Here is a 144,179-nt window from a genome sequence, read left to right as displayed (position 1 = left end):
GAGACCTGTTTTGTGACCCAGTATATGGTCTATTCTGGAGAAAGTTGCATGTGCATTTGAAAAGAATGAGTATTTTGTTGTTCTGGTGTGTAGTGTTCTGTATGTATCTATGAGGTCCATCTGGTCCAGTATGTCATTCAAAGCTCTTGTTTCTTTGTTGATTTTCTGCTTAGGTGATCTGTCTATTGCTGATAGTGGAGTGTAGAGGTCCCCTACTATTAACGTATTGTTATCTATATGTCTCTTTATTCTGGTTAAGAGTTGGCTTGTGTATCTAGCTGCTCCCCCTTTGGAGCAGTCCACTCTCCACTGAGCTCTCTTGGCCTCTTTAACTCTGTTTCTGTCAGTGCTGCCAAAAACCCAGCAGTGTCCCAGGTTGTGCGTCCCACAGCCGGTGTCCCAGCCCTCACTTCCAGGGCTGGCACATCTCTGTCCTTTGTGCTTCTAACACCGCCAGCCACCCCTGGTTCCTGCACGTGCTCCCGAGCTCCCTGGGTCAGTGTGGTTCCGTGCGCTACAGAGCGCCTGTTTTCAGTCTGGTCATGCACGCTCCCAAGCTCCCGGTATCAGTCCGGTTCCAGTGAGCGCTCCGGAGCTCCAGTTTTCAGTCAGGTCACATGTGCTACCGAGCTCTCAGTTTCAGTCTAGTTCGACTGTGCGCTCTGGAGCTCTGGTTGTCAGTCTGGACACACATGTTTCCAGGCTCACAGTCTCAGTCTGCTTTCTCACGGGTGCCGGTCCGCGAGTCCGGCTACTCTCCAGTGCAGGTGGCTACTGCTTCCCGGCACCTGAGTGAGGCAGCTCCCTCCCCCTTCCATTTATCTTCCGATATCTATGCACAGATTCAGGCTTTCTGCTTCTTACCTCAATACTCAGCGCTGGAGATGTTCGTTTGTAGAGATCCTGATGTATCTTCCTGAGTCTCAGGCTGATTCCATGGGTTTTCAGGATGGTCTGGTACATATTCAGCGTGACTCAGGAGACCAGCTGTAAAAGGGTCCCCTACTCCTCCGCCATCTTTTTTCCCTCTGAAATAGATTCTAATAGGTTAAGATGTATATGGTAAGTCCTAGAGCAACCACTGAGAAAAATAAATATAAAAAGGTAATATAAATATAATATAAAGTAAATGTATATATAAATATCATATAAACATAAAAAAGAATATAAAAAATCATTAAAATAATTAAAATCTTACATTAAAAGTATTCATATAATGCAAAAGAAAGCAGTAAAAGAGAAAAGTAACAAAAAACACATGAGACTTGGAGAAGACAAATTTCAAATGGCAGTACAAATCCAACTATATCAATAATAACATTAGATGTGAATGAATTAAACAATCTAATTAAAAGGCAGATATTGTCAGACTGGATTAAAAAATAGGTCCAACTACATGCTGTGCACTGGAAGCATACTTTAAAGTCAAAGATATAAATAGCCTGAAAGTGAAAGGAAGGAAAAAGCTATATCATGCAAACAGCAACCACAAGGAAGCTGGAGTGGCAATACTAATGTGGAAAATATGAGTTTAAAACAAAAAAGTTCCTAGAGGTAAAAATTTTATAATGACAAAATGATTAATCTATCAAAAGATATAACAATTATAAACTTATAGGCCTAATAAAAGAGGTCCCAAAATAAACAAAGCAAAAACTGACAGAAATGAAGGGAGAGATACACAATTCAACAACAGAATTGCAGACTTCAATACCCCCCCACAAACAACAGACTTCAGAATTTCTAAACATAGACAGTGTATAATAGTTGGAGACTACAATACCCCACTTTCAGCAATGGCTAGAACAACTAGCCAGAAGATCATCAAAGAAACATAAGACTTGAGCAACACTATAAATCAAATAGACCTACCAGACACCTATATAACACTCTACCCAACTACAGTAGAATACATATTATTCTCATGTGCACACAGGACATTTAGTAGGACAGACCATATACTAGGCCATGAAACAAGCCTCAATACATTTAAAAGAATTTTAAATCACACAAAGTATGTTCTCCTATAAAAATGAAGAAATAAGGAATCAATAAAAAAACAAATGTGGGAAATCCACAAATCTATGGAAATTAAACAACAGATCCCTAAATAAATGATGGATGAAAGAAGAAATTAAAAGAGAAATTGGAAAATACTTTGAGTTGAACGAAATGAAGACACAGCATACCAAAACTTATGGGATACAGCTAGAACAGGGCTTAGAGAGAAATTTGTATTATAAATGTCTACCCTAAAAAAAAGAAAATCTCAAATCAGTAATGTAACTATCCACCTTAAGACACTGGAAAAACAGGGAGGAGAGTTAAGTTGGTGGAGGAGTAGGGGTCCCCTTTTTCAGCTGGTCCCCTGAGTCGAGCTGGATAGGTACCAGACCATGCTGAACACTCACAGAATCATCCTGAGATGCAGGAAGATACATCTGGATCTCTGCAAACGAACATCTCCAGCACTAAGTATTGAGGTACGAAGTGGGGAGCCATGAATCGCACACAGATATCGGAAGATAAATGGAAGGGGGAGGGAGCCTCTGCACTAGGGCACCAGGAAGCGGTAGCCACCGGCACTGGGGAGCGCTTTGGACTCACGCGACAGCACCCGCGGGAGAGCAGACTGAGACCATGAGCCTGGGAATGAGCGCAACCAGACTGAATACCAGAGCTCCAGAGTGAGAGTGAACCACACTGAAACGGAGCTCCAGAGCGTGCAGGGGCAGCTGGCAGCTGGCGGTGTTAGAAACACAAAGGACAGAGATGTGCCAGCCCTGGAAGTGAGGGCTGGGACGCCGGGTCTGGGGTGCACATCCCGGGATGCTGTAGGGTTTAGCAGCACCAACAGAAACAGAGTAAAAGTGGCCAGAAGAGCCCAGTGGAGAGCGGACTGTGATCCCTCTGTTCTGACAGAGGCTGGGATTCGGCCACTGCTGCTCTGACTCTCAGAAGAGGCACAGCAAAACTCCAGGGAAAGCCACCAGAGAACAAAAGCCTGGAAGTACCGGCTCACAGTGTGCCCATCCCTATCCCTCCCCGCAGGGGACAGGGAGACTCTACCCAAACAGGGTTGCCTGAGTATCGGTGCGGCAGGCCCCTCCCCCAGAAGGCAGGCTGAAAAATCAAGAAGCCCATATCCCTACGGTCCCTATAAAACAAGCGCACACTGCATGGGTCCTGGTCAATAATTTGGGTTCTGGACAACCCCGCAACCCCTCCTCATCAGAATGATGAGAAGGAGAAATCCCCCCCCAGCAAAGAAAACACAATGAGTCTGTGGCCTCTGCCACAGAACTAATGGATATGGATATAACCAAATTATCAGAAATGGAGTTCAGAGTAACAATAGTCAAGATGATGTGTAGACTTGAAAAAAATATTACCGAAAATATTAATAAGAATATAGAATCTTTAAGAGTGGAAATGAGAGCATATCTGGCAGAAATTAAAAATGCCAAGAATCAAATGCAGTCAAAACTAAATGCTCTGATGGCCAGGGTAAATGAGGCAGAAGAGTGAATCAGCGAATTGGAGGATGGGTTGGTAGAAGAGAAAGATAAAACAGAAACGTGACTCAAAAAAAATCCAATCTCAAGAATGTAGGTTATGGGAGATCACTGACTCATTGAAACCTTCCAATGTCAGAATCATTGGCATCCCTGAGGGGGTGGAGAAAAACAGAGGTCTAGAAGAGATATTTGAACAAATTGTAGCTGAAAACTTCCCTAATCTAGCAAAGGAAACAAGCATTCATGTCCAAGAGGCAGAGAGAACCCCTCCCAAGCTCAACCACGACAAATATTAGATCCAAGGATACAGTATTGAAAGCAGCCAGGGCAAAGAAATTTCTCATGCACCAAGGCAAAGGTACCAGGATTACATCAGACCTGTCTACACAGACATGGAATGAGAGAAAGTGTTAGGGGGGGGGCATTTTTAAAACTCTTTCAGAGAAAAACATGCAGCCAAGGATCCTTTATCCAGCAAGGCTGTCATTCAGAATTGATGGAGAGATAAAGACCTTCCAGAATCGCCAGTCAATGACCAATTTCATAACCACGAAACCAGCCCTACAGGAGATATTAATGGGGGTTCTATTAAAGTAAAAAGGCCCCAAGAGTGATACAGAACAGAAAGTCACAATCTATAGAAACAAAGACTTTACTGGCAACATGGCATCATTAAAATCATATCTCTCAATATTCAGTCTCAATGTAAATGGCCTAAATACTCCCATAAAATGTCACAGGGTTGCAGATTGGATAAAAAGACATGACCCATCCATTTGCTGTCTACAAGATACTCATTTTGAACCTAAAGATACATCCAGACTGACAGTAAAGGGATGGAATACCATCTTTCATGCAATGTACCTCAAAAGAAAGCTGGGGTAGCAATTCTCATATCAGACAGATTGGATTTTAAACTACAGACTATAGTTAGAGACGCAGAAGGGCACTATATTATTCTTAAAGGATGTATCCAACAAGTGGATATGACAATTATAATTATATATGCCCCCAGCAGGGAAGCAGCAAGATACACAATCCAACTCTTAACCAGAATAAAGAGACATATAGATAAAAATATGTTAATAGTAGGGGACCTCAACACTCCACTATCAGCAATAGATAGATCAACTAAGCAGAAAATCAACAAAGAAACAAGAGCTTTGAATGCCATACTAGACAAGTTGGACCTCATAGATATATATAGAACACTACACCCCAGAACGAAAGAATACTCATTCTATCCTAATGCACGTGTAACATTCTCCAGAATAGGTCATGTTCTGGGTCACAAAACAGGTCTCAACTGATACCAAAAGACTGAAATTATTCCCTGCATATTCTCAGAGCACAATGCTTTGAAATTGGAACTCAATCACAAGGAAAAATTTGGAAGAAACTCAAACACTTGGAGACTAAGACCCATCCTGCTCAAGAATGTATCGATGAACCAGGAAATCAAAAATCAATTTAAACAATTTATGGAGACCAACGAGAATGAAAGCACAATGGTCCAAAACCTATGGGACACTGCAAAGGCGGTCCTAAGGGGGAAATACATAGCCATCCAAGCGTCACTCAAAAGAATAGAAAAATCTAAAATGCAGTTTTTCTATTCTCACCTCAAGAAGCTGGAACAGCAACAGAGGGACAGGTCTAATCCATGCACAAGGAAGCAGTTGACCAAGATTAGAGCAGAAATCAATGAATTAGAAACCAGGAGTACAACAGAGCAGATCAACAAGACTAGAAGCTTGTTCTTTGAGAGAATTAATAAGATTGACAGACCACTGGCAAGACTTATCCAAAAGAATAGAGAAAGGACCCAAATTAATAAAATTATGAATGAAAAGGGAGAGGTCACAACCAAGACCAATGAAATTGGAAGGATCATTAGAAACTTTTATCAACAGTTATATGCCAATAAATTAAGCAACCTGGAAGAGATGGAGGCCTTCCTGGAAACCTATAAACTACCAAGACTGAAACAGGAAGAATTTGATTTTTTAAACAGGCCAATTAATTAAAAAGAGATTGAAACAGTGATAAACAACCTTCCAAAAAACAAAACTCAAGGCCCGGATGGTTTTCCTGGGGAATTCTACCAAACATTCAAAGAAGAAATAATACCTATTCTCCTAAAGCTATTTCAAAAAATAGAAACAGAAGGAAAGCTACCAAACTCATTCTATGAGGCCAATATTACCTTGATCCCCAAACTAGGCAAAGACCCCATCAAAAAGGAGAATTACAGACCGATTTCCCTAATGAATATGGATGCCAAAATTCTCAACAAGATCCTAGCTAATAGGATCCAACAGTATATTAAGAGGATTATCCATCAAGACCAAGTGGGATTCATCCCTGGGATGCAAGGGTGGTTCAACATTCACAAATCAATCAATGTCATAGATTTTATCCAGAAAGAAAAATTCAAAAATCATATGATTCTCTCAATAGATGCAAAAAAAGCATATGACAAAATACAGCATCCTTTCCTGATTAAAACCCTTCAGAGTGTAGGGATAGAGGGTACATTCCTCAATCTCATAAAAACCATCTATGAAAAGCCTACAGCAAATGTCATTCTCAATGCGGAAAAGCTGGAAGCCTTTCCCTTAAGATCAGGAACACGACAAGGATGCCCACTCTCACCCGCCACTATTATTCAACATAGCACTAGAAGTCCTTGCAACAGCAATTAGACAACAAAAAGGGATAAAATGTATCCAAATCAGCAAAGAAGTCAAACTGTCTCTCTTCACAGATGACATGATACTCTATATGGAAAACCCAAAAGAATCCACTCCCAAATTATTAGAAGTTATAGAGCAATTCAGTAATGTGGCAGGATACAAAATCAATGCTCAGAAATCAGTTGCATTTCTATACACGAATAATGAGACTGAAGAAAGAGAAATTAGGGAATCCATCCCATTTACAATAGCTCCAAAAACCATACGTTACCTTGGAATTAACTTAACCAGAGACATAAAGGATCTATATTCTAGAAACTATAAATCACTATTGAAGGACATTGAAGAAGACACAAAAAGATGGAAAAATATTCCATGCTTATGGATCAGAAGAATTAACATAGTTAAAATGTTCATTCTACCCAGAGCAATCTACACTTTCAGTGCTATCCCGATCAAAATACCAATGGCATTTTTCAAAGAACTGGAACAAACAGCCATTAAATTTGTGTGGAACCAGAAAAGGCCACCAATCGCCAAGGAATTGTTGAATAGGAAAAACAAAGCTGGGGGCATCACAATGCCAGATTTCAAGCTATACTACAAAGCTGTGATCACAAAGACAGCATGGTACTGGCAGAAAAACGGACACATAGACCAATGGAACAGAATAGAGAACCCAGAAATGGACCCTCGGCTCTTTGGGCAACTAATATTTGATAAAGCAGGAAAAAACATCCAGTGGAAAAAAGACAGTCTCTTCAGTAAATGGTGCTGGGAAAATTGGACAGCTACATGCAAAAGAATGAAACTTGACCACTCTCTCACACCATACACAAAAATAAACTCCAAATGGATGAAAGACCTCAATGTGAGATGGGAATCCATCAAAATCCTGGAGGAGAACATAGGCAGCAACCTCTTTGACATCAGCCACAGCAATCTTTTTCATGACACATCTCCAAAGGCAAGAGAAACAAAAGAAAAAATGAACTTGTGGGACTTCATCAAGATCAAAAGCTTCTGCACAGCCAAGGAAACAGTCAAAAAAAACGAAGAGGCACCCCACAGAATGGGAGAAGATATTTGCAACTGACACGATAGATAAAAGTTTAGTATCCAAGATCTATAATGAACTTCTCAAACTCAATACACATGAAACAAATAATCAAATCAAAAAATGGGCAGAAGATATGAACAGACACTTTTCCAATGAAGACATACAAATGGCTAACAGACACATGAAAAAATGTTCAAAATCGTTATCCATCAGGGAAATTCAAATCAAAACCACACTGAGATACCACCTTACGCCAGTTAGAATGGCAAAAAATGACAAGGCAAGAAGCAGCAATTGCTGGAGAGGATGTGGAGAAAGGGGATCCCACCTATATTGTTGGTGGGAATGCAAGTTGGTACAGCCACTCTGGAAAACAGTGTGGAGGTCCCTTAAAAAGTTAAAAATTGAGCTACCCTATGATTCAGCAACTATACTACTGGGTATTTACCCCAAAGATACAGACGTAATGAAGAGAAGGGCCATATGCACCCCAGTGTTCATAGCAGCATTGTCCACAATAGCTAAATCGTGGAAGGAGCCGAGATGCCCTTCAACAGATGACTGGATTAAGAAGATGTGGTCCATATATACAATGGTATATTACTCAGCTATCAGAAAGAACGATTTCTCAACATTTGCTGCCACATGGATGGCACTGGAGGAGATAATGCTGAGTGAAATAAGTCAAGCAGAGGAAGACAATTATCATATGATTTCTCTCATCTATGGAACATAAGAACTAGGACAATCAGTAGGGGAAGAAAGGGATAACGAAAGGGGGGTAAGAGAAGGGAGAATGAAGCATGAGAGACTATGGACTCTGAGAAACAAACTGAGGGCTTCAGAGGGGAGGGGGATGGGGGAATGGGATAGGCTGGTGATGGGTAGTAAGGAGGCACGTACTGCATGGTGCACTGGGTGTTATACGCAACTAATGAATCATGGAACTTTATTTCAAAAACCAGGGATGTACTGTATGGTGACTAACATAATATAATAACAACATATTATTATTAAAAAAAGACAATGGAAAAAGAAAACCCTAAACCAAAAACAAATAGAAGGAAAAATAATGAAGATTAGAGTGGGGAGAAAATGGAATAGAAAATAGAAAACAATATAGAAAATCAATGAAACCAATTTCAGTTTTTGAAAAGATCAACAAATGACACACATTGAACTAGAGTACCAAGGCAAAAATGAAAAGATTCAGATTACTAAAATCAGGAATTATGGATATGAAATCAATGCTAATCTTACAGAAGTAAGAAGAATCGTAAGAGAATATTATGAACAACTGTATGTCAAAAAAGATATATAACCTAGACGAAATGAATAAATTTCTAGGAAAACACAAACTACCAAAACTGACTCAAGAAGATCTAGAAAATCTGAATAGACCTATAACACGGAAATACATTGAATCAGTAATCAAAAAACTACCCTCCACACACACACAAAAGCCCAAGTCTAGATAGCTTTCCTGGTGAATCACCAAATACTTAAAGAAGAATTGGTATGACTTATTCACAAACTGTTACAAAAAATGAAAGAGAGAACACTTTCCAACTCACATTAATACCAGTATTACTCTGATACCAAGGCCAGGCAACCACATCACATAAAAAAAATTATATTCCTAATGAATATACATGCAAAACTCCTCAACGAAATACTAGCAAACTGAATCCTGCTAAATATAAAAAGGACTATACACTATGACCAAGTGGAATTTTATCCCAGGAATGCAATTATTTTCACATAAATCAACATAACACAAAATATCAATAGAATTAAGGACAAAGAGTACATGATCAACACAACTGATGCAGAAAAAGCATGTGACAAAATTTATCAGCATTTCATGATAAAAATGCTCAACAAACTAAGAGTAGAAGGTAATTTCCAGCCTGATAAGGAGCATCTATGAACCCCACAGCTAACATCACACTTAATGGTGAAAGACTGCGTGCTTTCACCTAAAATAAGGAACAAAACAAAAATGTTGCTCTTGCCACTTCTACTCACCACTGTACTGGAGGTTCTAGCCAGGGCTATTAAGCTAGACAAAGAAACAAAAGTCATACAATTTGAAATGAAGAAACAAACACTCTATTTGTAAATGGCTTAATCTTGTATACAAAAACTCTAAATAATACACACACACACACACACACACACATCTATTAGAGTTAATAAATGAGTTCAACAAGGTTTAAGGATACAAGAATAATACATAAAAATCCAGTTTTATTTATGTAAACACAATAGGATTTTTGTAAATCCCAAAATCAATTGTGTTTCTACAATGAACAATATGAAAATAAAAATAAGAAAACAATTCTGTTTATAAAAACAACCAAAAGAATAAAATATGGAGGGATAAATTTAACAAAACAAGTGTAAAACCACCTCTCTGAAAACTATAAAACATTATTAAAGGAAATTAAAGAAGATCTAACTAAATGAAAAGATATCTGTAGTAGGTTGAATAATGGCCCTCAAGGATGTCCGCATCTTAATCTCCAGAGCCTGTGCATATATTACCTTACATAGAAAAAGGGACTTTGCAGATGTGATTAAGGATCTTGAAATGAGAAGATTATCTTGGATATCTGGGTGGTCCTAATGTAACAGAGGTTTCTTTATAAGAGGGAGGCAAAAGTATGAGTTAGAGAGAAGGATTAAAATATGATACACACCTGGTTTTCAAGACTAAGGGCTATGAGCCATGAGAAATGGAGGTGGCTTCTAGAAGCTGGAAAAGGCAAGGAAATATATTTCCCCCAGCTGACATTTTGATTTTCACCCAGTAAAACGAACCCATTTCAAACTTATGAACCACAGAACTGTAAGATAATAAATTTGTATTGTTTTATGCCACAAATTTGTGGAAATTTGTTACACCAATAATAGGAAACCAATGCAAGAACCCATGTTCATGGGATCAGAAAACTTAATATTGTTAGTATGGCAACACATCCCAAATTGATTCCCAAAGTCAATACAATTTCTATCAAAATCCTAGCTGCTTTCTTTGGAGAAATTAACAAGGTGATTTTAAATTCATATAAAAATTCAAAGGGACTCAGAATAGCCAAAGTAATTTTGTAAAAGAAGAACAAAATCAAAGGACTCATATTTTCTAATTTTAAAAACTCATTACAAACCTATAGAATCAAAACACTTATTGTACTGGCACAAAGATAGACACAGAGACCAGTGAATGTCATGGAAATGTAATGGAAAAAGAATAGACATTTTAACCAATAATACTGGTACAAATGAATATCCACATGCTGTTCTGTAGAGATAAATGTTTTTTGTGATTTGTCCCACATAACTGACCATCTGGACCTGCATATACACAGACAGGATAAGGAATGTTGTTTGTGAGACTCATGCTGTTTGAATAACTTGGGAGCCTAATTGTTTAAAATACATTATCTGGTCTCCAGGTCAGAACTGCCCCTTCTGTTCAGGATGCAAGGGCTACAAATCTTGTCTCACATCCCCTCCTGCTCCAGGCTGAGCTGGCCCCCCAGAATGGAATCTAGGAGGGGAGGCAGACACACATAACCCAGGCTCCTTGAAAATATAGAAACATGATAACATGGAAATGCAGCTCACTCCAAACTGCATATAGGCAAACAAATGTTTAATTTCAAACCCTGTTATTTGCCCTATAAATATGGGCCTCATGGGGATGATCAGTTGGAAGTGTCACCTGAGGGGAGGATTCTCCTCCCAGGCCTCTCAATAGGGACTGCGGCCTGGCTGTTTTCCACGGGGCTTCCCCAGCTGATGAAGTTGGATGTTGTAAGTACCCAATTTGATGTAACTTTGCCTTATTCTCATTTATTGCCTACTATTACCTTCATCTATGTGTAGATTCTTTTCCTCTTCTGTTTCTATTAGGTTTCTGTAATAATAATAAAGTTTTCTTTCCTTTTGTAACCAAAACACAGCTGTTGTGAATCCTTTGTGCAGAACACGTGCAAAACATTGAAGGCAGACTCCTTACCTCACACCATTTATAAAAATTAACTCAAAAAATGAGGGAGAAGGAAGATGGTGGCAGAGTAGGAGGACCTTAGGCTCATCTTGCCCCATGAACACAACTAAATAACTATCAAATCATCCTAAATACCCCCAGAAATTGACCTAAAGACTGACAAAACAAACTCCACAATTAAAGGGAGAGAAGAAGCCAAACTGAACAAGGTAGGAAGTGTAGGGACATGATTTAGGGGAGAAACCACTTGCAGGTGCTATGGAGAGGAGGGAGTCCTAATTGCAAAGAAGGGCAAGAGAGAGGAACACACAAGGGAATGCACAAGAAGAACATCTCCCCAAAGCAACATTGGCTCAGAAAATAAGAGAATCTGAATTTTGTGAGTTCTTACAACCAGTGGGACTTAAAGCCTGGAGTTTTAAAAGTCAGTGGGTTTGGCTGGGTTACAGCCTGGAGAGCACTGCACTGCTTCTAGAGACAAGGAAGGCAAACAATAGGGGGCAGACAGCATGGGAACAGTGATCTGAAGACCACTTAGGGCACACCACGAGGAGACTATTCCTTCTTCTTGGAGTGCATCACTGAGAGGCAGTATTCATGGAGACACCTCTGCAGGAACAAAAGAGCTGGCTGGCAACATTTCCCTCCCCAACCCCTCAGCATAAACACAGAGTCACCTGCAGGATGCAGCACAGCACCAACACTGATAAACTAATTTGCATACAATGAACCCAAACTCCTAGCACTCTGGCCGGACTGCCCTTCTCAGTCAAGCTTACCTCAGCCCCAGCCCCAGCACGACAGACCCCTACCCCAGAAGACCAGCACAAACTCCTGTCCACACCACATCACCCAACCAGAGAGCTCTGCAGGGCCTCAGTTCTGGTAGAAGCGGTGTCAGGTCTCATTTCACAAGCAGACCAGAAAAAACCTGGTTAAAACTTGCCACTTTCAGCCCAGGGACCAAACTGCCCACAGGCAAGGAGAGCCCCTGCAGACGACTGGCTTGAAGGATAGAGCAGCCAAAACACAATGCACAGTACATGCATCACACACCAGAGACACTTCCTGAAGCATCAGGGCCTGGACACTACATGACTGCTTCTTCATAGGGCCATTACTTTTAGGAGCAGGAGACATAACTGGCGTTACTAACACAAAGAAGCATAGACTTAGACAAAATGCCAAGATGGAGGAATCTATCCCAAATGAAAGAACAAGATAAGGCACAGCCAGAGATCTAAGTGAAACAGATATAAGTAACAGGCTTGATGGAGAATTTAAAACAGCAGTCATAAGGATACTCACTGTACTTCAGAAAAGAATAGAAGACATCAGTGAGATCCTTACCACAGAGATAAAAGAGTTAAAAAAGAATCAATGAGAGATGAAGAATGCAATAAACAAAATTGGAAACAGGATTGATGCAATGGACGGCAGGCTAGAATAAGCAGCAGGACAAATTAGTGACCTAAAGGACAAAGTAATGGAAATTAATAAAGCTGAATAAAAGAGAGAAAGAAGTATTAATTATAAGTATTATGCAACATGAGAGTAGACTTAGGAACTCAGGGACTCCATCAAATGTAATAACTTTCATATTATAGGAGTTCCAGATGAAGAAGAGCGAGAAAAAGGGGAAGAATATTTACTTGAAGAAATAATAGCTGATAACTTCTACTCTGGGGAATGAAACAGGCATCCAGATCCAGGAGGAAAAGAGAACGGCCATCAAAATCAACAAAAGCAGGGGCACATGCATGGCTCGGTCAGTTAAGTGTCTGCCTTCAGCTCAGGTCATATTCTCAGGGTCCTGGGATCAAGCCCCACATCAGTTCCCTGCTCAGCAGGGAGGCTGCTTCTCCCCCTCCCCTCCCCACCCCTACCTTCAGTCACGTGCTCTCTCTTACATTCTTTCTCTCAAATAGATAAAATCTTTTTTTTAAATCAACAAAAGCAGGCCAACACCAAGACATATTGCAATTAAATTTGCAAAATATAGTGATATAGACAAAATCTTATTAGCACCAAAAGAAGTCCTTAATTACAAGGGAAGACCCATAAGGCTAGCTGCAGATTACCCAACAGACCAGGTAAGCAAGAAGAGAGTGGCATGATATATTCAATGTGCTGAATGGGGAAAATCTGAAGCCAAGAATACTCTACCCAGCAAGGCTATCATTCACAACAGAAGGAGAGATAAAGAGTTTCCCAGACAAACAAAAACTAAAGGAGTTTTTGATCACTAAATCAGCTCTGAAAGAAATAGTAAAGGGGACTCTTTGAGTGAAAAGGAGAGACCCAAAAAAAAGTAACAAAGATAAAAAAGGATCAGAGAAAATCTCCAGAAACAATGACAAAACAAGTAATAAAATGGCACTAAATTCATATCTATCAATAATCACTTGGAATGTAAATGGACTAAATTCTCCAGTCAAAAGACATAGAGTGTCAGAATGAATAAAAAAACAAGACCCACCTATATGCTGTCTACAATAGACTCATTGTAGACCTAAAGAAACCTACAGATTGAAAGTGAAGGGATGGAGAAATATTTATCACATAAATGAATGTCAAAAGAAAACCAGAGTAGCAATACTTATATTGGACAAACTAGACTTTAAAACAAAGACTGTAACAAGAAACAAGGAATGGCACTATATAATCATTAAGGGGACAATCAAACAAGAAGATATAACTGTGAATATTTATGCACCCAACATGGGAGTACCCAATATATAAAACAATTAGTAACAAACACAAAGGAACTCATTGATAATAATATAATAATAGGAACAGACTTTAACGCCCTACTTACATTAATGACAAATCAAACAGAAAATCAACAAAGAAACAGTGGTTTTGAATGACACACTGGACCAGATGGATTTAACAGATATATTCAGAACATTCCATCCTAGAAGAGCAGAACACACATTCCTTCCCAGTGCACATGGAACATTCTCCAAAAGAGATCACATATTAACCCACAAAAAAGGACTCAACAAATTCAAAAAGACTGAAGTCATACCATGAATGTTTTCTGACCACAACACTATGAAACCAGAAGTCAATCACAAGAAAAAATCTGGGAAGACCACAAATATATGCAGGTTAATCAACATGCTACTAAACAATGAATGGGTCAACCAAGAAATAAAAGAAGAAATAAAAAATACATGGAAACAAATGAAAATGACAACACACCACAGTCCAAAACTTCTGGGATGCAACAAAAGTGATCCTACGAGGAAAGTTTATAGCAATACAGGCCTACCTCAAGAAACAAGAAAAATCTCAAATTAACAACCTAACCTTTCACCTAAAGAAACTTGAAAAAGAACAACAAACAAAGCCTAAAGCCAGCAGAAGGAAGGAAATAATAAAGATTAGAGCAGAAACAAATGATACAGAAACAAAGAAAACAATAGAACAGATAGATGAAACCAGAAGTTGGTTCCATGAAAAAATTAATAAAATTGATAAACCTCTAGCCAGACTATCAAAAAGAAATTAAAGGGGACCCAAATAAATAAAATCACAGACAAGAGAGGAGAAATAACAACCAACACCAGAGAAACACAAACAATTATAAGAGAATATTATGAAAAACTAGATACCAACAAATTGAACAACCTAGAAGAAATGGACAAATTCCTAGAAACAAATAAACTACCAAAACTGAATCAGGAAGAAAGACAACTTGAACAGACTAATAACCTACAAAGAAATTGAACCAGTAATAAAAAAACTCCCAACAAACAGAAGTTCAGGACCAGATGGCTTCACAGGCAAATTCTACGAAACATTTAAGAAAGAGTTGATACCTATTCCTTTCAAACTATTCCAAAAAATAGAAAAGAAAGGAAAACTTCCAAATTCACTCTATGCTGCTAGCATCATCCTGATATAAAAAGAGATAAAGACTCTACTAAAGAAGAGAACTACAGGCCAATATCCCTGAGGAACACAAATGCAAAAATCCTCAATAAAATACTAGCAAACTGATTCTAAAAATACATTTAAAAAATCATTCATCACAATCAAGTGGGATTTATTCCTAGGTTGCAATGGTGGTTTCCTATTTGCAAATCAATTAGCATCATACACCACATTAATAAAAGAAAGGTAAGAACCATATGATTGATTCAATGGATGCAGAAAAAGCATTTGACAAAGTAGAACATCCATTCGTGATAAAAATAAAAAAACACCTACTCTAAACAAATAGGTTTAGAGGGAACATACCTCAACATAATAAAGGGCATTTATGAAAAACCTACAGCTGCTATCATCCTCCATGGGGAAAAACTGAAAGCTTTTCCTTTACAGTTAGGAACAAGACAGGGATGTCCACTCTCACTAGTGTTATTTAACATAGTGCTAGAAGTCCTAGCCACAGCAATCTGACAACACAAAGAAATAAAAGGCATCCAAATCAGCAAAGAAGTCAAACTTTTTGCAAACTATTACAGATGACTGATACTCTATATAAAAAACCCAAAGTCTCCACCAAAAAACTGCTAGAACTGATGCACAAATTCAGTTAAGTTGCAGAATACAGAATTAATGTACAGAAATCTGTTGCACTTCTATACACCAATAATGAAGCAGCAGAAAGAGAAATTAAGGAATCAATCCCATTTACAACTGCACCAGAAAAAATAAGATACCCAGGAATAAACTTAACCAAAGAGATAAAAGGCCTGTATTCTGAAAACTATTTTTAAAATGTTGAGAGGAATTGGGAATGACACAAAGAAATGGAAAAACATTCCATGCTCATGGATTAGAAGAAAAAATATTGTTTAAGTGTCTATACTATCCCAAGAAATCTACACATCAAATTTAATCCCTATCAAATTACCAACAGCACTTTTCACAGAACTGGAACAAACAATGCTAAAATTTGTATGGAACCACAAAAGAATTCAAATAGCCAAAGCAACCTTGAAAAAGAAAAGCAGAGCTTAGAGGCATCACAATTCTGGACTTCAAGTTATATTACCAAGCTGTAGTAATCAAAACAGTATGGTACTGGCACAGAAATAGACACATAGATCTATACAACAGAAGAGAAAACCTAGAAATGAACCCACAACTATGTGGTCGATTAATCTTTGACAAAGCAGGAAAGAATATCCAGTGGGAAAAAGAGAGTCTCTTCAACAAATGGTATTGGAAAAACTGGACAGCAACATGCAAAAGAATGAAACTGGACCACTTTCTTACACCATATACAGAAATAAATTCAAAATGGATTAAAGACCTAAATGTGAAACCTGAAACCATAAAAATCCTAGAAGAGAACATAGGCAATAATTTCTCTGACATCTGCAATAGCAAGTTTTTTCCAGATAGGTCTCCCAAGGCAAAGGAAACAGAAGCAACAATAAATTGTTGGAACTATATCAAAATAAAAATTTCTGCACAGCAAAGGAAACAATCAACAAAACTAAAAGACAACCTACAGAATAGAAGATATTTGCAAATGACATATCTGCTAAAGGGTTAGTGTATCCAAAATCTATAAAGAACTTCTAAAACTCAACACCCCAGAAACAAATAATCCAGTTTAAAAAATGGGCAGAAGACATGAATTGACATTTCTCTGAAGATATACAGATGCCAAGAAACACGTGAAAGGATGATCATCGTCACTCGTCATCAGGGAAATGAAAATCAAAACCACAATGAGATATCACATTATACCTGTCAGGATGGCTAAAAGCAACAACACAAGAAACAACAGATACTGGCAAGGATGTGTAGAAAAAGGAACCATCATGCACTGTTTGGTGGGAATGCAAACTGGTATGGCCACTGTGGAAAACAATATGGAGGTTCCTCATAAAGTTAAAAATAGAACCGCCCTTCCATTCATCAATCACACTACTGGGTATTTACCCAAAGAATACAAAAACATTAACCTAAAGCAATAAATGCACCCTGATGTTTATAGCAGCATTATTTACAGTAACCAAATGATGGAAGCATCTTAAGCGTCCATTAATTGATGAAAGGATAAAGAAGATGTGGTGTATATATACAATGGAATATTATTCAGCCATAAAAACTGAAGAAATCTTGCCATTTGCAATGACATGGATGGAGCTAGAGAGTATTATGCTAAGCAAAATAGGTCAAAGAAAGACAAATACCATATGATTTCACTGCTATGTGGAATTTAAGAGAGAAAACAAGTGGGTGAAGGGGAAAACAGAGAGAGAGAGAGACAAACCAAGAAATGGACTCTTAATTAGAGAGAATAAAGTGACTGCTACCAGAGGGGAGTTGGGGGCCAGAATGGGTTAAATAGGTGATGGCAATTAAGGAGTGCACTTGTTGTGATGAGTAGTGGGTGGTGTACGGAATTGTTGAATCACTATATCATACACCTGAAACTAACACTTAATGTTAACTAACTGGAATTAAAATAAAAACTTTAAAAAATCGAATATAATTGGGGAAGACACAAATAAATGTAAAGCTAATCTGTGTTCATGGATTGGAAGAACTAATATTATTTAAATATGCATAACTATCCAAAGTGATCTTCAGTTTCAATTCAGTCACTATCAAAATCTCAATGGCATTTTTTTGCAGAAATAGTAAAAATAACCATAAAATTTGTTTAGAAGCACAAAAGATCCTAAACAGCCAAAGAAGAAAACAGGTGGAAGCATTGTACTTCCTGACTTCAAATTATATTACAAAGTCATAGTAATCAAAACAGTATAGTACTTGCATAAAAATAGATACATAGACCAATAGAATAGAAGAGAGATTCCAGTATAAACCCATGTATATATGGTCAATTAATCTTTGATAAGGACTACAAGACACACAGTGGGAAAAGGATAGTCTCCTCAATAAATTTCGCTGGGCAAACTGGATATCCACATGCAAAAGAATGAAACTGTACCCCTACCTTACACCACTTACTTAATTATATTGAAATGGCTTAAAGATTTACATGTAAGACCTGAAATTATTAAACTCCTAGACAAAACATAGATAAACTGTTCCTTGATATCAGCCTTGGTAATGAATTTTTGTATATCACACCAAAAGCACAGGCAACAAAAGCAAAAATTAATAAGTGGGGCTACATCAATCTAAAAAGCTTACATTGTAGAGCAAAGGAAATAACAAAACAAAAAGACATATATGACTTAGAGAAAATACTTATAAACCATATATCTGATAAGATGTTAATATCCAAAATATATAAGGATCTTATACAACTCCATAGCAAAATAACAAATACTCTGATTTTAAAAGGGCAACAGAGGGGCACCTGGATGGCTCAGTTAGTTAAGCATCTGACTCTTGATTTCGGCTCAGGTCATGATCTCAGGGTCATGAGTTCAAGCCCCGTGTGGGGCTCCCTGCTCAGTGGCGAGTCTGCTTGAGATTCTCTCTCTCTCTCTCTCTCTCTCTCTCTCCCTCTGCTCCTCCCCCGGCTGTCTCTCACTCATGCTCTCTCTCTCTCATTCTCAAATTAATAAATAAAATCTTTTTTTTAAAAGGGCAATGGACTGGAACAGGCATTTTTCTATAGAAGACATACAAATGGTGAACAAGAACATGAAAAGGTGCTCAATATCACTAATCATCAGAGAAATTCAAATCGAAACCACCTCATGCCTGTTAGGATGGCTTTTATCAAAGAGACAACAGATAATTTGTTGATGGGAATGTGGAGAAATCAGATCCCTTGTACACTGTTGGTGGAAACGTAAATTGGTACAGCCATTATGGAAAACAGTATGGAGATTCCTCAGAAAAGTAAAAATAGAACTACCATATGGTCTAACAATCCCACTTCTGGGTATATATCCAAAGGAAATTAAATTAGTATCTTGAAGAGATATTTGCTCTTCCTTGTTCACTGTAGCATATTCTTAATAGTTAAGACGTGGAAACAACTTAAGTGTCCATGAATGAATGAATGGATAAAGATGTAGTGTGTGTGCGTGCACACACACACATAATATGGAATATTATTTAGCCCTAAAAAGGAAAGAAATACTGCCATTTGCTACAACATTGATGAACCTAGAGGACACTATGCTAAGTGGAATTAGTGTAAAAAAAAGTGCTGTTTGGTCTCACTTACATATGAAATCTAATGGGAAAAAAACTCATAGAAACAGACAGCAGAAATGTGGTTACTGGGGTCTTAGGGGTGGGGTAGATGGAGTCATGCTTATCAAGGGGTACAAGACTTCAGTTTTAATAAAATGCCCTGGGAATCTAATGTACATGTTATAATGTACATGATGACTACAGCTTATAAAACTGTATTGTGTACTTGAAATTTGCTAAGAGAGTAGACCTTAAGTGATATTACCATACTTAAAAAAGGTAACTATGTGAGGTGATAGATATGTTATTTAACCTGTTTTTGAGAATAATTTCACAAATTATATGTATGTCAAATCACCTCATTATAAGTTTTAAATATATACAGTTTTGTCAATTATGCTTCAAAAAAGCTGCTCCAAAACTTATGGGATTCTGAAAAAGCCATACTGAGAGAAGTTTATAGTGTTAAATGCTTACATTAAAAAAGTGGAAAGATCTCACATCAGCAACTGAACTTTACATGTCAAGGAACTAGAAAAAGAACAAACTAAGCCCCATGTTAGCAGAAGGAGGGAAATAAAGATCAGAGCAGAGATAAGTGAAATTGAGAATAGAAAAGCCATAGAAAAACATCACTGAAATGAAGAGTTGGTTATTGAAAACATTAACAAAATTGACAAACCATTAACTAGACCAAGAAAAAAAGAGAAGATTCAAATAGCTAAAATCAGAAATTTAAGAGGGAACATTACAACTGATGTCACAGCAATAAAAAGGATTATAAGAAACTGAATAATCACACACTAACAAATTAGATAACCTAGAGTAAATGGATATATCCCCAGAAACATATACTTACCAAAACTGAATCATGTAGAAATTTTAAAAAATATGAACAAACATAGCTAGTAAGTGGATTAGAGCAGTAATAAAAAGCCTTCCAACAAAGAAAAGCTAAGGACCAGATGGCTTCACTGGGAATTCTACCAAACTTTTAAAGAAGAGTTAATATCAATCTTCCTCAAATTCTTTCAAAGAATTGAAGAGGAGGGAACACTTCGAAACTCATTTCATGAGGCAAGCATTATTCTGATACCAAAACCAAACATAAGAAAACTACAGAACAATATCTCTGATAAGTATTAATGTGAAAATGCTCAACAAAATTCTAGTGAACCAAATTCAACAGCACATTAAAAGGATTATACACTATGACCAAATGAGATTTATACCTGGAAATCAATAGTGGTTCAACATATAAAAATCAGTGTAATATATGCTATTAATAGAATAAAGGACAAAACCACATAATCATCTCAACTGATGCAGAAAAGGCATTTGAAAAAAATTCAACACCCTTTCATGATGAAAACACTCAACAGACTAGGAATAGGAGAAAACTACCTCAATATAATAAAAGCCATGAATGAAAAGCCTACAACTAACACTATACTCAGTGATGAAACACTGAAAACTTTTCCTCTAAGATCAAAGTAATGATGTCTCTTCTTACCACTGTTACTAAAAATGGTACTGAGGGGCACCTGGGTGGCTCAGTCAGTTAAATGACCGACTCTTGATTTCAGCTCAGGTCATGATTTCAGGGTCGTAAGGTAGATCCCTGCATCAGGCTCCATGCTGGGCATGGATTCTGTTTCTGCCCCTCCCCTGCTCCCTCTCCCCCCCCTCAAAAAAAAATAGTACTGAAAGGTCTAGACAGAACAATTGGACAAGAAAAGAAATAAAAGCCATCTAAATTGGAAAGAAAGAAGTAAAATGATCTCTGTTCACAGCTGACATGATCTTACATGTCAAAACCTTAACGATCCCACACACAAAAATAACCCTGTTAAAACCAGTATATGATTTTAGACAAGTTGCAGGACACAAACTCAACAAACAAAAATGAGTTGTATTTCTATATCCTAATGATGACCAATTCAAAAAGGAAATTAAGCAATCTTACTTCTGGGTATATATCCAAAAGAATTAAAATCAGAATCTCAAAGAGATACTGCTCTTCCATGTTCATTGCCTCATTATTCACAATAGCCAAGATATGGAAACAACATAAGTATCTATCAGTGGATGAATAAAGAATACACGGCATATATATATACAATAAATAGTATTCAGTCTTTAAAAGAAGGATATCTTGTCATATGTGACAACATGGATGAACCTGGAGGACATTACACTAGGTGAAGTAAGCGAGACAAAGACAAATATTGCATGATCTCACTTACATGTCAAATCTAAAAAGGTCAAACTCATAAAAACAGAGAGTAGAATGAATGGCGGTTGCTAAGGACTAGGGTGTTGAGGAGGAATGGGGAGAAATCAGTCAAAGAGTACAAACTTTCAGCTAAGCAGGATGCATAAATTCTGGAGATCAAATGTACAGCTTATAATACTATATTGTTTACTTGAAATTTGCTGAGAGAGTAGATCTTGAGTGTTCTCACAATAAAAAAAAGAAAAATGGTAACTATGTGAGGTAATGTATATGTTAATTAGCTTGATTATATCTCTTTCTATAGATATGATCACAGACATCCAGTTATCTAGGAGGCAGAAAATATCCTATTTCTAATTGTTCATTAAAGAAAACATTGACTTTTCAAATTCTAAATTGTTTCTAGGATTGTGAAAATTGTTTATTAATGTGTTAATTAATTTTCAATATCCCAGAATATAGTTCTATTTTATGTAAATATAAAAGTAACCAGAAAGGCAGGTAGTATTAATAAGCAGTCTATGTCATCTTCTATAAAAGGGATGAAAGGTTTCTAACTAATATTTACAATATGTTGAAACTGATAAGGAAACTAAATTATTGACACTCATTGAAAGAGTGAACACATTTTTAAATAAATATCTAATATAGTCCTCTATGAAAATATGAATAATTTTATTGAGTCTGTTTGCAAGTGCTTCAGTATTTAAAGATAAATGTTCAGGAAACAAAAAAAAAACAAATTGATTGTTACTACAATGTATCAAATTAAAACAAAAAGACAAGATGTTGTATTAAGATATTTCAAGTCAATAAAAACAGGCATACAGATTAGAAAGGAAATAATACTAACTCTATTCACTGACATGGTTGTCTATATAGTTAGTCCTAAAGAATCTACAAAAAAAAAACCCACCAGGAAATAATAATTTCATTTAGCGAGGTCACAAGATACAAATTCAACACATAAAAATCATATTTTCATATATTACTAATGAACAATGTGGAAACTGAAATTAAAAGCAATACCACTTATAATAGCTTCAAATACACATAAAGTATGTAGATGTAATTTGTTTTTGTAGGTGTAATTCTAACAAACTATTTGCAGTATCTGTATGGCAGAAAGCACAAAATACTGATAAAAGAAAAAGAAAAGCTAAATATATGGAGAGATATGTCATGTTCATGAATTTGAAGGTCCAACATTATAGCTATGTCAATCTTCCAAAATTGGTCTGTAAGTTTTAATGCAGTTACAATAAAGAGAGCACTTGTTATGATGAGCACTGGGTGTTGTATGTAAGTGATGAATCACTGAATTTTACTCCAGAAACCAAGATTGCACTGCATGTTAACTAACAAAATTTAAATTAAAAAAATACTCCAGCAGGGCTTTTTGTAGCTATAGATAAGCTGATTCTAAAATTTATACAGAAATGCAAGGGAACTAACCTAGCCAAGACAATTTTTAAAAAGAAAAATGAAGCTGAAGGAATTATGTGATTTATTTTATTTGTTATAAAAACAATAACATAATAGTTACCATCTTAACCACTCTTAAGTGTACACTTCAGTGTGTAAATTTGTAATGTTAGTGCCTGACATTAAGCTTTTGATCGCCAAGGCATCCATTCTAAAGACATCTGTCTGGAGGAAACATATTGCCAGCTATACAACTAGGTAAAGAGCTGGGCTGCTCCACCCATAAAGCTCCCCTTTCGGAAAGCGCTGATTGACTTAGGTAACTGACCACTTGAGTGACCCTACATTTCCCTTCCCATGCTTTAATTCCCAATCTCATGTTTTAAATTCACCAACACAGAGTGAACCCATGAAACTCTAGGCACCGCATCCTCAACCTCAGTAACTGGAGAACCCCAGGTCCATGTTCTCTCTTTCTCACCTACAACCTTGCTGTGTGGCCTCTGGTGTGCCATGTAATCTCAAGGACTTAATGAGTAATGAAGGTTTTTTCAAAGTTCCCTGATGGTTGTTCTGAGGTGCATCTTGCAATCATAATAACCACAAGGGCTGGTCCAGCCACAACACTGACTCTGGTTGGGGGAAATGCCTGTGGAGCTCACCACAAGTAGTATGGGCCCAGGTGAGTGCCCCCAGGTATTCCTAACTGACCGCATCACTACTGATAGGCTGAGACTGACACAAAACATTCAGCCTTGCCGAAGGATTTCATGATTGAGCTTGTAATTAACTGAAGGGAATGCCCTTTAGCTGCGATCGACTTAAGAACTGGTTAACCCAGGTAAGTAACACCACCCGGCAAGGTAGAACTGCTTAGTGGTGGTCTGTCACACTGCTGTGTGGTTTTGCACACTGCCTAGGCTGTGTGTTGCCTGCAGTGTCCATCCTAAAGTGTCACTGCTGCCAAAATAACTCAAGAATCTCCCCAGAGCAGCATGATCAGGGCCATATGGCCCAAGGAGACAATTAGACCACTTAATTGATGATTAATACATGTGAGGGTTCTCCATGCCTCAAGGCCAAGGAGAGTTAAGGGGCAGGAGAGTGGATCACAAAGCTATTGTCACTGCACAAGGAGAGTCTCCAGGCTGAAGGCATGAGGAAAGGATATTACCCTAGGTAAAGGGGAGGGAGATCTCTGCCTGTGACTGCTGAGTTGATGGTTTCAGCAAGAACTCTGTGTCAACCCAGATGAGTAAAATAGCCTTGCAACAGGAGACCAGTGGCACCATGAAAAGGGAAATGCAACAGAGACCTATCATCTCCGCATCGGTGCTGCAAATTCATGCTGTTGCTCTTCATCCTCTGACCTGATGTGATATTGTGGGTCCAATCCCTGGTGTGATGTTGCTAAAAAATTAATGGACAAATATAAAAGTCCTGAACATCTGGTGCCTAAGAACCCCCAAGGAGGTATACTTGCTCCTTGATAAATGCAATCCCCCCGTGAAGATTCCTGGGCATCGCCTAGTGCCTTCGCATTACCAACATGCCAGGGCTCTAGTATTATGCTCCAGAGGTGTAGGGACTTTTGCAAAGACTCTGCATATTGTGGTAGTGGAGGTTGATTCCAGTCCTGAGGAGGTGGATTGGGACACCCTGGAAAGGGAAGTAGCTGCCTATGAAGAAGGCTTACAGGGGCATCATCACAGATTTTTCTGGTAACACGTACGTTTAAGGTAACAGGAGAGAATCAGAAAGTAGAAACTGAGATCAGAAATTATACCTTAAATGAAATTAAAACCTTTTTAAAAAGATTTCATGCAGCAGGAAGGAAAGAAGAGAACTGATTAACTATTACAGGTTTTTGGAACAGCCTCAGAATTGTTACTCACAGCTGCCAAAATGCTTGAACTGACTGGTATCTCTGAAGACCCTAAAATCCATAACCTTCTCAAAGATACATCTAGGCTCTATGTCCACTTCCTCTGGGACCACAGATCCTGAATCCCCTTGCCTTTCCTCTGAATGGAGCAGAACCAAGAAACATGCCTCATGAGGCTTCCCTGCCACCAAGGGAAAAACTGACAGGGTTATCAAGGCCTCTATTGAGGATGAAGAGGGAGAAGGGAAAGCAAAGGCACCTAAAGCCATGGATATTCATACCATGGCCCTTCCTCTCCTCACATGGATAATTATTGCCTCGCACCATGCCCATTTTTCCATCACAGTAATCACTGCTAAACTTCACAATGAATGGAACACATTAGATGAGGTCAGTCTCTTGCTGCACAAAATTGGCATGGTCCAATGGATTATCATTTCCATGACCAAAGTGACCCAAATTACCTTCTCTTTATTTCTAACTCTGAAGAGGTCCCATTTGACTCTGAGTCCAGAGAATTCTTTTTACAAGGTACTCCCTCTAATTACAGGGTGGCACCATTACATTTTATTGGGCCATCCAAAACCATCTAAAACGCACTGGAGAATCAAACTATTGAAATTTCTCAAGATAAAAAGCTTCTGCACAGCAAAGGAAACAATCAACAAAACTAAAAGGCAACCTTTAGAATGGGAGAAGATATTTGCAAATGACATATCTGATGAAGGGTTGGTATCCAAAATCTATAAAGAACTTATGAAGCTCAACATCCAAAAAACAAATAATCCAGTTAAAAAATGGGCAGAAGACATGAATAGACATTTTTCCAAAGAAGACAAGCAGATGGCTAACAGACATGAAAAGATGCTCAACATCACTCAGCATCAAGAAAATACAAATTAAAACCATGATGGGATACCACCTCACACCTGTCAGAATGGCTAAAATTAACAACACAAGAAACAATAGATGTTGTCAAGGTCGTGGGGAAAGGGGAACCCTCTTACACCATTGGTGAGAATGCAAACTGGTGCAGCCACTCTGGAAAACAGTATGGAGGGTTCCTCAAAAAGTTAAAAATAGAAATGCCCCCTGATTCAGCAATTGCACTAGTACATATTTACCCAAAGGATGCAAAAATACTGATTCAAAGGGAAAATGTACCCCAATGTTTATAGCACCAATATCAACGATAACCAAATTATGGGAAGAGCCCAAATGTGCACTGACTGATGAATGGATAAAGAAGAGGTGGTATATATATAGACACAATGGAATATTACTCAGTCAAAAAAAGGATGAAATCTTGCCACTTGCAACAACATGGATGGAGACACAGTGTATGCTAAGCGAAATAAGTCAGAGAAAGACATACCATATGATTTCACTCATATGTGCATTTTTTTAAGATTTATTTAATTATTTGGGAGAGAGAGAGGGAGAGGGAGAGAGCATGGGGGGAGTGGTAGAGAGAGATGGAGAAAGAGAATCTTAAGCAGACTCCCCACTGAGCATGGAGTCCAAGGTGGGGCTCAATCCCACAACCCTGAGATCATGACCTGAGCTGAAATCAAGAGTCAAATGCTTAACTGACTGAGCTACAAAGGTGCCCTTTATACATGGAATTTAAGAAACAAAACCAATGAACATAGGAGAGAAAAAAGAGAGAGGCAAACCATAAAACAGACCCTTAACTATAGAGAACAAACTGGGGGTTGCTGGAGGGGAGTTTGGTGGGGGGATGGGTTAAATGGGGGATGGGTATTAAGGAGTACACTTAGTGTGCTGAGCACTGGGTTTTGTATATAAGTGACGAATCACTAAATTCTACTCTTGAAACTAATATTACACTGTATGTTAACTAACTGGAATTTAAATAAAAACTTGAAACTAAAAAATATAAAAATAAAATTAAAATGAAAGGAGGGCTTTGATATTGTTGCTAAACATGGGGGGAAATCCCACCCAGATACCCAGATACTCCAGACACTTGCCCCTCCACACATGCTGCCCCATAAATTTCCCTTGAACAAATTTCCCTCAAAAGACCTCCCCACTCCTCCCCAATAAACCCTCACCTAAATTTGCCCATTATGGGAATACACAGGCAAACCTCTACCGGGAGTTACAAAAACTTGAGGTTCCTGGCCACTTAATTTCTGGACAGCCAGTCTCTAAACCCCGGGCCCTAAAACTAGTGTTCTCCCAGCTTTAGCCCTGTTCTGCCATCCATCCTCTTGCCACACAGCCACCCTCTAACCCCTGTGGCCTCAACCTAGTGCCACTACTCCCACTTCCCTGACCTCCAAGACTGGCAGACATCTAACCCCCTACCCCAGGAAATTAATGGCTCCCTGGGGCTTTCCCACCTTTTGGGGACAATAGCCTCTATACCACTTTAGTAATCCATCGAGACAATAAAAATGCACAGTCCTGAGGCACCTAGGTGGCTCAGTCGGTTGAGTGTCCGACTCTTGATTTTAGTTCAAGTCATGATCTCATGATTTTAGTTCAAGTCATGATCTCATGATTTTAGTTCAAGTCATGATCTCAGGTTTATGAGATCGACCCCCGAGTCAGGCTCTGCGCTGGGCATGGAGCCTGCTTGGGATTCTCTCTCCCTCTCCCTCTGACCCTCCCCACCTCTCTAAAAAATGCGCAGTCCTTTTGGCCCAAGTCACTGTCATTCCAGGCAATCCCACCAAATACCCCAAATTCCCCAAATGTATCTACAGAGCATTGCTAGTGTACAAAACCATTCAGGTGTAACTATTAGGACCATTCACCTTAACCGGCTTCCTCTGGTGGTGGTTCCCCTGGTTCTTTTTTCCCTATTATAGGCATGGAGGCATTTAACATAATCTCATGCTACGGAACAAGCCCAAGTTCTTGGCCTTCCTGGTAGGACTTGCCAAATGGATGCTAGTGACACTCTCTCCTCAGGTCAAGATGGCAAACACTTCCCAATAACTGACTTATACATGACATTGAATGCCTACACCCTGTCATTAAAAATTTGGTTGAGACAGGAGTCATTAAGCTCACAATCTCCCCTTTTGACAGCCGCATTTGGATGGTACTTAAGCCAGCCACTAATGAATGGCATCTCCTAATTGGCTATCGAAGCCTCCCCCAATTAAGGCTCCAATTCCTATTATCATAGAATTGATTGGGGACATACAATGGCCCAAGGAGCATCCATGGGTCATTGACCTTGCTAATATGTTATTTTCTGCTCCCATTGCACAGGAACTCCAAAACCAATTTCCTTTCACTTTTGAAGGGCTCAGTATATATTTATGTGGCTCCCAATAGGAAATGTAAATAGCCCTGCAATTACACACAACCTCTGATGCCAGGATTTAAATCCCTCACGATTGGAAAGGTACTGTTTTTTGGCATTATATTATGCTGAGGAGTCCTTCCAAGAAAGGACAGGCAAACTTACACACCCTCACAGACTACCTACACCAACAATTGACCTTCACAAGGTCCAAGGCCCAGTCTCATCTGTCAAGTTTCTGGGAATCATCTAGTCCTCAGAGGGCTGAGAAATTTCTCCAACAGTCCAACATCAATTATTCACCATTAAGCTACCCACTACACTCAAAAGAGGCACAACACATACTAGGACTTTTCATGTTCTGGAAACAACACATCCCTCATATCTCACTAATTCTTTGCCCTGTATATGCAATCACATGAAATTCTGCCACCTTCCATTGGGATGAAGCCCAACAGTGTGCTTTGGAAGCTGCCCAGCAGACAGTTCAGGAAGCCTTACTTTTGATCCCACCTGGCTCCACATTCCAAATCAGACCACACCTGACTATGCCTCCTGGAGTTTCTGGGCCAAACAGGAATCTACCTGGTTTCCTGTGGGGTTTTGAACTAACTGCCTACCTTCAGTGGCAGCCTGAATACTCCCCTTGAGTGCCAGCCTTTGTCATCCTGTTGGGCTCTTTTAGAAAGTGAGGCCCTAACTGGCCCCCACTGGGTAATACCTCAGACCCGAGTTCCTATATTGTCCTGAGAAATGCCTCCCAGTCGAAGTTCAGCAGGACTGCTGAGGCAGTACCTTTAGGAGAGGGCTAAACTTGATGTCAAAGGCCTTGCCAAATTACAAGGGGATGTGGTTTCCCCCATGGTCAGCCCCTTGCCTGAAAGCCTCGAGGAAGTGATAGTGGTGCCCTGCTTCCTCTTCTGGCTGCTTGGGGAACCCCTTGGGACCAACTCTCAGAGACAGACAGGGAGTCCGTATTGTTTACTAATGGTAGAACATACAATTTTGTTCAACACTGGACACAATGCAACTTGCTGGAGGGCCACAGCATTCTACCTAGCCTTAGGCACCTCACTAGTTGAGGAGGCCACTCTAGGTTCAGCCCAGTTGGTGCAACTTGTAGTAGTTCACAACTCCACGTACTCCTGGGTTGTTGCTAGAGACCTTGTGGTTTGGTCTGGCCAATGGCTAAGGGCCAATTTTCTTATAAAAGGCAAGCCTTTCTGTCTGTTCCAGGCAGTTTGTGGAGGTCTTAGTGAGGGACTCCAAAATACTGCCAATCTCAGATTGTTTTTGCTCCAGCGATATGCTAAAACATCTCCACTGGACTCCTGGGCTTCCATGAAGGCACTCTCATCTCTAGAGGATTGCTGATGTCACTCTGAATCCAGTAGGTTTTGTTATTTCGTGCTTTTGTTTTCCTTTGTCTCAGATAACTTTCTAAATTCTCTTGTAATTTCTTCTGTAATTATTTGATTAAGAGTGAATAGTTTAACTTCCACACATTTGTAGATTTTCCTATTTCTTGCTATTAATTTCTGATTTCATTCCATTGTGGTCAAAAATTCTTTGTATGAATCGAATCTTCTTAAATTTGTTAAGAACTGTTTTGTGATGTAATGTGAATGTTTATGTGTGCTTGAGAAGAATGTCTATTCTGCTGCCGTTAAATGAATTGTTCTATATACATCTGCCAGGTCTATTCAGTCTACAGTGTTGGTCCAGTCTTCTGTTTCCTTATTGATCTCCTGTCTGGTTGTTCTGTCAATAACTGAAATTGAAGTATGTAAGTCTCCTATTATTATTGTACTTCTATTTATTTCTCCTTTTGGTTTTGCCAATGTTTCCTTCATATATTTGGGAGCTCTAATATTAGATGCACATATTCATATTATTTTATATGTCATTATATCCTCCAGGAGAATTGACCCTTTTATCTTTAATATAATAACCTTTTTGTCTCTTAACAATTATTGTCTTGAAGTTTATTTTGTTTAATGTAAGTATGGCCACCCCTGTTCTCTTTATGTTCCTGTTTTCATGGAATGTTTTTGCCATCCTTTCATTTTTAGTCTAATATCAATGTCTTGTAGACAGCATCTGGTTGGACCTTGTTTGTCATCCATTCAGCCAATCCATGTCCTTTAATTGAGATGCTTAATCAATTTACATTTAAAGTAATTACTGATAGTGAAAAATTATTGCCATTTTGTTCATTTTCTGTATGTCGTATTTTGTCCCTCCTTTCATCTCTTGCTGTCTTCTTTTGCATTTGTTTAATTTTTGTCATAAGTTTTGATTCCCTTCTCATTTACCTTGTGTATATTCTATAGATGTTTTGTTTGTTATTACTATTACAATTATATAAAACATTTTAAAGTAATAACAATCTATTTTAAACCAAAAACAACTTAAATCCAATCACATAAAGGAACACGATTTTTTAAAATCTCTGTCCCCCCAAATTCATGTTATTGATTACACAAATTACTCTTTTATACTGTGTATCCATTAACATAGATTTATGACTACTTTTAATGCTTTTGTTTTTTAAATTGCATACTAGTTTTTAAAGTGATGTGTGTACTTAGAAAATTACAAGACTCTTTATGTATATATTAACCTTTACCAGGGAGTTTTATATTTTCATATGGTTTTGTGTTGTTGTTTATCATTCTTTAACCTCAACGTGAAGGAATCTCTTCAGTATTTCTTATAGGACAGATATAGTGGTAACAAATTCACTCAGCTTTTATCTAATAAAATCTTAATTTCTTCTTTATTTCTGAAGGACAGTTTTGCTAGAAATAGTGTTCTAGGATAACAAGGTTTTTTTTCTTTCAGTACATTGACTATGCCATCCCACTTCCTTCTAGCCTGCAAGCTTTTTGCTGAGAAATCCACTAATAATTTTATAAGAGTTCACTTGTATATAATAAGTTGCTCTTGCTGCTTTTAAGATTTTTTTGTCTGTGACTTTTGACAGTTTTCTTAAATGTGTCTGGTCTACATCTCCTTATTCTTATCCTAGTTGGAGTTTTATGAAGTTCTTGAATTTATATGTTCATTTCCCCTTAGATTTGGAGATTTTTCAGCCATTAGTTCTTCAAATAGATTCTCTGTCCTTTTTTTTTACATAATGCATGTATTTTTCTTCTTGATGGTGTCTCTTAGACTCCGTTCAGTTTTTTCGTTCTTTTTTTTCTACTCTGTCTCAGTAATTTTGAAGTCTTTCTTTGAATTCACTGATTCTTCTGACTGGTCAAGTCTGTTGAACCTCTTTAGTGACTTTTTCAGTTCAGTAATTGTATTCTCCAGTTCCTGAAATTTATGTTTCTTCTTCATAATTTCTAACTTTTTCTTGATATTCTAATTTACTTGTGAATTTTTCTCCTTGATTTTGTCTGCACTCTTCTTTTAATTCATTGAGAATCCATATTATGGCAGTTATTTTTAATTTGTTGCCTGGTAATTCATAAATCTCTATTATTCTAAGGATGGCTTCAGGATATTTAATTTGTTCCTTTGATCGAGCTGTGTTTCCCTGTTTCTTTGTATACCTTGTTATGTTCTATTGGGTCTTTGGTATTTGAAAAACCAGCCCCTCTCCCAGTCTTTGTGGTCTGGTTTTGTATAGGGAAGACTTACTCCAATAACTCAGCTAGAGAATCCGGAAACCTGTAAAGCTTTTTCTGGGAATACATTCTCTCTGAGCTTGTGTGTAAATTCCTAGTTTAAGAGATTTGACAATTTCTATTCGCGAGCTCCCTCTGGTGTCTGTTTGCGATACTGCAGGCTCTGTAATATTATACTCAGCCACAGTACTGGAGCACCATCTAGTGGCAATTTTTGGTACTGCAGACTCGTGCACGTTGATTTCCCTTCTCAAATGCTTCCAAACTGACACCATTTTAGAGTCAAGGCAAGGCAAAAACCAGTCTCTCAGGGAACTCCCCAGTCAGAACACTGCATGTGTTTTCTACATGCAGGGGTACAGTAGAGGTTTGGGAGTTTTCTCTCAATCATGCCTACTGTGCTGGGAAGAGGGGCTCCAGTGAGTGAGTACCACGAATTTTTCTACCAGGCTTTGATGCAGTTGGCTTCATGCTCACCTGGAGCGCTGGAACCTCTTAACTGGTGTCTTGATTTCTTACAAAGGCAATTGGTCCGTGTAAATTGCTGTTTGTGTGCGGGAAGGAGGTTCTGGGGCTTCCTATTCTGCTATCTTGCTGATGACACTACCCAGGAGTCCATTCTTTTTTAAAACAGATTTATTGAGTTCTAATTCACACACCACACAATTTTCCCATTTAAAGTGTACAACTCAGTGGTTTTTACTATATTTACAGATATGGGCAACTACCACCACAGTCAATTTTAGAACATTTTCATCACCTCAAAAAGGAACCCTGTACAATTTAGCTTCCCTAAGCAACCACTAACATTCTGTGTCTATAGATTTCCCTATTCTGGATATTTTATATGAAATGAACCATATGAAATCATGATCTTTTAAGACTGGCTTGTTTTGTTTAACATAATGATTTTAAGCTTCAACCATGTAGCATATATCAGTACAGCATTACTTTTTATGGCTGAACAATATTCCATTGTGCAGTTATACTACATACACACAAAAAATTTACAAATATCTCTCATTTAGTTTAAAAATATTCAACAAAATAACAAATTGAACCCAAAAATGTATGAAAATAATTATATACCAGGACTAGTTTCTTCCAACTCTGCCAGGTTTGTTCAATATTTAAATACCAATGTAATCCATTATATTAACAGGCTAAAGAAAGAAACAGTATCAATTCTTGAGAAAACTTAACACCTATATGTGAATTCCAATAAAGCTATTTTTTAAAGTCATAGTAAACTAGGAATAGAAGGGAACTGTTATTTTGATGTGTATTTTTATATCTATATTCATAAGGAATATTGTTCAGTAGTTTTATATTTTTTCTGAAGTGTTTGGCAACTTTCGCCATCAAGGTAATACTGGTCTCACAGAATAAAGCTGAAGCTGTTCCTTTAGTTTTTGAAGAGTTTATGTAAAATTGATATTAATTCTTCTTTAAATGATTAGAATTCACCAATGAAGTGATATGGTCCTGGGGTTCCTGTTACAGGAACATTTTATTGATATAATTTAGATACCATAAAATTCAAACTCATAAATTGTACATTTGTGAATTAGTATGTTTACAGAGTTGTGCAACTATTACCACAATTAATTTTAAAACATGTTCATCTCCTTTAAAAGAAAGTCTATACCAACTGGTATTCTCCCGCCCACCATGCTCCCCACTATATTACTATGCAACCAACAATCTACTTTCTATCTATGTTTTTGCCTTGTTATGGGCATTTCATAGAAATGAATTTATAAAATATATGGTCCTTTGTGACTCGCTTCTTTCATGTAGCATAATGTTGTTAATGTTCATTCACGTTATATCATATTTTAGTACTTCACTGCTTTGAATGTGTGAATAATATTCCATTGTATGGAAATGTCACATTTGTTTATCCATTAATTGACATTTTTGGCTATTATCAGGAACGCTGCTATGAACACTTGTGTATAATTTTTTGTATGAACATGTTTTCAATTCTCTTGGGTATGTACCTAGGAGTGGAATTCCTCTATGTTAACTCAATGCTTAACCTTTTGATGTTTTGTTTCACATAGCAGCTGCACCATTTTCCATTCTTACTAGCAATATATGAGGATTCCAATTTATCCATGTCTTCATCATTTGTTACTCTTTTTTTTTTTAAGTAGGCTCCACACCCCCATGGAGCCCAACACAGGGCTTGAACTCACAACCCTGAGATCAAGACCTGAGCTGAGATCAAGAGTCAGACGTTTAACCGACTGAGTCACCCAGGAGCCCCTATCTTTTTTATTATAGACATACTGCTGTGTGTGAAGTGGAATCTCGTTTTGACTTGTATTTCTCTAACAACTGATGATGGTGAGCATCTTTTCAATGCTTATTGGTCATTTATGTATTTTCTTTGGAGAAATGTCTACTCAAATCCTTTGTCCATTGTTAAGTTGAATTGTAGCCCCCCCCCCCTTTTTTTAATGTAGGCTCCACACTCAGCATGTAGCCCAATGCAGGGCTTGAACTCACGAGCCTGAGATCAAGACCTGAGCCAAAATCGAGTGTTGGACACTTAACTAAGCCACCCAGGTGCCCTGGGTTGTATGTCATTTGAGTTGAAAGAACTCTTAAATGAATGTTAAGAGCTCACACATTCTAGATACTAGACCTTAATCAGATATATGATGCAAATATCTTCTCCTTTTTGTGGATTTGCTTTTCATTTTATTGAAAACAAATTTTTAATGAATAAAATTTTATTTTATTAATAGTGTCATTTCCAGCAAAGAAATTCTTTTAATTTTGATAAAGCATAATTTATATTTTCTTTTGTTGTTTTTCCTTTAGGTATCATATCTAAAAAGCCATGACCTAATCTAAGTACAAGATGTACACTTATAACTTTGTTTTTATTTTAATTCCAGTATAATTAACAGTGTTATATTCATTTCAGGTGTACAATATAGTGATTCAACAATTCCATACATCATCCAGTGCTCATCATAAGTGCACTCCTTAATCCCCATCACCTATTTCACCATCAGAGAAATCTAAATCAAAACTACAATGAAATATCACTTCACACCTGTCAGAATGGCTAAAATCAACAACACAAGAAACAGTGAGGATGTGGAGAAAAAGGAAACCTCTTACACTGTTGGTGGAAATGCAAACTGGTGCAGCCACTGTGAAAAAAAGTATAGAGGTTCCTCAAAAAGTTAAAAATAAAACTACCCTACAATCCAGTAATTGCACTACTGGGTATTTACCCAAAAAATACAAAAACACCTATGCCTTCTTGTAATTTTGCAGTTCCAGTTCTTACATACAGGTCTTTGATACACTGAGTCAATTTGCATATATAGTGCAAGACAGGGGTATAATTTTCCCAGCAAGATTTGTTGACAAGAGTGTTCTTTTTCCATTGAATTATCTCGGCATCTTTGTTGAAAATCAAAAAACGTACTGGTTTACATCTCTGGACTCTCAGTTCTCTTCCACTGATCTATATAACCATCTTCATGACAGTATCACACTGCTCTGATTACTGTAGCTTTGTAGTAAATTATGAAACAGGGAAATGAGTCCTCCAACTTTGTTGCTCTTTTTCAAGATTCTTTTAGCTCTTATGGGTTCCTTGAATTTCCATATGAATTTTAAGATCAGATTGCCAATGCTAGGGAAAAACAGGCATCTGAAATTTCGATAAGATTACATTGAATCTGTAGATCATTTTGGGTAGTATTACCATCTTAACAATATTAAGCCCTCTAATCTATAAACATAGAATATCTTTCCATTTATTTAATTTCATCCAATAATGTTTTGCAATTTTCAGTGTACACGTCATGCATTTCCTTGGCTATTCCTAATATTTCTTTCTGATGCTATTATAAATAAAAATTTAATTCATTTTTGAATTGCTAGTATATAGAAATACCACTGATTTTTATATTGATCTTGTATCCTGCAATGTTTCTGAACTCAGTTATTAGTTCTAATAGTTTTGTGTGTGTAAATGCCTTAGGATTTCTCATATAGAAAATTATGTCTTCTGGGGCGCCTGGGTGGCTCAGTCGTTAAGCTTCTGCCTTTGGCTCAGGGCTGGTCCCGGAGTTCTGGGATCGAGCCCCACGTCAGGCTCTTCCGCTGGGAGCCTGCTTCTACCTCTCCCACTCCCCCTGCTTGTGTTCCCTCTCTCGCTGGCTGTCTCTCTCTCTCTCTCAAATAAATAAAATCTTTAAAAAAAAAAAAAAAGAAAATTATGTCTTCTGAAAGTAAATATAGTTTTACTTCTTTCCTTCTGACCTGGATGTTTTCATCCTTGTTTCAGGTTTAATAAGGTATAACTGACAAATAAAAACTGTATACACTTAAGGTATAGAATTTGATGTTTTGATAAATCTATACATTGTGAAACGATCACTACAATCAAGTTAATTACCATATTCATCATCTAATATAATTACCTTTTTGTGTGAATGGTGAGAACACCTCTTAGCAAATCTCAAGTTTATAATACAGTATTTCTAACTAGTCATTATGCTATACATTAGATCTCTAGGACTTATCATACATAACTGAAACTTTGTACCCTCGTCCCATCTTCCCATTCCCCCTCACCCCAGCGCCTGGCAACAACCATTCTATTGTATGCTATGAATTTGACTGTTTTAGAGTCCACATTGTATTAGGGTTCTCCAGAGAAACAGAACCAATAGGATGGATGGACTGATATAGAGCTACAGATATAAATACAGCTATATAGATGAGGGGACTTACTATACAAATTAGCTCATGTGATTATAGAGGCCAAGAAATCCCAAGATCTGCCATTTGCAAGCTGGTGGTGTAATTCAGTCTGAACCCAAGGGCCTGAGAAATGAGGGGCCAGTGGTGTAAGTTCTGGTCTGAGTCTAAAGGCCCAACAGCCAGGAGTGTCAATCTACAAGGGTAGAAGAAGGATGTTGCAACTCAAGCAAGGAGTAAATTTGCCCTTCCTCTGACTGTTCTACTTAGGCCCTCAATGGATTGGATGATGCCCACACACATTAGTGAGGCTGCTCTTTACTCAGTCTACCAATTCAAATGTTAATTACTCTGGAAACATCCTCATAGACACACCCAGAAATAATGTTTTACCAACTGAGTATCCTGTAGCTCAGTCATGATGATACATAAAACTAACATAAGTCCACCACCTGTCAACTTGACACCAATACATATCTCCTTAAACTATATTTAATCTCCAAATAAAGACAATAACAAGGTCATAATTCTACCTAACATGATACAGCTCTCCTACATATAACTGAAAATGTATTAATCCCTTCTCCAGAAGATGAGGTAGAGTCCTTGAGTGTTTACCCTTCTGATGTCCTGTAACTTAAATACTTCGATGTAAAATTAGCAATACTTAAAAACTGATATAAGGTCAATTCATAAGGGAATAAGAAACAAAGATATTTGCTTAATTTATGTGTATATATGCACGCAAACATATTTATGACAAAATGAGGAAATATTCATCACAATTACAGTCTTCATTTCTGTAACTGGTCATGTGGTTGTAGGTGGTATTTATAACTACCTTCTTCTAATACCCATTCTGTATTCCCTTTGCCTTCAATGAACACCTGCCTCAGCTGGTCATTGTTCTTCAGCTGGCAGGGTAACCCTTCCATTCCTGAAGGGTGTGGGCCATTAGTAGTCCTGCTTGGATTGGTGTGTTGTAGTTTTCCATTGACTTTATTTTTTATGAAATACTTATTACTAATGTTTACAACAATATGCATACAGAATATAACACAATCAGAAAATTCAGCATAATACAATGCAAAAAATCCCACACATCCACCAACTAGCCTTATTAAATTTTAACTTTTCCTTGTTTGCCTCAAATCCATTCTTTAACCAAAAAAAAAAAATTGCATATAAAAACAAAGCCCTGTGTGTTCTGATATCATTCCCTCCCTCCCTCCTTCCTCCCCAGAAGTAAACACTATCCTATCCGGAATTTTTTTTTTATCAGCTTCATGCATATTTTAATACTTGTACTGTAGAATGACTATATCTACAAACAATACATTAAAATTCACCAGACTTACTATTGTTTCCCACATGATTTTAAACTTTATCTAAATATTGGGCTTTAGGTAACCTTTAACTTGTGGGTTTTTTAAATTAACATATAATGTATTATTTGTTTCAGGGGTATAGGCCTGTGATTCATCAGTCTTACACAATACACAGTGCTCACCAGAACACATACCCTCCCCGATGTCCATCACCCAGCTACCCCATCCCTCCCACCCCCCTCCACTCCAGCAACCCTCAGTTCATTTCCTGAGATTAGGCTCCCTGCTTATCAGGGAGTCTGTTTCTCCCTCCCCCTCTGCCCCTCCCCCTGTCCATGCTCTCTTTCTCTCCCTCTCTCAAATAAATACAATGTTTTTTTAAAAAAGATCTTATAAAAAGATGATAGGGAATATAATAAGACCAGTGAATTCCACAAGCATGAGCCCATTGTCATACTTCTTTTGCTGTGAAGTGAGTTCCTTGATCTGCAGGCAACGCTCTGTGAAATACCACAATGGTGGATAAGGCATTCCTTAAGCCTACAGATGGTAGTTTTGGAGGAAGCACTGCATGCAGGGTAGGCAAATCTGTATCTAGTATGTCTATCCCAGTAAGGACAAACGCTGCCCCCTCCATGATGGGAGCCATCTAATCAACCTGCCACCAGGTAGCTGGCTGATTATACCAGGGAATGATACCGTATCAGGGGCTGTTTTGGTTTCTACCGTTGGCAGACTGCACACTCAATGTTGGCCATAGCCATGTTGGGCTTGGTAAGTGGAAGTCCATGTTGCTGAGCCTACGTATAACTACCATCCTGCCACATGGCCACTTTGTTCATAAGTCCATGGGCAATGACAGAAGTGGCTGGAAAAAGAGGTGAATGGTACCCACAGAATGGGTCATCCTACCCACTTGATCATTAAAATATTCCTCTGGTGAGGTAACCAAACCATTGGCGAGCATTCAAACAAGATATAGATATCTTCACACCTTTTTCCACTCAGAGAGGTCTATCCACATACCTCTTCCCTAAATTTGTCACCTATTTTTTAATCATGTTCTTTCCAAGTCCCTGACCATTGGCCACAGTTCATGAACTGGTATATAATCACACATCTGGTCATTTGTCTTTCCAACATAAGTGAACAATCAGGGGTACTAACTGAAGTTCTGCCCACTAGAAGGATTTCCCTTCACCAATGTCCTTCAGGGATGTCCCAGAGAGGGGCCACAGTGCTGCAGCTGTCCACTTTTGAGTGGTACCTGCATACCATGTAGAACCATCTGTAAACCAGGCCCAAGTCTTTTCTTCCTGCCAATTAACTGTAGGGAACTCCCGCGTGAAGCAACAGATGCAGGCTGGGAGGGAGAAGGCAGTAGAGCAAGAGCGGGGACCATGGACATTTGGGCCACTTCTTCATGTAACTTGTGTCTTCAGGATCCATTTGGGCCTGATCACATATATACCACTTCCATTTGGTGATGAGGTGTTGTTTTGCATGCCCAACTTTAAGGCTTGCTGGGTCAGACAACACTCAGTTCATGAAAGGCAGCTCAGGTCACATGGTAACTTGGTGGCCCATGGTCAAGCGTTGTCTCAGGCCCAGTAGCAGGCCAGGAGCAATTTCTCAAAAGGACAGTTATTTCCAGATGATGGCAGACTCTTGCTCCAAAATCCTAAAGGACTACACTGTGATTCACCTATGGAAGTCTACCAAAGTCTTCAGACACCATCTCTGTCACTAACACTTCAAGCACCATTGGATCTTCTGGAACATGTGGCCCAAGCGCATGCAGTACACCTTGCTCAGCAGCCTGGACTGCTGCATTGCCTTCTCTTCTTCTGGATTTTAGTCAAAACTAGCAACTGTCCCTGTCAATCAGCAAATGGACTGGAGTAACACACCCAAATGAAGAATATGCTCACTCCAAAATTCAAAGAGGCCTGCTACGCACTGTGCCTCTTTCTTGGTTGTAAAGGGGACCAAATACAATTTATCCTTCACATTAGATGTCTCAACATTGGTGCCCCACACCACTGGATCCATAGAAATTTCAGATAGAAGACCCCTGAATTTTAGTTCATTTCCCACCCTCTGACATACAACTGTATCACCAGTAAGTCTAGTTTACCTGCTAATTCTCATTCACTAGGTCCAATTAGCATAATGTCATCCATACAATAAAACAGTGTGACATCTTGTGGAAGGGAAAGGCAATCATGTTCCCTGTAAACTAAATCACGACATTGAGCTCAACAGTTGATATACCCCTAAAGTAGGCCACTGAAGGTATACTGCTGGTCTTGCCAGCTGAAAGCAGACTGCTTCTGGTGGGCCCTACGGACAGGTATGGAGAAAAAAACTGCATCTGCCAAATCAATAGCTGCATACCACGTACCACATAATCTGTTAATTTGCTCAAGCAATGAAACCACATCTAGTACAGCACCTGCAACTGCAGTCACTGCCTAGTTAGGCTTAAAATAATCCATTGTCGGGGCGCCTGGGTAGTGCAGTCATTAAGCGTCTGCCTTCGGCTCAGGGCGTGATCCCGGCGTTCTGGGATCGAGTCCCACATCGGGATCCTCCGCTGGGAGCCTGCTTCTTCCTCTCCCACTCCCCCTGCTTGTGTTCCCTCTTGCTGGCTGTCTCTCTATCACATAAATAAATAAATAAATAAATAAATAAATAAATAAATAAATAAATAAATAATCTTTAAAATAACCTATTGTCATTCTCCACCTGTCTTCTGCATAGATCAAATAGAAGAGTTGAAGAGGGATGTGGTAGAAATCATCACTCCTGCATCTTTCAAATCCTCCATGGTGGCACTAATCTCTGCCATCCCTCCAGAAATTTGGTTTTTTAAATTTATTAATAAAGTATTTTTGATTTATTATTTTCCTAGGTAGAGGCAGTTCTAATGGCTTCTACTTGGCCCTTCCCACCATAATAGCCCTCACTCCACAGATCAGGAAACCAATATGGGGATTCTGCCAGCTGTTATGTGTGTCTATTCCCATCATGCATTCTGGAACTGAGGAAATAATCACAGAATGGGTTTGAGGACCCACTGGACTCCCTGTGAGATAGACATCAGCTAAAACTTCATTGATCATGGACATCCATAAACCCATACTCTGACTGCAGGGCCACAGAGATGTTTCAGGTCTCCTTGAAGAATCAGTGTCAGTTCAAATCCAACGTCCAGTAGTCCCTGAAAGGTCTGATTATTGCCTTTTCTTCAATGTACAGTTACCTCGGTAAAAGGCTGTAGGTCCTTTTGTACAACAGAGTAACAGTATAAATTCTCAGTAGTGTACTGGGGTCCTTCCACAAGGGAACTGGCCTCCCCTTCATTCAAAGGGCTCTGGGCCTGCAAACTGTCTCAAGTGTGGGAATTTATTGAGAAGCTGTAACTCTTTATTTTTAGGATTTGAGTTAGACTTTTGTTCATGTGACCTAAAACTTCTCTGTTTATACAGACCAAGTAAGAATCTAGTACGTTTCCTATTTATTTCACTTTTTAGAACACAATAACTAGCCAGTGCCATAAGTCTGCATGAATCAGAGAAATCTGCTGCCTTGACTCTATTGCCCATTACAATAACCACACCCACCTTCCCTTTGGTGTTTGAGTGGCACCACTTGGTCCCTGCCATCCCAAGATCCAATTGCTCCCATTGCATTTAGCTTTCCCAACTGAGCAGCTGTGGTTCCCACTGCAAGGTCTGGCCTACAAAGAGCAATCACAGAGCTCTTTTTTTTTTTAATGTTTTTTTATTATATTATGTTAGTCACCGTACAGTACATCCCCGGTTTCCGATGTAAGGCTCGATGATTCATTAGTTGTGTATAACACCCAGTGCACCATGCAATACGTGCCCTCCTTACTACCCATCACCAGCCTATCCCATTCCCCCACCCCCCTCCCCTCTGAAGCCCTCTGAGAATCACAGAGCTCTTTAACGATCTTTAAGGATGCTAGGGCTCCACTCACAAAGATTTCCAATTCACATAAGATGGGCCATCCTTTGTTCCCTATTTCAGCCAACCATCCAACCGTTTAAAGCCCTAACTCCCCAAGCTACATTACATGCAGAATCCCTGCTTAGTGAGTTGTTGGAGGTCATTGAGAGGATGTGACCACTGGTTGACCCATGAGCTGGACCCAAGAAATTGGACGCATAAAAAGCTTTTAACTAATATTTGTGGAGAAGACTTTTAAGATTTGTTATTTGCCCTTGATGAATAATCTTACGGAAACTGTACACTAAATTTTGGGTAAGGAAGCTTCAATAGCAGTTGGTATTTTAAAATTTCATCTGTTTCACTGTCAATCATAACATTCTCCACTCTGTTCTCCTCAATTTCCCAGTAATTCCACCTCTTAGTGTCTCAATCAGACTTAGTCACAAGCATTCGAACTTTAAGCCATGGCAGTTTGTGTCCTCCTAGCTGTGCAAAGGTCTCCAACTTCTTATCCTGCTCTCCCACCTTGTCTGCTAGCCCCAAAGTTAGCTGAGTAGTGGATAACTCTGGATAACATCCTTCTCTAACTCGGCTATTCTGCCAACTTTCTAACTGGAGCTTCAGCCTCTAATTGGGCTGAACTGCCTACAGTAGAGACCAGCTCAACATAGAAGTCATCTGTTTCCTTTCTTTGCTGCAATGCACTATGCAGTTTCTCAAACAAGCACATCAAAACAATCACAGCATTTCCGGAGGTCTCTGTACTTAAGCAGTGATCAAGCATCTAACATACAAACTACCCCTCCCCACACAGAGATTGATGGCCAACTCAGAATTTCCCCCCACAGACCCATTTCTCCAGTCTCCTAGGTGGCTGACCAACTGTTTATTCATAAACGGGCCCCATACACAGAGGGCTAGGAGAGTACAAAGAAAGAGACCTCTCCAGATTAGTATGTTACAGTTTTAATAAGCAAGGGAACTTACATGTAAGACTTGTTCTGGGAGGCCACAAAATGAGTAAATCTCTGCCTCCAACCACCAGAGCCTTACAAATTTATATAGTTAACTAGATTCAGTCACATATTCCTTCCAGATGGTCTCAGCAACACATTGCTCTCTCAAGGCTGCACCCTTGAAAATAGCTCCCACTGTGAGAATGGTGGACAAGATGTACATTCCAATAGGGGAGGAATTCAGGAGCCTCTGATTGCCCAGGTCCAGCTTGTGGGTCAACTGGCAGTCACGTCCTCTCAATGACCTCCTCCTACATAATTCCAGTTATTTTAGAAATGAAGTTACAGTGGGGTGCCTGGCTGGCTCAGCCAGAAGAGCATGCAACTCTTGATCTCAGGGTCATGAGTTCAAGCCCCATGATGGGTATAGAGATTACTTAAAGAAATAAAATTTTTAAAAAATGATGTCACAGAAATAATCAAATTCCCTTGTCAAATGCATTATAATGAACGCTCATCAGATCTGTATGCATGACCATTTTCAAGTCTTTTGTCATTTACAGACAGCTATTGTTTTACTCTGATGTTTTATAGAAGTGTTCCTGCAAAACTACTTCATCTTTAAAGAGATTCATGGGAAAGGCTCTGACAAGTAAAGGTTTCTGATAACTAAGATCATACCACTGAACTAAGAATTTACACAACTCTAATGAAAAAAACTGATGTAACTCACTAAACTGCTAACAAAAGATCAAGATCAAGAGTTATATGGCACTAGAGAATGATTGTAATTTTTATGTCTTTTTGTTTAAAACAGTTCTTTGTGTGTGTTTTACATATTTAAGATAAACTTTATCTCTTTTCTCTTAGGCTATTAGCAATTTGCTAACATATACCTTTGTCAATAATGATAAAACATTTCTCTTTTTCTCCCTACCTGATCTCTTCAGAATTCAGAAACTCTTAGTGATTATTCTTCTATCCATGATGATATAGTTATTTGCATAAGTTCAATGAGAACCTGTTCTCCTTATAACAGGACACAATTGGAAACACCAGTTACATTACCAGTGCTTTGACTAGAATGCCATATTAAAAAATGTGCATAGAATCAGATATGACTAGACAGCATTAAGGGACACATTACCATGGTTAAGAACTTCCCTTCCTACCAAGGGATGGATTGAGAATATATCCCATCAACCCACCTCTGAGATACCCAACACCATGAAAGTGTATAAAGGTATGGAATCACAGGAGACATCCAGATTCTCACCATGGATCAATGTGCTATGCTGCTGAGAATATCATACCCCACCACGCCTGGAAAAGGTGTTAACTACTAGAGTTTGCAATGGGACATCCCACCAGGATGGGTAAATTACTTTGCACCCCTGGTTCACGGAGAATTATTCAATCTCCACTGGAATTCCATTGCCCTGCTGCAAGCCGGATCGACTGAAACACAATATACCTGTAATAGAACATGCACCATTAAAAAAGGGGTAAAGGTGGGAATTCTGCTCTGGCAGATCCCACCCCCAGTCTATCTCCTCACACCTGCCGGTCCTGCCTCCCCCAGCCAACATGTACGGTATGCACAACCAGGTCAAATTCCTAAAGCTGCACCCACATTAACATCTGAGGTTCTGGGCACAAGTGTAATTCTTATAGAAGGGGAACAGCATCCCATACAAGTTCCTACTAAATATCTCTTTTCAACCTTAGATTTCTGCTGCTTCTATAGGATCCAGTCAGTGGATGAGCACATTCTGTTTTCTACCAATACATTCTGTTTTCTACCAATACAATCATTTGGCCTCTGTCTGTATACCCTCCATTGGCCTGGAGGACATTATAAGCACACACAGAAGCCCTCGCTAAATTCACCCAATACGACTTAAATGATAGACAGCAAACCTATTTTTATTGAACACTGAAATATCTGTAATAAGAAAAACAGTCCTCCAAAATAGGATGGTCTTCGGACATTACTACTGCCTCACAAAGAGGCATCTATGCCATTATCCAAACAGAATGTTGTTATGTTCGTATCTGATGACTCTGCTAATTTATAATCTTTATTATATCACATGAGGACACAATCAATGTCGGAGTGATGCAACCCCTAGCCTAGGGGACTTAAGAAATCAATGGTTTGGATCATGTTTCTCTTGGTAGGAAAAAAAAAAAAAAGATGTTACCACGATCTGTACCTGGACAATCAGAGGCTCCTTACCCTGTCCTTTGGATATATGTTCTGCCCACCATTCCCACATGAGATGCCACTTCAGTGATGCAGCCTTGCAATGAGACCATCGGGACTGTGTACGTGACTGAATCCCATTAAGAACTCCATATAAACTTTTAAGATTCTAGTGGATGGGTACAGAGATCTACTCCTCTTGCAGCCATCCAAGACAAGCCTCATATGTAAGTTCCCTTGCTTATTAAAACTGACTCCTGCCAAACTAGAGGAGTCTGCTGCTTCAGTCTCTCCATGCCCCCTGTATATGGGAGCCAGTTCCAAATTTCACCCACGGAACTCCCAAGGTTCAAACCAACATGAGCCCACATCAATAAATTTAGCCTGATCTAACTTTATGTTCTTTCCACCATTATTCCATACTCTAAGTACACATTCCCACAATTTCCCTGGATTTAGGCATGTATAAATTACTTGAGAGAACTCAAGTAATTCATTTGGAGTATAGTGCACCACCCCATGGATCTCATTTTATACCACATCTTCAGAGGTCTGCTGGGACTTGAGTCTAGTTATAGAAGCAGTGAGGGATGATGAGAGTGGATCCTGAGAAGTCTCAGTACCATCTTGCATGGTAACTGCCTATTACCATTTCCTCAAGCAATGCGGTGTTAATCTCCATAGACAGGTGGAGAGACCCATGCTGCTGTGAGTAGGGAGGTGGCTGCTACTGAGGGTAGGGAGGCCACTCCTGCTATAGTTGAGGGAAATACTTTCCGTGGGGCTGGGCAGGTCAATTCTGCTGGGGGTGGGGAGGCTTTCCACTGGGAGTGGGAAGACCTCTTCTACTGGCAAAGAAGATTCTTCAGTATTTAGAAGCTCAACGGTCCCTAGACTCATCAAGATCTTCCTATACATTCTCATCCCAATTTATAGGATCCCATTCTTTTCCAATCAATGCCCTCACTTTAACAGAAGATATCCTGCAAGGGTGAGAGTTAAACTTATGTTGTAACTCAGCCAATTACAAGGTAAGATTCTGTATTTGATTTTCAGCAATTTCAACCCTGCAGCTATGAGATAAGACTCTCCTTCAAGGCATACATAATGCTCTTAGGTCATTTATGTGGCACTTGAGCTGGAAATTCAAATCGCTGTGCTCACTCTTTTCTTTCACCACTCTGTCCGGCAACATTAGAAACAACCAACCAATGTTATTATATTCCTTAGTTTTCAAAAAAAATGTTGAAAAGTATTACATTCTGTGTCACTTAGCTCCTTGCTTCTTATGAGTGGTTGATTAGGAGTATCTGATGTAGAGTTTCTGCATATCTCTATGAACAGTTTCCACCCTGGACTATCAGTGTTCTCTTTCCTAATGGAAATAGAGTCATTAGTCTCTTTAAATCTAATCAGATTAGAGAGCCAATTCCAGAAACAACAGAACCAAATCAGAAAACAACCTTAAATTTCTATTCCTCTAGAACCATTCTTGGTACCAAAATCTGTATTGGTCAAGGTTCTCCCAGAAACAGAATAAAATGGATACAGATAATAACACAGACAGAGAGAGAGGGAGGGAGAAAGGAAGAGAGAGAAGAGAAGAGATATTATAGGAATTGGATCACATAGTTATAGAGGCTGAAAAAACCTACTTTTGGATACATGCACCCCCATCTTCATTGCAGCATTACTTAAAATAGCCAAGACACGGAAGCCACCTAAGTGTCCACCAATGCGTAAATAAAGAAAATGTGGTAAACACAGAGCAATTCCTCCTGAAGAACTGAGGGCTGACTGAACAGCAAAACAAAGGATAAAGGGACCACACAGAGAATGGCAGGAGAGATGGAGGCACAGACACGTTAACAGTGAAAATCCCACCCCCGATGCTGCAAACTGCTGTGGAGAGGGTCGGTACTGCGGAAACAGGAACACATTCAGTTGCCCTGGAACAGAGAAAAAGGATGCATTTTAAAATGACAACAGCAATGAAAAGGAACTAACCTTCCTCCAAATGGTCGGAGTCTGTTGGAACTCCCTTAGGTGTGGGCCAGCCAGCACCACCTAGTACATTCCCCCTCCACCTTTTAAGTGCAGACGGCAGCAGGGTCCAAGTGCCCTAGTGGGCCCACTGCCACAACAATCCCCAAGCCCCTAATATACACCAGCCCCAGACACCTTGGAGTACAGAAAAAAAAAAAAGCTATGGTTTAAAAGAGCAACTGAGGGGCACCTGGGTGGCTCGGTCAGTTAAGTGTCTGCCTTTGGTTGGTCAAGCTCCAGATCGGGCTCCTGCTCAGAGGGAAGTCTGTTTCTCCCTCTCCCTCTGCCCCTCTGCCATTCTCCCCTACTCATGCTCTCTCCCTCACTCTCTCTCAAATAAGTAAATAAAAATCTTTTAAAAAAATAATAAAAGAGCAACTGAAATATCCAGGAACAAGTCCTAAAACTCAAACAGCAGGGGAGCTGCAGGAACTCTGAAATCAAAGGGACTGGTGGCAATACTATTTACATTCCCCCTCCACCTTAACAGTGAAGATGGGAACAAGGTCCAGGCACCTGAGCCACCTGCTGCCTCAACAAGTAGTGGCCCCCTAGCCCACACCACACCCAGCTTACCCCCAAGGTGGCCCCACTACCTCACACCACCCTGACCTTCAGCCATCGCACCAAGACAACCCCAGTGGAACACACACTGGGACACTCCTAGACAGTGACCACTAATAGCTCCAACCAACTGTCCAAGGCGACACAAGTACTAAGAATCCTAGGACATTCCGGGCCCACACCTAATTCAGCTCCAGACAACCTGCCAGGTCAATCACTACACGAAGCACCATGAAACCTCCCAGCTCACACCCACCTCAGCTCCAGTTACCCACCAGGGCCCCCATTCATGCAAGATCACAAAGCTTCCCAGCCTACAGCCACTTCAGCCCAGCCATCCTGCCTGTGTGTCCCAGGTACAGAGTACCCTGAAACCACTCAGCCTGCACCCACTTTGGGATCTTGCGATCTTGCCAGTGTCCACTGTGTGGAGCATCCCAGGACCCCATGGCCCATGCCTGCTTCAGCTCCAGATGCCCTGTTAGGGCACCCACTGAGTGGAATGCCCCAGGATCTCCAGGGTGCACCCACTACAGCTCCAGCCACCCAGCCAAAGCAACCAGGTACACACAGTCTATACAGGGGATGTCCCTACACAAGAACATTCCTTCAACTCTAGAAGTACCTAGTCTGCATAATTCACAGAAAGAAACACAAAAAGTCAAACAAAATGAGGAGAAAGAGGAATATGCTCTGACAGAACAAAATAAAACCTCAGAAAAAGAACTAAACGAAATGCAGATAAGCAATCAACCTCATAAGAAGTTCACAGTAATGGCCATAAAGAAATTCACTGGATGTGAAAGAAGAGTAGATGAACCCAGTGAGAATTTCAACAGAGAGAGAAAATATAAAAAGAACCAATCACACCTGAAGAATATAACAAATGAAAAATACATCAGAGGAAATCAACAGCAGATTAAAAGATAAAGAGGAACAGGGGGCGCCTGGGTGGCTCAGTCAGTTAAGTGTCTGCCTTCAGCTCAGGTCTTGATCTCAGGGTCCTGGGATTGAGTCCTGCATCAGGCTCCCTGCTCAGTGGGGAGCCTGCTTCTCCCTCTCCTTCTGTGATCTCTCTTATTTTCATTCTCTCTCAAATAAATAAATAAAATCTTTAAAAAAAATGAAAGATAAAGAAGAACAGATTAGTGATCTGGAGGCAGTGGAAACTACCCAAGCAACACTACAAAAAAAAAAAAGAATTTTAAAAACAAGGATAGATTAAGGGACTTCTAGGAAACATCAAGCATATTTACATTTGCATCATAGGGGTCCCAGAAGGAGAAGATACAAAGGGGCAAAAAACTTACTTGAAGAAATAATACCTAAAATTTCCCTAACTGGGGGAAGAAAACAGACATCCATATCCCAGAGGCAGAGATGCTCAAATAAGATGAACCCAAGGAGATCCACACTAAGACATGTAATTATGAAAAATACCAAAACTAAAACATAAAGAGAAAATCTTGAAAAACTCAAGAGAAAAGAATACTTACATATAAGGGAAATCCCACAAGGTTATCAACTGATTTTTCAGCAGAAAGTTTGCCGGTCAGAAGAGAGTAACCAGATATATTCAAAGTGCTGAAAAGAAAGAGTCTACAGCCAAGAATACTCTACCCAGCAAGGTTATCCTTAAGAATTTAAAAAGAGAGGGCGCCTAGGTCACGCGTCAGTCAGTTATGCATCTGCCTCTGGCTCAGGTCATGATCCCAGTGTTCTGGGATCAAGTCCCACATCGGGCTCCCTGCTCAGCAGGGGGTCTGCTTCTCCCTCTCCTCCTCCTCCCTGCTCATGCTCTCTCTCTCAAATAAATAAATAAAATCTTAAAAAAAAAGAATTGGAAGAGAGATAAAGAGTTACCCAGGAAAATAAGAGTTAAAGGAGTTCATCACCACTCAACTTTCATTATAAAAACTGTTAAAGGGACTTCTTTAAGCAGAAAACAAAAGACAATAATTAGAAGTAAAATTATGGAAGAAAAAAAATTCACAAATAAAAGCATACATACAGGAAGGATGGTAGATCAATTATAAAACTAGTATGAAGGGTAAAAGACAAAAGTAATGAAATTAATTATACCTAAAAAATCAGTTAAGGGACTCACAAAATAAAAAGATGTAAAATATAACATCGTATACATAAAACATGGAGGGGGAGTAAAAAATGTAACAGACTCTTAACTATAGGAAACAAAGGTACAGTTACCAGAGGAGGGTGGGGGATGGATGAAATAGGTCAAGGGGGTTAAGGAGTGCACTTGTCGTGATGAGCACCAGGTACAGAAGGAATTTATAAAACATTATATTATAACCTGACACTAATATAATATGTATGTTAACTATCCTGGAAATAAAATTTTTAAAAATGAAGGGCTTTTAAAATGTGTTCAAATTTAAAGAACCATCAACTCAATACAGAATACTATATACTTAGGATATCATATATAAATTTCATTATAACCACAAACCAAAACCTGTAATAGACACACAAAAGATAAAAAGGAATACAAGTATACCACTAAAGAAACTGACCAATCACAAGGGAAAAGACTAAGAGAAGAGAGGAACAGAGAAGAACAACAAAACATCCAGGAAAGAGTGAATAAAATGGCATAACTACATACCTAACAATAATTATTTTAAATGTAAATGATCTAAATACTCCACTAAAAAAAAATATAGGGTGACTTAATGAAAAAAAGCAAGATCTATCTATAAGATGCCTAGAAAAGACTTTAAACTGAACACATATAGACTGAAAGTGAAAGGATGGAAAAACACAATTCCATGCAAATGGTAGTGGGGAAAAAAATGTACAGGTAGCAATACTTAGATCAGACAAAACAGACTTTTAAACAAAGATTAAGAGGCTGGGAAGATGGTGGAGTAGGAGGACCCTAAGCTTGCTTCCTCCCACAGATACAACTAGATAACACTCGTATCAATGTAAATAGCCCAGAAAATGACACAAAGGCTACCAGAACAGACTACACAATTAAAGACAGAGAAGCAGCCAAACAGAAAAAGGGAGGAAGGGAGGAGACGTGGTCTGGGAGTGAAATGGACAGTGGAAGTCCACAGTCAGAAGGGAGCTGGGGGCATAGAGAAGGTCAAGAAACAGAATATAACACTGTGGAGTACACACGGGGAAGAAGAATCCCCATAATACATGGTTTTGAAAGGAAGAGAAGCCAAATTTCGTAAGTTGTTATAATGAGGGAGACTTAAGACCTGGATTTTTAAAAATCAGTAAGCTCTGCTCTAAGAGCATACAGAAGACCTTAAGAAGCTGAGCCCCACCCTTAAAGAGACAGCGCAACAAAACAACCTGCAGAGATACAGCCTATGCGGCACATGGAAGGGAGAGTGATTTACTCATCTCAGAGCTTGTGCTGGAGAAGCAGGGATCACAAGGAGAATCCTCGAGGAATAAAGGAGCCAGAAGGTGCCATGTCCATTCCCCACCCCTCAGCATAAACACAGCCACCTACAGGAACCAGTGTAGTGCCAACACTCCTCCCTAATTTGCTTACATAAACCCTGCCCCCTCAATTGACAGATCCACCCTTTTGAGTCATGCTGGCCTCAATCTGTTGCTAAAGGGCCCCTCCCCCATAAGACATGGACAAACACTGTCTCCCATCCTACATATTTTGTGGGGCCTCAATTCTGGTGACGGCTATAACAGCAACCACAACTGCAGTAGTGGGCCCTACCGAAGCCTGAGGCATGCCTTGTTAAGGTTGCACACATGACCCACATGTACTTTGCAGGTCCCCTTAGCCAGCCCAGTCCCAGCAGCAGGTCTCATTTCAAAAGCAGAACAGCGTGTAACTTGTTAAAATTAACCCAACACAACACAAGCCAGGGACAAAACAGAGCTCACAACAAAGAGAGCCACTGCACACAACTGGACTGAATGAAAACGTGTCCAGGACAAAACAGGGAACTCACAACACACGTAGGAGACACCCCTGAAGCCAGGTCCTGGGGAAGAGGGACATTGCATTGTGGGGCACTATAGGACCTCTACTTCATAAGGCCATCACCTTCAAGAGCAGGAGACACAGGTGACTTGCCTAACACAAAGAAACAGACACAGACAGTTACGCAAAATGAAGAGACACAGGAATATGTCCCAAATGAAAGAACAGGAGGGAAAAAAACACAGCAAGGAACCTAAGCAAAACAGAGAGAAGTAATACGCCTGATACAGAGTTTAAAGTAATGATCATACACTCACTGGACTTTAGAAAAGAGTGGAGGACATCAGCGAGACCCTTAACAGACAAAAAAGAGCCAATCCGAGATGAAGAACATAATAAATGAAATCAAAAATAAACTTGATGAGGGGCGCCTGGGTGGCTCAGTCAGTTAAGTATCTACCTTCAGCTCAGGTCATCATTCCAAGGTTCTGGGATCGAGCCCCACGTCAGGCTCCCTGTTAAGTGGGGAGCCTGCTTCTCCCTCTCCCCCGCTCATGCTCTCTTTCTCTCTCTCAAATAAAATAATAAAATCCTTTAAAAAGTAAAATCAGAAATAAGACAATAATGTCCACTCTCACCAGTTTTATTTAACATAATAGTGGAAATCCTAGCAGTAGCCATCAGGAAAAAAAAATAAAAAGCATCCAAATTGGTAAGGAAGAAGTTAAACAGTCACTATTTGCAGATGACATGATACTATATAGAGAAAACCCTGAGGACTCCACCAAAAAACTATTGAATAAATGAATTCAGTAAAGTTGATGGACACAAAATTAATATACAAAAATCTGTTCCATTTCTACACACTAATAATGAAGCAGCAGAAAGAGAATTATGAAACAACCCCATTTACAATTGCACCAAAAAAAAAAAACCCTAGGAATAAATTTAACGAAGGAGGCGAAAGACCAGTACTCTGAGGACTATAAAACACTGATGTAAGAAACTTTTCAGAACACAAACAAATGGAAAGATATACATGCTCATGGATCAGAAGAATTAATATTGTTAAAATGTCCATACAACCCAAGGTAATTCTTAGATTCAATACAATCCCTATCAAAACATCAATAGTACTTTTAACAGAACGAGAAAAAAATAATGGTGACATTTGTATGGAACCACAAAAGATGCCAAATAGCCAAAGCAATCTTAAGTACAAGGAAGTTGGAGGTATATAATGCCAGATTTTAAGATATACTACAAAGCTAAAATGATCAAAACAGTATGGCACTGATACAAAATAGACAGACATATAGATCAATAGAACAGGACAGAGAGCCCAGAAATAAACCCACACTTATATGGTCAATTAATCTATGACAAATGAGGCAAGAATATATAATGGCAGAAAAGACAGTCTATCCAATAAATGGTGCTGGGAAAACTGGACAGCTACATGTTAAAGAATAAAACTAGACCACTTTCTTACACCACACAAAAAAATAAAGCCAAAATGGATTAAAGACCTAAATGTGAGACCGGACAACATAAAACTCCAAAAAGAAAACACAGGCAGTAATCTTCTGGACATCTGCTGTAGCAACATTTCTCTAGACAGTTCTCCTCAGGCAAGAGAAACAAAAGGAAAAATAAACTATTAGGACTACGCCAAAAAGAAAGCTTTTGCACAACAAAAAAACCATCAACAAACAAAAAGGATACCTACTGAAGATATTTATAAACACAGATCTGATAAGGGATTAATATCCAAACAAATAGAGAATTTTATTCAAGTCATCACCAAAAAACCCCAAACAATCCAATTTAAAAATGGGCAGAGTACCTTAATGGACATTTTCCCAAAAAAGACATACAGATGGCCGATGGACACAAAAAAGATACTCCGTATCACTAATCATCAGGGAAATGCAATCAAAACCACAATGAGACCTCACTTACACCTGTTAGAATGGCCAGTATGAAAACAAGAAATAACAAATGTTTGCAAAGATGTGAAGAAAAGAACACTTGCACTATTGGTGGGAAGTAAATTGATGCAACTACTGTGGAAAACAGTATGGAGGTTCCTCAAAATATTAAAAATAGAAATATCATATGATGCAATAATTCCACTACTGGGTATTTACCCAAAGAAAATGAGAACACTAATTCCAAAAGACATATATGCCCCTATGCTTATTGCAGCATTATTCACAATATTCAAGGTATGGAAGCAACCTGTGTCCGTCAATAGATAAATGGATACAGGATATATAATACACACACGCACGCACGCACACACCAGAATATTACTCAGCCATAAGAATGAGATCTTGCCATCTGCAACAACATGGATGGACCAGAGGGCATTATGCTAAGTGAGAGACATCACAGAGAACAAAAACCATATAATTTCACTTATATGTGGAATGTAAAAAACAAATGAACAAAGAAAGCAGAGACAGAATTGTAAGTACAAAGAACAAACTCATGTTTGCCAAAGGGGAGGGGTTTGGGGAGATGTGTGAAATAGGTGAAGAGGATTAAGAGTTACAAACTTCCAGTCATAAAACTGATAAGTCACAGGAATGAAAAGTATAGCACAGGGAACATAGTCAATAATATGTAATAGCATCATATGGTGACAGATGGAGATGATGACTACACTTTATCATGTACAGAATTGTTGAACCACCGTTGTACACCTGAAACTAATACAACATTGTACATCAAATACAGTTCAACAAAAGGAAAAGAAAATATGGTGTATATGTGCAATGGAATGTAATTCAGTCATAAAAAAGAGGATATCTTGTCATTTGGGACACCATGCATGGACCTTAAGGGCATTATACTAAGTGAAGTAAGTCAGACAGAAGAAAACAAATACCACATGATCTCACTTACTTACATGTGGAATCTGGGGGTCTGGAAATAAACTCATAGAGAACAGACTGGTACTTGTCAGAGGTGGAGGTGGGCAGCGGACAAAATGGGTGAATGGGGTCAAAAGATACAAACTTTCAGTTTTAAAATAAATAAGTCATTGGATATAATGTATAGCATGGTGACTACAGTTAATAATACTGTATTGTATATTTGAGAGTTGCTAAGAGAGATCTTAAAAATTCTCACAAGAAAAAAATATATAACTGTGTGGTGAGAGATGTTAACTAGACTTATTGTGGTGATCATTCTGCAATTTATACAATTCAAGTGATTATGTTGTACACTTGAAACTAATAATATTATATGTCAATTGTAGCTCAATAAAGAAAAAAGAAATGGGTAGAAATAGCCAGAGACCACCAAAAATATTTGCAAAAGGCACACCGGATAAGGAATTTAATCCTGATTAAACAATAGGTCAAAGACCTAACAGCCACCTCACCAAAGACACACAGCACATGAGCATAAGAAGGAAGCTTCACATCACATGTCACCAGGGAATTGCAAATTAAAACAACAAAGATATACCACTACATAACTATTACAATGGCCAAACTCTAGAAGAGTGAGTAACACCACCAAATGCTGATGAGAATGTAGAGCAGCAAGAACTCTCTCATTCACTGCTAATGAGAATGCAAAATGGTATACAGCCTCTTTGAAAGACAGTTTAATGGTTTCTTACAAAACCAGGTATGTTTTTACCATGCAATCTAGCAATCACATTCCTTGGTATTGACCTAAAGATGAAAACTTATGTTCATGCAAAAACCTGCACACAGATATTCATAGGAGCTTTACTCATAATTACCGAAACTTTGGAAGCAACCAAAGATGCCCTTCGGTAAGTGAATGGATAAAGAAACTGTGGTACATCTAGATAAGATAGTATTATTCATTGCTAAAAAGAAATGGGCTATCAAGCCATGAAAAGACATGGAGGAACCTTAAATACTTATTACTAAGCAAAAGAAGCCAATCTGAAAAGGCTACATGCTGTGTGACTCCAACTATATGACATTCTGGAAAAGGCAAAACTATGGAAACAATAAAAAAGATCAGTTAGGGGTTGCAGGCAGGAGTACTGAGCAGAAAGGATTTTTAGGGCAGCAGAAATACTCTGTATGATACTATAATGATGGGCATGTATAATTATACATTTTTCCAAACCCATAGAATTTATATCAAGAATGAACTCTAAGGTAAACTATGAGGTTTGGGTGACTATGGTGTGTCAATATAGATTCATCAATTGCAACCAAAGTACCACTGTGGTGGGGGATGCTGAAAATGTGGGAGGCTATTTAAGTGTGGAGGCAGGGGGTATATAAGAAATCTCTGCACCTTTCTCTCAAATTTGCTGTGAACCTACAACTGCTCTAAAAAAATTAAGTCTTTAAAAAAAACCCCACAGGACAGAAGAAAATATTAGCAAATAAGGGTCTAATACTAGAATATGTAAAGAGCTCTTACACTTCAACAACAAAACGACAACCGAGGGGCGCCTGGGTGGCTCAATCACTTAAGCATCCAATTCTTGATTTTGGCTCAGCTCATGACCTCAGGGTTGTGAGATCGAGCCCCACATCAGGCTCCATGCCTAGTGTGGAGCCTGCTTAACATTCCCTCTCTCCCTCTCCCTCTGCCCCTCCCACCCTGCTCACACACTCTCTCTCTCAAAAAAAAATGACAACCCAATTAACAAATGGACAAAGGACTTAAATACTTTCCAACAAAGATTTACATATCTTCAATAAGCACATGAAAAGGTGTTCAACGGCATCATTAGAGAAATGCAAAATAAAACCACAAGGAGATACCACTTTACACCTAGTAGACTGGCCACAATTAAAAAAAGAAAAACAGAAACGAGTATTGGCGAAGATGTAGAGAAAATGGAACCTCTGTATACTGTTTGCGGGACTGTAAAATGGTGCAGCCACTTTGGAAACTCTGAGACTTTGTTAAAAAGTTAAACACAGAATTACCATATCACCCAGCAATTCCATTCCTAGGTATATGCCTAAAAGAATTGAAAACAAGAGTTCTAAAATGACTAATAATTGCATCTGCCTGTGATCACAATAAATACTACTGAGTTGCTTATTATTTCTTTTTAAAGATTTTATTTATTTGAGAGAGAGTGAGCACAAGCAAGGGGAGGGGCAGGCAGAGGGAGAAGCAGGCTTCCCCCGCTGAGCAAGAAGCCCCATGCTGGACACAATCCCAGGACCCTGGGATCATGACCTGAGCTGAAGGCAGATGCTTAACTGACTGAGCCACCCAGGTGTTCCTGTTTATTATTATTTTTTTAAGATCTACTTATTTATTTTAGAGACAGCCACCCAGGCACCCCTGAATTGTTTATTTTGTGTGAATTATATAGGAATAATATCCAAAAATAGCTGTTATATACACACACACACATTCACACATAAATATGGAATGAAGTACTGATATATGCTACAACATGAATGAACCTTGAAATCATTATGTTCATTCAGTTAAAGAAGCCAGTCACAAAAGACCACGTTACATGATTCAATTTACATAAAATGTCCTTAACAGTCAAATATATGGAGAGAGAATATACATTATTGGTTACCCAGGGCATGATGGAATGGGGAATTGGGGTGGTTAGCGCTAAAAACTGCAGGGTTTCCTTGTGATTTGATAAAAATATTTTAAAATTGATGGTGGTGATAGTTCCACAATTCTATGAATATATTAAATACAACTGAATTATATACTTTAAATGTGAATTATATCATAATAAACTGTTTCTGTAAAAGTAAAAAAAAACTGAAGCAGATTGCTAGGAGACATGGGGATTAGAACTTGGGTTGAGATAACAAGTTAAAGACATCAACTCTGGAAGCTCATTCACACATGGAACCCTTGTGGCACAGCATTTACCTCCTCTAGTCAACTAAAGGACAGAGGTAGACACCCTGCTCATACAGTTTGGATCCACGACTACGTGATCTACATGCACAGCACAGGATTTTACCAGCTGAATATGCGGGATCTGTGCGTCTTCCATAGTTTAGTGTGCACTTGGGTGAAGAATGGCAAAGTGAGTTTGTTTTTTTTTTTAAGATTTTATTTATTTGTCAGAGAGAGAGAGAGAGCACACGCAGGCGGAGCAGCAAGCAAAGGGAGAAGCAGGCTCCCCGCTGAACAAGGAGCCTGATGTGGGACTCGATTCCAGGGCCCCGGGATCATGACCTGAGCCAAAGGCTGACACTTAACCAACTGAGCCACCCAGGCGCCCCACAGTGCGTTTCTCCAGATCAAAGCCACGTTTGCCACTGTAGCTTGGCTACTGCCAGATTTCCTCACAGAAACCCTGATAGCCTTATATTTCCAGTGGTCATTGATAATCTGCTAAGGATAATGACAGTGCTTCTTCACCTCTATTTCCCCACTTCCACGAGGATGGAGATTCTTCCCCAGGAAAGACCCCACATTTTGGTGGACATGCAAAATGCCCCCAATCCTGACATAACATTTAACAGGCAATGAAACAGCCTTCTTCAGAGCTAAGGACCAGCCCCAGAATTACCCTACCAATGACATGTAACAGTTTCAGCTATAAGAGGCATAAAGAAATGAAATGAGGAACAACAGCAGTACTATCAAATGGGACACAGCCACAGCAAAGCAAAAGAAAAAATGACTACCTACATTTTCCCAATTCTCTTTTCCAGTTGTGTATTCTGAAAAGAAGAAAAATAAATTCTTCCGCACTTTATTCTGTAGGAAATGAGGATGACTCATCTTTCACGAGTTTTCACTTCAACTTACCATTTCTCACATCATTTTCCTCTCTAATTTACTTTAAGGCAGGCAATACTCATCTTTAAACAGTTTTAAATTCCCAAAGTCCCATACTTTTATTTCTACCACTTTATTATCTTTCTGCATTGGTTCCAGACCTTGGCTTCCTACCTCATCCACTCCCCCACCCAATTACATGTAAATAACTTCCTACACTGTTATCACTCAAACTCTGAGTAAAATCATTCAATATAAGAGCAGTACTTTGTATAGTGAGATGATGAAGGCAAGCAATAGAGTTGGTCTTGTTTTGTTTTTGGAGAGAAGGATACTTTTTGACTTTACTGTAGAAAGTCACTCCAAGTTGTCAAAAGATCTATTTCCCCAGCACTCACCTGTTATTCTCAAAGTATATCTGGCACCAACCTGCTACGCCATCTATCTCTAGATTTTTTTTCTCAGAGCAGCCATAAGGATTCCAATCACAGCCTTGAAAGGTAGCACAGCATGAACTGGGAATGGCAATGTACAACAGTCAATCTCTGCAGAAAGATTAGACACTGCTTGATATTATGGACCCCAAGTAGTCAATCATAAAAAAAGGTTCCAAGTTCTAAGACTCAGAAATAGCAATCTCGTTGAGGGAACACCCAGCTTTGGACTGAGCTGGGGGTTAATTTCCTATAATCATAGCCAAGGGACTAAAAAAGGCAGAGTGAAACCGACTACCTCAGATTTAAGAAGTCCCCTTACTCAAATTTGTAGATGACTATACTCTAGAGCTATTAGAGAGTGTTTATCTTCCTCCTAATTATCAACAAGCAGATACTTAGTACTATCTTGACTGGAGTATTTACATACATGTTCTTTAGGAAGATGACAGCATTAACACAAATATTTAGAAGATACATAGGAACATAACCAGTGTATTTATAACATACACATATCAAGGGCCAGTACATTCTAGGGCATAAACAGCAGTGTTCAAAAGGCAGTAGACAGGGAGGTATTAGCATTCCTTGTATTACTCCAGGTGGAGTTTGAAGTTATTTGAATCATGGTCTAGTGAAGAAAATTATGAGAAAAGAACATGTAATGCATGAAAATCATGGGAGAAAGTTCACAGGTATAAAAAATATGGCAATCATATAGGGGGCGCTGACACTCAGGAGGAAGATTTTAGACATCGCCCATAGTGAAACAGGAAGACTTTAGAAGAAGAATCACATAATCAAAAGGAAGATAACTTCTTCTTAAAAGGAATCACTTTCAAGAGCTCCCCTAACAAGGGGACACTAAATTTGCTAGGAAGATAATAAAAAATTTTAATTCTATTAACAAAAAGAGATTTGGAGGGGGAGGCGCCTGGGTGGCTCAGTCAGTTAAGCGTCTGCCTTCAGCTCAGGTCACAATCCTGGGGTCCTGGGATCAAGCTATACGTCAGGCTCCCTGCTCAGAGTCTGCTTCTCCCTCTCCCTCTGCCTCCTGCTCTCCCTATTCATGTGCATTCTCTCTCTCTCAAATGAATAAATAAAATCTTTTTAAAAAAGAGAATGGTGTTCAGTTCACGTTAATATGAATATTTCATATTTGAACAACACGATTTTTTTATGATCTTGAAGAAAGACTGATAAAGACCCAAGAGTGGACTGAACCTGAATTTGGGTCTGGGGAAGAGACAGCTACTTAAAGCCAAAGGTCCCTAGAACTGTCATCTGCCTACACACTCCCACATGCTTCTCCAGTATGAGGCAGTGATGCCACTTGCAGCTTCTCAGTGATGATCTCAAAGGAAGACACATACTGGGTCACATCAAAAGTATTCCTAGGGAAAGAAATTCAACAAGGGGAAGCTGAGTAACCAAGGAATCAAACAAAAATGGTGAGGGTTCACAGGTGCTCATGACATTATAGCAGCTAGTTCAGATGAGTAAAGAAATGAGACTAGTAACAATAGCTAACATATGAAGGCTTACTGTGTGCCAGGCACAGCAAAGCATGTGCTCTGTATTATTTAATCATCATCCCAACAACCTCATGAGGTAATCATACCCATATTACAGATGAGGAAATTGAGGTTCGCAGACACACAACTAAAAAGTGTCAGAGTTGGCATTTAAATCTAAGGTTTCTGACTCTTAGTTTATGCTGTTAATTACCTCCAAACGTAAACTATCATTCAAGAGAAAATTGGATTATGACCCTTCCAGCTTTCTCTTCTTTGGTCTTGTTAACCACCTCCTACACATACATACCCTTCCAAATGAGTTTCTATTGGCTACTAGAATCTATTAGACCATTCATATTCTGTAAGACATCTTGATTTACTAAAAGGAACCACATCTCTTTGGAGAAATGACTGATTCTCCAATGGCTGAGGCAGGGACTATATTAAATAGGTATCCTGTAGTGTAAGAAAGTAAGGAAAGCACACAAAAAACACAACAGTGGGGGCATGCCAGAGGGACATGGGGACCAACGTTAAGGAGCTTCCGATGGATAAAGCTGAAACATTTTTTATTTCTCAATTGTCAGTCTTTTTTTTTTAAGATTTTATTTACTTTATTTGAGAGAGAGACGGAGTGACAGAGATAGTGAGAGAGAACACAAGCAGGGAGGAGAGGGAGAAGCAGGCTCCCCGCTGAGCAGGGAGTCTGATGTGGGATTCGATCTCAAGACCCTGGGATCATGACCTGAGCCGAAGGCAGATGCTTAACTGACTGAGCCACCCAGGTGCCCCAAAGCTGAAACAATCTGAGAAACAAAATAAATAATTCTTCCTACAGAAGAATGCTGAATAATTTAAGTAGTTTCTCACCCTCCAGGAAGTAGAGCTGAATTTTCCCCATCGCTTCTTAACTGTGGTATATAAAGTGGAAAAAGTAGGTTTACAGAGCAGAAACCCGGCAAACACTACCTTGGCCAGCTGATCAAGGCCTTGACATGACATGATAAAAATGGTCTTCCTCTCAAACAGCCATAACCCAATCTAATCATGAGAAAAGCCATCAGACAAATTCCAAAAGAGGCACAGTCTACAAAATACCTGAGTGGTACTCCTCAATACTGTCAAGGTCATCAAAACAAAGAAATTCTGTGAAACTGCCACAGTCAACAGGAGCCAAATGAGACATGACAACAATGTAATGTGGTATCCTAGACTGGGTCCTAGAATACAAAAAAAAATAGGTTAAAAGTAAGAAAATATGAATAAAGTATGGACTTTAGTTAACAATAAAATATCAGTATTGGTTCACTAATTGTAACAAATATAGCATACTGATCTAACATGTTGATAAAAGGGACAACTGTGTAGGGTGGAGGGTGGGTGGATATGGGAACTCTCCGTACTATCTTTGCACCTTTCTGGTAAACCTAAAATTATTCTAAAATTACAAAGTTTATTTTTAAAAAATCACAAAACCTGGAGAAATACAGTCAAATCCCAGCCTTTATCCTTATTAACTGTGTAACCTTGTACAAGTCTCTATCTGAGCTTTGGTATCCCTGTTTATAAAATAGATACTCTTTTTTAGGGACATCTGCAAGTTAGCAGACTAGGAAGCTCTGTCCAGGGCTTCCAACCCCTACCCACACTGACATTAAAAAAAAACACCACAACTAGAGGAGACAGGAAGATGACAGAGCAGGAAGCTCCTGGGCTCACCTCCTCCCACAGACACACTGAGGCAATGACTTCATGTAGTGCAACGCACACTGAAAACTACCTGAACACTGGCAGAATGGATCCTCCCAAAGGCAATGACATTTAAAAAAAAAAAAAGGCCATATTGAAAAGAGTAGAAGGGCAGAGACAGCCAGGAACCAAATGCCCGGCATGGTGACTCACAAGAAGAAGGTATATCACAGGCATGGAGGTCCTCTCCTTTGAGGAGTGAGGGGATCAAGACCCACATGGGCTCCCCCAGCCCTGGGGAACTACACCAAAAGGAAGAGCCTCCATTATATCTGTCTTTGAAAACAGCAGAACTCAAAACTGAAGATTTGATAATCAGCAGGGCTTGACTCCAAGAGAGCCACCGGATTATAGGAAACTGAGACTTCGCTCTGAAAGGGCCAGCACACTCTATCACTTGGTCTGAGACTCAGCACAGAAGCAGCAGTTTGGAAAACACCTGTGTTATACCTGAAGGAGATTTACAAATTTTAGTTATGTGCTAGAGACACAGGGGATCTACTGGAACTTTCTCCAGGAACAGGAGTGCTGGTAGGCAGCACCATTTTTCTTGCCCTCCTTCAGTCTAGCTGGACCAGCACTGGTAGACACCAGTTCTGATACTCTCCATCTACCTTGCTAGCACTACTTGCCCTGCCTCAGTGTTCCCCTGTCAACCCACCCCGCAGGAGCCGCTTCAAAGCAACTACCGCCTCACCACGCCTGGCAGGCAGCCCAGCCTGGGACAGGCACCCCTACCAAGTAACTCCTGCCCTGGGGAGGGGCGTAGGATTCCTGCCCCATCCACCAGCATACCCACAGCCACTGTGGCCAGCCCACTCAGCCAGCTGTACCAAGAGATGGGTGCACCCAGTAGCAAGCCACCAGCATCTATAGCCCAGCCTCTCGGCCAGCTACAACGGGAACTAATCCCACCTACCAGCATACCAGCAGCAGCTACAGATGGGACTCTCAACGAGCTGTGTTAGGAGCTACCCCACCCACCAGAAAGCTGGCAGCAGCTATATTTGGACCACTCAGCAAGCTGCACCAGGGTCCAGCCCTGCCCACCAGTATGCTCGCAGCAGTGACACGGGTCACTGCTGACAACAGAGCTGATGGCCAGCCACGCCCACAAGTGTACCAGCAGCAGTCGTGGCCAAGTCACAACAGGAGGACCTATGAACCACAGAGTGGACACTCCCACAGTGGCTGGTTCTGCTGACCAGGGAGACAGCACCACTGGGCACCACAAGATACCTTCTTCATAAGGCCACTACGTTCAAGAGCAGAACACATAACATAGCTGCCTTACATAATTCAAAGAAACAAACACAGAGACTCGGACAAAATGAGGACACAGGAATATGTTCTAAACAAAAGAATAACACAAAACTTCAGAAAAAGAACTAAATGAAATGGAGATCAGAAATCTATTTGATAAGGAGGAGGAGTTAAGATGGCGGAGGAGTAGGAGACACCGTTTTCAGCCAGTCCCCCGAGTCGAGCTGGATAGGTACCAGACCAGCCTAAACAACCACGGAACCAGCCTGAGACGCAGGAAGATGCATCTGGATCTCTACAAATGAACATCTCCAGTGCTGAGTATTGAGGTACGAAGCGGGGAGCCATGAAACCGTGCACAGATATCGGAAGATAAACGGAAGGGGGTGGGAGCCGCCGCGTTCGGACGCCGGGAAGCGGTAGCCACTTGCACGGGGGAGCGGGTGGACTCGTGGTTGGCACCCGCAAAACAGCAGACTGAGACCGTGAGCCGGGTGCGCGTGCCACCAGGCATCTCGCGGAACACCGGAATCCCGGTGCGCTCACTGGATCCAGACTGAGACCGGGAGCTTCCGGAGCGCGCGGGGCGGCTGGCGGCGTTAGAAACACAAAGGACAGAGACGCGCCGGCCCTGGAAGTGAGGGCTGGGACGCCGGGTGTGGGGCGCACATCCCGGGACGCTGCAGCATTGAGCAGCACCAACAATAACAGAGTTAAAGTGGCCAGAACATTAGTAGAGAACGGGCCGCAATCCCTCTGTTCTGTGACAGAGGCTGAAATTCAGCCGCTGCTGCTCTGACTCTCAGAAGAGGCACAGCAAACCGCCAGGGAAAGCCGCCAGAGAACAAAAGCCTGGAAATACCGGCTCAGAGAGTGCCCATTACCATCCCCCCTCGCAGGGGACACGGAGACTCTACCCAAATAGGGTTGCCTGAGTATCGGCGCGGCAGGCCCCTCCCCCAGAAGGCAGGCTGAAAAATCAAGAAGCCCACAACCCGGGCGCCTGGGTGGCGCAGTCATTGAGCGCCTGTCTTCGGCTTAGGGCGTGATCCCGGCTTTCTGGAAAGGAGTTCCTCATCGGGCTCCTCAGCTGGGGGCCTGCTTCTTCCTCTCCCACTCCCCTGCTTCTGTTCCCTCTCTCCCTGGTTGGCTGCCACATAAATAAATAAATAAAATCTTTAAAGAAGAAGCTCACATCCCTAAGATCCCTATAAAACAAGGGGCACGGCCTGGGACCCAGTCAATAATTTGGGCTCTGGACAACCCCGCAACCTCTCCTCATCAGAATGACAAGAAGGAGAAGCCCCCCCCCCAGCAAAGAAAAGACAGTGAGTCTGTGGCCTCTGCCACAGAAATAATGGATATGGATGTAACCAAAGTATCAGAAATGGAATTCAGAGTAATGATGGTCAAAATGATGAGTAGAATTGAAAAAAGTATTAACGAAAAGGATACTGAGAATATAGAATCCCTAAGGACAGAAATGAGAGCGAATCTGACAGAAATTAAAAATTCTATGAGCCAAATGCAGGCAAAACTAGAGGCTCTGACGGCCAGGGTCACAGAAGCAGAGGAATAGGTTAGTGAATTGGAGGATGGGTTAATAGAGGAAAAAATGAAAATAGAAGATGGTCTTAAAAAAATCCACGCCCACGAAAGTAGGATACGGGAGATTACTGACTCAATGAAACAATCCAATGTTAGAATCATCGGCATCCCCAAGGGGGTGGAGAAAAACAGAGGTCTAGAAGAGATATTTGAACAAATTGTAGCTGAAAACTTCCCTAATCTAGCGAGGGAAACAAACATTCGTGTCCAAGAGGCAGAGAGGACCCCTCCCAAGCTCAACCATGACAAACCTACACCACGTCACGTCATAGTGCATTTTGCAAATATTAGATCCAAGGATAGAGTATTGAAAGCGGCCAGGGCAAAGAAATTTCTCACGTACCAAGGCAGAGGCATCAGAATTACGTCAGACCTGTCTACACAGACCTGGAATGAGAGAAAGGGTTGGGGGAGCATATTTAAAGCTCTTTCAGAGAAAAACATGCAGCCAAGGATCCTTTATCCAGCAAGGCTGTCATTCAGAATTGATGGAGAAATAAAGACATTTCAGAATCGCCAGTCACTAACCAATTTCGTAACCACGAAACCAGCCCTACAGGAGATATTACGGGGGGTTCTATAAAAGTAAAAAGGCCCCAAGAGTGATACAGAACAGAAAGTCACAGCCAATACAAACAAAGACTTTACTGGCAACATGGCATCATTAAAATCATATCTCTCAGTAATCAGTCTTAATGTAAATGGTTTGAACCATCCCATAACGCCACAGGGTTGCAGATTGGATAAAAAGAAATGACCCATCCATTTGCTGTCTACAAGAGACTCATTTCGAACCCAAAGATGCATTCAGACTGAGAGTAGGGGATGGAGTACCATCTTTCACGCAAATGGACCTCAAAAGAAAGCTGGGGTAGCAATTCTCATATCAAATAAATTGGATTTTAAACTACAAACTATAGTTAGAGACGCAGAAGGGCACTATATTATTCTTAAGAGAAGTATTCAACAAGTGGATATGACAATTATAAATATATATGCCCCCAACAGGGGAGCAGCAAGATACACAAGCCAACTCTTAACCAGAATAAAGAGACATATAAATAAAAATACATTAATAGTAGGGGACCTCAACACTCCACTATCAGAAATAGAACACCCTGGCAAAAACTAAGCAAAGAATCAAAGGCTTTGAATGCCATACTCGACGAGTTGGACCTCATAGATATATATATAGAACACTACACCCCAGAGCCAAAGAATACTCATTCTATTCTAATGCCCATGGAACATTCTCAAGAATAGACCATGTTCTGGGACACAAAACAGGTCTCAATCAATACCAAAAGATTGAAATTATCCCCTGCATATTCTCAGACCACAACGCTCTGAAATTGGAACTCAACCACAAGGAAAAATTTGGAAGAAACTCAAACACTTGGAGACTAAGAACCATCCTGCTCAGGAATGACTCGATAAACCAGGAAATCAAAAATCAAATTAAACAATTTATGGAGACCAATGAGAATGAAAATACAACAGTCCAAAACCTATGGGATACTGCAAAGGCAGTCCTAAGGGGGAAATACATAGCCATCCAAGCGTCACTCAAAAGAATAGAACAATCTAAAATGCAGTTTTTATATTCTCACCTCAAGAAGCTGGAACAGCAACAGAGGGACAGGCCTAATCCATGCACGAGGAAGCAAAATTAGAGCTGAAATCAATCAAGCAGAAACCAGAAGTACAGTAGAGCAAGTCAACAGGACTAGAAGCTGGTTCTTTGAGAGAATCAATAAAATTGACAGACCACTGGCAACACTTATCCAAAAGAAAAGAGAAAGGACCCAGATTATTAAAATTATGAATGAAAAAGGAGAGGTCACGACAAACACCATTGAAATTGGAAGGATTATTAGAAATTTTTATCAACAGCTATATGCCAATAAACTAAGCAATCTGGAAGAGATGGAATCCTTCCTGGAAACCTATAAACTACCAAGATTGAAACCAGAAGAAATTGATTCCTTAAACAGGCCAATTAATTATGAAGAGATTGAATCAGTGATAAACAACCTTCCAAATAACAAAACTCCAGGCCCGGACGGTTTTCCTGGGGAATTCTACCAAACATTCAAAGAAGAAATAATACCTATTCTCCTAAAGCTATTTCAAAAAATAGAAACAGAAGGAAAGCTACCAAACTCATTCTATGAGGCCAATATTACCTTGATCCCCAAACCAGGCAAAGACCCCCTCAAAAAGGAGAATTACAGACCGATTTCCCTAATGAATATGGATGCCAAAATCCTCAACAAGATACTTGCTAATAGAATCCAACAGTACATTAAAAGGATTATCCATCACGATCAAGTGGGATTCATACCTGGGATGCAAGCGTGGTTCAATATTCACAAATCAATCAGCGTGATACATCATATCAACAAGAAAAGACTCAGGAACCATATGATCCTCTCAATTGATGCCGAAAAAGCATTTGACAAAATACAGCATCCTTTCCTGATTAAAACCCTTCAGAGTGTAGGAATAGAAGGTACATTTCTCAATCTCATAAAAGCCATCTATGAAAAGCCTACTGCAAATATTATTCTCAATGGGGAAAAGCTGGAAGCCTTTCCCTTAAGATCAGGAACTCGACAAGGATGCCCACTCTCGCCACTATTATTCAACATAGTACTAGAAGTCCTTGCAACAGCAATCAGACGACAAAAAGGGATCAAAGGTATTCAAATCGGCAAAGAAGTCAAAATGTCTCTCTTTGCAGATGACATGATACTCCATATGGAAAACCCAAAAGAAGCCACTCCCAAACTATTAGAAGTTATAGAGCAATTCAGTAATGCGGCGGGATACAAAATTAATGCTCAGAAATCAGTTGCATTTCTATACACGAATAACGAGACCGAAAAAAGAGAAATTAGGGAATCCATCCCATTTACAATAGCACCAAAAACCATATGTTACCTTGGAATTAACTTAACCAGAGACGTAAAGGACCTATATTCTAGAAACTATAAATCACTCTTGAAAGACACTGAGGAAGACATAAAAAGATGCAAAGATATTCCATGCTCATGGATCGGAAGAATTAACATAGTGAAAATGTCCATGCTACCCAGAGCAACCTACACTTTCAATGCTATCCCGATCAAAATATCGATGACATTTTTCAAAGAACTGGAACTAACAGGCCTTAAATTTGTATGGAACCAGAAAAGGCCCCAAATCTCCAAGGAACTGTTGAAAAGGAAAAACAAAGCTGGGGGCATCACAATGCCGGATTTCGAGCTGTACTACAAAGCTGTGATCACAAAGACAGCATGGTACTGGCACAAAAACAGACACATAGACCAATGGAACAGAACAGAGAGCCCAGAAATGGACCCTCGGCTCTTTGGGCAACTAATATTTGATAAAGCAGGAAAAAACATCCGGTGGGAAAAAGACAGTCTCTTCAATAAATGGTGCTGGGAAAATTGGACAGCTACATGCAAAAGAATGAAACTTGACCACTATCTCACACCATACACAAAAATAAACTCCAAATGGATGAAAGACCTCGATGTGAAACAGGAATCCATCAAAATTCTAGAGGAGAACATAGGCAACAACCTCTACGACATCGGCCAAAGCAATCTTTTTCATGACACATCCCCAAAGGCAAGAGAAACAAAAGATAAAATGAATTTATGGGACTTCATCAAGATTAAAAGTTTCTGCACAGCCAAGGAAACAGTCAGAAAAACTAAGAGGCAGCCCACGGAATGGGAGAATATATTTGCAAATGACACTACAGATAAAGGACTGGTATCCAACACCTACAAAGGACTTCTCAAACTCAATACACGAGAAACAAATAAACAAATCAAAAAATGGGCAGAAGATAAGAACAGACACTTTTCCAATGAAGACATACAAATGGCTAACAAACACGTGAAAAAATGTTCAAAATCATTAGCCATCAAGGAAATTCAAATCAAAACCACACTGAGATACCACCTTACGCCAGTTAGAATGGCAAAAATAGACAAGGCAAGAAACAACAATTGTTGGAGAGGATGTGGAGAAAGGGGATCCCTCCTACATTGTTGGTGGGAATGCAAGTTGGTACAGCCACTCTGGAAAACAGTGTGGAGGTCCCTTAAAAAGTTAAAAATTGAGCTACCCTATGATCCAGCCATTGCACTACTGGGTATTTACCCCAAAGATACAGATGTAGTGAAGAGAAGGGCCATATGCACCCCAATGTTCATAGCAGCAATGTCCACAATTGCTAAATCGTGGAAGGAGCCGAGATGCCCTTCAACAGATGACTGGATTAAGAAGTTGTGGTCCATATATACAATGGAATATTACTCAGCTATCAGAAAGAACGAGTTCTCAACATTTGCTACAACATGGACGGCACTGGAGGAGATAATGCTAAGTGAAATAAGTCAAGCAGAGAAAGACAACTATCATATGATTTCTCTCATCTATGGAACATAAGAACTAGGATGATCGGTAGGGGAACAAAGGGATAAAGAAAGGGGGGTGATCAGAAGGGGGAATGAAACATGAGAGACTATGGACTATGAGAAACAAACTGAGGACTTCAGAGGGGAGGAGGATGGGGGAATGGGATAGACCGGTGATGGGTAGTAAGGAGGGCACGTATTGCATGGTGCACTGGGTGTTATACACAACTAATGAATCATCGAGCCTTACATCGGAAACCGGGGATGTACTGAATGGTGACTAACATAATATAATAAAAAATCATTAAAAAAAAAAAGAAATAAAGATATATTTGAAATAAAAAAAAACGAAATCTATTTGATAAGGACTTCAAAGTAATGGTTATAAAGATACTCACCAGACTTGAGAGAAGAGTGGATAAACTAAGTGAAAACAGCAACAAAAAGATAGAAAATATGAAAAAGAACCAATTAGAGCTGAAGGATAAAATAACTGAAGTGAAAAATACACTAGAGAGGATCAAGAACAGATTTAAAAATGCAGAAAAACAATCAAGCAATCTGGAAAACAGGGTAGCCGAAAGCACCCAAACTGAAGAGCCAAAAGGAAAAAGATTTTTTAAAAATGAGGATAGGTTAAGGGACCTCTGAGACAATATCAAGCATACTAACATTCACATTAGAGAGGTCCCAGAAGGAGAAGACAGACAGAAGGGGGCAGAAAACTTATTTGAAAAAAATAATAGCTAAAATTTCCCTAACCTGGGGATGGAAAAAGACATCCAGGTCCAGCAAGCTCAGAGAGCCCCAAACAAGATGAACCCAAGGAGGTCCACACCAAGACACATAATAATTAAAATGTCAAAAAATTAAAAATAAAAGGAGAATCCTTAGGGGCACCTGGATGGCTCAGTCAGTTGGGTATCCACCTCTTGATCTCAGCTCAGGTCATGATCTCAGGGTTGTGACATCAAGCCCTATGTCAGGCTCTGTGCTCAGCATAGGGTCTGCTTGGGATTCTTCCTCTCCCCTTCCCTCTCCCTCTCCTGTTTCTCTCTCTCTAAATAAATAAATAAATAAATAAACAAATAAATAAATAAAGAGAATCTTTTAAAAACAAGAGAAAAGCAAATAGTTATGTAAAAAGGAAATACCATAACACCATAAGCTGATTTATTAGTAGAAAATCTGTAGGCCATGAAGGAGTGGCATGTTATATTCAAAGCGTTGAAAGGAAAATACCTGCCACCAAGAATACTCAACCCACAAGGTTACCATTCAGAACTGAAGGATAGTTTCCCAGAAACAAAAGATACAGGTACATCACCACTAAAACTGGCTTATAAGAAGTGTCAAAGGAAATTCTGAAGTGGAAGAGAGAAAGCCATAACTAGAAGAAAATTATGAAAGGAAAAATATTTTACTGGTAAAAGCGAACCAAGTAAAGGTAGTAAATCAACCCCTTATAAAGCTAATATGAAGGTTAAAAGACAAAAGCAGTAAAATTAATTGTATCTACAAAAGGTAGCTAAGGGATACACAAAATAAAAAGATGTAAAATATGACATCAAATACAATGTGGAGTGGGGGAAGTAAAAATGTAGTGTCTTCAGAATGTGTTTGAACTTAAGTGACCATCAACTTAAGACAGATTGCTGTATACATAAGATGTTACATATGAACCCCATGATAACTACAAACAAAAAACCTATAATAGATACACAAAAAGTAAAGAGAAAGGAATCCAGCATAACACTAAAGAAAGTCATCAAATCACAAGTGAACAGAACAAGATGAAAGGAAAACAGAAGAACTAGAAACACAGCCAGAGAACAATTAACAAAAATGGCAGTTAAGTACACACCTGTCAATAATTACTTTGAATGTTAATGGTCTAAATGCTCCAATCAAAAGACACAGGGTGAATGAATGGATTAAAAAAAACAAAACCCATCTATATGCTGCCTACAAGAGACTCCCTTCAAACCTAAAGATACATACAGACTGAAAGTGAAGGAATGGAGAAAGATATTCCACGTAAATGGGGGGGGAAAAAGCTAGGTTAGCAATACTGATATCAGACAAAACAGGCTTCAAAGACCATAACAAGAGACCAAAAAGAGCATTACATGATAAAGGGTTCGATTCAACAACAGGATATAACAATTATAAATATATATGTACCCAACAGAGGGGCACCTAAAGATATAAAGCAAGTATTAACAGACCTAAAGGGAAGCATTAACAGTAATTCAATAAGATCAGGGGACAGCTCACACACATCAATGGATCACCCAGAGAGAAAATCAGTAAGGAAACCATGGCTTTGAACAACACGCTGGACCAGCTGGACTTAACAGATATATACATAACACTCCATCCAAAAGTAGCAAAGTACACATTCAAATGTACATGGAGCATTCCCCAGCATAAATCACATGTTAGGCAACAAAACAAGTCTCAATAAATTTATGAAGACTGAAATCATACCAAGTATCTTTTCAGACCACAGTGGTATGAAACTAGAAAACTACCACCAAAAAAAAAAATGGGAAACACACAAACACATGGAGGCTAAACATGCTACTATACAACCAATGGGTCAACTACAAAATCAAAGAGGAAATCAAACACACATGGAGACAAATGAAAATGGAAACATAACTGTTCAAAATTTTTGGTACGCAGCCCAAGCAGTTTCAAGAGGGAAGTTTACAGCAATACAGGACTACCTCAATATGAAAAAATCTCCAAAAATAGAGTTGATCCTTCAACAACATGGGTTTGAACTGTGCAGGGCCACCTACACACAGATTGTGTTTTATTTTCTTAATTTTATTTATTTAACAGCGAGAGAGAGAGAGAGAGAAAGCATGAGTGGGGACAGGGGGGAAAGGGAGAGGGAGAGAGGCAGAAGCAGACTTCCCGCCGAGCAGGGAGCCTGATGTGGGGCTCGATCCCAGGAACCCAGGATCATGACCTGAGCTGAAGGCAGACGCTTAACTGACTGAGCCAACCAGGCACTCCCAGATTTCATTTTATAAAGTACAGTACCTTAAATGCATTTTCTCTTCCTTATAATTTTTTTACTAATATTTTCTCTTCTTTAGCTTACCTAATTGTAAGAATAGAATACATACATACAAAATATGTGTCAATCAATTGTTGTATTATCAGTAAGGCTTCTAGTGAACACTAGGCTCTTAGTAGTTAAGTTATGCAGGAGTCAAAAGTTGTACGCAGATTTTCAACTCTGCGGGGGTTGGGGCCCCTAGCCCCCACACTGTTCAAGGATCAACTGTAAATGAAATAGAGCCCAAAAAACAATAAAAAATACAATGAAACTAAGTGCTGGTTTTTTTAAAAGATAAACAAAATTGATAAACCTTTAGCCAGACTCATCAAGAAAAAGACAAAGAACACTCAAATAAAATCAGAAATGAAAAAGTTACAACCAACACCAGAGAAATACAAATGATTATAAGAGACTACTACAAAAAATTATATGCCAAGAACTGGACAACCCACAAGAAATAGGTAAGTTCCTAGAAACATACACTCTTCCAAAACTGAATAAGGAAGAAATAGAAAATGTGAACAAACCAAATACTAATAACAACATTGAATCAGTAATCAAAAAAATCCCAGCAAACAAAAGTCCAGGACCAGAGGCTTCACAGGTGAATTCTACCAAACATTTACAGAAGAGTTAATAACTATCCTTTTCAGGGGCACCTGGATGCCTCAGTCAGTTAAGCATCTGCCTTTGGCTTAGGTCATGATCCTGGGGTCCTGGGATCAAGCCCCTCACTGGGCTCCCTGCTCAGCAAGGAGCCTGCTTATCCCTCTCCCGCTTCCCCTCCTCCTGATTGTGCTCTCTTCCTCTCTCTCTCTCTCTCTCTCAGATAAATAAAAATCTTTAAAAAAAAATAACTTTCCTTTTCAAACTACTCCAAAAAAAAAATAGAAGAGGAAGGAATATTTTCAAATTCATTCTACAAGGCCAGCACTGCCCTAATACCAAAATCAGACAAAGACACTAAAAAAAAATTTACAGATCAGTATCTCTGATGCACAAAGATGCAAAAATCCTTAACAAATTATTAGCAAACCAAATTCAACAATACATGAATGGGTTCATTCACCATGATTAAATGGGATTTATTCTAGGGATGTAAGCATGGTTCATTACCTTCACCAATCAACGTGATACTCCATATTAACAAAATAATGGTCATCTGAATAGATGCAAAAAAAGCATTTGACAAAATTCAATATCCACTCAGAATAAAAACTCTTATAAAAGAGGGTTCGGAGGGAACACACCTCAACACGATAAAGACATTATGTGACAATCCCACAGACAGCATCATAATCAATCATAAAAAGCTAAAAGCTTTTCCACTAAGATCAGGAACAGGAAAAGGATGCCCACTCTCATCATTTTTACTCAATATAGTACTGAAGTCTTAGACACAGCAATCAGACAAAAGAAAAGGATAAAAGGCATCCATATTGGTAAGGAAGAAGTAAAACTGTCACTATCTGCAGATTGCATGATACTATACATAGAAAACCCTAAAGAGTCCACCAAAAAACTATTAGATGTAATAAATGAATTCGATAAAGCATGATACAAAAATTTACAGAAATCTGTTGTTTCTATACACTACTAATAAAGTAGCAAGAAGAAAAATTAAGAAAACAATCCAATTTACAATTGTACCAATAAGAACAAAATACCTATGAATAAACTTAATCAAGAAAGTAAAAGACCTGTACTCTGAAAACTGTAAAACACCAATGAAAGAAACTGAAGAACAAAGAAACAGAAAGACATTCCATGCTCATGGATTGGGAGAAACAATATTGTTAAAATGTCCAAACTACCCAAAGCAATCTACAGATTTAATGCAATCCTTATCAAAATATCAACATTTTTCACATAACTAGAACAAATGATACTAAAATTTGCATGGGAACATAAAAGACCCCAAATAGCCAAAAAGATCTTCAAAAAGAAGAACAAAGCTGGAGGTATAAAAATCTCACATTTTAAGATATACTACAAAGCTGTAACAATCAAAAACAGTATGATACTGGCACAAAAACAAACACATAGATCAATGGAGCAGGACAGAAAACCCAGAAATAAAACCTAGGACAAAGGAGGCAAGAATATACCATGGGAAAAAGACAATCTCTTCAACAAATGGTGCTGGGAAAACTAGACAGCTACAGGCAAAGTAATGAAACTGGACTACTTTCTAATGCCATTCACATACACAAAAAAAAACCCTTCCAAATGGATTAAAGACCTAAATGAGACCTGAACCCATATAACTCCTAGAGGAAAATACAGGCAGTAATTTCTTTGACATCAGTTGTAGCAACATTTTTCTAGATACACCTCCTCCAGCAAGGGAGCCAAAAGCAAAATTAAACTATTGGGACTACACCAAAATAACAACAAAAAAAAACTTTTGTACAGTGAAGGAAACCATCAACAAAACAAAAAGGCAACCTACTGAATGAGAGGAGATATCTGCAAATGACTTATCTAATAAGCAGTTAATATCCAAAATATATAAAGAACTTACACAATTCAACACCACAAAAACAAAGAATCCAATTAAAAATGGGCAGAAGACATGAACAGACATTATTCCAAAGAAGACATACAGATGACCAACAGACACAGGAAAAGATGCTCAACATCCCTTATCATCAGAGAAATGCATATCAAAATCACAATGAGATGTCACCTCATACCTGTCTGAATGGCTAAAATCAAAAACAAAAAATAACAAGTTTTAGCAAGAATGTGGGGGAAAAAAGGAAACCTCATGCGTTATTGGTGGTAACGGAAACTGGTGAAACCACTCTGGAAAACAGTATGAAGCTTCCTCAAAAAATTAAAAATAGAATTATCATATGATCCAGTAATTCCACTACTGGGTATTTCCCCGAAGAAAAGAAAAACACTAAATTGAAAAGATATATGCACCCCTATGTTTACTGCAGCATTATTTACAATAGCCAAGATATGGATGAAACCCAAGTGTCCACCCATAGTTGAATGAAGAAGATGTGGTATGTGTATGTATGCACACACACACACACACCACACCCTGGAATATTACTCAGTCATAAAAAAGAATGAGATTTTGCCATTTGCAACAACATGCATGGACCTAGAGAGTATAAACTAACTGAAAAAAGTCTGTCAGAGAAAGACAAATACCATATGATTCCACTCATATGTGAAATTTAAGACACAAAACAAAGGAACAAAAAAAAAATCAAAAAACCAGATTAATAAATACAGAAAAACTGGTGGTTACCAATGGGAGACTGGTGAGGAGAGGAGTGAAATAAAGGAGATCAAGAGTACACTTATGTTGAAGACCAGAGTAATGTATAGAATTGTTGAATTCTTATACTGTATTCCTGAAACTCATATATAACACTGTATGTGAATTTTACTTAAACACGGACATTTTTAAAGAAGAGTAAACTTAACAAAGGAGGTGCCTTTAATGCTAAAAACTACAAAAGCTTGCTGAAAAGAATTAAGGAATACACAAATAGAAAGGTGGCATCCCATGTTCATGAGTTGGAAGATTCAATACTGTTATGATGTTAATACCACTGAAAGCAATCTACAAATTCAAAGCAATCCCTATTAAAATCCCAATGACATTTTTGCAGAAATAGAAAAATCCATCCTAAAATTCATATAGAACCTCAAGGGATTTTGAATAGTCACAATAATCTTGAAAAATAACAAAGTTGGAGGTCTCACACTTCCTTATTTCAAAACTTACTAAAGCTACAATAATCAAAGCAGTATGGTACTGGCATGAAGACAGACATGCAGATCGATGAAACAGCCCAGAAATAAATCCTCACATTTATGTTCAAAATGATTTTCAACAAGGGTGCCAAGACCATTCACTGGGGGGAAAAAGCAGTCTTTCCAACATATGGTGCTGGGACAACTGGATATCCACATGTAAAAGGATGAAGCTGGACCCTTACCTAAACCATATACAAAAATTATCTCGGGGCACCTGGGTGGCTCAGTTAAATGGCTGCCTTTGGCTGGGGTCATGATCCCGGGTCCTGGGATCGAGCCCCATGCCAGGCTCCCTGCTCAGTGGGGAATCTGCTTCTCCCTCTCCTTTACCCTTTCCCCTGCTGTTGTGTTTGTGCGCGCACGCATGCACACACACACACGCTCTCTCAAATAGATAAAGTCTTTTAAAAAATTATCTCAAATTATCAAAGACCTAAATTTAAGAGCTAAACCTATGAAACTCTTAGAAAAAAAACATAGGAGAAAAGTTTCATGACACTGGATTTAACAAAGATTTCTTGGATATAATACCAAATGTACATGCAACAAATAAAAAATAAGTAAGCTGGAATCCATCAAAACTAAAACCTTTTGTGCATCAAAGGACACTGTTAATAGAGAAAAGGCTACCCATGGGAAAAAGTATTTGCAAATTATATATCTGACGAGGGATCAGTATCCAGGATATTAAAAAAAAAAGACTCCTACAATGAAAGACAATCCCATTAAAAAATTGAAAAGGACTTAAATACATTTCTCCAGAAAATATATACAAGTGGCCAACAGCACATGAAAACATGTTCAACTTCACTCATTTCTAGGAATGAGATAATAGAAAATACATATATGGGTCTCTGCACCTGGTTCCCTATTTAGAACTCCTAAAAACCTTATAATTTCTAAGTGATAAGAGCATAAAGAGTGTCTCTTATTCTAATATTTGGTCTTTGATCCTGTACCTGATACAGGGCTCCTAAATCCGTTGTTATTTCCTAAGTGGTAACAGCATTAGGAGTATCTTTTGCCCTAATGAGGCAACTCTGGGTGGGCTCCCAGATGGGGGCTGGTCACTGAATAACTAAGCCATAATTAGATGTTGGATTTTTCAGCCCTACCCTTCATCCTCCAGAGGGAAGTGTGGCTGGCAATGGAGTTAATGACTGATCTTGCCTAAGTGATGAAGCCTCCATAAAAATGCCAAAATTAGGTAGGGGATTCAGAGCTTCCGGTAGGTGAACACACCCAGGTACCAGTAGGATGACACATCCCAACTCCACAAGGACAGAAGCTCTGGCACTCAGGACCTTCCCAGAGCTCACCTTACATCTCTCTTCATTTGGCTCTTCACCTGTATCCTTCATATCCTTTAATAAACTGGTAAATGTCAGTAACTGTTTTCCTGAGGTCTGTGAGCTGCTGTAGCATGTTAACTGAACCCAATGTTATAGCCAATCAGTGAGAAGCACAGATGACAACCTAAACTTACAACTAGCATCTGAAGTGGGGCGGAGGCAGTCTTGTAGGATTGAACCCTTAACCTGTGGGAATCTGACACTATGCCCAGGTGTCAGAATTGAGTTAAATTATAGGACACCCAGCTGGTGTTGCAGAGAATCGTGGGAGAAAAAAACCCCACATACTCGGTGACCAGAAATCTCAAAAGTAAAGTGTTCTCTGTGAAAGCAAAGGAGACACACAGGAGAACAGTAAGTTTCCCAATATAGTAGTGAAATGCAAATCAAAACCACAACGGAGGGATGCCTGGGTGGCTCGGTCAGCTGGGCATCTGCCTTCGGCTCAGGTCATGATCCCAGGGTCCTGGGATCAAGCCCAGTGTCGGGCTTCCTGCTCAGTGGGGAAGCTGCTTCTCCCTCTCCTTCTGCCCCTCCCTCCCCTGCTCGTGCTCTCTCACTCTCTCAAATAGATAAAATCTTAAAAAAAAAAAAAACACAACGCAATACCACTTCACAACCATAGGGCTATTATTCCAAAAATAAAAAAGTAAATAACAAATGTTGGTAAGGATGAAATGGGAACCCCTACACACTGCTGATGGGAATGTAAAATGATGCAGTCACTGTGGAAAATGGTATGGCAATTCCTTCAACAATTAGACATTGAATTACATGATCTAGCAATTACACTTTTGGATATATACACAAAAGAATTCAAAGCAGGAACTCAAAGAGGTATTTGTACTCCCATGCTCATAGCAACATTATTCACAACAGCCAAAAGGTGGAAGCAACACAAGTGTCCATTAACGGGTGACTGGCTAAACATATTTTTGTGTGTACATACAATGGAATATTATTCAGCCTTAGAAAGGAAGAAAATTCTAACACATGCTATGACATAGACGAACCTTGAAGGCACTATGCTAAGTGAAATAAACCAGTCACAAAAGTAAAAATAGAGTGTTAAGATTCCACTTATATGAGGTACCTAAAGTAGTCAAATTCATAGACACAGAGGATAACATGGTGGTTGCCAGGAGCTGGTGGGGGGGATAATGGGGGATTAATGTTTAATGGATATGGAGTTTCCATCTTGGAAAATAAAGAAGTTCTGGAGATGGACAGTGATGATAGTTGCACAATGTGAATATACTTAATGCCACTGAAGTGTACACTTAAAAATGGTTAAAATGATAAATTTTGTTATGTATACTTTGCTACAATAAAAAAATATATATATTACACTAAAACAATCTCCCAGGTTTTGTGAGACTGAAGATCTATGTAGAAAAGCTTTGTAATCGATACAGCCCTTCACAAATACTAGCTATTTTTAATCATTATCACCCTGTTTACCCCAACCTGATACCATTACCCACATGTTCTGTCCAGCCATGTTCACCCAGCAGCACACTGTTGGAGTTTAAGTGTGGCACAGTGATATCCACCTTGGTTTTGCTAAACGCTGGATTCCACTTGTCACTGCAACAATCTCCCAGAGTTCTGGTTCTGAAACAGAACAAGCCCCCCAAAAGATGCGTTTTAGGCAAGGCTGACTGGATTCTACAGAAAAAACTCAGAGACTTCCTCCTCTTACCTAGTCTTCCCCAATGCTTGGTTTGGAAGCAGTCCCCATTCAGCAGCAAGAAGTCAGCATGCCATTGCCGAGAATAAGGAAAATCTTCCTCCAATTCAGCTGACCAACTAACTCCCTGGCCAGCAACCAAGCAATTTATCTCATAAGGCAGCCCTTGAGCAGGGGAACAATCAGGAACCTTCTGGATTCTAGGAAACAAATATAGGAAATGTATTCATTGAGAATGAATTGAGAAAAAATAATTAGAAAAGAAATAAAAAATGAGGAGTGCCTGGGTGGCTCAGTCAGTTAAGCATCTGCCTTCGGCTCAGGTCATGATCCCAGGGTCCTGGGATTGAGCCCCACATCAGGCTCCCTGCTTAGCAGGGAGCCTGCTTCTCTCTCTCCCTCTGCCCACGCTCTTTCACTCACTCTCTCTCAAATAAATAAGATCTTTTAAAAAACGAAAATGCTAAAATCAAAAGACCAGAATGACCAGCTTTGATGGACTGCACAATTCTCTATGCTGTAGCCTCAGAGCTGAACCCTCAAATACAGAAAGTATAAATATTACTGCAGAACAGGTGTGATAATGCAGTAGTGCAAAACTTAGGAATGATGTTTCCTTTCTGGAAAGCAAGCCAATTGGAACCTACATCCAGATACTGACCAGGATCTGTGTTGGCACTCAGGTGCTCTCTGAGAGCCCCAAGTTTCCTTAGCTATTACAGGAGCTGCTCATTGAGAATTTCTCCTAACATGGGTAATGATACATTGCCATCTGGAATCTTTTTCATGCAGTGATGTATGTCCAGGAGTTGCTGCCTTTGCAGATATTCCCTGGAGACCAATGAGGGATTTTATTCCATGGCTCTGAAGAACTTTAAATGTAGATCAAACATGAAGTAGTACTTACCCCAGCCTTGGAAGTTTGACCTTCTATGGCCAAGTCTCTGTGCCTTCACAATCTTGAGTGTCTTTGCTTGCTTCACTTATACCTTATCCAAGAGTCTTAGTATCATCAACAAGACTAAATGAGAATTCGGGACTTTTCCACAAAACTTACTGCCAATGCCCCACAAATCTTGACTGTGGTTTCCCAAATTCTTTGATTCTCCACCATGCACCCTTTCTCTTCTGAGCAAATCCCCCAAATAACACTTATTCTAAATATAGTCCCATTTGTGTAGAAATGCATCTTTCCTAGTTTTCCCCCACCTCTTCATACTGCACCTATATTGTTGTGTTAACTGAGGTTCAGTCATAACACCTACCACAGCATCAGACGCCCTACCTTCTGTCTTCATTTTGTTATAACCTATAGGCTAAAGATATGTATCACCCCAAGAGTGTTGCAGTGAAGGAAAAGACTCAGGGACAACAGGCACTGAGGCAGGAGTCACCAGCACAGGGCCTATAAATGAAACTCAAATATACAAAAGCAAAAGCTTAGGAAACATCCTCTGCACACACCTCCTCTTTTATAACCAGTAGAGCAGGGTTGGTTGATGAAGTGAGAGACCAACAATCCATTCTCTATACATGATTGATGACAGCGCAACAAGCCCCTGGTTATAGGTGCCTCAACCTATTCTTGGGTGGTTCGTTGTTATGAGCCACCGACCCAGGATCACCAAGTCATAGATACTCTAAGTTCTTTTCCAAAAATGGTAATAAAATGTTGAGTCATTCCTATTCCCTCAGTTATACTGGGAGGCAATAACTACAGCAGTTAAACATTCAGTCTCCGAGCCAAGGCAATCTGAGTTCAAATCATGCGTTAGCCGCTTATTGAGCACCGGCAGTCAAGGATCTTTTCCGATACCCTGCTAGCCTACGCCCTCCGCCACCTCGCTCCCTCACCACCACCAAACACATGGAGCCCAGGTGCTACGCAAAAGCAGACAGGGGTCTGTTCTCCCTTTACCTCCCCATCTCCTCAGCTATGGCGACGCCTTGAATTTGAGCGCTCCTCATTCTCTCATATCCTAGACTGCCGCGACTCTCCTCATATTGCTCGGTACACTCTAGCTTTTATAAAGTAACAGGCACGCAGCTGAGGCGGGACCAAGCACCTCCCTTGGGCGGAACTAAAGTAAGGGCCAAGTTTGTTAGCAAATGACTTCCCTGTTACCATGGTAAAGCGGCTGCCGCCATCTTTATTGTGGCCGATGATTCCTCGTGTTGGTCTAAGAAAAAATGAATAATAAGGAATTCTACAGACTAAAATCCTGCAAGTTAGTCTGGGACCGCACAAGCCTACGTCGGAACGGAGTTCTCTTCCCACCGCAGCCCAGCCCGGAGTGGTTAGCTCTCGGGAACCGAGCACGCGCCGGCTGCTAACGGAATGACGCGAGGAGACGGGCCAAGTGTACGCCCCGCCCAGGTGCTTCCGGCTTACGCGCCGTACGGAAGCGTGTTTGGCGCAGAGCTCACGCGCCGTACGGAAGTGTGCTCTGGCGCACCGGAAGCTGCCGGAAGAGAGCGATGGCGGGTTTGACGGTGAGAGACCCTGCGGTGGATCGTTCTCTGCGTTCGGTGTTCGGTGAGAGCAATTCGTGGAGCCAAGCATCGGGGAGGGACAGAAAGAGACAGGGAGCTGCAGGGAATGCCCCCTGCACCTCATGAATTGCTGCAGGAGCTGGTGGGTCGGGCTTGCGGCTCTACCTGCCTATCCTGTGGGGCGGCCAGTCCAGTGGACTCGCGGGCAAAGTGATGCTCCCTTCCCTTGAGGTCTCACAGCCTTTCCATGATGTGGCTGAGGAAGTTAAACTAGCGTTCAGCTTCTGTGCCTTTCTCCTTTCATGAGCTTCAATTATCGTCTGCAATCGAGGGCGCATGGCAACTGTCCCGTACTACTTCTCACTCCCTATCCCAGAATACAGATTTTATGCTGAGTGTATAGAACCCTGTGTCCACTTCCCGCCTTCTCATAAGGACTTTCATACTCTGCTTTTTACGGTAACATTTTAGTTCGATACTGGTAGCGGCCACCTGGAGTCTTAAAGTGGATTGTGAATGAATGAATGAACAAATGATTAAGATCTCGTCGAAGAAATTTTAAAGAGGATCAAGTCTATTCTGAGTAATCTTTTCAGATGAAATAAGTTTTTTTTAAGTACGTGTGGTGATTTTAAAGCACCTTTTGGAAAGGACATAACAAAACAGTTTAGAATAATTTTTAAACGTCCTCCACTACATTCATCGTTATTCTTTGAGTGTTTGTGTATGTGTAGAAATACGGACATAATGTGCCAGTTTTTAAAATACCAAATATATTGGTATTTTTAGTAGTTATCGATAAGACTTACAGATCTTCAGATAAATACCAATGCCAAAGTATTTATTTTCACCGAAGTTAAGAAAAATCATAACACTTGTCAGATAGGTCTGAGAACTGATATTTAGAAGTGCCTATACCTTTTATATTTAGTCTTAGTGGTTTATTCGTTTTGTAATTTAAGTCAGCAGACAAGATTGAAATGTTGTCTGAAATACCATGGAACTGGGATTGTAGGAACACTATTTTGAGGTAGTTGTTACATTTTCAATGATATAAGTACTGATTCTGTTTACTTTCTCACAAGGGAAGTAGGTTACAAACTCAGAATTTTAATATGTTTTCTATTTTCTTCCATAGTGGGGAACATTCCATATGAGGCTACCGAAGAGCAGTTAAAGGACATCTTTTCTGAGGTTGGACCTGTTGTTAGTTTCAGGTGAGATTCTCCTTTGACTACTTGGGGTTTTCTTTAAAATCACAAATTTGGCCCTTAGCAATAATAGCAAGGTTTTTACTGGTGACTTTTCATATGCATCCTTCTGTTTGTAACAGCTTTATTCAGGTATAATTCACATACCACATAATTCACATTTATTTTTACTAAAAGATACATTTTTTTCATTTAAAAATGTTTAAAAAAGTATTTTAGTGAAGCAGTCGGTGATAAAGTTATTTGTCTTACAGTGGACCAAATTAGAACATGGCCATGTTAGCAGGAATGCTATATGTGTATAACATTTGTGCCTGATACTTGGTTCTGCTCTCCCAGGTTGGTATATGATAGGGAGACAGGAAAGCCAAAGGGTTATGGCTTCTGTGAATACCAGGACCAAGAGACAGCACTTAGTGCCATGCGAAACCTGAATGGGCGTGAATTCAGTGGGAGAGCACTTCGAGTGGACAATGCTGCCAGTGAAAAGAACAAAGAAGAGCTGAAGAGTGAGTATAAACCTGATTGTATGCAACATGAATTAGTAAAGATGTAACAATGAAGATTTTTCCATTTGTGATATGTTTTAGCACCTGCTGAAATGGATAGCCACGTAGATTGACCCACTTGAGGCGCCTGCATTAGGGAAGTGTATATCTTTGAGAAACAAGGTAAAGTTGACTTTAGAAGTCCTTCAGTTGCGAAGGAGTTGATTTACAGTTGAAGATGAATTCAGGCTCACCAAGCCATTAGTTGCACTATGTCATTAGTTTACCACTGCTGTAACTGTTTGTCAGAGCTGTCATTGGTGGGATTACCAAGGCATTTCTGGATAATTTCAGTTCCCAGACATAACAGAGGTAACAGATCAGGAATTCCATTTTGTAATTAGCATCTTTTTCTATTATTTTGCTTCTGTTGTTTCACTTCTGAAATGACTTATCAAAGGAAATCAATATGTCTCATCCCTAATTTAGGTTAACGTTGTCCACCTATGTGATCCTAGTCCCAGCTTTCTTCTGAGAGCAGAAAATACACTCTTTCGCTTTCCTCTACAGAAATAAGAGACTTGCAAATCACTTACTTCTCAGTTCCAGAGAATTTAAAGTTATAACGGGTCCTGGAAAGAAAGCAGCTCTGGAAAGTACATACTTGAACTGATTTAGCTCATAATTTTGCCTATTTAACTTTTTGTACTTTCTTCCCGATCAGGCCTTGGCACTGGTGCCCCTGTCATTGAGTCACCTTATGGAGAGACCATCAGTCCTGAGGATGCCCCTGAGTCCATTAGCAAAGCAGTTGCCAGTCTTCCACCAGAGCAGATGTTTGAGCTGATGAAACAAATGAAGGTGGGAGGAGGCATTAGGTTAAGAGCAAATCAAATCACATCAAATTTTCAAGGAGTTCATTGATCAAGTGAATGGAAATAATTCCCTGAGCTCAAATATAAGGTGTGCCTGTTGACCACCATTTCTCGCACCTTCGATATGCCATATGTGCACAGCGTATTTTACATTTCGTGCAAAGAGCTTTCCATTTTTTGTACACAAACACAACTATACAGTCTGGCTTTTTATGGCCCATAGATATCAGATGTAGATATTCAAATGTGGCTTTTCTCCTAAATGGTGGTATTACAGTATTTGAAATGCCTCTTCCTTCTCTTGTCTGTCATGACCAAAATTTTGTATGCTATGCAAAAACCAATGATAGCTTAAAAAGCTTCTTGAGTATTATATTTCTCAGATGAGAATGTCTCTAAATCACTATTAATTTCTAAGTACTAAGTGAACCTGATGATGAATCTGTTTATCTTCTCAGCTCTGTGTCCAGAATAGTCCCCAGGAAGCACGGAACATGTTGCTTCAGAACCCTCAGCTGGCTTATGCGTTGCTACAAGCACAGGTAGTGATGAGAATTGTGGATCCAGAGATTGCCCTGGTGAGTGTTTCTTATTCTTTTATAGAAACGCCACGGTAAACCTTGAGTGGGGTAGGAACTTCCTGATAGCTTTGTTAAACAGACAGCTCACAGATTTGTCTTTTCGTTTTTTTAGAAAATTCTGCATCGCCAGACAAATATCCCAACGCTGATTGCAGGCAATCCTCAGCCAGTTCACAGTGCTGGGCCTGGCTCAGGATCCACTGTGTCAATGAACCAGCAGAATCCTCAGGCCCCTCAGGCCCAGTCTTTGGTAGGGCTTTATCTCTTAACATTTCTTTTACCTGTTTTGAATGCCGTTTTCATGTGAGGAAAATATACTGAAAGAAGAACAGTCAGAAGCTGAAGATGATAATTTCAGTTCCCAAGCATAAAAGCAATTTTCAGTTTGCAGAGTACATGGCATCCGAATGAATATAGATTTGGTGCCAAGTTTTTGAAACAAAGAGATCCTTCCTGTTTGTCCTTTTATATAGGCTAACTTGGTGTTTATGTGCATGTGTGGTACTATGGTTGGCACTTTGTTATTCTATATCCATTGTCTCATTGAGTACTTACAGCAATTGTATGAGGTTGGCACTCTTACTATCTCCTTACCAGTGGAAAAAAGTAAAGCTTGCTTGCCAAGCATGACACAAAACTGAAGCCATAAGAAATCAATACATTTGAAAACTGAAAATTTCTGTATAGAGAAAAAGAAATAAAACCCAAAGACAAATGACAAATTGGGAAAAAGTATTTGCCACACACATGATGGACAACAGGCTGATTAAGAGTCCTTAGTCATGATCAAGAATGTTTATTGCCACATGATAATAATGAAACATTGAAACATCCTAAATATACATCAGTGGAAGAATGGGGAAAATGTGGTATATTTATCTGGTGAAATACTCTATAACAGTTAAATAAATTACACAGGTCACCATGAATGACTTTCAAAAACCTAACTCCATATAGTAGTAAAGAGGAACTAGGATGCATGGTATTAACACAGATAACTCAAAAGTTACAAAAGTGAAAATAAGTGAATGTGGAAGCCTTCCCAAAGTATGGGATATATGTGTTTGCACATATCCCAAAAATGTGTTGAATGAGTTGCAAATAATGTTTAGTGCGTAATGATTTACATACAATTTCAAAACGTCTGTAAAAATTCTTAAGTGGTTGTCTTAAGAGAGGGACACAGGACACAATTGGGGAAGACTATAGGGAAGATTTCAAATATATACATTTATTTCTTAAACTGTATGTTTATTTTCTTAACAATTTATATATCTGGAATTTTTCATAATAAAAGTGTTCAACCTCAAGATAAGGTAAATGTAAACAGAAAGAACAGTAATCTACCATTTTTTATCATTCCAACTGGAAGAGGTAAACAACTTGAAGTCAGCCGTAGGTGCCACAATATAGCCTCACAACACAGATCAGACTTGTCAGTCTCTGCTTTTAGACATGGTCCAACTTAATTGTGTTCTGTATAACCAGGCTCATCATGTGTATTGTCCAGAGATGTATACATACTGTTTTTCCCTTTGGTCAGGGTGGAATGCATGTCAATGGTGCACCTCCTCTGATGCAAGCTTCTATGCAAGCTGGAGTTCCAGCACCAGGGCAGATACCAGCGGCTGTGACGGGACCTGGTCCTGGTTCCTTGGCTCCTGGAGGTATGTTTCACTTAGTCTCCACCATTTTGGTATTTTGCTAAAGTTTTGTTGTAGCAAATGGTATAATGTTGCCAAATTATTATGTGGTAATGAGATCTCGATATAAAATTAATATACAGCTAGGAAGCATATATCCTGGGTGGAGGAAATAGTTGATCTCATATAGAGAGAGCAGGGAAAAGGACCACAAAATGGAAAAGTACAGTAGAACTTCCAAATTAACAAGGGGGAAATGAAAGCCAACAAAGCCAGCAAATAGAGGGAAAAGGAAACAACATTGTGAATTAAGTAATAATAAACATAATGTAAGGAGGAGGGAATAAAATCTCATATGGTCGTTATTCTGTTAAATGTGAATGGACTGAATTTTCCCACTAAAAGCCAGACTTAGATTAGGTTAAAAAGCACTTTAAAAAAAACACACAAAATACATAGTCACATTTGTTATTATATTCAACAGATATGAAATTGCATTTCGTTAAATATAATCAGACCACACAACAAAAGGAAAAAAGAATTTTTAAAACTGTGTATTTTGATTGAAAGTATATATATATAGGAATTATTGAGTATTGCTATTATGCTTGTAGCTTTTTGTCATTCAACAATCATAACTAAAAAACTCATGAGAATAGTGATTCCCTATATGAAACTCCTGTATGAACACATGATATAATATTTAAAGTTTTTTATGCAACATATTTGCCTCTTGTTAATTTATCTAATCTGGGTTAGATTGACTACAACACTACTCAGAGCATAAATGAACCTAAATTGTTCTGTTTTGTAGAGAAACTGGTCTACAGAACTAAGTTGACAAGGAATAGAGGAAGGAATTTTAAAATAAATTTCAGCAAACTCATGATTTTCGTTTATCTATAGAGTAAATATCTTTAAATAAAAGAAATGGATTCTGTATTTTATACATTTTTGAGTTACAGGTGCCTAACTTACCTTAAAATATCACAGGTTGAAATGTGGCCCTACTACACGAGTATGCAACCCATGACATAGGCAGCTCATAACGTGAGTTGAAAACCACCCAAAGTCTTCTGTATCCTGTTCAGTGACACAAGTGCCCTGCTCATGCACTTGGATGTCACAGGAGTATCAAATTGCTATAAAAGTTTCTAAGTGTCTGCTCTCCATTTCTGTACTTACATTGTCATGAATTGTTAACATACAGTGCGTGGATCAGCATTGTCTGCACCATACTTTGAGTACCTTTGTACTAATAGACAAAAAGTAAGTAAAGGCATTGAGGAATAAAGTAGTGGAAGCAATAACCATGATTTATTATGGGAGGTTTATGTCTTTTGACTAGAGAGCACACTTTTGCCCCCAAATGACCATGAACAGTTAAAAAAAAAAAAACCAAGAAAAACAAAACACACACACACACACAAAAATACGTACTTGGCCACAAAATAAAAACAAGTTTAAAAGGTAGCGATTTTACAGGCCATATTCTCTTATTATAAGCCAATAAAATGAAAAATAACTAAAAGGTGATGAAAATAAATTTTACTTGGAAAAATAAGGAACATACACTGGGTTATCCTTGAATTAAAGAGAAAATAAAAGGGAGATTTATAAATCATCTAAAAGACAACAAAAAGTAGTGTACTTTATACAAAAAAGTATGGGAAATAGTGAAGGCAGTACTTAAAATGAATATCTTCAAATGCCTGTGTTATTAAAGAATAAAGGAATTCTACTAGTTTTAAAGAATTAGGAAAATAATTTTTTTAAAGAAACAAGATACCAAAAAGAGGAAATTAATAAATATAGAGGTTGAAAGTAAGTATGAAAGGAACTTAAATTACTGGATTTTCAAGTGGTATTTTTTGTGAGTTTGTAGCATTTCTATTTCTGAAGTTATAAAAACATCACTCATATTTTTGAAATACCCTGTACAAAACTCATTGACAGTTGGTGAAAAGGGGAAACAGCCTAGTAGAAAAGTAGGCAAAGAAAATGAGTAGGCACTTCATAGAATAGCTAAATTGTGGAAGGAGCCGAGATGCCCTTCAACAGATGACTGGATTAAGAAGCTGTGGTCCATATATACAATGGAATATTACTCAGCCATCAGAAAGAACGATTACCCAACATTTGCAGCAACATGGACGGGACTGGAGGAGATGATGCTAAGTGAAATAAGTCAAGCAGAGAAAGACAATTATCATATGGTTTCATTCATTTGTGGAACATAAGACAGCAGGGAGATCGGTAGGAGAAGGAAGGGAAGAATGAAGCGGGGAGTAAACAGAAGGGGGAATGAACCATGAGAGACTATGGACTCTGGGAAACAAACTGAGAGCTTCAGAGGGGAGGGGGGTGGGGGACTGGGATAGGCCGGTGATGGGTATTAAGGAGGGCACGTATCGCATGGAGCACTGGGTGTTATATGCAAACAATGAATCATGGAACACTACATCAAAAACTAATGATGTACTGTATGGTGACTAACATAACATAATAAAAAAATTATTATTAAAAAAAACTACCTAATGAAAGAAAAAAAAAGCAAATCCAAATGGCAACAAAAGCAAATGCATTTGTAGTCATGGGATTGCAAGTTAAAATACGAGATTTCACTTTACTTATACCCATCAGACTAGCAAAATTTCAAAGAGAGATGACACTATTGGTGGGGAAAGTGGTATCATAAATTGCCAGTGGACACATGAAGTGTTTTAGCCTTTTAAGAAAGTAGTCTCACGTTTAAAATTCATGTACACTTTGATCCACCAATTCCACTTCTGGGAAGCTAGCCCATACAAATAAAAGTGCCATCACGTGATAGTGTATAATATGAAAAATTTTGCCTGTTGAGTCCTTCTGCCACTGCTTTCCTCAGATCCTAAGTCTTTGTATTGTTTTAGTGAATGGTCTGAATAAGTCATAGAGTGGTTGGTGGTTAGAAGAGACCTTTGAAATTATTTAGACCTGTGGTTCTCGAACTTTAATGTACATTAGAATCACCTGATTAGCTTATTAAAGCGCAGATGCTGGTCCCCTCCGCCAGACTTTGTAATTCAGCAGGTCTGAGATAGGGCCCTGAAATTTGCAGTTCTGACAACTCTTTGGTGATACTGACGCTTCTGGTCTGAGCAGCACATTCTGAGAACCACTGTTTTAGACCAGTTCATTCACTTTACAGATGAGTAAGCATAGGCATATGTTAACTTTATCAAATCACTTGTTCAAAATCACAGTTACTTAGTAGTAGGGGTGGGGCTAGCACAGGTTCAGGTTCTTAATCCATGCTCTTCAGTGCCTGGCATATTAAACGGAGTAAGAGAATATGATGGGGGCCGCCTGGGTGGCTCTGTCGGTTAAGCATCTGCCTTCAGCTCAGGTCATGATTTCAGGGTCCTGGAATCAAGCCTCGTGAGCCCCACATGGGGCTCCCTGCTCAGCAGGGAGTCTGTTTTGCCCTCTCCCTCTGCCCCTCCCCACCGTTCGTGCATGTTGACTCTCTCTCAAATAAAATTTTTTAAAAAGAGAATATGGCGCGTAGTTGATCTTTTAGTTAAGTATTAATGAACTGCAAACAGCTCAGCTTGTCTTTTCTCCCTACTTACAGCATAGCATGTATATTTCTTTTGAGGAGAAGAGAATTATTGCTATATAGAAAGGACGAGACAAGGACTTGTGGTACATAATTATTCTTTGTATAGCAGTCCTCCTGTCCCAACTGGTTAGGGTAGAGCAGTGGTTCTCAACCCTGTTAGACCCTGGGGCCTCTTTTCATAACATATTTTGCAGTGATTTTTTTTTTACTATCCTGAAATGAAATGCACAGATGTAACCTATTTAACGTGATTTCCCAAAAAAAATATAATGCCCTAACTATAATATAAAGGAGAAGTAAAAGGAAATTAACCTATAATAAAAAATATTTTTAATGCGCAAGTGTTCAGGCACAACTACACAAGAAACCAAAAGGTAGCAGTCAGATGCTTGCACCTATACCATCAGTGTAAAAGCTACAGATGCAGACAAATACAGGTATGTTTTTTTGGCAACTCGAATACCAGAGGGACTGTTGATACTAGTGTTGTGATCTTCTCAAATGGTGAAAACTTTTGGTAAAGTTCTTAACAAAACAAAATGCAGTACCTGTAATTGACTCACTAATTGTATTTCTGGAAGATTGAGTATATATGTGTACAGATGTAAATAGGGAAAAGAGCTTTTTTTTTTTTTTTTTTTCCAAATACGGCAGACTTAGGTTCTAAGTTCAGCTGACTGTAAACAGGTCTTCATTTGTGTTAACGTTCACCAAGACATTTGAAAATTTTGCAAGACAAGATACTTCTGGATTTTGGAGGACTACCTCAGACATTGCAGGGCATCTAGTATCCCCGTTGGCTTCTGGTTAACTGCCAGCCATGCCCCATAAATCTTTTCACGACTAAAACCCACATATTTACAAAATACCCTGGGAACAGTCTTGCCTCCTCTGGGAGGAGTTAATGTGGGCAAGTGCCGTTGTTCTCCTATATCACACAGAACTGCCAAGGTTTTAGTAACCAGGGAGATTAAGTATTCTCATTTAACTCACTTTTCTGTCACTGAAGCCTAGAGTTTACTAACAAACTTTACCTTCTGTATAACTGCATTGTTTAGTGGTAGTTATGATCTTTCTTTGTAGTTTCTGTCTGTGCAGAAGTAGGGGAGGCAGAAGAAGGAAATTTGTTAACTCAGCCACTGTCCTAATTTTTTCTCCACTGTCCTAATTTGTGTTTTTCTTTCCTTCCCTTTATCTTCTAGGAGGAATGCAAGCTCAGGTTGGAATGCCAGGAAGTGGACCAGTGTCCATTGAGCGGGGACAAGGTAAATAAATCTTAATATCTGATTAATGTGGACTGGACTCGGACATTTTGTATATCTGCATTGTCTTAGTATGGCAGCCACTAACCAACCACATGTGGCTATTTGAATATTAAATTAATTGAAATTAGGTAGAACTTAAAATTCAGTTCCTCATTCACATTAGCCACATTCCAAGTGCTAAGTGGCCACATCCGTGGTTATGGCACCACATACTAAGTATGGCAGATACAGAATATTTCCCTCATTGCAGAATATTCTGTCGGACAGCACTAGTCTAGACTTTCCATCTAGTGACTCAGAGCCTAGCTCTACAAGAATCAATAAAGCAAATGGATCCTTTGTTTCTATTTAATGTGTATCACCTTTTCATAATAGTCTAATGATACTGCTGACATGTTCTCTCTCACTCTGTGGATATCTGTTGACCAAGTAAGGAATTTTAATAATGAGCCTGTAACATGTAGAAGCCTAAATCTAAACCACAGAGAAAACTGGGAGGGGATCAAAGGTCTGTGAAGCCTACTTGGTAAGGGTATGTTGTACTGTGGCAGTAACACTGGATACCACAGCAACAGCCACTCCAGAATCTCCAAATTATTTCCCTCTGTTGCTGGAGTTTGAAGAAACAGAAAATGCAGTGGTTTGGTTGAAAACAACATTAAGAGGAGAGAGCGTGAGAATACCGAAGGAACTAACAATAAAACTGAGCACATAATATAGGCCAGGCAGTTTAATTTTCATAAACAACTATGTGAGTTAGGGGGCAACACCCTCAGTATTCAGGTAAAGAGGTGGAAGCTCAGAGTTTTAAGTTACTTATTCAAGGGCCCGTGGTAAGTAAATACTGTTGAGTGACGTGGAAAGGACTTGGGGCAATCATCTCTTCAGCTAGTAAGTGGCAGAGCAAGATTCTGAAGTCTCTGACTAAAATCTTCCTCTTTCCAAAAATCCACACTGCCTCTATTAACTTCCAAAAACACTCTTCAGTGTCTTCTGTTCTTAATTCATTCTGTCATCGTGATGAGAAAGAACTCTTCTGGGCAGCACAGAGAAGCTGAAGTTACTTCTTAGCACATGGCCTACAAGTAAAACCCATTGTTCAAAAGCAAAATATTAAGATAGAGGCCTATGTACTATATTCCTCGTCTACGGTTTGTCCATTAGGGTTGGTTGCAGAAGTGACAGACCTGATCATCTGGTCAGATGGTTGGCAGTGGGATAGGCTCTTGACCAAATGCCTCCTCTAAGCAGCCTGTGCTTTTGTGCTGTTGTGCCCCCATGCCCTTGACCACTCTTAGTAGATCGTGTGTGTACCCAGAGTATTTCTGCATTAGGGAGAAGGCATTGGGGTTCCAGTCATATTTTTCTTCTTCCCAAGCAAGCCATCAATCAACCAAACTTTAGCTGTTTAATATATACTTCCACAAGACCTCTTCTTTCCTACTCTAGTTCTCTTCTCCTCTCTGGGTCAAAAGTGAGCAGAGGGAAATGACTTGAGTTTTGAAGGTATATCAGGGGTGTCTTCTCGAAGAGAGAAAGTGAGATGAGTTTTCTTTTATAGTTTTTGTTCAGTACCCAACAGAGGAAGCAAGGATCTTTGCACTTGTACCCAGCTTTCTTTCTTTTCCTGGAATCCGTGCTTCTTACACACATTTGTAATGGTGAAAGGAGACAGAGTAGTTTAAGAAGACACTTCTTGCCTTCTGCCACCTCTGTGGTGTTGGCACCCTTGTCATCTCATTAGTCTTTGTCTGCTGTTGTCATGGTGTCTGGTTGTTACCGGAGGCTCGTAGTGGCAGAGTATTTTTTGAGGGGCAGTATTCTCTTTCTTTGTCTAAAGGTCATTCGCTGCATTTTCTGTAGAAATTTTTGTGCTTTAAAATGTGGCAGAAATAGTACAGTGCACTTCTGTTATGGGCCTCTTCAGAATAAATCTTGCCTTCCAGATTCAGTATAATCTCTTTCATGTTTTGCTTATGAAAATATGTTTATGTTTTTTTACCTAACTAGAGATTCAGAACTATACTTTTTGTATTTTGTTTCTTTTCTTGTAATGGTATAAGGAGATTTAGGTGGACTCATAGTAGCAGAAGTGAAAATTGAAAGTGGCTGAGTAACATCAGTGGCCTACCTGTTTCCTCTGAGGAGGCAATCTCATCACAGCAGAACAGCTTCAGATCCCAGAGAAGCGACTATAGTTTAGGAAGATTTTGTAGCCTGGGGCAGGCTCCTAAACTCTTGGCTTTTTAACTTACATGTGTAAATCTCCAGTGTCTGTACGTGTATGATCCTGTGTGTGCGTGCAAGCTATTTTAAGTGTCTGCTCTTTCTCCTTTTGAACTTACTGCTCACCTAGGAACCCTACAGCACTCGCCCGTGGGACCCGCCGGGCCTGCATCAATTGAGCGAGTTCAAGGTACCCATTGTATCTGCGGGTTTCCTTTTGCTTGTGGTGTTCAGGGTGGGACGTTGAGAGGACAAGGGCTGCTTGGCAGTCATCCTCACGTTCGGAACCCAGAAGGGTAGTGTTTTGGGCTTTTGTTTTTAAATTTTTTCCTGTTGGGGCCACAAGCCTAAGATTGACCTCTTCACACAGGGCAGAGAACATGGATGATATGGGCATCTGTCCGAGGCTGTACTCCCTCCCTACTGGTGTCAGGAGGCTTGGATGGAATAGCAGTCTGTAAGGAGACAGCAGGTTCTTGCAGAGCCATGGCAGTGTTCACATATGCCAAGACCCTACCTCTCTTTTTGTGACTCTGGTCCTTGAACTAAGATTGATTATAAGGAAAACCAGGAGCATAAGTTTCTTCCGGTTGCAGTGCTAGTCCTTGGCAGGTTGCTCCCCATTTTGCTCTTTATGTAATTCCATCCATACCTCTGACATGGCACAGATTCTGCCTACACCCTGCTTCTGTTCTTGAGCTGCAAGAGGAGTCTGCTGTGGTGAGGTTTCACCCGCTCTCAGGTGTCTGAATTATGTTGTCAGTGGTATATAGAGTCATTTCTTGTTTCCTTATGTGTCCTTCACAACAGTAACTCCCGGTTTGTTTCCCTGTCAGTGCCAATGCAGGACCCCAGAGCAGCTATGCAGCGTGGGCCCTTGCCTGCCAACGTCCCAACTCCTCGAGGTCTGTTAGGAGACGCTCCAAATGACCCGCGTGGAGGCACTTTACTTTCTGTAACTGGAGAGGTAGAGCCTAGGTAAGCACTAACGTAGAAAGGAAAAGGCTGGGGGAATCAGAATTTTCCCTTGGTCCAAGAACACCGTGTTTCTATACCTGTTTGCCTGCTTCAGCAGATAAATAAATATTCATGGCCACTGTCCAAGACTAAGGAAGCACTTCTTCTTGGACAGAACTATGTCTGTTGAGTATGTCATTTTGAATGACCCATGGCTACCTGAGTCATCTTTAGAAATCGGAAATTCTAGCGCCTATCTAAACAGGAAAAACTGTTGCTTATCGATAGTGGCAATATCAGTAGTAGCAATAATAATAAGATAATGATAGTTGATATTAATGGAGATCATGCCTCCTCTGTGCTGTACTTCACTTAGATCATCTCATTAAATCCACACAACCCTGTGAGATTGATACTAATATCAGTCCTGTTTTACAGCTGAAGAAACCGGGGCATAGAGAAGTTAAGTATATGTGCCCAAGATTACACAGCTAAATAAGTGATAAAGCCAAGATTTGAACCCATACAGTAACCCACGTTCTTAAGCCCTGTCCCTGTACTACATACTCGTTCTGTACAATGGATATCCATTACCTCCTCCTTAATTATGAGTGCCCTGAGTATATATGAATTTCTAGAATATGTGCCTTTATATCTCCGTAGCTTTTTTTTTGGGGGGGGGTTCTGTTTGGTGTTCATTCTCTTAGCATTTGTAGACTGATGTTTGCATCAGTGCTTTGATTTTTTTTTTTTTTTACTTACTGATCTTCTGGTTGACACTTCTTTTGTTGTTTTGTTCTGTTTTAAAATATAACATTTTTCTCCATCCCTAGAGGTTACCTGGGACCACCTCACCAGGGTCCACCCATGCACCATGTCCCTGGCCATGACAGCCGTGGCCCACCCCCACATGAGATGAGGGGAGGGCCCTTAGCTGAGCCCAGGCCTCTAATGGCAGAGCCAAGAGGTCCCATGCTAGATCAGAGGGGTCCACCCTTGGATGGCAGAGGTAAGGGGGAGACCACGTCACAAGGCTGACTGGTAGTTGTGGACTGATAATAAACCCAGCTATCTTAGGTTCTAATCTGGGATAAAGAAGGCTGGGGCAATGGGGTTGGCAGACATTTTTAAGATTTATCTGCAAACCTGTAAAACTGGGAAGGAGAAAGTGGTCTCACGTACAGTTGACCGTTGAACAACATGTTTGAACTGTGCAGGTCCACTTATACATAGTTTTTTTTATAAATGTACTGCAGTACTATAAATAGTATTTTCTTTCTTAACGACTTTTTTAATGTTCTCATTTCTCTAGCTTACTTTATTGTAAGAATGCAGAACATATTACATATAACATACAAAACATGTGTCAGTCAACTGTTTATGTTATTGGTAAGGCTTCCAGTCAGCACTAGGCTATTAGTAGTTAAGCTTTGGGGGAGTGCTCCAACCCTTGCCTTGTTCAAGGGTCACCTGTAGTTGGGGGGAGACGTGACTGGAGGAATAGATTTCTTTCTTTGATCATTGGTTCTTTTTGCAGTAAAGATGAGTAGCTACACAATGGTTTTCTTACAACTTTCTTTATAGGCGGAAGAGATCCCCGAGGCATAGATGCACGAGGGATGGAGGCACGAGCCATGGAGGCTAGAGCATTAGATGCCAGAGGATTGGAGGCCCGTGCAATGGAAGCCCGAGCGATGGAGGCCCGCGCGATGGAGGCCCGTGCGATGGAAGCCCGCGCGATGGAGGCCCGCGCAATGGAAGTCAGAGGGATAGAAGCCAGAAGTATGGATACAAGGGGCCCAGTCCCTGGCCCTAGAGGCCCTATGCCTAGTGGAATCCAGGGTCCCAGTCCAATTAACATGGGAGCAGTTGGCCCCCAGGGATCCAGACAGGTACGTGCAATACTCACTTCTTCTACATGAAATCTTGATCTATTCAGGAATTGACCATTGAGCCTATGACTGTTTTCTGATTCGGGCTATTTCTCAGCTTGCTAGAACAGGAAGATTAGAAACTCCCTTCCAGTTTCTCTGACCCTTAAGGTGGTTATTTTCTTGCCACCAGGATTGTAGCAACCTTGTCCCACAATTTAAGGAGTGCTTCCATTCAGAGCAGAGCCCCTGCAGATTTAGGAGACAGAGTGTATCACTAGAATCTAGGCATGGATAATTTGAAAAACCTCCCCCAAGTGATTCTAATGTACAACCGTAAGAACTGCATTAGAGCATATGGGAGAGCTATTAGTAGTCATTTCAGTAATCTTGGGTTTGCAGCAGCCTATTTGAGTTTACTTTCATCACATAGCCTAAGTGAACAGTGGAATATGAAAGGCAAGTTTTTACTAACATTCACCTTAAAACCTGTGGAACTGAATTCTTATCTCTTCTTTCTCCTTATTTGGCTCTCTCTAGCTATGTGTATATGGTGATCTGTGATCGTCTCTGTGTTGTCATCTCCTCCCTCTTCACACACAATTGGTTGTGGGGAGGTGGTATGTGTGTCTCTTCCCTGAATTTTTATGTGCTAGCACCTTCGTCTCCCTTTTGCGCCTCCTTCCTCTATGTACTTCTTCTGCCTCTCTTCCCTCTTCCATATGTTTATGTGTCTTGCTCCCCTGTGTGTGTGTGTGTGTGTGTGTGTGTGTGTGTGTGTGTGTGAGAGAGAGAGAGAGGGAGAGGGAGAGAGAGGGAGAGTGTCACTGGAATGGAACGTGTCAGTCATCCAATTCTCTCATTTGATAGGTTTGGAAACAGATCCAAGAATTCAGGTGACTTGTCCAAATTCACACAACTAAAAAGTGACAGAGCAAGGAATAGAACCCACTGTTTTTTTCACTGTACTACTCAGTCCTATTATCTGTACATCATGTATGTGTATATGTGTGTCTACCTCCCCCTCTTTAATAGGAAGTACGAATATGTTGTTTTCTGGTATGTGTAAAAGAAAACTATTCTCTCTTTTTTTCAAATTGTGCTTTTTAAAATGTGTCTGTGGGCCTTGGTGTTTATTCTGCCCTCTAGGATCAGTAGCCTTATAATAAAAATGGTTTTTATGCTTTTATTCAGTCAGTCAACAAATATCTATTGAGCACCTACTGTGTGCCAGACAGAGCTCTAGGTACTGAGGATATAGCAGTGTGAACAAAACAAAGTCCCTGCCCCTGCAGAGCTTGCATTCTAGCTGGGGAGACTGACAACAAATAACTACATGATGTCCTTATAGAATTCTGTCAGTAGTTTTGTGGAGAAAGACATTAAAAATAATGGTTGGAAGACCATTGCTGGATAATGTCTTGCTGTTTTGTCTCTGCTAGCGCTTGTACTCATTACTCTAATATAAGATCTCTATAGTTTTCCTTAGTAGATTGTATAAAGCATATTAGATCTGAGTGAAAAAAATAAAAATTTTATCTTCAAACCTTTTTTATGTTGTTTAAATTAATATGTTCACTCATATATAAGAGATAGTGAGAACCTTGCTTCATCCCCTGTATCTGTCTCCCCTGTGACCCCCAGCCCCTATAGATCATAGCTTTTATTCAATTTTTGATGTATCTTTCTAACAAAGCATATATTATTAAAAAAATGTGTCTATATTTCCTTTCTTTCACTGTTCTGTGCCTTTTTTTAACTTTACAGTATATCCCTAATTCATAATTTTAAATCAGATTTTAAAAATAATTTCAGTTCACCTTGTTGGAAACTTGTTAGTTAAAAGGCTTACTAGGGTGATGATATGACTTGTCCAAACAGGGACATGTTTGTGACTGAGAGTGCTGTTAAATAGTTACTCTGGGGCAAAAGCATAAACTGGGACTATGTTAGGCAAACCTGGACGTGTGGTCACCTATATTGTGACTTGTCTAGAGTGACTTGCCTAGAACAGGCACTCCTGGAAACTTTAAATGGCCATTATTGAATGGTTAGCTCATGATATAATACCTCAAATTAGTATTAACTGTGAAGCTTCGAAAATATTATTCTCCTAGATGTTTCAGATCTGTAACATAACATTAAGGTTCAGACCGGTCTCTGGATTCAGTATTGATAAAGAACAGAAAGTGATAATGAAGTGTATTATGCTTCCTTCCCTCCTTAAACAAGATAATGAAAAATGATTTTAACCATTTTTGATTACTCAGGGTCATCATTGAATGTGCCTATTATTGTATATGCTCTAGTAGAAAGTATAGTTATTTCCTGTTTGGTTTCTGGTCTCCTTCACCGTCAGGCTGTCACCTGGCTCTTCACATTGCTGTCATGGTATCTCCTCCTAACAGTGTATCCACATTTCTTTTTGTGCTTTGCTGCTTCTAATCTGCTGGGGAAGCAGGTAACATGTTTGTTCACAATTTGTGTTTCATAAGAGTACCTAAACTCTGGGTGAATGCTTGAGTGTGAACATAACAACATGGGGACATTTAACAGTTATTCTCGGTGCTCTGAGGCCTTTTCTTTGGGTTCTGATAGTCTTCCCAAAGATCAAACTCACCGAAGATCTTAAATAAGTATGATAAAACTGCATTTTGTTCTCTTAACTTGGGTCAGTCCTATTTCTTGGTCTGTATTTAGCAGAAAGCATCTGCTGCATATTCTCTCTGGAAAGTTATAAAAAGCAAATGTTGGGCTAATAGCAGTCTTTCCCCCAGAGGCCTTCCCATCTCCTTTCTGCCTCTGCCATTACGATCATCTCTGCCTTACTTGTGGGATAGGGCCCTTTGGGGCGAACTGCCTATGTCTGATTCAACTAGAGGTAGGCGGTATCTCTGTGGATGTAGCTTCCCCAGTGGACCAGCATACATTATCTCTAGAATCTGCTGGCTTTCATTTCTGTTTCTACTGAGCACTAGTTTCTAGGATGCTCTCAGTTTTCTCTGTGCTTATGCGGCTGGGTTTTGCTTGATTTGATGGTACCTGACTGTGCTGTGTGATATTTGTTGATGATGCTGGAGCTGCTGTAAGCAAATGTGTCTAACTCACTAGTTGATCTCTTGCTAAAGCCTGCCTTCTGCGGTTGCTGACTTTAAGAAATGATCTTCAGAGTCATTAATTTGCTTTTTTTACCCGATCCATAATCAGATCATATCTTTCACATTGCTATTATTGGGTTCTGAATACTGTATGAGAAGTTCTGAAAACTCTCTCCTCCTCTCTCTTTGTGCACATAGGTCCCAGTCATGCAGGGAGCAGGCATGCAAGGAGCAAGTATTCAAGGTGGAGGTCAGCCTGGGGGCTTTAGTCCTGGCCAGAACCAAGTTACCCCACAGGACCATGAGAAGGTAAGTAATACTGACTGTCTCCGTAGGCACACATCTTTTGGATTCCTCTTTTCAGTTATGATGTGGAGGTCCTGGGTCTTTGGAGTTCCTTTGGAAGTGGTGTTTAGTCTTAACAACTTTTAATGATCTTGTTATCTGAAAATCTGTGGGCCTGGTCTTAAGATTCTTAGATGGATTTGTAATGGCAGCTTATCTTACATTTCAGACTCATCAGCCAATAATGGTTTTTTCTGCAGGCCAGGTTGACCTGAAAATCTAAGTCCCTTTTTCCCCTCCCCTTTCTGCTTTATCCCTAAAAACAATAGCAGATTCCCCATGAGTATGTCTGTTTCTATATTTGACCGTCATGGGGAGCTAGAGTCATGGAAAAACTAAAACTCGTGAGAGAGAGAAAAAGAGACTTTCAGAAGGATTAAAGGGATGCCTGGGTGGCTCAGTTGGTTAAATGGTTAAGCGGCTAAGCCTCTGCCTTCGGCTCAGGGTCCTGCTGGGATCAAGCGTCAGCTTTGGGCTCCCTGCTCAGCGGTGAGCCTGCTCCTTCCTCTGCCTCTGCCCCCTCTTCCCAAGCTCATGCTATCACGCACGCTCCTGCTCTCTCTCTCTCAAATAAATAAAATAAAAAATTTTTAAAACAGGATTAAAAACTGAAGACTTCCCAGGGTTCATAGATAGCATGTTAGTCTGCAAGAACTTTGGGTTCATGCAGGTGTCTGTCTGATTTGAGTCTCCTAATCTTCGGTATTATTGTACTTGAGCTTTTCATTGTGCCTTTTCTCACCAGCCAGTTTTGGTTTGGTTTGGGGTGGGGTGGGGTGGAGTGGGGTGGGTTTTTTTTGCCTGCAGTATTCTATGTGTGAAATATCCTTCCTTTCTGGGCAGAAGCTGGTGGTGTTTTTTTAGCTGCCATCGTTAAAACTCACTCCGTTCTTTTTCTCTTTACAGGCTGCTTTGATCATGCAGGTTCTTCAGCTGACTGCAGACCAGATCGCCATGCTGCCTCCTGAGCAGAGGCAGAGTATCCTGATCTTAAAGGAACAAATACAGAAATCCACTGGCGCGCCTTGAAAGGTGAGCAGACCTAACCTGCCTAAGTCGGACAAACTCCTTGTGCATTTGGGGTATTAGATACTTTCAGCCTTAACCAACAACGCTCTCCTGATCTAAAGACTGTCCGAGGCCCGCACTCCTCTTGGCTAGACTCTTCACCCTTCGTTAGGTCGTCTCCTGTCAGGATAGGGGAAGGCAGCAGGATATCTATTCGGTTGTTGAGTTGGTTGTAATCTTTCTTAACCTTTCTTTCCGAATGGCAAAACTAACATGATCACTTTTACAAATTTAATCAAATACAGAAATGGAGAAAGGTCCGAGTCGGAAGCTGTGCTTCCTTAAGCTCCTTCCCCGGACAACTTCTAAATGTAGTTTCGTGTGTATCCTTACAGGATCAGTTGTGTCATTTTGTGTCCCATCAAAATGAAGAAAATACAAAGCATTTCAATAAAAAAATGTATAAATATTTTGGTTTCCAGTATTTATTTACTATTGACTGTTTTGGTGTTAAACTGTTAGAGCACATGTTTCACGGTAGTGATCGTCCACCATCACCATCAGTCCCTTCACATATTAGAGGTTGCTGTACACTGCTGCCCTTTTTTCTTCCTTATCTGTCAGATAAAATGGATCATAATCATGGAATCATCTGATTCCATGTACTGGCATTTCTTTTAAAAACTGTTTTCCCCAACATCTTGTATTTCGTAAATAATTATTTTCTTGGGGCGCCTGGGTGGCTCAGTCAGTTAAGTGTCTGCCTTCAGCTCAGGTCATGATCTCAGGGTCCCAGGACTGAGCCCTGCATTGGGCTCCCTGCTCTGTGGGGAGTCTGCTTCTCCCCTGCCTCTGCTTCTCCCCCTGCTTGTGCATGCGCGCGCGCTCTCTCTCATTCTCTCTCTGTCAAATAAATAATCTTTTAAAAAATAAATAGTTGTTGGGGCGCCTGGGTGGCACAGCGGTTGGGCGTCTGCCTTCGGCTCAGGGCGTGATCCCGGCGTTATGGGATTGAGCCCCACATCAGGCTCCTCTGCTATGAGCCTGCTTCTTCCTCTCCCACTCCCCCTGCTTGTGTTCCCTCTCTCGCTGGCTGTCTAAAATAAATAAATAAATAAATAAATAAATAAATAAATAAATAAATAAATAGTTGTTTTCTTTTTTTCTCTAAAGAGTTTTTTTAGTTTTTAGTACTCTCGTACCCAGCTTGGGCTCTAACTTACAATGCTGAGATCAAGAGTCATATGCTCTACCAACTGAGCCAGCCAGGCACCCCACTAATTCTGTTTTCTAAAACAGCTTAAAATTCACATTGTCCCAGCATCAGGTGGAAAATCACATTTTGAATTTCTACTTGTTACCCCATCTATATTATAATTTCTATCCATATATTATCATATAATAGTGAACTCATTTATACTAATTAGCAGTCTTTACCAAGTATATTGTGGTTTTTTTTTTTAAAAGATTTTATTTTATTTATTCGACAGAGAGACAGCCAGTGAGAGAGGGAACACAAGCAGGGGGAGTGGGAGAGGAAGAAGCAGGCTCATAGCAGAGGAGCCTGACGTGGGGCTCGATCCCACAACGCCGGGATCATGCCCTGAGCCGAAGGCAGACGCCCAACTGCTGTGCCACCCAGGCGCCCCCAAGTATATTGTGTTTTAATCCACATTTGCAATGTCATTAAAACATCCAGACTGGAAACATGCAACATGCATCGTATCTGTACTTAGACTTTATTTTTTTAATAATTATTTTTTTTTATTTGACAGAGAGAGGGAGAGAGCACAAGCAGGTGGAGCTGCAGACAGAGGGAGAGGGAAAAGCAGGCTCCCCCGCTGAGCAGAAAACCTGACATGAGGCTCAATCCCAGGACCCTGGGATCATGACCTGAGTGGAAGGCAGGCACTTAACCAACTGAACCACCCAGGCCCCCTTGTATTTAGACTTTAAATGACTAACTATAATGTGAAGCTGTTACAGATGGATAGCTAGCTAGACTTTTGGTATGACCAGTACTTTAACTTTTTAATCCAGATACCTGAGGCATTTTTTTTTTAGTAAAAGCATAGGCTAGCTATTATATTCAGAGGAATAGATTAAACACTATTCCCCTTTTTTACAAAATTTTTCTAATTCATTTATGTCAGAGAAGGCATTCCCTACAATATGGGGAAATTACTGGTTTTGGATAGTAGAGACAGAAATGTTTCTGAAACTTCTTTCATTACATATTCTAGCTTATAAGATATTTCAAAGCCTTGCACATACACCACAGGGCAAGGAGTTTTGTTTGTTTTACATTTTATTTTGAGATAATTATAAATTCACAGAAGGTTGGAAAAATAGTGCAGATAGCCTCGTGTATCCTTCCCCCAACTTCCCCCAGCGATAACATCTTCAGAAGCTATTGTGCAATACCTTTTTGGTTTGTAGTACAAAACCAAGAAACTGACATTGGTACATTACTGTTAACTAGACTACAGACCTTATTCCATTTTCACCATTTTTTAAAACCTACATTCCTGTGTGTGTGCGCATGTGTGTGTGAGAGAGAAAGTGTGTGAGATGTGCTGTGTGCATGTAGTTCTATACAGTTTCACATGGGCAAGGTTTTAGTGTATATTTGCTATTGTGCACACTATGGCCAAAATGTTGGCTCTCCGTCCATCTTACACCTTGCTAGTTGTAATCCATTTCTGTGATCACTTGTGACAGGCTTCTGTACTGTTACATCAATGGTTCTCAACCAGAGGCAGTTTTGCTCCCTGTAAGACATTTGGAAATGTCTGGAGACATTGTTCATTGTCACAACTTTAAGGAATATGGTATACTACTGGCATTCATTGCGTAGAGACCAGAGATGCTTCTAAACATCCTATAATCATAGGATTCCCTGCCTCTCCCCCCGCCCCCCCCCCCCCGGCATAACAAAGAATTATCTGTCTTCAATTGTCAGTGGTGCTGAGGTTGAGAAACCCTGCTGTAAGAGGTGATTACTTTGGGGATCCTGGAGGCAGACACCTTAGGAATCGCTCCCTGGTGATTTGCTCTTTTGCATAGCCTCCCTCCCCCACTTTGAAATTTTTTTTTTTCCTGATGTTTGGGAAAGAGAATTTTGTCTCCATTTCTAATGGCTTTCTCCCAACTTTTCCTTACAGGTTTTCCCAAAAATACCTGGCAACAAATCGGGAAATTAATTCCATAACTTTGTTGAAATGTTACAAAAAGATGACTTCTGCATCCTAACCCTTGAATGAGTCAAACTGGTGCCAGGTGGAGGATTCCCATCACCTCTCAGAACAAAATCAGTTCATTCTGTTGTCTTAGTTTGTATATTTTCTGTGACTTGAAATAAACTTTGAACACAATTTTAGTATACTGCAAATTGATATACACGACCTTTTTGCTTTTAAAAAGCTGAACACCAAGGGTGAAACCTTAGATGTGTTTTCAACCCTTACCGCAGTATTGTACTTTAATGTTCTATTGCCATAGTTCTGTTTTTCCTTTAAGTTAACCACTTATTCTTCTTGGTGGTATTTGAGAATTTCTCAGAAGCAATGTTTTCTGGAACTTAGTTTTTGCTTTGTTTGCTTCCAGCAGGAATAATAAGATTTGCCCTTTGAGAACTTGCTAGAACTTCTGAGTTTACTGGGAGAAAATAGCCCCTGCTTAGAGCTATTAAATGGTCAGAAGGCCAACAAAGCAAAGAGCGTAGCAGAGCAGTGTATTTAGTTTAGAAAAATCCAATGATCAAAATGCGCTTTTTTTTTTTATCAATAGCAGGTTTATTCACATGCATAGCTCAGAGCTAAGACAAAAATGTTGTATTGGCACTGGTTCGAGTGTGTCAGCAACACAAGAGACTGTTAATATTTACCTGTCTGTTCTAAAACTCTTCAGTCTCTCGGTAGTCAACCTTAAAGGTTAAAGAAGCCACTAACTTTTCACATGTTCAAGATGAAGTAAAAACTATATAGAAATCAAAGGAACAAAATACGTTTCATTCTGCCTTCCTACAGCCTTCCCCCATAACCAAATTTATTCTGAGAAATTAAAACCTAGAAAACCCTAAAACTTTTACATTCTTCTCATTTATTTTAAGTGGACCAAATGCAGATCACAAGCAGTCAGATTGCCCAATAGGCCTGCCCCTGCCTGCTTCCTCGCAGATAGACGTGACAATAATTAGTGCCACTCGCTCTAACCTATGGCCCCTCCTGCCTAGTATTCTCTCTCTCACAGTGGCATTAAGGAGGAACATGATTTCTCTCCCATCAGGCCAACCTCAAGAGGTTAAGAGATGCCTTAATAATTAGTAAAGTTCCACTGGAACTATTCTTTGAGCCTATTTATATTCTCAGAATCCTACCCTCTGGGTGAGGATTATGGTCAAGTGAATTAAAAGCCTGCCATAGGCTTAGAGAATGTAATAGCATATTGCTTACATGTCAAGCAAAGAATGCAATGATAATCAACTTTATGAGAGACATTGAAATTGAGGGATTTTCTATTCTGATATGTAAACATTTACTACGACAAAATTTTACTGAATAAGCTACTTCATTATTACAACCTAGGAAGAAAAACTTGCTCAAAACAGCTGAGGAAGTTTCTGGGTATCCTGCTCATCCCCAGTTCAGGCTTGGATGTTGATTTTCCATAGGATTTATTGTTATCATTACCTTTTCTGCCCACTTCCATGAATATTCTAGGCCTTAACATGTTGATTTTAGCGGCAGTCGTATCTTGAAGTATCAATATAGTTAGACATGAAACCGAGAGTGAAGCCTTTCACATTAGGAATCCATTATGTAAGTTTCAAGGAACACTAAGATTCCGAACCAAAGTCAATGAAGATCGAATTTTATGGTCAGCAGTTGTCTAAGAGGAACCACGTCATCCAGGTTCCATTGTGCATTTTCCTAAAGCCTTATTAAATTTAATTTAGATTATTGAAACAGAAAATCAGCAACAGCAGGGATATTCCAATCTATTCCTATGGAAATATCCATGACTATGTTTTCCTGATGTCCAGTTAATAAATGAATCACAATTAGCTACCATGAGTTCAGTACACCTTTGTTTTGTTCAGACTAGTTACTGAAAATGGATCTTACTAATCCTTCAAATCATATAGGTTTTTGGATAATTAGAAACAATATTTACTCATTTTTGGTCACTTAATGGTAGAGAAATAGGTGCTATAATGCTAATTTAGTAGAAACATTCTTACAAGTCTATTAATAAAGTTGATTTGTCTTTGGGCACAATAAAGTATGGGGTTTTTTCCCTCTCTTTTAAGCCCCCCCCCAAGTCTTTGCTTCTGCTGATCACTGTGACTACTAACACCCCAGAGCCAGGTGGGAGGGAGAAATAAAAAGCATTTTGATAGAAGAAAAGACATTTTGCTTATGTCATTAGGTGAATGATTCCTTAATAAATAGGGAAGAGCCCAAAAAATGGTATCAAAGTTTTAAATTATCTTTTTTAAAAACGAAATGTTCATAAACCCCCTTAGTAAAAATGGCGATAAAGAGCCCCTGTTGACTAAGTCATCTTAAGATGGAATTCAAATTTTTGCAATTATTTCCAACAGAACAATGTAAGCTAATGACAATATATCTGACTTTCAATTATAATTTCAATTATAATTAGCATAGTTCCAAGATTTTCTCTCCCAAATGGAGAGCCTAGATTAAGTAATAAAAGATTCATTAAGCAAAGAGGAAAATCCTTCATTTCTTGACAAGCAAAAATAAGTAAAGCAGAAATTGCTATTCACACTGGATAAGACCATGTTTAAAATAACAGTAAGAATGTACATAGTGTTATATAGGGATGGGGTTCTTGGTGATTTTATGTTCATTGTTTTATTATTTATGCTTATTATTATGTTTTGTCATTAATTCTTCAATAAATTTTTTATTTTAAAAAAAATCACCCTATTTACAAATCTTCTTTGAAGGTGAGAGGGAGGGGAAAATAAGGGCAAAGGCTGGGAGATTCCAAGAAACTCTTGGAATCAACAATATCACCTGGGGTAAAGTTGTGTAGCTGTCAACCACCTCTGCTCTCAGGCCTTGTTGCAGTCATGGCATTCCAGAAGGATTTACGGTTCTTTTCCCAAGAAAGGACCCATGGCCTTTGCAGTTACTGTGGCCTCATGAAGATCAGTGACATCCAAGAGGAATCCAATAAAAAAAGAGATGCCAGGGAGTCAGAGCCCGAGAGGCATGTTACTGTCCTTAAATGGCTGCCCAAACCTGATCAGACCAAGTAAGTTGTCGGAGATGCAGAGGAGAGACTAAATGCAGATTAGCATCCTCATTCCTGTAATTCAGAAGTTTTCTTTGTTGAAGTAGAATTGAACCTTCCTGGGATCCAGACTGGAGTATTGGTGACAGCGTTTGCTCAGGCTCTTTGCGAGAGCCTGAGGACCACATAGGAAGACTCCCACCACAGACCTGCAGGAACAGAACAATCGAAAGGGCTAGAACCCAGCAAAAGCAGCTATGTCAGTGAGGGTGGAGAAACTGCCTCCGCTAGGCCTCTACTACTCAGCTGTTGACTCCTATTCAGCTGTTGACTATTCAGCTGTTGACTCCCTCACACTCTTCATGGTGGTTTTCTCACCTTTTCTGCCTGCAAGCTCCAAATGCGCTCTCAGGGCTCATCACACGCTCAGCGTGCAGCCTTGCCTATTCTGTCGGGAACAGATACTCAGGAGACACGGCGCAGGGTAGCGGTTAAGTGCTAGACCCTGGAGCCCAGCTATCTGGGTTGAAATACCAGCTCTGACACTTATCCCAGCTGGGTGACTCCAGGCAAGTTTCTTTAACCTCTGTTTCAGGTTTCCCCCCTGTAAGATGGGGATCAAAACAGTCCCCACCTCACAGGGTTGTTCTGGGGTTTAAACGAAAAACGTATGTAAAGCAATTCAAAAAAATACCTGGCACATAGCAAGTGAATATGTGTTAGCTGCCGTTAGAGCTGTCCACTGTGCATCTATCCCCACCCCAGAATTTCTCCCACTCAAGAGGTGATGAGCCTTCTTGCCAAGGATAATCTTTCTACCTGTGCTCCAGGTCTCACCCTTGCCTTCCCTCTCTCATACCTTCCTCTCCCTTCTTTTTTACTTGAGATATAATTCACATGTCATAACAGTCAGCTTTTTAAAAGTGTACAGTTAGTGGGGTTTTTTTATATATAGAGAGAGAGAGCAGGGAGGGGGAGAGGGAGAGAGAGAATCTTAAGCAGTCTCCCCGCTCAGCGTGGAGCCCAACATGGGGCTCAATCTCAGGACCCTGAGATCATGACCTGAGCCGAAATCAAAAGTCAGACCCTAAACCTACAGAGCCACCTGGGCACCCCTACAGTTAGTGCTACAGTTAGCCACAAAGTTATGCACCCAGCACCACTATCTAATCCAAGAACATTTTCATCATCCCCAAAAGAAACCCCATACACATTAGCAGTCACTCCTCATTTCCTCCCAACCACCTCCTCCCAGCCCTAGACAATCCAATCTACTTTTTATCTCTGGATTTGCCTGTTCTGAACATTTCATATAAATGGAATCATACAATTCAATATGCTACAGGGGCGCCTGGGTGGCTCAGTCAGTTAAGCATCTGCCTTCGGCTCACCCCATGTGGGCATAGACTTTCCTTTGAGTTGATTGTAAGCACCTCTTATTAAAATATGTGCTCCTTGAGGGCAAGAACCATATTCTATTTCTCTTTCAACCTCCAAGCCTTCTAGACTAGTGAGTGCCGAGCTTATAGAAGGTAACCAATAATGTCCGTGGAATTGAATTGATCTTCAGCTGCCAACTTGTTCCAGGAACTTATCTAATGATCAGCTCAATCTCCTTCCCCTTGAAATGGCTGATTTCACGGCACCAGGTTTTCCTACGTGCTCTAGCATATCTCAAAACTCTTCCAGAAAGACAGAGATCCGGTCATCAGTTAACTAGATAATACACTCCAACCCTTTCTTACTTTAAGTGGGGACTATTAAGGCCAAAAACAATGCATTTGAATTTTTCCAGTTTTCTATTTTATTTGGTAATACTGATAGGAACTGAGTCCCCTTGCTTCACTGTTTGAATGGGGACTTGTAGGGGCAGAAAACATCTTCTCATCCATTACAAGGTCATAACCCTTATTTGGCTAAAACCCCAGACGAAATTTTGTTCAGCTTGAAGCGAGAATCTGAGAATGCTGCAAATAGTTTCTGCCCCAGAGCCCTTTTTCCCAAGAGTGTTCAATATGCTGCAGTATTTTTCCTAAACCTTAACTCTGCAAACTCAACTAACTAGAAGAGAATACACTTACCTGGGGTGGGCATTAGCTATTGTTGAAAACTCATTGTCCCACATGGGTCTCCCAAAGGAGGTTTTCTGTTTCAGACCTGTCAGGATGTCAGTGGCCTTGTCAAAGTTTAATGTGGCATGACCGGCCTGAAGGCAAAGAAATCAGAGTTAGAAAAAGCAGGTCTGGACAACTGTCTCTTACTTCAGCCACTTTTAAACTTGGGGGTGGGGGTGAGGCAGGTAAGAAATCATAAGAAATAATTATTTCCAATCAGCATGCACGACCTTGCCTGACATTGATCTTGCATCTAACATGGGAATTAGTGTGTTGTTTGAACTCACAATGTTGCTGTCCCATCCAGTGAGAAAGAGACGGTAGTTGAGAAAATCCACTTTGCCTAATTCCTCCATCTCACGTTCCAGAGAAGCCAACAGGTCATTGAACCAGGCAAAGGCACCTGTCTCCCTGCAGATCCAGTAGAAATAGATCTGGAATCAGCAAGAGAGAACATAACCTTATCAAAGTGTCTTTAAGATGTCCATTGTGGTGACATGACTATTCTATATACTCTATATTTGTTGGTCAAGTCTACGGGTGGCCTGAAAAGTCAGTTGTACAGAGCAGTGTGAACGTCCAGAGTTCTTACGGCTTCCCTTAAGGAAAAAGACTTCCAAAGTCATCTTCGGTTCAAGGGGATTTTAAACTCCAAATTGAAAATGAAGACCCTGTTGTTATGAGGAATCTGTAGAAACGGATGCCTTGGCAGAGAGAAGAGACCACGCGCTTTCATAGCTCCAGCGACGGTTATCTTTTTTATCAGTTGTAAAGAGTTTAAGCCATGAAGGCAATGGACCTGTAAGGCCCAGAGCAGATGAAAAGAGGTATGAGGGAGTTACCGTTTGTGTTTTAAGGTTGTGATCTGCATGCCGAAATTTGTACCAGATGGATTTTAAGACGGAAGCAAAGGGGGTGACCCCAATTCCTGCTCCGACCAACACAGCCACTTCATACTGGAAGACATCTTCACTGACAGTGCCAAAGGGACCATCCACCTCAATCCTGGCAGCAGACAGAAGACAATAGGCAAGCGAAGTCTCACCTCCACCCCCAACCTCAAACATCCCTCCCAAGACAGAGCTGTTCCCATGGCTCATGTAGTGCCTGTTTATTTTCATCATATTCTATTGCACCAGACTTCAGGTTCAACGAGGACTTGCTTTCTCTTCTCTGTCTACATCTGCACTGGGTGTCGGCTGCTCTCCAGGACCCACCTGGGAATTGGTGACTGCTGTTGCTCAAAAGCCCTGATAAGATTTTCTGTCCAGTCCCCCGCTGCTCTGATATGAATGGAGAAGAAGTCTTCCTCTGGAGCAGAGGTCAGAGTAAAGGGATGCCACTCCAAGTAAGAGATCGAGGGACAGTTAACAAAAATATACTGCCCCACTTCCATGCTGAAGCCACGCTTGTTCATCTGCAATTCCAGAACTTTGGATGGGTGCATGACAACCTATGAATGAAGCACAGAGGCCAAAGGGGGCGAACTCAGATGGAGACAGGGGCAGGCAGATGAAATAAATCAGTAAAGAGATGGTGGTGAACTGCGAGCAGAAGTCCTTTCTAAAGGGGGAAGCAGTGACTTTGGCCAGACAGTGGACGCACTATGGAACCGCAACTCAGCCTTATCGGGTCGCCTGATTCTTTAGAAGACCAAAGGGCCATTTTTTCTTTTACTGTGAAAGCCTCCCTCCAGATGTTTAAACGACAGCAACCAATTCAACTTTCCAAACAATCAGTGTGCGGGCCAACCAAAGGGTGTCTGTGGGCTCACCCAGGCCACCTGTTTGCAGCCTCTGACGAAGACCCATGCTGATGATTTCTGCCAAACCCTTTTCCCCATAGTTCTGTCCAGCACTGGGGGATGTTGCCCCCAGTTCCTTTTTATTCCCTTCAGGGTGACAACATGGCAGTCTATTTCTACAATCAAGAAGAAAAGAACTCTTGGGGCGCCTGGGTGGCACAGCAGTTAAGCGCCTGCCTTCGGCTCAGGGCGTGATCCCCGCGTTCCGGGATGGAGCCCCACATCAGGCTCCTCCGCTATGAGCCTGCTTCTTCCTCTCCCACTCCCCCTGCTTGTGTTCCCTCTCTAGCTGGCTGTCTCTATCTCTGTCAAATAAATAAATAAAATCTTTAAAAAAAAAAAAAGAAGAAAAGAACTCTTATCACAGCTAGAGGAAGGTGAATATTCTATTTTTTAAAAACATTTTTAAAGATTTATTTATTTATTTTAGGGGGAGGGGAGAGGGAGACAGTCCTCAAGCAGACTCCACAATGAGTGCAGAACCCGACGTGGGCCTCCATCCCACAACCCTGAGATCAGGACCTGAGCCGAAACCAGGAGTCAAACACTTAACCGACTGCGCCACCCAGGGGCCCCAAGTGCATTTTTTTTTCAAAGTTTTTTTTAAGTAATCTTTACACCCGATGTGCAACTTGAACTCATGACCCCAAGATCAAGAGTCACGCGCTCCTCCCACTGAGTCAGCCAGGCTCCCCGGAAAGTGCGTATTTTGTACCTTAGTAATCACAACCTTCTGCTGCGAGCGGTAAAATCGGAGAATCCTTTCAAAGATATAAAGAACCACCGGTGCAAGGATCCACTTCCAAGACTGCCCAGAGAAAGAATAAAGAATGAGGTTACATATTAATCTCCTGTTGAGGATTTATATGTGTAGCAGTTCATTTCTTCATTCAATAGTATTTATCAAGTTCTCTGATGTGTATCATTATTAAGCCACTAATGTCACCAAATCTTACAGGCGGAAATGGAAAGGAATAAATTATAATGGTTTTGTTTGCTAATCTGTTACTCATAAGGCAGATCATTTCCTGAAGTTTTACAAGTCTCACGAGGAAGCAAAAGAAAAGCGCAGAAATAAAATATGTGGTAATTATACATATAATGTATATTATATATATATTTAAATTATATATAAATTTGAATTTTAAGACTCCAAGACAGTCTTCCAGTACAATTTGTCCAATCTGAAAAACCAAGAGAGAAGCAGATAATTAAAAAACAAACAAAGAAGGTAAAGCGCCTGGCTGACACTATTGGTAACACTACATAAAACTTTGTATTTATCCATCACCTCTTTTCTCACGTGTTCAAAACACCAAACATAGTAATATACTTTTTACCTTCTCTACATTTTTTTAAAAGCAGCCTTTCTATCCCTGAGATCCTCTCAAAGGTAGCAGGTTGCTTCCATATGCACAGGAGCTACTAAAAATGTATTTCTTAGCAATGCCAAGTCATGTCCTTTCTTGCACAATTGCTTCAGCTGAAACATCGGAACTGTGTGGAATGAGGTTTCTTATGCTGTTTCAGGCAAATAACTTCCTTGGTTATCTCCAGGGAGGAAAGGGGTCGAGATGTGGGGGGAACTTGAGAGTGGGTATTATACAATTTGATGCTACTCCTTATTTGAAAAAAAATTCCCCATGTCTTCAGAGAAAACACACACACACACACAAATATATTTAAGAAATGGCTAATGACAACGTGGCAAAAAATTTTTTTGACCTCAGAAGTTATCAGAGAAATGAATATTAAACCAAAATAGCATTTTAGCCTCTCAGATTGGAAAACAACATTAAACAATAATGCCCACCATTAACTGGGATGAAGGGAGATGGGCACATTCACATGTGCAGCCAGTGGAGGGACCAATTAGTAGGATCTTCCCAGACAGCAATTTGGCAATACATCCCAACAGCCTTAAAAACATTCCTTCTATTTGACCCAGAAATTTCACTTCTAGGAAATGGAGCATAAAGATCTAATTAAGGTGAGCACAAAGTATACAAATATAGAAATGGCCCTAATATTTACTAAGGAAAAAAATGACCAAAATGGTATACCACACAGATTTTTTTTGCCAATACCCAACTGTCTTTTTTTAATTTTAATTTTTATTTCATTTTTTATATTGAGATATAATTGACATGTATCATTACATTAGTTTCAGTTGTACACCATAATGATTCAATATTTTATATATTGCAAAATGATCGCAATAGGTATAGTTAATATCCATCACCATACATTGTTGCAAAATTTTTTTTCTTGTGCTGAGAACTTTTAATATCTACTCTTTTATCAAGTTTCAAATATGCAATACAATATTATTAACTACAGTCCCAACAAATTTCAAATATGCAATACGGTATTATTAACTACAGTCACCATGCTATACATGAATACCCATGACTTATTTATTTATAACTGGAAGTTTGTACCTTTCGACCACCTTCACTCATTCTGTACACTGCCCCACCCCCTGCCTCTGGAAACCATCAATCTGTTCTCTGTATTTACGAGTTAGGTTCATTAAAGTAAGATTCCACAGACAGTGAGATCATACAGTATTTGTCTTTTTCCGTCTGACTTATTTCACATTGCATAATGCCCTCAAGGTCATTAAAAATGATCGCATAAAAAAATTGACAAAAATGTTATATCATAGAGCTTTTTAAAAACAAATGTTTCAGTGAAGCAGCAGAAAGAGAAATTAAGAAAGCAACACCATTTACTATTACACCAAAAATTATAAAATAACTAAGAATAAAGTTAACCAAAGAGGTGAAAGACGTATACTCTGAAAACCATAAAGCATTGATGAAAGAAATTGAAGATGACACAAAGAAATGGAAAGACATTCCATGCTCATGGATTGGAAGACAAATACTGTTAAAATGTGTGTAGGACCCATAGAAATCTGCAGATTTAATGCAATCCTTATCAAAATACCAACAGCATTTTTCACGGAAATAGAACAACCCTAAAATTTATGTGGAACCACAGAAGACCCCAAATGGCCAAAGCAATCTTGAAGAAAAACAAAACTGGAGGTATTACAATTCCGGATTTCGAGTTATATTACAAAGCTGTAGTAATCAAAACAGTATGGTACTGGCACAAAAATAGACACATAGATCAATGGAACAGAATTTTATTTTATTTTATTTATTTTTTTAAAGATTTTATTTATTTATTTGACAGAAAGAGACAGCAAGAGAGGAAACACAAGCAAGGGAAGTGTGAGAGGAAGAAGCAGGCTTCCTGCCAAGCAGGGAGCCTGATACAGGGCTTGATCCCAGGACCCTGGGATCATGTCCTGAGCCAAAGGCAGACGCTTAACAGCTGAGCCACCCAGGCACCCCTGGAACAGAACTTTAAAACCCAGGGGCGCCTGGGTGGCTCAGTCGTTAAGCGTCTGCCTTCGGCTCGGGGCATGATCCCAGCATTCTGGGATCAAGCCCCACATCAGGCTCCTCCGCTGGGAGCCTGCTTCTTCCTCTCCTACTCCCCCTGCTTGTGTTCCCTCTCTTGCTGGCTGTCTCTCTCTGCCAAACAAATAAAATAAAATCTTTAAAGAAAAAAAGAATTTTAAAACCCAGAAATGAACCCATAACTGTATCATCAATTAATCTTCAACAAGGGAGGAAAGAATATCCAACAGGAAAAAGACAGTCTCTTCAACAAATGGTGTTGGGAAAACTGGACAACATCATGCAAAAGAATGAAACTGGACCATTTTCTTATGCCATCCACAGAAATAAACTCAAAAATGGATTAAAGACCTAAATGAAACCATACAGATCCTAGAATAGAGTACAGGCAGTAATTTCTCTGACATCGGCTATAGCAACATTTCTCTAGATATGTCTTCTGAAGTAAGGGAAATAAAAGTAAAAGTAAACTATTGGGAGTACATCAAAATAAAAAGCTTCTGCACAGCAAAGGAAACAATCATCAAAACTAAAAGGCAACCTCCAGATTGGGAGAAGATACTTGCAAATGACATATCTGATGAAGGGTTAGTATCCAAAGTATATTAAGAACTCATCAAACTCAACACACAAAAACCAAATGATCCAGTTAAAAAATAGGCAGAAGATATGAATAGACATTTTTCCAAAGACATACAGATGGCCAACAGACACATGAAAAGATGCTCAACATCACTCATCATCAGGGAAATGCAAATCAAAACTACAATGAGATATCACCTCACACCTTAGACTAGTCAGAATGGCTAAAATTAACAGCACAGGAAACAAACAACAGACATTGACAAGGATGCAGAGAAAGGGGACCCCTCTTGCACAGTTGGTGGGAATACAAACTGGTGCAGCCACTCTGGAAAACAGTATGGAGCTTCCTCAAAAAGTTAAAAATAGAACTACCCTATGATCCAGCAATTACACTACTGAAGTATTTACCCAAAGGATACAGAAATACTCATTCGAAGGGGCACATGCACCCCGATGTTTATAACAGCATTATCCACAATAGCCAAATTATGGAAAGAGCCCAAATGTCCATCTACCGATGAATGGTCAAAGAAGATGTGATATCAATATATATATATATATATAGGAATATTATTTAGCCATAAAAAAGAATGAAATCTTGCCATTTGCAATGACATGGATGGAGCTAGAGAGCATTATACTAAGGGAAATAAGTCAAAGAAAGACAAATACCATATGATTTCACTCATATGTAGAATTTAAGAAACAAAGCAAATAAGCATAGGGAAAAGAAGAGAGAGGCAAACCAAGAAACAGATTCTTAACTATAAAAACAAACTGATGGTTATCAGAGGGGAGGGGGGCAGGGGAATTGGTGGAATAGGTGATTGGGATTAAGGAGTGCTCTTGTGATGAGCACCAGGTGTTGTATGGAAGTGTTGAATCACTATATTGTACACCTGAAACTAATATTACACTGTATGCTTACTAACTGGAATTTAAATAAAAACTTAAAAATTGACATACAATACATTTTAATATATATTTATTCAAATTTATTTTATTTTATTTTCCGACTTCAAAGTCTTTTTAAATCTTATTAAGGGAATACTTTTGTTAATCCTCCAGTATTAGAAAAAAATTCCCATGTGGTCTTACGTTGCTTTTATGATTTTTTTCCTTTCTTTAACATTTAAATCCTTGATCCATGCATTCCTGATTCTTATTTTACTGTAAAGTATAGAATCAAGATTCAGCTTTTCTTCCTGGATGGGTAACCTATTATCCAAAAAAAATTATTGAATGATGTATATTTTTTCCCAACAGATTTGAAATGCCAACTTTAGGGGATTTTTTAAAGATGTTATTCCCCTTTTAGATGAGGACCAAGCTATTGCTCTCAATTTTGCAACTGATTTAAAGACTTTAATCACCCTCAGAGCACTTTGAGACACCACAAGTCAACTTTTCCCTCCCATTTATTCCTCCATCTAACATATTTTATGAGCATGCAAAGGTAAATCATGATATTCATAATAATTATCCCAAGGCACATCTTGAGTTCCCTGGAACCCAGTTTCTTGACTGTCCACTATTTAATAATAATTTCCAAGCATGTTCTTTTAACACCAAAGAAAGCTGACTTCAAGAATGTGTTAAAAAAATGTTGAACTTATAGATTCAGAGACTAGGAAGGTGGGGAACCAGGGCCTGGGATGGGAGGTGGGGGAGTGATGGAAAAATGCTAGTCAAACGATATGTGACTTCAGTCATAAGATGAATAAGCTCTGGGGATCTAATGTAAAGCGTGGTGACTAGAGTTGGTAATACTGTATAGCATACTTGAAACTTGCTATGTGAGGTGATGGATGTGTTCATCTCATTATGGCGATCATCTCACAAAGTATGCATGTATCACTCCCCACGTTGCACACTTCAAATATATACAATTTTATTTGTCAATTGTACTTCAATAAAGCTGGGGGGAAAAGAATGCTTACCCCCCCCCCAAGAAGATTGACTGGGTTTCAGTGGTGAGGAGCACAATCTTTGGAATCTGAAAAGCCTGGGCTTGAATTCCAGTTCCACTAGTTACTTACTGTGAGAGCTTGACAGTTGAATCTCTTTGAATCCTCGTCCTATTGTCTCACAATGGAGACCCCCCAAAAATACCTACCTCATCAATTATTGCTATGTATAAATGAGATAGTCCATATTACACAGCAAACCTGTCCTGTGGTAAACACTATGAATAATGTGAGGTATCATTATTACTTTCGGACAGGGTCTCACAACCTGCAATAACCATTAGTCCTTCCTCTTCAGGATCCCCTGCTAATGGTAATTCCCTAGCCTGTTTCCAGTGATATTGGAGCTCCTTGATGGTAGGAGCCTTGTGAATATATCCTCCATTGGACTCTGCTCAGTGCTGAACTAATAACAGTAACAATAATAAGAGTAATAAAAACAACAATAACAGCTCCTAACAAGAGTCTATCCTCATCTCTGGGGTTCTTACCTCAGCGGGGAGCCCTTCAAATTGGGGGTGCTTGCAGTGGGAGTCATGAACATCCCACTGTTTGAAAGATTCTGCACACCTGTGAGGATGACTCGCATTCAGGCTCTCTTCTGTTTGACCCCGGACAATTCCACTGAGACAGACAAAGAAGGACAGTTTGGGGCAAAGAATTATGCAAGGTCAGGGGCCGGGGCATGAGAATGAGGGTTCAGGGACCTTACCCAATGCCATGAATCCCTAAACCAATGAAGTAGATGATGAAAACATGGTGCGTGTACCAGAAGACCTCAAAATAACTCCTCCGGATAAACTCCACAGCTGAAGTCACCATGAGAACCAGAGCTATTGTGATGATCACTCCAGTGAGACCAGCAATGCTGGTAAATGTCACATACTCCACTGTCTACAAAAGGAGAAATTTCAGCCTGATTCACGGGTGCCAAACATACCATGCCCTTCCATACTCATGACCAGATCGCAGATACTTCGCCATTGAGTCAACTCACCATGTTTGGGGATGAGATAGGATTTAGCCAAGACTCTTCCCCTTTCTCTTGATGAGATAGGATGGAGAGAACGGAGGCAAGGGATCCGTCTGTGGCCTGTCGGCTCTTGCTGTAGTGTTCAAAGTTGAACAGGTGTGCAATGATGTGAATAGCTAAATGGAAAGATGACAGGGAATTGAAAGTTGTCTCAGAAACATCACTGCAGGCATGCCCCACTAGCAAAGGAGAATCCTATAGATAGTGTCTCCAGAATGCTGAATCCACAGAAGGTCCCCGATAAATCTTGATTGCAGAGAGAACCAAGATCTTTTTTATTCTCATTCTGTTCCCAAAAGAATCAAATACAAGTTCCATGAAAATAGGCCTATAGGGGCACCTGGGTGGCTCAGTCAAGCATCTGCCTTTGGCTCAGGTCATGATCCCAGGGTCCTGGGATTGAGCCCCGCATCCACTCCCTGCTCAGCCTGCTCAGTGGGGAGCCTGCTTCTCCCTCTCCCTCTGCCACTCCCCCTGCTCATGCTCTCTCACTGTCTCTGTCAAATAAATAAATAAAATCTTAAAAAAAGAAAGAAAGAAAGAAAGAAATTAGACCTACAACAGTGCCTGGCAAATAGTGCCAGGTGTTCAATAAATGCTTTCTGAACGTCTAAATGAAGAGATGAACGAAACTATACTCCGAATGCTCACGAGCTTGCAGTTTTGTGGTCTGTCTGATTTACCTGTGTGTAGGCAGATCATATATGCTACCAGCTTGTGGAAGGTGAGGTTGTGGTCCAGTTGCTTTCTCAGGGTGCGCCTGCAAAACTACAAATGGAAAGTGATCAAGGTCAGGTATCTCCAGGCAGTTTATAAAATGCAGTAACCCATAACCAACATGTCTTAAACAAAGCATACCAATACCCACCCACCCTTGCCTACCCCCTGGGCTACCAAAGAAGAACCCTGGCTTCCATTCTTAGGGGTTTGAAGGTATTGGGTTGTCCCACCGAGGAGTTCAGGGTCTCTTGTCTTCAATGTGAAAGTTGACCTAGGAGTGGTTGGGACTCACTGAGCAGGTGCCCCTCAGGAAGGACAGCAGATTTCGACACACAGGAAGCAGGATCAGCATGCTGTTAAAATTCAGGCAGCGAGCAGAGGCTCGGGCCCAGGCCAATGCCGACTAGAGCAGAGGAGAGAAGAGACCATCAGCTGCTTCATCTCATCATCTAGGAGGTGAGCACCTCCCAGTCCACTTGTCTGAGACCTGGAAATGGGCAGGGCAGCATCTTCCTCACCCCTTTCTCAATAGCCAGCACACTAGGTCCAGGCTCTCTGTTTGCAAAATGACAAAACATGTGCTGAACTTAACAGTGAATTGAAAAATTCTCATGACAAGTGGCTTGGAAATATTTGACTATACATCTAACAATACAAAAGAGAATAGGATTCAATAATTTCACATTAACAAATACATTCTATCGATGTAATACTTTGCAACGAGTATTTTTGCTTAATACACTCAATTATTGGGGTGCCTGGGTGGCTCAGTTGGTTAAGCGTCTGCCTTCAGTTCCGGTCATGATCCCAGGGTCCTGAGCAAGCTTCCTGCTCAGGAGGGAGTCTGCTTCTCCCTCTCCCTTTGCCCCTTCCCCTGCTCATACACACGTGCTCTCTCTCTCTCATATAAATAAAATCTTTTTAAAAATACACTCAATTATTATTTTATTGTTTGTCATTTGTAAAACAATCTTGAAGACTATATATGTTTTTATTTGCATTTTAAATAAAGCTTATATATTTAGAAGTATAATTGCAGATGGTGACTATTTTTTCTCTTTTCTGTATTTTCTAATGTTGCCATTATCAGCATGTAATAATCATGTAAACAAACAATAAAAAAATTTAACCATTTATATTTAAGATGCCTTTAATGATTGAATACAGCTTAGGCAGAACTAGTGAACCCCTCAGAGCAAACATTTTAAACTCAGGCAAAGATTTGAGAAAGGAGAGCTTCTGAGAACAGAATTTCAAACTGATTTCCTTGGGTGGCCAGGCAGCATACACCAAGATCAGTCGGATCCAGCAGTAGAAGTTGCCAGAAAAGGAGACAAGGAATCAGTGCTTCAAGGAAGTATTTAGCCCCCAAACCGGCTTGATTTAAGGTATAAGCTGGACAGAACACGTTCAACTCCATGATAGTCAAGTCCGACTGCTCTCCTCGACTCTGTGCAACTGGTCTCTGAGTCAGCTCCCTGTACTTGGGACTGCAAGCTATGGAGCGTTCCAATGTCATAACAGCCACGGGGGTGGTGGCGGCAGCCAGGCAATTTGTGTCGCATGTTAGCTGACTGGCCAGCCTCACATGTGTGCCAGGCAGCGACATGGGGGAAGGAAGAATATGGGTTAGAGTTAACGATTTCTCCTTTTTTTTCCCCCCAACTTTCTCTTTTTTTTTCCTCTCTTTTTTCCCCCTAAATTTTTCTAATAATCTTTTTGGCACAAAAACTCTTTTTCCATGAGACACCTAAACCCAGGACAATGTGACATGGAGCCAAGTCAAGATCCGCCTAACATCTGTAATGGCTCACCACGTTCGGCAGTGCAGTGAACAGGAGCTGCCCTACTGTTTTCCATTTCTGGCTCTTCCATATGACCTGTTGTTTTCTCCCTCTGCTGAGTCACACTCCGACTGTTTTTCAGAGAGACATCCTGTTCCATTTCTGAGTAAATTTTCTCTGCTCATCTCAAAGATCCTGCCTTTCCACATTGGTTCGCGCAGCTTGCTTATACGAGACACAGAGGTTTCTTAAAGCTAAAATTGGCAAGTGAGTGGAAAATATAGGACTACACTTTCACAGTTCCATATTCTGGAGGGGCTGTCCGTATGGGATAAATTCTTTTTAGAGGGAATCTTTTTTTTCCCCATCGCAGCACACCAAAACATCCCAATTCATGTGCACTTTTCAATATCGACACCACCTGATGTTCAAATTCAACTGCTGCTGTCATTAATGTCTCACTCTGAATTTAAACTGCGTCTTCTGTTACTTATTTGCTCTGCTTCATAGTGAATCAAATAATTCTCTGTATTTTCCTAGAGGGAGCACAAATTCAAGAAATAACTACAGAATGATTAAATAAATTATGGCCCATCAATGCCATGGACTGTCAGGTTCTTAAAAGGATGAGAGCTACACGCAGTAGAGTAGGAGTGGTAAACGTTTAAGAACTAGCTTTCGGGGAAGAGGAGATCTTGATTTCCAGCCTTTACCAATTTACGTGTTGCCAATACTCCCACCGTGGCAGATTTCAAGATACCAATATGATGTCATTGAACACCGTTGAATATAGGGCTGGGAAGAGATTCACATAAGTGGCTACTGCAAGCTGGTATGAGCTAGTTCCAGCACCTCAGTGGTTACGTACTCACAAGGAAAGCTCCCTGAAATACATTAAGCGTAAGAAGCGATTTCCAGCCAATACCTATGATGTGATCCCTTTTTTGGTTAAAACAAACAAACAAAAAAACTCAAAAAAACAAACAAGCATAACAAAACAAAACAAAACCGCTTTGCTACTGTACGTGTTTATCCAAATTCATAGAATGGTACATACACCAAAAAAAGAGCAAAGTTTACTGTATACCGGAAATTAAAAAGTGAGTAAGAACGGTACCCACCTCAGAAACAAAACCTGTATGTCTGATGCTTTCGCGACCTTGTATCAGTGCATGACGCAGACACATACACAAACTATTAACAGTGGTTATCTCTGGGGAACGCGATGGAAGGGCAATTTTCACAGTTTTACTTATACACTTCTGTATCATTTGATGTCACGGAAGGTAGCATTATTTATCATTAAATGTTTTTAATAGAGAAGACTTTTAAAAAATGAAGTGAATGAAATGTCCGCAGGATATCAGCATGATTCATTTTTCTGCTGCTGACTTTTTGGTCATAAAGCAATTAGGATCTTAATAACTAGTCACATTTATTGCATCATTCTCTTACTAAAAAGCTATTTTTAAAATAAATTAATACTTCCTTTGGAGTTATAGTTTCCAAAGAAGGATCAAGGACTACATTTAAAATGGAAAACAGCAGGGTGAAATAAGCCATGAACAGAACGTTCAAACTGGTTGTGATCTCAATATGGATCCTTTGATTATAGAGAGAAAAGAAGGATTTTTTAAAAGGACAAGCTATCTTTGAACATGTACATTGGATGGGTCTTTGTGGAAAGCCAATGATCTAATCAAGATGAGTGATTTAACCAAATCCCTTACCTGCTACTGGAAAACTCACTAGAGTTAGCAGTCAAATTTGCTTTTCTAATCAGATAGTGGCCAGACTAAAGAGCCTGAGAGAGATCATTCTCACCTCCATGCTTCTCTCTGGTCACCTCCACACCGATGTGCCCTATCCACCCCCCACCCTCCCTCTTCTGTTCTTTACCTACCCCTTCCACAGCCTTCTCCATCCTGTTATTTTCACCCAACACCTGCCTTTCCTTAGGGGCAGCTCTGCAGCGCCACAAACCCCTCAGACCCCCTAAGTATCTCACTTGTTTGATAGAGAGGTGTTTTTCTGTGAGATCAGTCCACAGCGGTGGCTTTCAAGTTGCTTGTTAATTTGTTGTAAACCAAACTCTTTCTGGAAATCATAAGCAGGAGTCCATAAGATAGGTAAAGGCTGAGGGGCAACTGGGTGGCTCAGTGGGTTTAGCATCTGCCTTCAGCTCGGGTCATGATCCCAGGGTCCTGGGATGGAGTCCCGTGTCAAGCTCCCTGCTCAGTGGGGAGACTGCTTCTCCCTCTGCCTCTGCCCCTCCCCCCCACCCATGCAGTGTGCGTTCCGTGTGCGCTCTCTCTCTCACACACACACACAAATAAATTAATTAGCTAAAAAAAAAAGACTGGTAAAGGCTGCTTTGGTTGAAGTAGGAGCAGGGGCAGGAGCCCTACCCAGTCAGCTTTCCCCTCACACCCTAAAGGAGTACTTGAGTCATTTGAAAATGACTGCTTAATAGTTTTCTTTACTGTGTGTTTTTATCATTGGATCTGGGGAGTGTGCCCTAGATAGGGCTGTCAGATCCAGTGAACAAAAATACCAGTTGCCCAGCTAAATGTGAACTTCAGATTTTAAAAAGTGAGTAATTTTTTAACATACCTATGTCCCATGCAATATTCAAAATATACCAAAAAATTGATTTATTTTTCTGGAATTCAAATCTAACCAGGTAGGGGGGCGCCTGGGTGGCTCAGTCCTTTAAGTGTCTGCCTTCAGCTCAGGTCGTCATCCTGGAGTCCCGGGATCAAGCCTTCTTGCCAACCCTTGGTCTCCCTCCTCCTCGGAGAGTCTGCTTCTCCCTCTCCCTCTGCTCCCCACCCGGCTTAGGCTCTCTCTCTCTCTCTTTCTTTCTCAGTCTCTATTCTCAAATAAATAAATAAAATCTCTAAAAAAAAATTTTAACTGGGCATTCTGTATTTTTTTTTTCTGGGCACGCTAACCCTAGAGGAAATCAGGGCATTCGATCTCAAAGGAGCCAAGGTCACAAAAAACAAAAAAACAGAGATTCTCCATATGGCAACTCTGATACTCACCCCCAGGATTTCTCTTGTATAGTAGTACTTGTCGGCTTTCTCATATGACAGGAAGGCATGCACAAACAGGAAAACATTCAGCCCCAACCAAGTAGCCTGGAGGAAGAAAAACACAAGCAAAGAATCAAGTAAAATTTGGGTACGGGAAGGAATAGGTAAGGGAAAGGAAATAGTGTCACCATTTTGGCTATTTTGTGTTTATCCGTTTTCATTTTAAATGAGTACAATCCTTCTAGTTTCTAGCATACGTACAGAGAGTGTTAGCACCTCAAGACATGCTTTCATTAGATGCTAATGACCAGGGTCAGCAAGTCAAGGCCCGTGGGCCAAATCTAGCTCACCTTTTATTTTGTACAGCCTACAAATTAAGAACAGTTTTTACTTTTTTGTTTGTTTTCACGTCTATTTTTTTAAGATTTTATTTATTTATTAGACAGAGAGAGAGAGCACAAGCAGGGGGAGCAGCAGGCAGAAGGAGAGGGAGAAGCGGGTTCCCTGCCAAGCAGGGAGCCCAATGCGGGGCTCCATCCCAAGACCCCGGGATCATGACCCGAGCTGAAGGCAGACATCTAACAAATTTAGCCACACAGGCACCCCTGTTTTCACGTATTTAAATGGTTGCAAAAATCAAAAGAAGAATGGTATTTCATGGTGTGACAATTACAGGAAATTCCAATTTCAGTGTCCATAAATAAAGTGGTATTGGAACTTAGCCCCGCCTACTTATTTTTATATTGTTTATGGTTGCTTTCATAATTCAGTGGAAGCAGTGAGTACCTGTGACAGAGACCATAGGGCCTGCAAAGCCTAAAATATGTACTACCTAGCCCTTTACAGAAAACATTTGCCAACTCCTAGACTGGGAGCATTTGAACTATTTCAACTAAAAGATGGCAAAAATGAATAAATGGATTTCTAAAGAAACAAAGAATAAATTTAACATCTATAACAATACCCATCTGAAAAGGACTAAACCATTCCAGATGGGCCTGCCTCTTTAATTACGCCCTGACACGCATTTTCCTGTTTTTAGATTGCGAGTCTCTTTTCAAATTAACCTATCATTGCTCTGGACTCATTTGAGCTCTTAAGACTGCTTTTATCTATCCCTGGCTCTGTTTCTGCACCAGCAAAAGGGGAATTTGGAGCCCATTGCCCCATTGCCTTGGAGACCAACCAATGCAGCTCTGGCCCAAGCTTTGAGGTACTAGTTTGTAACTGAGCAGGACTCTAGGGCACTGGGATGCCCTTAATATATACTGTTGGCCCCAGGATGGATCAGAACCATCTCAGCCCCCACAAGTAGAGAGCCTTTAGCCTAGGGCACGGTTGTGTTCAGAGTCCCTAGATATGGACCACTCACACACCTCCAGCAGCATAAGCATAGTGATTTAAAGTGATATTGGAGGGCGCCTGGCTGGCTCAGTAGTTAGGTGTCTGCCTTCGGCTCGGGTCGTGATCCCAGGATCCTGGGATCAAGTCCCGTGTCAGGTTCCCTTCTGAGCGGGGGAACTGCTTCTCCCTCTGCCCTTCCCCCTTGCTCATGATCTCTCTCTCTCTCTCTCTCTCTGTCAGATAAATCGATAAAATCTTTAAAAAAAAAATAAAGTGATACTGGAGTCAGACTCCTTGGGCTCAAATTCTAGCTTCACCACTTTCTAGCTCTGTGATCTTAGATAGACATGTGATTTAACTTGTCTATACTGCATGGGGAGTGATTAATACAATAGCCGGGGCACAGTAGGAGCTCAGTAAATGCTAACTACGGATTTGGGTTATTACCAGGCTTCACTCATCCATTTCTTCCTGCATCCTTTGCTCAGGCACCATTTCCAGAGTTGAGTGGCTTTCAGAGATTCTTTGATCCCAATCAAAACAGAGAGGTGACAGCCACAGACACCTCAAGAGTTCAGAAGACAGAGAGAGAAGTTTCTTTAGAGAGAGCAGAAATATTTCAGGATCCAAGAGTTCTTTGCTTCTGTGTCAGACCATTGCCAACTGCAGGCAAGGTGGACACAGTGACAGCTGGGAGTAAGGAATTCCATTTCCCACCTTCACTATCATTTCTTCCATTATGGGTGGAAAGTGAAGTAGAAGACCTGGCAAAAGGAGGAGTAAGAATGTTTTTTGAGTAATTTATTTTTTATTTTAAAAAATAGTGCCTAGGGGTGCCTGGGTGATGCAGTCAGTTAAGTGCCCGACTCTTGGTTTTGGCTCAGGTCGTGATCTCGGAATCCTGAGATCGAGCCCTCAGCCCCGAGGCCAGCTTCCTGCTCAGCTTGGAGACTGCTAGAACTTCTCTCTCTCTCTCTCTCTCTCTCTCTCCCTCTGCACTGCCCCCCTGCATGCTCTCTCTCTCTCAAATAAATCAATAAATCTTTATTTAAAAAAAAGTAGTGGGGGCACCTGGGTGACACGATTGAGCATCTGCCTTCAGCTCAGGTCATGATCCCAGGGTCCTGGGATGCAGCCCCGTGTTGGGCTCTGTGCTCAGTGGGGAGTCCGCTTCTCCCTCTCCCTCTGCCCCTCCACTTCCCCCTGCTTGTACTCTCTCTTTCGCTCTCTCAAATAAATAAATAAAATCTTTAAAAAACATAGTTCATAGAAGTCTATGCCAGAGATAGCAAGAAGTCTGAGCCTGCCAGCAAGATTGGTAGGAAGTGGAAATTCAAAGCTACATAGTTAAATGTGAGTCACCATAATGGGTGATGAACTCTCTGAGCAAAAACTAAGAGAGGGATACAAAATGCAGAGGATTTTAGAACTAGAAACAGGCTTATATTTGTATCTAATCTAGTTATTTAATTCATCGCACACGCGCGTACGCGAGCTGAGGTAACCTGAAGTCTAGAGAGAATAAATAATTTGATCAAGATCCGTCAATTAACAGCAGAAGTGAAACTCATTCCCAGGTTCCCTGTCTCCTAACCTAGTGCAAAAGGAATTAAATATACAGCATTGAGCGCTGAAAATATAAAGCATGGGGTAACCTGCCAAAATAACCACTTGGCCTTGTGTTAAATGCAAAACAAACAACCCTCCAGCGGTATATGATTCCTCTTTGTGCCTTTTTCCCTCTAGGGCCTGGGCAGTCCTAGGGGACCCGAAGAAAAAAATGGAAGAAAAGAGAGAACCCTAGAAGGGGTGATGACATGAAGATCTAGGAAAGTGAGAAAGGATGCAGGGAGTTCCAAGCTCAGGGGTGGCTCAGAAATGGGAGAAAGAGTGGAGAATAGGGGCATGTGTGTGCGTGTGTGTGTGTGTGTGTGTGTGTGTGTGTGTGTGGAGAAAGGGATTGTGCATACGCGGCGTCCAAGGTAAAGACTTTCTGGCCTGAACACTGGGAAGTTGGGTTTGAGTGATGGCTCTGTAATCAATTCACTGTGTGACATATGGGTCTTATTTTCCCTTGTAAAAAGATAAAGGAGCTGGTTTATAGCAGCACTATGCAATGCCGTAGCCACTACCCACATGGGATCATTTGAAATGTGGCTAGTCCTAATTTAGATATGCTGTAAGTGCAAAATCCATATCGGGTTTCAAGAACTTAGTAAAAATAAAAGACATTAAATGATCTCATTATTCCTTTTTTTTGTCTTTTAAAAAAATTTTTTTTTGACTATGAAGTTTATTGGAAACTCTAAGTCAAGCTTAATTTACTATATGTTGGCTAACTGAACATACAAAAAAGACTAAAATTACTTAAAACAAATTAAAAAATCTATAAAAGGTCAGGACATTCAGTATTTTAAGAAAAAGCTAATTTGGAAAATTGTAGTATCATGGTTAAGAAAATAATAATTATGGGAAGCTATACATTTTTAAATTATAGAAAACATTAATAATTAAATATCTAACAAAATATGTCTTGCCATTGCTCTGGAGGAGAAGATGGGGAGAAATATTTTGTATTTTATTTACATATATTTATTAAAAGATTTCTCATGTGACATTGCAAATAGTCCCATTTCCCTTGTATTTTGCTGTAATACATGAATTCACACGAAGGAGATGGAATACATAAAATTACAAATACGGTAGAAAAGTAAACCACGTCACACCCAAATACACTGTAAATTACTGCAAAGTGCATAACCCCAACATATAAGGCATATTAGTTTTAGAAAAAGAGCACTGCCCACCCCCATCTCATTAATATTTTCAGTATTGATTATGTGTTGAAAGGATAACATTTTTGATATATTGGGTTAAACTAAATAAATTAGTAGACATTAATATCACCTATTTCTTCTTACCTTTTTCAATGTAAGTACTAGAAAAATTTTTAATTACATATGTAGCTCACATTATATTTCTAAAACGGACAGCACTGGGCCATGATCTCCAAGAATATTTCTAGCTCAAACATTCAATGATTTTATGAAATCTTGCTGTTGGTAGCAAAGAAAGGATGAAGAGAAACGAAGGCTGCATGGCAGTAGTTAGAAGTGCGACAGAAGAGAAAAAAGATGGAAAATGAAAACACTGAAATTCCAAATACCTGTGGTTTATATCATTTGTCTCTTCACCAACCAATTTCTGGAGTTGGATTTTTTCCCTTTTCTAAAATGATGACATACATCATACACAGAAGATTTTATAAAACACGTGTCATCTTAGAGCTGGGCTTTTTAACTGATAACTGGCCTCAGCGGGCCCAATTTTGGCATAGAATGTTTCCATTTCAAACAACTTTAGAAATATTAACTAACAGGGGCGTCTGGGTGGCTCAGTCTGTTAAGCGTCTGCCTTCAGCTCAGATCATGATCCCAGGGTCCTCGAATAGAGTCCACTTTGGGCTCCCTGCTCAGCAGGGAGTCTCCTTCTCCCTCTACCCTTCAACCTGCTCATGTGCTCTCTTTCAAACAAACAAATAAATAAATAAAATATTTTTAAAAAGAAATATTAACAAGCATAATCTCTCCTTACTCTGTTAAGAGTAAGTAATAGATAGTGAAACATTGCTTACCAGAAACAAAACTGAGAACCAGTGGTTAACCACCCAGTTGCCCATTGTTGAGAGGTGGTTTGGAGTCTCTCTAGGCAGCAGGGAAGATTCAGCAACCTGGATTCTGGAGAGGTTCTTCAAGGTTGGGACCTCTGTCTAGCTCAGAGTGTGTGAGTCTTTGAGATATGAAAGATGCACAATTACCCAGAAAACTTCAAGGAATGAAGTGCTTGCATTCTGCCTTCCTTCTCTGGACGGAACTCTTGTTATCAGCTTGAGGAGACCAGCCCTACCTATGACAACCACAGGGGTTTTCCCTGGTAGGGTTTTATCCCTTCAGGAAATAGCAATCTTCTTGAGTGAGAATACTCTCTCATCATCTTATAAACACGACCTAACGTGAGGCATTGCTTTCCTTGGTAAGACATCTGCGAACGTTTCTCGCTAAAGTCTGGGGTTGTAAACAGATGACCTCAGGAGAAGCAGGGCAGGAAGCAAGCACGTTAAGCAGTAAGGTGGGCTTTCCCAAGAGCTGCCACAGCTGCCCACTGCGATTTGGACCTCAGCCCAGCTAGCTCCGAAATGTTGCCCTATATGTTCTGCTGGAGGATGGTCTGGCTCTGGGGAGAGCTTGACTGGCTGGGAGGACAAGGGAAAAAAATGGCTAAAGAAATAAAAGAAAATTTAGGAGATGTAAAGGTACACCTCAGTTCAAAAAAAACAGAGACAGAGGGGCACCTGGGTGGCTCAGTCAGTTAAGCGCCCAACTCCTGATTTCGGCTCAGGTCGTGATCTCAGGGTCCTGGAATAGAGGCTGCCTCAGGCTGGGCACTCAGCGGGAGTGTGCTTGAGGATTCTCTCTCCCTCTGCTCCTCCCCCTGTGCGTGCCCATGAGCGTGCTTGCTCTCTCTCTCTCTCTCTCTCTCAAAATAAATAAATAAATAAATAAATAAATAAATAAATAAATAAATCTTTTTTAAAAAACAGAGACAGAATACTCGAAATAGGTGGTGGTTTTCTAGTTCGAATTAGCTGGAGTTGTGTGTTCAGTTCTGGGCACTGATCTTTTTTTCCTTTTCTAAAATGGTGAAATATATCATACACAAAAGTGTACATAAAACACATATATGTACTTTCAAGAATAATTTTAAGGAGTGAATATTTATGTACTCACTACCCAGGTTTTTTTAAAAAATAGAATATTTATTTCCAGCATCTTAAAACCCTCTGTGTGTCCCTCCCTGATTACAACTCCCTTATTCCTCTCTCCCTCCCCCATCAGATATAATGACTACCTTAAAATTCAGGGTCATTATTGCCGTGTTTTTCTTCATAGGTTTACTAATTGAATGCATCCCTAACATACTGTATTGTTTAATTTTTCCTGTTTTTGAACTTTTTAATAAATGGAACCTAGTTGTTTGTATGTATATATGCTCATGGGATTTGCTTCTTTCACTCAATATTGTGTTGGATGATGATAGAACAATGTTGATAAAATGATATATATAGGCTACAGTTACTCTAGAGTATACACCCTAGAGTGAAATTCCTGGGTCCGGGGATTTGCACATGTTCAACCTTACTACGTAAAGCCAAGCCTTTCTCCAAAGTGCTCACATGAGTGTCTAATCCAATGAGCCATGGATGAACATTCCACTTCCTCCACATGCTTATCAACACTTGGTATTTTTTTATTAGACTTTTATTATTAGGCTTTTTTATTTTTATGATTCTAGTGACTATAAAATACTACTTTGTTGTGATTTTAATTTTCATTTCCCTGATTACTAATGAGGTTGAGCAACTTTTTTTAAATAAATATTTTATTTATTTATTTATTTATTTATTTATTTATTTATTTGACAGGGAGAGTAAGCACAAGCAAGGGGAGCTGCAGGCAGCCTGAGACAGGACTCCATCTCAGGACCCTGGGATCATGACCAGAGCCAAAGGCAGACACTTTACCGACTGAGCCACCCAGGTGCCCCGGAAGTTGAGCATCTTTTAACTCAACTATTGACCCTTTGAATTTTCTCTTTTGAGAAGTGACTCTTTTAGTTTTTGACCTATATTTCTATTATTTTACTTTTCTATGTTTATAGAGTTGAGTACTCTTTAGAATCTGATACTAATCCTTGACTGGTTACATTTATGGTTTGTCTTATAATCCTCTCAGTAGTGTTTCCTGATAAATAGAAGTTCTTAATTTTCATGTACTCCGATTTATCAGTTTTTTCTTTTGTAATTTATACATATTTGTGTCTTCTTTTAGAAATCTTTTAATACCCAGAGATCATTAAGATATTCTTTTACATTTTCTTCTGAAGGTTTTCTATTTTTGCCTCTCCCATTTGTTTTGACTCCATCTGGAGTTGATGTTTTTAAGTATGGTGTGAGGTAGGGGCCCAATTTACTATTTTTCCATATGGAAAACGAATTGTGCAAGCACCATTTTTGAAAAGTCCACTTTCTTCACTGATCTAAAATGTCAGTTCTATATACAGGTGGGTTTATTCTTGAACCCTTCAGTTTACGCCATGCCTCAGCCCTAATTCCTATGGTTTTATAATAAATCTTGACATTTGATAAGGCAAGTTTCCCCGCCTTGTTCTTTAAGAATGTTTTGGCTACTCTTGACCTTTTGCACTTTTATGTAAATTTTGGATTCAACTTCCCCTTGCGCCTCCTTTGTTACATTTGTTACTCAGTACTTTTTATTTTTTATAGGATTGTAAATTACACCTTTTTCATTTTTAATTGTGGCTATTACATAAATGGGCAACTTATTTTTACATGTTGATTTTTATACCCAGCAATGTTGCCAAACTTACTTATTAATTCTAATATTTTTGTATTTAATGTTTTAGATTTTTATAAACTAAGTTATACTTTTGGTATAATAACAATTTTATTTCTACCTTCCTGATTCTTATATCTTTTCTTTCTTTCTTTCTTTCTTTCTTTCTTTCTTTCTTTCTTTCTTTCTTTCTTTCTTTCTTTCTTTCTTTCTTCTTCTTCTTCTTCTTCTTCTTCTTCTTCTTCTTCTTCTTCTTCTTCTTCTTTTTTTGCTTGCTGCACTCACTGGAACTTCCAATACTATGTTGAGCAACGATAATATTAGTGATCTTCTAATTCTCAGTCTCAAAGGGAATTCTTTCTTTTTTTTTTTTTAAAGATTTTATTTATTTATTTGACAGAGATAGACAGCCAGCGAGAGAAGGAACACAAGCAGGGGGAGTTGGAGAGGAAGAAGCAGGCTCATAGCGGAGGAGCCTGATGTGGGGCTCGATCCTATAACGCCGGGATCACGCCCTGAGCCGAAGGCAGACGCCTAACCGCTGCGCCACCCAGGCGCCCCTCAAAGGGGATTCTTTTAACATTTCACCCTTTTTTTTTGAAATTTTATTTATTTGAGAGAGAGAGAGTGAGGAAGAGCACAACCAGTGGGAAGAGGCAGAGGGAGAGGGAGACACAGACTCCCCCTGAGCAGGGAGCCTGATGTGGGATTCGATCCCAGGATGCTGGGATTATGACCTGAGCCAAAGGCAGATGTTTAACCAGCTGAGACACCCAGGTGCCCCAACATTTCACCCTTAAGCATTATGTTTGGTATAACTTTTTGCAGATACCTGGCTATATGTTCTTATTTTACTTTAGGCACAAAAGTGAATATTTAAAATAAGAAAAGAAATCATAGCACATTTTTAACAGCTTTATTGAGATAAAATTTACATACCATAAAATTTCCTCATTGTAAGGGTACAGTTCAATGCATAGCACATTTTATATTTTAAAAAGCTGAAAAATCTCTTCACTATCACAAAACTCATAAAAACAACACTTTCATTAGCTTTCTAACATGCCTGCAACTTAGAGTCACAATGCTCCGTGAAATTAGTACAGTGGGTGGTAAGGGTATTCCTGGAAGCCATTCCTACACTAAGCTAGCAATCAGTTAACTATATATGAAAGTATCAGTGAACCACACTATATATATTCTCTTAAACCCAAACTAAATATACCACCAACACAACTTCCACTTAGCTCTATCCAGAAATACTCATGGCCACTCCAGTGTGGCTTGACATGAGGGAAAGTATGACAGAGGGGAAGGAGGAGTAGAAAGAGACCATCATCTTAACCATGTGGGATAAAAATATCTTACTTTTGCAAATATTACAAAAGCACTTGACCATGCCCAAGACCACACCTTAAAAGAGAAACTAAAGCCTGCCCTTAGGAGAGTAACCAGGATGTTGTAATGATTTGAAACCATCTTATATTAGGAGGTGTTAAAGGATTTAGGGAATTTGGCCTGGAAAAGAGGTTTGTCCAGAACATGAGCTTATCTACGTTTGGGTATCTTTTTGTGTGGGGGTTTTCTTTCTTTCTTTCCTTTTCTTTCTTTCTTTCTTTCTTTCTTTCTTTCTTTCTTCTTTTTTTTTTTCTTGAGATTTAGTTTGTTTTGTATGTGGTCCCAAGAGGTCAACCTAAGACTGAAGGCTCTAAAGTAGTAATACATTTTTGTTCGATACAAAGCAAAATTTTCTAACACAGGTGTTCAGAGAAGTGAAGAGGTAACAAATTTCCTGTTATTTGAGATGCTTAAGGAAAAAGGAATGACTCCTTGCCAGCTATTTTATAGGGGGGATTTCAGTACCAGATGGATGGTTAATTAAATGTCTTTGAAGTGTGCTCAAATGTTGAGATCCCGTGATTCATAAGAGAATGATTTATAATCTAGATGACAATTTATGTATTATCTAAAGGATTATACATGCCACACTGAATGGAGCCTTGTGTCTGTGGTAAGGGGCCCCTGTTTCCAATATCAGAGTACTAAGAAGTCAGTTGATAAATCGGTGGGCATGGAATCTGGGCAAAGAGAGTCTGATGATCTTAATGGAATATTATTATCAAACTACAGCAGCAGGATCAGTTGGGCCCTTTCAAAATAGGATTATATTAATCCAAATAAAATATTCATGCCCCAAATCTGAGGCTCCTCTTTCTTGGGCAATCCTGGACACACTAAAAAAATTCTTACCATCAACCTCCCCTTTTTTCGTAAATTCTCCAAGAATTGCTTTCCTTCTTTTGGCTGTAGACCTTATAATACCTCCCCTCCCTTCTGTTTTACCAGACTGTCTTAATGTTTGCATTTCCCAGGTTTATAGATTGACAAGTTTGGGGTGGGCTACTTCCTGGAGACCTCTAGGGAGTACTTAAATGCCATCAGTAACTTATCCACAGGTACACTATAGGCTGTAGTCTTTTAGAAAGATTTCCTATAGACAGTTGATTCCACCCATCCTAGGTAGATGTTTGTAAATTGCAAACACAGAGCCCCTCCCTGACTTGCTTGCTCTGTCTTCTTCCTGATCACGCCTCTGTCATTGTCCCAAACTTATGTTTACAACTGTAACTTTTATACACCTTTTCCAGGAATTAATATGTAACAGTAACGGTCAGTACTGAACTACTTAACAGTTGAAAAAATGTGCTTAGGACACCCAGAAAAAAGCTTTCAAGAATCCTTCTAAGACTTTGATTGTTGGGGGGTGCCTGGCTGGCTCAGTTGGAAGAGCACATGACTCTTGATCTCGGGGTTGTGAGCTCAAATTTTGGGTGTAGAGAGGACCTAAAAGAATAAAAATCTTGAAGAAAAGAGAATTTGATTGTTCGTTTTCAAAAAGAAGAATTTAAGCAGTCATGATAAAAAAAACATGGTATTTGTATTTAATATACCGTTTATAACTGTAATTATTATTAATTGTTTTTAATTTGAATCCATAGAGGATGGTTTGGGAAAGACAGCCTTCTCTTTTTTAGAACTTAGAGCCTCTAAAGGTATTAATCTGGCCTTGATCACAGTGTCTAAAAATAAAACATCCCATAATGATAATGTGGTATTGTTTAAAATGCATTATTTTATTATTTATTATTCTTTTAAGTTCTTTTCCCTGTGTTGGATCACAACCAGACCTCACAAAGCGACCTCTATTGAAGTCATGGAGTGATGAAGCTGAATTGAACTCCCAGCTCCCACTCAATATCAGTGTTGCCTTAGAAAAGTCTCACTTTTCTCAGCCTCAGTTTCTTCATCTGTAACTTAGTGTGTAGGCTCCTCACGGCAAAAATCTCCAAGTAGTAGTTTATATTAACAGACAGAAGGTGAGGTGGTTAGGGAAGAGGCAGTGACCTGGTGTGGCATAGTGGCTAGAAACACAGATTTCAGAGCCAGTCTACCAGGATTTGAAGTCTGCCTCAGCTCACTCATCCATAAAATGGGTTGTTGTAAGAATTAAATGAGTTAAAATATGTAAAGCAATTATAACAATGCACTCTTTAGTTGCTTGCTGCTATGATCCCTGAGAAAATATAAGCAGAGGGCCTGAACCCAATGATACTTTCTTTTATCACTGAAAAAGGAAGCAGAAATTATTAATTTGAGGCCAACATTATATAAACTTTGTAAGATTATGGAACGTTTGCCATTCCCTTGTATCTATTAGCTTTATCCCCTGTTTCTCCAGAGTAGTTAGCAGATAAACCTTAAAATTAAATGAGCCTGTACGCTTGGCTTCAGTGGCAGCTAGGATGTGGGGGAGGTAGAGAAACTGTGTCTCATTCTGCATTTAGGCTTAGAGAGACTGCTACCAAAAGGAGAGAAAACAGGGGTATCCCTGTGGCTACAAAGAAGAAGGAACATGGGGAGAAGACTAGTCCTGGAAAGGGGCTTGGGGACTCAATGATGGCAAGGTTCATGTGGTTCCCTGCCCTCCCTACATCCCTCACAGGGCTGTGGTGAGCATCAAATGAGCTTATGACTGCTTTTTTAAAAAATTTATTTTGTTTTATTAACATATAATGTATTATTCGTTTCAGGAGTACGGGTTTGTGATTCATCAGTCTTACACAATTCACAGCGCTCACCATAGCACATACCCTCGCCAATGTCCATCACCCAGCCACCCCGTCCCTCCCACACCCTCCACTCCAGCAACCCTCAGCTTGTTTCCTGAGATTAAGATATGACAGTGCTTTTTAAACTGAGAAGTGTTACAGAGACATCACGTTAAATAGCAGTGAGTGCTTTCATTTTACAACTATTACATTGGAAAGCTGCACTCAAAACTGTGTATTTTTGAAAGATAAACTGAGGCATATTAAAAATATTGACAGTTTATGTGAACAAAGATCAATTCTAATCAGGCAGCACCAAACCAGAAGTGGTTAGGAGCCCTCCCCCAGTAGGAGCAAGGGGAATAACTCCCGTAGAGAAGGTACAGAAGCAAAGAAAGGAAATTATTTGATTGACTATAGCTTAAAGCCTAGTTGGCTGTTTGGGATTGGTTGTCATTAGGTTTCTATTTCTTTTTTTTTTAAGATTTTATTTATTTATTTGACAGAGAAAGAGACAGCCAGCGAGAGAGGGAACACAAGGAGGGGGAGTGGGGGAGGAAGAAGCAGGCTTCCCAGCAGAGGGGGGAGCCCAATGCGGGGCTCAATCCCAGGAACCCAGGATCACGTCCTGAGCCAAAGGCAGACGCTTAAAGACTGAGCCACCCAGGCACCCCTAGGTTTCTATTTCTTTACCTTGAGGCTTTTACAGGCAGAGGTTTTAGTTTGTTTATATAGGCCACCAAAGCATTAGAGCCACCTCAGTCTAATGGCCTCCTTGTTTAATTAAACAGTAGGTAAGACCTGTTCGATTCCATGAACTCAGTTCAGTGTTTCAATATTGTCAGAACAATAGTCAAACTTCCTTTAAGACTGACTGGGCAAGTTCTGCCTCTTCCAGGAAGCCTTCTCTGAACACATCAACAATCACACCACACCCTCTTCTAATTTTCATAGGAGTTCCTCTTGTCTTCTTAGGGCTCCTGCAGTCTGTGAAACCTTCTACTGTTATTTACCTTTGTCTGAATAAATCCTGTCTCATCCAGACGGCCCCCTATGGCAGAGCAGAAAGCTTTCTTTTTTTTTATGTTTTTTTATTATATTATGTTAGTCACCATACAGTACATCCCTGGTTTCTGATGTAAAGTTCGATGATTCATTAGTTGCTTATAACACCCAGTGCACCATGCAATACGTGCCCTCCTTACTACCCATCACCAGCCTATCCCATTCCCCCACCCCCCCCGAAGCCCTCAGTTTGTTTCTCAGAGTCCATAGTCTCTCATGCTTCATTCCCCCTTCTGATTACCCCCCTTTCTTTATCCCTTTCTTCCCCTACCGATCTTCCTAGTTCTTATGTTCCATAGATGAGAGAAATCATATGATAATTGTCTTTCTCTGCTTGACTTATTTCACTTAGCATTATCTCCTCCAGTGCCATCCATGTTGCAGCAAATGTTGAGAACTCGTTCTTTCTGATAGCTGAGTAATATTCCATTGTATATATGGACCACAACTTCTGCCCATTTCTTGACTTGATTATTTGTTTTTTGGGTGTTGAGTTTGAGAAATTCTTTATAGATCTTGGATACCAGCCCTTTGTCTGTAATGTCATTTGCAATGATCTTTTCCCATTCTATGGGTTGCCTCTTAGTTTTGTTGACTGCTTCCTTTGCTGTGCAAAAGCTTTTTATCTTGATGAAGTCCCAAAAGTTCATTTTTGCTTTTGTTTCCCTTGCCTTTAGAGACATGTCTTGAAAGAAACTGCTGTGGCCAATGTTGAAGAGGTTACTGCCTATGTTCTCCTCTAAGATTTGAATGGATTCTTGTCTCACATTGAGGTCTTTCAACCATTTTGAGTTTATCTTTGTGTATTGTGTAAGAGAATGATCCAGTTTCATTCTTCTGCATGTGGCTGTCCAATTTTCCCAACACCATTTATTGAAGAGACTGTCTATTTTCCATTGGATATTCTTTCCTGCTTTGTCGAAGATTAGTTGACCATAGACCACTTTAGAATCAGCTTGTAAATTTTTTTTATTTTAATGTTTTTTTATTATGTTAGTCACCATACAGTACAACCCTGGTTTTTGATGTAAAGTTCGATGATTCATTAGTTGCGTATAACACCCAGTGCACCATGCAATACGTGCCCTCCTTACTACCCATCACCAGTCTATCCCATTCCCCCACCCCCCTCCCCTCTGAAGCCCTCAGTTTGTTTCTCAGAGTCCATAGTCTCTCATGCTTTCTATTCATAGGTGCTCAAGAAATACTTGTCAAGTGATGGCATGGTAGGCAGTATAATGGCCTCCCAAAGATGTCCACATCCTGATCCCTGGAACCTGTGAATATGTCACCTTATATAGCAAAGGGGAATTAAGTTTGCAGGTGGAATTAAGGATGCTGATCAGCTGACCTTAAAACAGGGAGGTTATCCTGGATTATGCAGATGAGCCTGATGTAATCACAAGGACCCTTAAAAGTGGAAGGAGGCAGAATAGGTCAGAATGATATAATATGAGAACATGATCCTCTGTTGCAGGCTTCGAAGAAGGAGGAAAGGGGCCAAGAGCCGAGGAACGTAGGCAGCCTCAAGAAGCTGGAAAAGGAAGGAAATGGGTTCTCCCCTAGAACCTACATAAAGGAATGCAGCCCTGACAATACCTTGATTTTAGCTTAGTGAGACCCACTGCAGATTTCTAACATCCAAAAGGATAAGCCACCAAGCTTGCAGCAATAGGAAACTAATACAGATGGCAAGAAATGACTTTTCTGTGACTGTATTCTGTGGCTCTGAACTTCCTACTCAGCCCAAGAAGATAAAGCCTCAAGTTTTCAGAGCTCAAGGTTGAGAGTCTATAGTTCCTGTTATTAACATAACATGTGCTATGAGGGGAATGAGTTAGAACTATTTTGGTTGCAAGCAAAGCACGATATAAATGACTGGTCTTTCTAATAAGGAAAGGTAACTGCTTTAAAAAAATGTTTTCCTTTGTTGTATTAGAAATATTTAGCTCATTCTGGGGGTAAAGGAACTCTCCCAAAACAGGGTGCAAATATTTGCCCTCCCTTCCAGAGAGCACAAGATGAGACTACCTAAATTTTGAAAACTGAGCTTTTCTTGCTGCCAGGAAAAGGGTTTTTGAGTGTTAAAAATTGAGACTCTGGTTTCAGGCTCTTCACCATGGGTTATATCAGAAAGGAAACCTTGATTTTCTTGGTAAAGAAAACAGAACTGGGGGCCTTCAGGTCAGGTCACAATCCCAGGCCCTGGGATGGAGCCCCACATTGGGTTCCCTGCTGGCAAGGAGTCTGCTTCTCCCTCTCCTCCCAGCTCTTGCTATCTCTGTCGCTATCTCTGTCTCTCTCTCTCAAATAAACAAATAAAATATTTAAAAAAAGAAAAGAAAATAGAACTGGGTTTGGGATAGAGAGGAGGCATCTTGAAACGCAGGGAGGATTTGCAGCGGGGGGAGACAAGGAAGAGAACTGCTGGATACGTTAGGGAAAGTGGTCTGGGTGCTCTGGGGCTCAAGCCTAGAAAGCTGTCCCCCCACCTATAGCTAATCAAGTGCGCTAAGAGCCACCCCAAAAGGCAAAACCTGCACCTAGAACCTGTGCCCATTGGTCTTCCAGTCTGCACATGCACGGGAACATGATTCCATTCTGCCCAATGCTTTACCAGCCGACTACCCTGTGGGAGGGAGCAATGCCTGGACTTCAGTGAGATTTTTTTTAAATTGTGGTAGAATGCACACAACCTAAAATTCTCCATTTTAACCATTTTAAAATGTACAACTTTGTGGCACATGGTATATTCACAACACTATACAGCCATAACCAGTCTCCACCATCGTTTCACAGTGTATACAAGTATCAAATCACCACATGTACACCTGAAACAAATGTTATATGTCAATTATACCTCAAGTGAAAAAAAAGAAAAAAAAGATTTTTCCCTGTCACCAACCACCTATTCCTGGTAGCTATGTCCCCACAGTACCCACAAACACCACTTGTTGGAGCTCCTCCTCCAAGAATCTCTTATGCTCCTACAAATCTGGCTGGATATGCCAAGGATGCAAGCCCCAACCTGCTCTTTGCCCAAGCCATTTCTCAGACTTATATTTGCAGCAAGCAGCCTTGAGAAATGAGGTAACACCTCCCCACAGACAAAAAGTGGGCTTGCTTCTGCTTTGCTATAAATCAGCGAATCCCCCAAGCTGAGTGTTCCTTGGCCACAAAGCAAACCCATTCCATGCATTGCATCTGCCTGGCCCTACCCTAACCTGTTCACACCTCCTCTGTGGGACTTGAGAGGCATGGGGAACCCACACAAACCAACACGAAGCTCATGCTACTTGCTATACCATGGGTGATAAAGTCCAATGTCTCTGATCCAGAGTCTCCGGTCTTTGCCAGCATCCATGACACATGCCGTCTTACTTATTAGCCTGTAAGTAAGGTAAAATCCTGGACCCTTCGGTTCTTTTTTTTTTTTTAAGATTTTTATCTATTTATTTATTTATTTGAGAGAGAGAGTGTGAGCGAGCACAGAGGCAGAGGGAGAGGGAGAGGCAGACCCCACTGAGCAGGGAGCCCGATGCGGAGCTGGATCCTAGGACCCCAGGATCATGACCTGAGCCGAAGGCAGACACTTACCTGACTGAGCCACCCAGGTGCCCCACGGACCATTCCATTCTTGACACCTATAATCCATAGATGTCTATAAGGGTAGTGAGGGTGAGCACGCACATCTGCTCTGGGACGGAATGTGAACCGAGGTAACTTAAACCCTAAGGCTGGGACACAGCATTTTGGTATTTTAAAACGTCTCTTTATGAAGTATTATTATTTAACCATAGAATTCTTGCATATTTTTCTGTATATTTATTCCTAAAAATTTATATTTATAATTGCCTGACAATTTGAATGATGTTTTAGACTTCATCTTTATCTGTCATTTATATAGGATTTAACCAATATATTTATTTTGTATCCAAGAACCTAGCTCAATTTTTTAAAATTCTAATATCTAATCTGGATATCCTTTGGATGTTACAATGTGAAAGTTAATGAAGTTTGTGGCCACCTTATAAAAAATTATTTTGGGGGGGCGCCTGGGTGGCTCAGTCGTTAAGCGTCTGCCTTCAGCTCAGGGCATGGTCCCAGCGTTCTGGGATCGAGCCCCACATCAGGCTCCTACGCTGGGAGCCTGCTTCTTCCTCTCCCGCTCCCCCTGCTTGTGTTCCCTCTCTCGCTGGCTGTCTCTCTCTGTGTCAAATGAATAAATAAAATCTTTAAAAAAAATTATTTTTTGGGGTGCCTAGGTAGCTCAGTTGGTCAAGCCTCCAACTCTTGATTTTGGCTCAGGTCATGAACTCAGGGTCGTGAGATCACACCCGTGTTGGGCTCTGTGCTCAGCAGGGAGTCTGCTTGAGATTCTCTCTCTCTCCCCCTTGCCCTTCCCCCCGCATGCATGCACTTGTATGCTCTCTTGTGCTTTCTTTCCAAAATAAAAAAAAACTTTTTATTTTTATTCTTTATTTTTTTAAGATTTCATTTATTTATTAGAGAAAGAGATGGAGAAAAAGCATGAGCAGGGGCAGGGGAGAAGCAGACTCCCCACTGGACAGGGTGAAGCAGGGCTTGATCCAAGACGCTGAGATCATGACCTGAGCCGAAGGCAGACAGTTAACCGACTGAGCCACTAAATAAAAATTTTTAAAAAATCATTATTACTTAATGCAGGTTAGACAATATTTTTCAAACTATAAGGTCTATAGAGCAAAATATAAGGAAAGAAGTCCTCGGTGATGAAAAGACTGTGATCAACCAAACTATGCTATCCAATTTTGATGGTTTTCATTCATCATAGAAAATTGAATTTTATATTTGGTATTTATTGAATACTTGTCATACACAAGGTATGAGGAAGTCAGAGATGAATGAGACATAGTCTTTTCCTTCAATGAGGTCACAGTGTAGCAGGACGGATGAAAGGAGTGGCTTTAATGTTCTATTTATGTGGAAGCCACTGACTTCATCGTCTACTATTCATTTATCCCTCTAGGCTGCAGTGTTTTTTCCTTCATTATTGCTTATTGTCTCACCCTTGTAATTCAAAGAACAGAAACCAACTCAAAGTACTGCAAGAATAAAGAGGGCCTATTTTCAGGTGTATTTTCTCTGTTATTTCTACGGATTACTTTCCCTCTCACCTCTACACTGTCTCTGTTCTCTCACCAGTGTTCCTGAGAATAGAATTTGATTGGCTGAGCCTTTCTTATGCTACAGGCCAGATGTGTGTGGTCGCCGGCCATTCTATTGGATGGGATTGTCTATCCTTCGGTTATGTTATCATCCAATCAGTTAATGTGACTATTAGTGCAGGACATGGCCACTGAAACAGGAGGAGGATATGAAAAGACTAGAGTATAAGTATGGCATAAGTAGAGCAAACAATCATTTACATCTCTAGTATGCAAATTTATCTCTTGAGGAGCCCATTTTTGTTCCTATAAATGGGCATGAGAATAAGCCATATAGAGGCACCTGGGTGGCTCAGTCAGTTAAGTGGCTGCCTTCAGCCCAGGTCATGATCTCAGGCTCCCGAGATCAAGCCCCACATCGGACTTTCTACTGAGTGGGAAGTCTGCTCCTCCCCTGTGCGCGCTCATGCTCTCTCTCACTCTCTCTCTCTCAAATAAATAAAATCTTTTTAAAAAACTTTTTTAAAAAGAAAGAATAAGCCATATAAAATACTTTGTGCTGTGAGTTGAAGGCCTAAATCAACAGTTTTAAATAGTTTTAATTCTACCAAAATGAAGAAATTAAAGAAAAATTATTGGGTGAAATACTGGGCAAACAGTATCAGGATTCTTGTTTGCCCCTCACTGTTAAACAAAACACTTTAATGTACAGCTTTCATGTATGATATGAAGTCTGTAATTTCTTGAAATTCTCACCTGGCTCTTGTAAAGTGTTCAGTCTACACTTTCGGTCTTCATTATCAGAAAAGATACCTAGTTCTTCATCGGTCCACTGGGAAGGATCTGGATATGGAAAGTGACCCAGCACAGCATCCAAGTCATGCCAAAAATGCCAGGGAATCCAAAACCTGCTGGGGTCTGCTGGGACCTGTTCAGCTGGAGAAACTGGGTATACCACAGCTCGATATGCGCACCACCCCCAGCGTGATGGAGTCCACCACCTCCAACTGCTGGGGAGCCGCCTCTCAAGAAATGGCCTCCAACGTGAATGAAAGATGCCAGCAGCATCAGAGCTGACATGTCAGCCCACGTCCCCACCACAGTCCCCAGACTGCCAATATCAGGATTCTTTAAGCTTCGGTAAATACCAAGCAACGTACTATCATGTCTAGATCTCTTACTTCACTTCCTTTGGAATTTCAACTCCTTTGTACATAACCATGAAATAGCTGGTCATTTGACAGTTACGTGGTTCCACTTCTAAAATAAGACAATGCTGTTTTTAATGAGACCAGCGCAGGTGAGAGGTAGAACAGAAAGTATAAGTAGGTCAGGTAGGCAGTCTCCTATAGTGTATAATATTTTGAGAAATTCAAAATTATATTGCTCCTCCCCACCCCACTAAAAAAATATCATTTTCATTAGTCTGTTATAGGGCAAGACATTCTTACCATTGATTAAACTCCATTGTTACCTTGTGCTGGTGGAGGAGGGGGTGGGGGTGGTCTTCTGCTCAAGAGAGAGAGAAAAAAGTAACTATCAATCCACTATCACCTGCTATTCATTATATTTTCACAGGGCATTGTCCAGAGAGAAAGGGCGTAAGATAGGTAAATTTGAAGGCAAGGTAAAATGAGAAAGATCTGTAACTGGGGCTTCTGGCAAACAATGAGGGTAGTTAAAATGGGGTACTATAGCAGAGAGCTTTAGAAGACGGGTGCCTTGGGTGTTTGGAAGTGGGCTGAGGCATAAGTGAGTGCCAAACAGGGGAAGCTTGAAGACCCACTTGATCTACTTTATAATGCCCTCTCCAGACCTACTGAATCAAAATTTTCATTTTAACAGGATCACCGGGTGGTTCATGTGCATATTAAATTTGAGAAGTATTGCTTTAAGGGATCTGCAACCCACAAGGGCTCAAACAACCATTGACTTAAGCAGTTTTGGAAAAAGATTAAATGGAAAAAATCTGGGAATTGATCTCACAAAATGGTTTAATTGAATTCCTTCTCCGTTTATTTGACAAAATTTGTCTTTTAAGAAATAGTTTAGAAACTAAACCTCCTTCCCCTCTTGCTTGAATCTTCCCAGATCACAAACTACAAACAATCCCCTTTTTTATTACAGGAAAACTATAAGTTTAGGTGAATAAACTTCAAAGATTCCGGTTAGAGTCCTCTTATGACCGTTAAGGAAATATGAAAACAAACAATAGTCAAAAGTCCCCTAGAGACTTTGATTAAATATCACTTTATCTTAGCACCTGTCATAACTCATACAGCCCAGAGCAGGGAGGCAGGTGGAAGGTCATTATTTTCAACCTGCACAGGTCAGAACTCAAAATATACAATTCTTTTTTAAAAGCTTTGAAGAACAAAATATAACCATTGCTCTGACTTAAGACTCTTATATTTAGATATCTCAATTAGAAGTTCCTTGGTCTTTTCTGAGCAAGTTGATCCAATGAAAGGG

At 39.9% G+C, this 144,179-nt stretch overlaps 3 protein-coding genes and 1 pseudogene across 11 annotated transcripts; 1 reads left to right on the top strand and 3 right to left on the bottom strand.

Annotated features, from left to right (window-relative positions):
* Nucleotides 1-41,821: 41,821 nt before the first annotated feature.
* LOC123797341 (tRNA wybutosine-synthesizing protein 2 homolog) lies at nucleotides 41,822-81,576 on the bottom strand. Of its 5 annotated transcripts, none has more exons than XR_015723436.1 (6): nucleotides 80,129-81,576; nucleotides 79,234-79,421; nucleotides 79,016-79,145; nucleotides 61,363-61,484; nucleotides 51,613-58,858; nucleotides 41,822-46,995 (listed from the first exon to the last, which is right to left on the bottom strand). XR_015723436.1 is itself a non-coding variant. In XM_087860158.1 (6 exons), exons 1-3 carry the CDS (start codon nucleotides 81,187-81,189, stop codon nucleotides 79,060-79,062), a joined length of 324 nt encoding a protein of 107 aa, XP_087716284.1. In that variant the 5' UTR covers nucleotides 81,190-81,576; the 3' UTR covers nucleotides 41,823-46,995; nucleotides 58,224-58,858; nucleotides 61,363-61,484; nucleotides 79,016-79,059. The 5 variants fall into 5 exon arrangements, 3 of the variants coding, with proteins under 3 accessions (XP_087716284.1, XP_087716285.1, XP_087716283.1); XM_087860158.1 differs by having other exon boundaries at nucleotides 41,823-46,995; nucleotides 58,224-58,858; nucleotides 81,140-81,576; XM_087860159.1 differs by having other exon boundaries at nucleotides 41,823-46,995; nucleotides 58,712-58,858; nucleotides 81,140-81,576.
* Nucleotides 81,577-81,680: 104 nt separating this feature from the next.
* On the top strand, nucleotides 81,681-104,260 carry CSTF2 (cleavage stimulation factor subunit 2). 3 transcript variants are annotated; one of them, XM_087860234.1, is made up of 16 exons: nucleotides 81,681-81,757; nucleotides 82,853-82,931; nucleotides 83,265-83,434; nucleotides 84,138-84,274; nucleotides 84,747-84,866; nucleotides 84,982-85,119; nucleotides 86,413-86,536; nucleotides 91,319-91,381; nucleotides 93,738-93,797; nucleotides 93,978-94,079; nucleotides 94,444-94,585; nucleotides 95,398-95,573; nucleotides 96,149-96,456; nucleotides 99,732-99,842; nucleotides 100,785-100,910; nucleotides 104,051-104,260. In XM_087860234.1, exons 1-15 carry the CDS (start codon nucleotides 81,700-81,702, stop codon nucleotides 100,905-100,907), a joined length of 1,911 nt encoding a protein of 636 aa, XP_087716360.1. In that variant the 5' UTR covers nucleotides 81,681-81,699; the 3' UTR covers nucleotides 100,908-100,910; nucleotides 104,051-104,260. The 3 variants fall into 3 exon arrangements, with proteins under 3 accessions (XP_087716360.1, XP_045661106.1, XP_045661107.1); XM_045805150.2 differs by lacking the exon at nucleotides 93,978-94,079; XM_045805151.2 differs by lacking the exons at nucleotides 93,738-93,797; nucleotides 93,978-94,079.
* A 2,298-nt stretch (nucleotides 104,261-106,558) lies between these two features.
* On the bottom strand, nucleotides 106,559-128,676 carry NOX1 (NADPH oxidase 1). 3 transcript variants are annotated; one of them, XM_045803611.2, is made up of 13 exons: nucleotides 128,608-128,676; nucleotides 123,639-123,734; nucleotides 119,100-119,210; nucleotides 118,771-118,855; nucleotides 118,052-118,203; nucleotides 117,767-117,948; nucleotides 117,546-117,678; nucleotides 111,784-111,876; nucleotides 110,482-110,717; nucleotides 110,107-110,269; nucleotides 109,552-109,698; nucleotides 109,232-109,356; nucleotides 106,559-107,359 (listed from the first exon to the last, which is right to left on the bottom strand). In XM_045803611.2, the coding sequence occupies exons 1-13, from the start codon at nucleotides 128,650-128,652 to the stop codon at nucleotides 107,233-107,235; spliced, it is 1,695 nt and encodes a 564-aa protein (XP_045659567.2). In that variant the 5' UTR covers nucleotides 128,653-128,676; the 3' UTR covers nucleotides 106,559-107,232. The 3 variants fall into 3 exon arrangements, with proteins under 3 accessions (XP_045659567.2, XP_087716362.1, XP_087716361.1); XM_087860236.1 differs by lacking the exon at nucleotides 109,552-109,698 and having other exon boundaries at nucleotides 128,608-128,652; XM_087860235.1 differs by lacking the exon at nucleotides 119,100-119,210 and having other exon boundaries at nucleotides 128,608-128,652.
* Nucleotides 128,677-141,863: 13,187 nt separating this feature from the next.
* LOC148106905 (NADH dehydrogenase [ubiquinone] 1 beta subcomplex subunit 2, mitochondrial pseudogene) lies at nucleotides 141,864-142,787 on the bottom strand (annotated as a pseudogene).
* Between the last annotated feature and the right edge of the window lie 1,392 nt (nucleotides 142,788-144,179).

This window comes from Ursus americanus, chromosome X (assembly GCF_024610735.1).
Source record: "Ursus americanus isolate L20-20 chromosome X, mUrsAme1.1.p, whole genome shotgun sequence".
Taxonomy (NCBI): domain Eukaryota; kingdom Metazoa; phylum Chordata; class Mammalia; order Carnivora; family Ursidae; genus Ursus; species Ursus americanus.
This window is presented reverse-complemented; position numbering and strand designations above follow the sequence as displayed.

Bases quoted from the DNA above. Each gene is read 5' to 3' on its own strand.
- LOC123797341 (XM_087860158.1), bottom strand. From the start codon at position 81,189: ATGAGGAGCGCTCAAATTCAAGGCGTCGCCATAGCTGAGGAGATGGGG. The intron at 79,422-81,139 runs GTAAAGGGAGAA...TTTGTTTCCTAG, and splicing joins ATAGCTGAGGAGATGGGGAG to AATCCAGAAGGTTCCTGATT. The intron at 79,146-79,233 runs GTAAGAGGAGGA...GTTCTGTTTCAG, and splicing joins CAAGCATTGGGGAAGACTAG to AACCAGAACTCTGGGAGATT.
- CSTF2 (XM_087860234.1), top strand. From the start codon at position 81,700: ATGGCGGGTTTGACGGTGAGAGACCCTGCGGTGGATCGTTCTCTGCGT. The intron at 93,798-93,977 runs GTACCCATTGTA...CTCTTCACACAG, and splicing joins ATCAATTGAGCGAGTTCAAG to GGCAGAGAACATGGATGATA. The intron at 94,080-94,443 runs GTTCTTGCAGAG...TTTCCCTGTCAG, and splicing joins AGTCTGTAAGGAGACAGCAG to TGCCAATGCAGGACCCCAGA.
- NOX1 (XM_045803611.2), bottom strand. From the start codon at position 128,652: ATGGGCAACTGGGTGGTTAACCACTGGTTCTCAGTTTTGTTTCTG. The intron at 119,211-123,638 runs GTGAGTATCAGA...CCTCTGCTCTAG, and splicing joins ATACAAGAGAAATCCTGGGG to TCGGCATTGGCCTGGGCCCG. The intron at 118,204-118,770 runs GTAAATCAGACA...CTTTCCATTTAG, and splicing joins TATGATCTGCCTACACACAG to CTATTCACATCATTGCACAC.